A 144,179-nucleotide genomic window follows, 5' to 3' on the forward strand; every position below is an offset into this window, starting at 1 on the left:
TCCCTGAAGGTATGCACCGATACAGCACCGGCGGGGCTTCACATCTGGCGTCACGAACAGGATAAGGACTAGACCTGTTCAGACAGGTGACCATGTGCCTGGGCGGTCCGCTTGAAAAATTGGAAGCGCCGCCATATTGCCACCATGAAAAGCGCGCTGAAAAACAACAGCAGCCCGCGCTGGAAGAAGTTACCGCCCACGAAGAGGTGTGGCTACCCAGAGATCCTCTGCAGAGTCCGGACCTCGCTGATGAAGAAAGCGGAAGCGTCCAGAGACGGCGGAGCAGAAGAGAAGCCAGCAGCTTGCTAGAGAAAATGGAGTCCAGACGCGGATACCCAGAGCCAGGCTCTGCTGCCTGGTGGTGCCGGGAGCTTGCCATCTTCTGCGACCGGCTGGAGGCCGGGATTGTGCGACAGCTTAGGGAAGAACGCACGGAGCTCCTGGAGATGGCTGCGGCGGTGCGGACCTACGAGGAGGGAGCCGCGCGACGCATGCCAGACCAAGCGGCGACGACGCAGACCCCGATGCTGCCACAGATGGGTGAGTCGAGTGATGCCCCGGCCAGCACAAGTGCCCCGATCCCTGCTGCCACGCCCGCGGTCCCGGAAGAGGCGCCCGGCGCGGCGCCACCGAACCAGGCCGCAGCCACGCTAGGTGCGGCCCGCCAAGCCCAGGCCGCTGCAGCGATGCCTCGCCTGTCCCGCCGGGCTCCGACCACCACGGCAGTGCTCATCCGTGCTGCAGGTGTGACGCTGACCCAGGCTGCCACCCTGCTGAACCCGGTCCGCCAAGACCCCAACGCAGCAGCGACGCTCGTCCGCGCCGCAAGTGATATGCTGAACCAGGCCGCAGCCCCGCCGGGTGCGGCCCGCCAAGCTCCGATCACTGCCGCGACGCCCGACTCAGCCTGCACGGACCCCATCGAGGCTGCGACGCCAAGTGAGACCGCGGCTGCAGTGTCCAGTCCGGCCCGCCGGGAACCGGCCGCGACAGAAACGCCAATTCAGGCCGCCGCCATACAGGGCGCGGCCCGCCAAGACCAGGCCGCCGCCATACCAGGCGCGGCCCGCCAAGACCAGGCCGCCGCCATACAGGGCGCGGCCCGCCAAGAGATTGCATCACTATTTTCCCCGGCCTGCAAGGCCAGAGCAGACACCGCTCCCCAGTCCAGAGAGGTCCCTGCTAGGAAGACCCTGATAGGAGAGGACCCCGAATACTGGAAGCTGAAGGCTGACCTAGAGGCCCAGTTCCCGCAAGAGATGGTGGATCGGTATCTGCTCCCTCCGCATACCCCCAAGGAGATTCAGGCAACCCCTGCAGCAGCGCCAGAGAGTCCCCCGCCTGGGCCTGCTGAAGAAAGCCCATCCCCAGCACTGCCACAACCAGAGTGCAGCGAAGAACTAAGGGGGAGAGGAGGCCAGGAAGCTGAGGAGCTGACTCCGGAGCCACCAGCAGTGGATCTATACTCAGAGCCGGAGATGTTGCCCTATTCCCGTTGGGATGAGGAAGACCTGACACCGTCCGCTGACGAAGATCTGCCTAAAAGTCTCACCTGGGAGTTTGCAAGCTGTACCACGCAGAGTTCAAGCCGCAAGACAAGGCGTCGCAACAGAACAACGCTGTCCCCTGCACCACAATCTCCAGAGCAGAGGGAAGTTGCAGCCAGAGACCTACAGGAGAAAAGGTTACTGAGAAGGTCCAGAGCCCAGGTCAGAGGACCCCTTTTCAGAGGAGTAGTGGAGGATTTCAACTTGAAAAGCGGATACGGCTTTATTGTAGCCCCTGGTATCAAAGAAGGGATATTTGTCAACAGAAGAGATGTGAGTGCTAATCTGCCTAGAGGACACCCTGGCAGAAACCTAAAGATGGGGGATTCAGTACAATTCACTATGCATGAAGGCGAAAGAGGACTGTACGCGCTTGACGTAGCACTATGCTCCAGCAAACCTTACAGCCATCCCATGCTACAAGAAAGACAAGAAAGACAAGAAAGACAAGAAAGACAAGAAAGACAAGAAAGACAAGAAAGACAAGAAAGAAAAGACAGAGATAAAGAACCAGATGTAGAAACAGACGAAGACCAAGAAAGGAAAGATAAAGAACCTACAGATGAAACAACCACAGACAAAGATCCTACAGATGAAACAACCACGGACGACGACGGAGAGCAAGAAAGTCACAGGTGCCGGTGCCCTACATGCCCACGCCCTGGTGAAACAGAGGAGTAAAGTAAAGAAAGAAGTACCGAAAGTTTGACCAGTTTGACAAGTTGAAAAGTTTGCAACGTTATTGTTTAAGCATGTGCCCACAAAAACTATTGTGAGAAATAAACTTCAAGGCTATGAACTTGCTATAGCCACAAACTCTCGCAGTGTAAATAGTTACACCAGTGGCACCACCACCAGGGCCAGCCTGTTTAGGGGCTTGGCTCGTCTGCAACCAGGGGGGCCCGTCCGTAGAAAAGGGCCTTGGCTCACCTGCGACCAGAGAGCACGCCTGTTTATGGGGCCTTGGCTCACCACCACAAAGAGGGTACCTGGTCAGCACCAACTGTGGAGGCCGCCTCTGCATCCTGCCAGAAGAGGCTGACGGCGCGGACCCACCAGGCCAGGTATACCCTGAAACCACCAGCCCATGAAAGCCGCCCCTACATCCTGCCAGAAGTGGCTGAAGCCGCGGCCAACGGGAGAGGAAGATTGGAGGAAAGGTCTGGGGAAACGGATGGCCCAGACCTGGTAACCAACAGGACCGGTGACCTGCCTCCTGAGAGGGTTTTGGGTGGGTTAACGGACTTGTGGGTGGAGGGTGGTGATGTCTGATACCTGGTGGTTTTAAAAATGTTTTACATGTTTTAATGTTTTATGCATTTTAAAATGTTGTCTTGCAGCCCGAGGACGTGCTGGTGATAACTAAGGGGGAATGTGGCGCCCCTGACCTGGTCAGGCACCACTGAGTACTGCACCCATGCTGGGGACAGTACAATACAGGTAATCCAGAAGGCTGACTGGGGTGTGGAACACAGGCGCATAGTGATCAGGTCTCACACATGTACCCATGAGGGGACCCCTGGGGATCCCAGGAGGGGGCAAGCCTTCACCTTCACTGGAATAGTGGAGGGGGTAGAGCCTCCATCTCCTCTCAAGGGGTGTGGTGGAGAGTCTGGTTGCTAGGTGGCGTAGGCAAGAACAGGAGAGGAGGGGCAGTGAGTCAGTTAGAGCAGAACTCCATAGGGCTCAGTGAGGAGCAGACCTGTGGGGCTGTTGCTGTCTAACAGCGCCCGCGCAGTGGCTACAGACGGGGGAGAACGGTCAACTAGGAGTGCTACCTGAAAGCCAGCTTCAGCTAGGGAGTGCAACGGAGTGGGAAGTAAGGAGACTGCTAGAGAGCACCAGGCCCAACCGGGCGGCAGATCCCGAAGCGAAGATAGATCCAGCTTTCTTCTGCTAAACCTGCCGGTGTGGGGCTCTCAAAGCCCACACCACAACACTACAAAAGCCGCAGCCACGTAACCGCAAGTTAGGGCCCATAGGTCATAGGAGGCAAGAAGCTGGAGTGGCCTGGTCCGGGGAACAAGCAAACGGCAAACAAAAGGGGGAGAGAGGCTGCAGCATCTTCCCTGGGCGACCCCCATAGGGACTAAAAGTCGGGGTCACCCCAAACCACCAAGGGCTAAGGAAGGCGAGTCAGTAGTCACCCTCATAAAGTCAGCCTGAAGGATACCTGGTTCCCATCTGGTTCATCTCAGCTACGCCCGGGCTACTCACCCTGCCATCAAATGTGAGTAAAGCCCTTGAAAGACAATTCTGCCTGTGTGGAGTTATTCTGCGCCTTGTGGTACTACAAACCTACACAGGGCCCTGGGGCTTGCCTCACTCTCAGGAGGCTACTACATCCGACTGCACCCACCATCAGCCCCAGGCGTCCCCTAACCTGCAGTGGCGGTCCCCACTGACCGCAATACTGAGAGTGGCGTCACGATCAAAACCGAAGATTTCCTACCTGTGACCAGCACCAGCTACGTGGAGTCCCTGAAGGTATGCACCGATACAGCACCGGCGGGGCTTCACAATTACACCTGGTCACGTTTGGCACATGCGGTGCTATTTATGTTTGTTTGTGGTCTGAACAATTTTAAAACAGTTCTCATTAAAAGTTAATTTTTAAGGCGTCTTTTTTAGCTGGTATTTGGCTATTTCCAATCTGGAACTAGTTGGTGAGCTTAGCTGCGTTTTTGTCGACAAAACCGCAGGTAAAACGCATGCAAAATGCACCAATTTGATAGAATGCATTTTTCCTTGCGTTTTTGATGCCCTCATTGATCTCAATGGGTGACAAATGCTGACAAAAACGCAGGAAGAATGAATATGCTGCATCTTTTTTGTCACAAACTTTTGACTAAAAAAAGCTGACAAATAAACTGCAGTGTGCGCACAGCAAATCTTACTTCTCATAGACTTCGCTGGGAAGTCAGATGTCAGAAAGTTCTGACAACAAAACTGCACCAAAAAACGCGACAAAAAATGCAGCGTGTGCATGTAGTGTGGGATGAAGAGCTGAACCTGCTCCACACAGGGCAGGTGCTAGCTGCGCTTTACAGATGGCACCTGCCTCTAACAGCAGCAATTAGCGCTCTGATGTCTGCTGATTGATGAATATTTTCCACTCTACTTGGAATTTTTTCCCATTTCCCAGCACATTATATGGTGTCTTTTGATACTACAACGAGTCCCGAAATAAGCAAGCCCATGTCGATGGAAAAACAGGAAAAAATTATGACTCTTGGAAGAAGGAGAGGAAAAACAATAGCGCAAAAATGTAAAATGTCCCATGCTATGTAGGGGTTAATTGCTGTAAGAAAACACCTTGTTTAACCTCTTAACAACGGCTGTACGACTTAAAGCGGCGGCAAAACAGGGTACTTATTCTGTTCCGCCGCTTTAAAGCGTTGGTCCGAAAAAACCTTGTAGCGCCCCCCAGCGACTGAAAATCTCGGGGGTTTCAGCTACCAGTGGTAGCTGAGACCCCCCAGATTATGAATCGGGGTGGTTTTTTTGGACCCCGATAACGTGATCGCCAGTATACACCGTATACTGACGATCACATAAAAAAAAAAGAAATGGCCGGTAAAACTGATTTCTTTTTCATCTGACGTGATCAAACATGTCAGATGAGAAATAAATATAAACCCCTAGTGCCCCCAAGGCCCCCGGTACCGGAGAGTCCCCCCCTACCCCTACCCCCCCTCCGGAACAGTCAAAATGGCGCCGAAGTGCTCCGAAAACTGCTGCCGCCGCCGGCTCTGCATTCATTTTTCTCCGATCTGAAATGATCAAACATTTCAGATCGCAGGAAAATGTCCTCCCCCTGACCCCTCCTCCAGTACACCAGAGCCCTCTGGTCCCCCGGAGCCCCCTCCGGTTCTCCAGAGCCGCCCCCTTTCCCCCCTCCGGAGCATGCAAGATGGCGGCGCGCAGCGCACAGTAGCGCGCGACCGCATTCATCCTGCTCTTTCTGCCGCATGTGACACGTCACATGCAACAGAAAAGTTGTCCCCAGGTCCCCCCAGGTCTCCCGCCGTCACCCCCATTAGCCCCCGGTCTTCCCCGTTACCTGGCTGCTACTCCGTCCCTGCGATCACTCCGCCTCCTTCTGCAAAGCTGGCGGCGCATGTGCAGACTGCGGCTGTCAGCTGGCTGCTTGCAAGCAGGGACGCCGACCTTGCTGCTGCACATGCTGCTGTACTGTGGACCAGGGGAGAGTGAGTGCAGTAATCTGCAGCCACACTCCTCACATGGAGAGCCTGCTCTTCTAGAAAATGGGGGGTTCGTTCTGTGAGCATGCCCCTCATATTCTGGAATGAGGTTACTGCAGGTCACTCTGCCCTAGGTTGGACCGGGGCAGTGTGAGTGCAGTGTTCTCAGATTACTGCACCCACACTGCTCATGGAGAGTTTGCTCTTCCAGAAAATGGGGGATACGTTCCCTGAACGTGCCCCCCATATTCTAGAAGGTCCAGAGTCGTCGTGGGACCTCCAAAATAAATTACAGCGACCGGAATTTGTTTATTTTCAATAAATTGGTGAAAGAGGGAACGTGTTGGGGAGCATTTTTTCAAATAAATTTTTTTTTGTCTTTATTTTTTTCTATTACTGACTGGGTTAGTGATGTCGGGTATCTGTTTAGATGCCGTGACATCACTAACCCCAGGGCTTGATGCCAGGTGACATTACAGCTTGTATCAACCCCGTATATTACCCCGTTTGCCACCACACCAGGGCGCGGGATGAGCTGGGGTGAAGCGCCAGGATTGGCGCATCTAATGGATGCGCCATTTCTGGGGCGGCTGCGGCCTGCTATTTTTAGGCTGGGAAGAGTCCAATAACCATGGCTCTTCCCACCCTGAGAATACCAGACCCCAGCTGTCCGCTTCACCTTGGCTGGTGATCTAATTTGGGGGGGACCCCACGTTTGTTTGTTTTTAAAAAAAAAAAAAACGCCTGGGGAGCCCTCCAAATTGATCACCAGCCAAGGTGAAGCTGTCAGCTGTGGTTTGCAGGCTACAGCTGTCTGCTTTACCCCAGCTGGCTATCAAAAATAGGGGGGACCCCACGTCGTTTATTTTAATTATTAATTTTTTGGGGGGCTAAATACAAGGCTAGGCACCCTTTAGTGCCACATGAAAGGCACTAAAGGGCGCCAGCTTAGAATATGCAGGGGGTGGGACGTTATATATGTTTGACATCTATCCATTCATCCATTGTAGCATTCTAGGCTGTGTGCCCACAATCAGGGTTTGCAGCATTTTGGGCGCAGTGTTTTCCCTGCGTCCATAACGCTGCATTGTGCAGTAGAAGAACAGTGGAAGGATTTTTAGAAATCCCATGCACACTGGGCTTCTTTTCTCCGCAGCATAAACCGACCTATGGTGCAGCTTCCCGAGCCTCAGCATGTCAATTTATGCTGCGGAAACAAGAGTGTTCTCTGCAGGTAGCATAGAGCTCCACAGCAGCTTGAACCCAAGTCGTTGGCATGGGCAGGTGTGTTTTCCCGTGGACAACACTCACATCTCTGCAGGAAGGCTGACACTGTGTACTAGACGCCGTGTCGCTGGATCATGGCCACATAGCCTAAAAGTGAGAAATTTGTTGCTACAGCAACATTTTTGTGAAGTACCTGTGGATTCAAAATGCTTACTGTACTCCTGAATAAAATCCAGTTTCCAAAATGGGGTCACTTGTGGGGGGTTTCTGCTGTATAGGTACCCAAGGGGCCCTGCAAATGTGATATGGTGCCCGCAATTTATTTCAACTCTTCCAGAATTCAAATGGTGCTCCTTCCATTCCAAGCCATCCCATTTATCCAAACAGAGGTTTTTGGCCACATGTGGGGTATCCCTGTGCTCATAAGGCATTGGATAACAACCTGTTGGGTCCACGGTTTGTTGTTGCCTCTTGAAAAACTAAGAAATTTGATGCTAAAGCAACATTTTTATGAAAAAAATGAAAATTTTCAATATGGCAACCTAAGCTTATCAAATTCTGTGAAGTATTCTTGCATTCAAACTGCTCACTATACACCTAGATAAAAGCCTTGAGGTGTCTTGTTTTCAGAATGGGGTCACTTTTGGGGGACCTCCATTGTTTAGGCACCTTAGGGGCTTTCCAAATGCAACATAGCGTCCGCTAATGATTCCAGCCAATTGTGCAGTCAAATGGCGCTCCTTCCCTTCCGAGCCCTGCTGTGCACCCAAACAGTTGATTTTCATCACACATAAGGTATCAGCATACTCAGGAGAAATTGCACAATAAATCTTATGCTGAATTTTTTCCTTTTACACTTGTAAAAAAAAAAGCTACCTGGTTGAAGTAACAATTTTGTGGTAAAAATGTATTTTTTTTTATTTTCACAGCTCAACATTATAAACTTCTGTGAAGCACCTGGGGGTTCAGGGTACTCACCAAACATCTAGATAAATTCCTTGTGGGGTCTATTTTCCAAAATGTGGCCACATGTTGCGGAGCTTCACTGTATAGGCACCTCAGGGGCTCTCCAAATGCAACATGGCGTCCGCTATTGATTCCAGACAATTTTGCAGTCAAATGGCACTCCTTCCCTTCCGAGCCCCGCTGTGTACCCAAACAATTGATTTCCACCACATATAAGGTATCGCCAAACTCAGGAGAAATTGCACAATAAATGTCATGGTGATTTTTTTCCTGTTACCCTTGTGAAAAAAAAGCTACCTGGTTAAAATAACAATTTTGTGGTAAAATTTTATTTTTTTATTTTCATGGCTCAACGTTATAAAATTCTGTGAAGCACCTGGGGGTTCAGGGTGCTCACCAAACATCTAGATAAATTCCTTGAGGGGCCTAGTTTCCAAATTGGGGTCACTTGTGCGGGGTTTCTGCTGTTTAGGTACCTTAGGGGACCTCCAAATGTGACATGGTGCCCGCAATCTTTTTCAGCCAAATTTCCTTTCCAAAATTCAAATATTGTTCCTTCCGTTCCAAGCCCTCCCATTTGCCCAAACAAAGGTTTCAGACCACATGTGAGGTTTCACCGCGCTAATAAAAAAGTGGGTAACAAACCTTGAGGTCAAATTTTTGGACTTACTTCTTGAAAAAGTGAGAAAATTGATGCTAAAGCAACATTTTTGAGAAAATTATTCAAATTTTCAATATGACAACGTAACGTTAACAAAATCTATGAAGTACCTGTGGATCCAAAATTCTCATTATACCCCTAGATAGAAGCCTTGAGGGGTCTAGTTCCCAAAATGGCATCACTTGTGAGGGGTTTCTTCTGTTTAGATACCTTAGCGGACATCTAAATGCAACATGGTGCCTGCAATCTATTTCAGCCAAATTTGCTTTCCAAAATTCAAATATTGCTCCTTCTGTTCCGAGCCCTCCGATTTGTCCAAACAGAGATTTCTGACCACATGTGAGGTATCGGCGCGCTCATAAGAAAGTGGGGAACAAGTTTTGGGGTCCATTTTGTTGTGTTATTTCTTCTAATTTGGGTTAGAGCAACATTTTTAGGTAAAATTTAATTTTTGCTTTTTTTCATTCCACATTGCTTTTGTTCATGTGAAGCACCTGAAGGGTTAATAAACTTCTTGAATGTGGTTTTGAGTACTATGGGGGGTGCAGTTTTTAGAATGGTGTCACTTTTGGGTATTTTCTGTCATCTAGGCCTATTGAAGTCACTTCAAATGTGATGTGGTCCCTAAAAAAATGGTTTTGTAAATCTTGATGTAAAAACTCTTCTAACTTCCTAACAAAAAAAAATGTTGTTTCCAAAATTGTGCGTATGTAAAGTAGACAAGTGGGAAATGTTAATTATTAACTATTTTGTGTCACAGAAATCTCTGGTTTAACGGTATAAAAATTCAAAAGTTGAAAATTGCTAAATTTTCAAAATTTTTGCCAAAATTCAATTTTTCATAAATAAACGCAAAAAATATTGTCCTAAATTTGGTACTAACATGAAGTCCAATATGTGACGAAAAAACTATCTCAAAATCACCGGGATCCATTGAAGCGTTCCAGAGTTATAACCTCATGAAGTGACACTGGTCAGAATTGCAAAATTTGGTCTGGTCATTAAGGTAAAAATTAGCTCCGTCACTAAGGGGTTAAGATAAAATGTGGCTGAGAAAAGCAAGAGGAAAACGCATTACCCACGTTGTTAGGAAGTGACCGACTTGGAGACACGTGTGACACATATCAGAGCGCTAGAGGGCGCTGCCGTGCAGATTCCAGCCATGTGTCATATAGCAGACCGCTAGAGGGCGCTGCCGTGCATCTTCCAGCCATGTATCATATAGCAGACCACTAGAGGGCGCTGCCGTGCAGATTACAGCCATGTGACATATAGCAGACCACTAGAGGGCGCTGCCGTGCAGATTACAGCCATGTGACATATAGCAGACCACTAGAGGGCGCTGCCGTGCATCTTCCAGCCATGTGTCATATAGCAGACCACTAGAGGGCGCTGCCGTGCAGATTACAGCTGTGTGTCATATAGCAGACCGCTAGAGGGCGCTGCCGTGCAGATTACAGCCATGTGTCATATAGCAGACCACTAGAGGGCGCTGCCGTGCATCTTCCAGCCATGTGACACATATCAGACCACTAGAGGGCGCTGCCGTGCAGATTCCAGCCATGTGTCATATAGCAGACCACTAGAGGGCGCTGCCGTGCAGATTCCAGCCATGTGTCATATAGCAGACCACTAGAGGGCGCTGCCGTGCAGATTCCAGCCATGTGTCATATAGCAGACCACTAGAGGGCGCTGCCGTGCAGATTCCAGCCATCTCCGGCTGTGTCACACATATCAGACCACTAGAGGGCGCTGCCGTGCAGATTCCAGCCATGTGTCATATAGCAGACCACTAGAGGGCGCTGCCGTGCAGATTCCAGCCATGTGTCATATAGCAGACCACTAGAGGGCGATGCCGTGCAGATTCCAGCCATGTGTCATATAGCAGACCGCTAGAGGGCGCTGCCGTGCAGATTCCAGCCATGTATCATATAGCAGACCACTAGAGGGCGCTGCCGTGCAGATTACAGCCATGTGACATATAGCAGACCACTAGAGGGCGCTGCCGTGCAGATTCCAGCCATGTGTCATATAGCAGACCACTAGAGGGCGCTGCCGTGCAGATTCCAGCCATCTCCGGCTGTGTCACACATATCAGACCACTAGAGGGCACTGCCGTGCAGATTCCAGCCATGTGTCATATAGCAGACCGCTAGAGGGCGCTGCCGTGCAGATTCCAGCCATGTGTCATATAGCAGACCGCTAGAGGGCGCTGCCGTGCAGATTCCAGCCATGTGTCATATAGCAGACCACTAGAGGGCGCTGCCGTGCAGATTCCAGCCATGTGTCATATAGCAGACCACTAGAGGGCGATGCCGTGCAGATTCCAGCCATGTGTCATATAGCAGACCACTAGAGGGCGCTGCCGTGCAGATTACAGCCATGTGACATATAGCAGACCGCTAGAGGGCGCTGCCGTGCAGATTCCAGCCATGTGTCATATAGCAGACCACTAGAGGGCGCTGCCGTGCAGATTACAGCCATGTGACATATAGCAGACCACTAGAGGGCGCTGCCGTGCAGATTCCAGCCATGTGTCATATAGCAGACCACTAGAGGGCGCTGCCGTGCAGATTCCAGCCATGTGTCATATAGCAGACCACTAGAGGGCGCTGCCGTGCAGATTCCAGCCATGTGTCATATAGCAGACCACTAGAGGGCGCTGCCGTGCAGATTCCAGCCATCTCCGGCTGTGTCACACATATCAGACCACTAGAGGGCGCTGCCGTGCAGATTCCAGCCATGTGTCATATAGCAGACCACTAGAGGGCGCTGCCGTGCAGATTCCAGCCATGTGTCATATAGCAGACCACTAGAGGGCGATGCCGTGCAGATTCCAGCCATGTGTCATATAGCAGACCACTAGAGGGCGCTGCCGTGCAGATTCCAGCCATGTGTCATATAGCAGACCACTAGAGGGCGCTGCCGTGCAGATTCCAGCCATCTCCGGCTGTGTCACACATATCAGACCACTAGAGGGCGCTGCCGTGCAGATTCCAGCCATGTGTCATATAGCAGACCACTAGAGGGCGCTGCCGTGCAGATTCCAGCCATGTGTCATATAGCAGACCACTAGAGGGCGCTGCCGTGCACATTACAGCCATGTGTCATATAGCAGACCGCTAGAGGGCGATGCCGTGCAGATTCCAGCCATGTGTCATATAGCAGACCGCTAGAGGGCGCTGCCGTGCAGATTCCAGCCATGTGTCATATAGCAGACCACTAGAGGGCGCTGCCGTGCAGATTCCAGCCATGTGTCATATAGCAGACCACTAGAGGGCGCTGCCGTGCAGATTCCAGCCATCTCCGGCTGTGTCACACATATCAGACCACTAGAGGGCGCTGCCGTGCAGATTCCAGCCATGTGTCATATAGCAGACCACTAGAGGGCGCTGCCGTGCAGATTCCAGCCATGTGTCATATAGCAGACCACTAGAGGGCGATGCCGTGCAGATTCCAGCCATGTGTCATATAGCAGACCACTAGAGGGCGCTGCCGTGCACATTACAGCCATGTGTCATATAGCAGACCGCTAGAGGGCGATGCCGTGCAGATTCCAGCCATGTGTCATATAGCAGACCGCTAGAGGGCGCTGCCGTGCAGATTCCAGCCATGTGTCATATAGCAGACCGCTAGAGGGCGCTGCCGTGCAGATTACAGCCATGTGACATATAGCAGACCACTAGAGGGCGCTGCCGTGCAGATTCCAGCCATGTGTCATATAGCAGACCACTAGAGGGCGCTGCCGTGCAGATTCCAGCCATCTCCGGCTGTGTCACACATATCAGACCACTAGAGGGCGCTGCCGTGCAGATTCCAGCCATGTGTCATATAGCAGACCGCTAGAGGGCGCTGCCGTGCAGATTCCAGCCATGTGTCATATAGCAGACCGCTAGAGGGCGCTGCCGTGCAGATTCCAGCCATGTGTCATATAGCAGACCACTAGAGGGCGCTGCCGTGCAGATTCCAGCCATGTGTCATATAGCAGACCACTAGAGGGCGATGCCGTGCAGATTCCAGCCATGTGTCATATAGCAGACCGCTAGAGGGCGCTGCCGTGCAGATTACAGCCATGTGACATATATCAGACCGCTAGAGGGCGCTGCCGTGCAGATTACAGCCATGTGACATATAGCAGACCACTAGAGGGCGCTGCCGTGCAGATTACAGCCATGTGACATATAGCAGACCACTAGAGGGCGCTGCCGTGCAGATTACAGCCATGTGACATATAGCAGACCGCTAGAGGGCGCTGCCGTGCAGATTCCAGCCATCTCCGGCTGTGTCACACATATCAGACCACTAGAGGGCGCTGCCGTGCAGATTCCAGCCATGTGTCATATAGCAGACCACTAGAGGGCGCTGCCGTGCAGATTCCAGCCATGTGTCATATAGCAGACCGCTAGAGGGCGCTGCCGTGCACATTACAGCCATGTGTCATATAGCAGACCACTAGAGGGCGATGCCGTGCAGATTTCAGCCATGTGTCATATAGCAGACCACTAGAGGGCGATGCCGTGCAGATTCCAGCCATGTGTCATATAGCAGACCACTAGAGGGCGCTGCCGTGCAGATTCCAGCCATGTGTCATATAGCAGACCACTAGAGGGCGCTGCCGTGCACATTACAGCCATGTGTCATATAGCAGACCACTAGAGGGCGATGCCGTGCAGATTCCAGCCATGTGTCATATAGCAGACCACTAGAGGGCGCTGCCGTGCACATTACAGCCATGTGTCATATAGCAGACCGCTAGAGGGCGCTGCCGTGCACATTACAGCCATGTGTCATATAGCAGACCGCTAGAGGGCGCTGCCGTGCAGATTACAGCCATGTGTCATATAGCAGACCACTAGATGGCGCTGCCGTGCAGATTCCAGCCATGTGTCATATAGCAGACCACTAGAGGGCGCTGCCGTGCAGATTACAGCCATGTGACATATAGCAGACCGCTAGAGGGCGCTGCCGTGCAGATTCCAGCCATGTGTCATATAGCAGACCGCTAGAGGGCGCTGCCGTGCAGATTCCAGCCATGTGTCATATAGCAGACCACTAGAGGGCGCTGCCGTGCAGATTCCAGCCATGTGACATATAGCAGACCGCTAGAGGGCGCTGCCGTGCACATTACAGCCATGTGTCATATAGCAGACCGCTAGAGGGCGCTGCCGTGCAGATTACAGCCATGTGTCATATAGCAGACCACTAGATGGCGCTGCCGTGCAGATTCCAGCCATGTGTCATATAGCAGACCACTAGAGGGCGCTGCCGTGCAGATTACAGCCATGTGACATATAGCAGACCGCTAGAGGGCGCTGCCGTGCAGATTCCAGCCATGTGTCATATAGCAGACCGCTAGAGGGCGCTGCCGTGCAGATTCCAGCCATGTGTCATATAGCAGACCGCTAGAGGGCGCTGCCGTGCAGATTCCAGCCATGTGTCATATAGCAGACCGCTAGAGGGCGCTGCCGTGCAGATTCCAGCCATGTGTCATATAGCAGACCGCTAGAGGGCGCTGCCGTGCACATTACAGCCATGTGTCATATAGCAGACCACTAGAGGGCGCTGCCGTGCAGATTCCAGCCATCTCCGGCTGTGTCACACATATCAGACCACTAGAGGGCGCTGCCGTGCAGATTCCAGCCATGTGTCATATAGCAGACCACTAGAGGGCGCTGCCGTGCATCTTCCAGCCATGTGTCATATAGCAGACCGCTAGAGGGCGATGCCGTGCAGATTCCAGCCATGTGTCATATAGCAGACCACTAGAGGGCGCTGCCGTGCATCTTCCAGCCATGTGTCATATAGCAGACCACTAGAGGGCGCTGCCGTGCATCTTCCAGCCATGTGTCATATAGCAGACCGCTAGAGGGCGCTGCCGTGCATCTTCCAGCCATGTATCATATAGCAGACCACTAGAGGGCGCTGCCGTGCATCTTCCAGCCATGTATCATATAGCAGACCACTAGAGGGCGCTGCCGTGCAGATTCCAGCCATGTGACATATAGCAGACCGCTAGAGGGCGCTGCCGTGCATCTTCCAGCCATGTATCATATAGCAGACCACTAGAGGGCGCTGCCGTGCATCTTCCAGCCATGTGACACATATCAGACCACTAGAGGGCGCTGCCGTGCAGATTACAGCCATCTCCGGCTGTGTGACACATATCAGACCACTAGAGGGCGCTGCCGTGCAGATTACAGCCATCTCCGGCTGTGTCACACATATCAGACCACTAGAGGGCGCTGCCGTGCAGATTCCAGCCATGTGTCATATAGCAGACCACTAGAGGGCGCTGCCGTGCAGATTCCAGCCATGTGTCATATAGCAGACCGCTAGAGGGCGCTGCCGTGCACATTACAGCCATGTGTCATATAGCAGACCACTAGAGGGCGATGCCGTGCAGATTCCAGCCATGTGTCATATAGCAGACCACTAGAGGGCGCTGCCGTGCAGATTCCAGCCATGTGTCATATAGCAGACCACTAGAGGGCGCTGCCGTGCACATTACAGCCATGTGTCATATAGCAGACCACTAGAGGGCGATGCCGTGCAGATTCCAGCCATGTGTCATATAGCAGACCACTAGAGGGCGCTGCCGTGCACATTACAGCCATGTGTCATATAGCAGACCGCTAGAGGGCGCTGCCGTGCACATTACAGCCATGTGTCATATAGCAGACCGCTAGAGGGCGCTGCCGTGCAGATTACAGCCATGTGTCATATAGCAGACCACTAGATGGCGCTGCCGTGCAGATTCCAGCCATGTGTCATATAGCAGACCACTAGAGGGCGCTGCCGTGCAGATTACAGCCATGTGACATATAGCAGACCGCTAGAGGGCGCTGCCGTGCAGATTCCAGCCATGTGTCATATAGCAGACCGCTAGAGGGCGCTGCCGTGCAGATTCCAGCCATGTGTCATATAGCAGACCACTAGAGGGCGCTGCCGTGCAGATTCCAGCCATGTGACATATAGCAGACCGCTAGAGGGCGCTGCCGTGCAGATTACAGCCATGTGACATATAGCAGACCACTAGAGGGCGCTGCCGTGCAGATTCCAGCCATGTGTCATATAGCAGACCACTAGAGGGCGCTGCCGTGCAGATTCCAGCCATCTCCGGCTGTGTCACACATATCAGACCACTAGAGGGCGCTGCCGTGCAGATTCCAGCCATGTGTCATATAGCAGACCGCTAGAGGGCGCTGCCGTGCAGATTCCAGCCATGTGTCATATAGCAGACCGCTAGAGGGCGCTGCCGTGCAGATTCCAGCCATGTGTCATATAGCAGACCACTAGAGGGCGCTGCCGTGCAGATTCCAGCCATGTGTCATATAGCAGACCACTAGAGGGCGATGCCGTGCAGATTCCAGCCATGTGTCATATAGCAGACCGCTAGAGGGCGCTGCCGTGCAGATTACAGCCATGTGACATATATCAGACCGCTAGAGGGCGCTGCCGTGCAGATTACAGCCATGTGACATATAGCAGACCACTAGAGGGCGCTGCCGTGCAGATTACAGCCATGTGACATATAGCAGACCACTAGAGGGCGCTGCCGTGCAGATTACAGCCATGTGACATATAGCAGACCGCTAGAGGGCGCTGCCGTGCAGATTCCAGCCATCTCCGGCTGTGTCACACATATCAGACCACTAGAGGGCGCTGCCGTGCAGATTCCAGCCATGTGTCATATAGCAGACCACTAGAGGGCGCTGCCGTGCAGATTCCAGCCATGTGTCATATAGCAGACCGCTAGAGGGCGCTGCCGTGCACATTACAGCCATGTGTCTTATAGCAGACCACTAGAGGGCGATGCCGTGCAGATTTCAGCCATGTGTCATATAGCAGACCACTAGAGGGCGATGCCGTGCAGATTCCAGCCATGTGTCATATAGCAGACCACTAGAGGGCGCTGCCGTGCAGATTCCAGCCATGTGTCATATAGCAGACCACTAGAGGGCGCTGCCGTGCACATTACAGCCATGTGTCATATAGCAGACCACTAGAGGGCGATGCCGTGCAGATTCCAGCCATGTGTCATATAGCAGACCACTAGAGGGCGCTGCCGTGCACATTACAGCCATGTGTCATATAGCAGACCGCTAGAGGGCGCTGCCGTGCACATTACAGCCATGTGTCATATAGCAGACCGCTAGAGGGCGCTGCCGTGCAGATTACAGCCATGTGTCATATAGCAGACCACTAGATGGCGCTGCCGTGCAGATTCCAGCCATGTGTCATATAGCAGACCACTAGAGGGCGCTGCCGTGCAGATTACAGCCATGTGACATATAGCAGACCGCTAGAGGGCGCTGCCGTGCAGATTCCAGCCATGTGTCATATAGCAGACCGCTAGAGGGCGCTGCCGTGCAGATTCCAGCCATGTGTCATATAGCAGACCACTAGAGGGCGCTGCCGTGCAGATTCCAGCCATGTGACATATAGCAGACCGCTAGAGGGCGCTGCCGTGCACATTACAGCCATGTGTCATATAGCAGACCGCTAGAGGGCGCTGCCGTGCAGATTACAGCCATGTGTCATATAGCAGACCACTAGATGGCGCTGCCGTGCAGATTCCAGCCATGTGTCATATAGCAGACCACTAGAGGGCGCTGCCGTGCAGATTACAGCCATGTGACATATAGCAGACCGCTAGAGGGCGCTGCCGTGCAGATTCCAGCCATGTGTCATATAGCAGACCGCTAGAGGGCGCTGCCGTGCAGATTCCAGCCATGTGTCATATAGCAGACCGCTAGAGGGCGCTGCCGTGCAGATTCCAGCCATGTGTCATATAGCAGACCGCTAGAGGGCGCTGCCGTGCAGATTCCAGCCATGTGTCATATAGCAGACCGCTAGAGGGCGCTGCCGTGCACATTACAGCCATGTGTCATATAGCAGACCACTAGAGGGCGCTGCCGTGCAGATTCCAGCCATCTCCGGCTGTGTCACACATATCAGACCACTAGAGGGCGCTGCCGTGCAGATTCCAGCCATGTGTCATATAGCAGACCACTAGAGGGCGCTGCCGTGCATCTTCCAGCCATGTGTCATATAGCAGACCGCTAGAGGGCGATGCCGTGCAGATTCCAGCCATGTGTCATATAGCAGACCACTAGAGGGCGCTGCCGTGCATCTTCCAGCCATGTGTCATATAGCAGACCACTAGAGGGCGCTGCCGTGCATCTTCCAGCCATGTGTCATATAGCAGACCGCTAGAGGGCGCTGCCGTGCATCTTCCAGCCATGTATCATATAGCAGACCACTAGAGGGCGCTGCCGTGCATCTTCCAGCCATGTATCATATAGCAGACCACTAGAGGGCGCTGCCGTGCAGATTCCAGCCATGTGACATATAGCAGACCGCTAGAGGGCGCTGCCGTGCATCTTCCAGCCATGTATCATATAGCAGACCACTAGAGGGCGCTGCCGTGCATCTTCCAGCCATGTGACACATATCAGACCACTAGAGGGCGCTGCCGTGCAGATTACAGCCATCTCCGGCTGTGTGACACATATCAGACCACTAGAGGGCGCTGCCGTGCAGATTACAGCCATCTCCGGCTGTGTCACACATATCAGACCACTAGAGGGCGCTGCCGTGCAGATTCCAGCCATGTGTCATATAGCAGACCACTAGAGGGCGCTGCCGTGCAGATTCCAGCCATGTGTCATATAGCAGACCGCTAGAGGGCGCTGCCGTGCACATTACAGCCATGTGTCATATAGCAGACCACTAGAGGGCGATGCCGTGCAGATTCCAGCCATGTGTCATATAGCAGACCACTAGAGGGCGCTGCCGTGCAGATTCCAGCCATGTGTCATATAGCAGACCACTAGAGGGCGCTGCCGTGCACATTACAGCCATGTGTCATATAGCAGACCACTAGAGGGCGATGCCGTGCAGATTCCAGCCATGTGTCATATAGCAGACCACTAGAGGGCGCTGCCGTGCACATTACAGCCATGTGTCATATAGCAGACCGCTAGAGGGCGCTGCCGTGCACATTACAGCCATGTGTCATATAGCAGACCGCTAGAGGGCGCTGCCGTGCAGATTACAGCCATGTGTCATATAGCAGACCACTAGATGGCGCTGCCGTGCAGATTCCAGCCATGTGTCATATAGCAGACCACTAGAGGGCGCTGCCGTGCAGATTACAGCCATGTGACATATAGCAGACCGCTAGAGGGCGCTGCCGTGCAGATTCCAGCCATGTGTCATATAGCAGACCGCTAGAGGGCGCTGCCGTGCAGATTCCAGCCATGTGTCATATAGCAGACCACTAGAGGGCGCTGCCGTGCAGATTCCAGCCATGTGACATATAGCAGACCGCTAGAGGGCGCTGCCGTGCACATTACAGCCATGTGTCATATAGCAGACCGCTAGAGGGCGCTGCCGTGCAGATTACAGCCATGTGTCATATAGCAGACCACTAGATGGCGCTGCCGTGCAGATTCCAGCCATGTATCATATAGCAGACCACTAGAGGGCGCTGCCGTGCAGATTCCAGCCATGTGACATATAGCAGACCGCTAGAGGGCGCTGCCGTGCATCTTCCAGCCATGTATCATATAGCAGACCACTAGAGGGCGCTGCCGTGCATCTTCCAGCCATGTGACACATATCAGACCACTAGAGGGCGCTGCCGTGCAGATTACAGCCATCTCCGGCTGTGTGACACATATCAGACCACTAGAGGGCGCTGCCGTGCAGATTACAGCCATCTCCGGCTGTGTCACACATATCAGACCACTAGAGGGCGCTGCCGTGCAGATTCCAGCCATGTGTCATATAGCAGACCACTAGAGGGCGCTGCCGTGCAGATTCCAGCCATGTGTCATATAGCAGACCGCTAGAGGGCGCTGCCGTGCACATTACAGCCATGTGTCATATAGCAGACCACTAGAGGGCGATGCCGTGCAGATTCCAGCCATGTGTCATATAGCAGACCACTAGAGGGCGATGCCGTGCAGATTCCAGCCATGTGTCATATAGCAGACCACTAGAGGGCGCTGCCGTGCAGATTCCAGCCATGTGTCATATAGCAGACCACTAGAGGGCGCTGCCGTGCAGATTCCAGCCATGTGTCATATAGCAGACCACTAGAGGGCGATGCCGTGCAGATTCCAGCCATGTGTCATATAGCAGACCACTAGAGGGCGCTGCCGTGCACATTACAGCCATGTGTCATATAGCAGACCGCTAGAGGTCGCTGCCGTGCACATTACAGCCATGTGTCATATAGCAGACCGCTAGAGGGCGCTGCCGTGCAGATTACAGCCATGTGTCATATAGCAGACCACTAGATGGCGCTGCCGTGCAGATTCCAGCCATGTATCATATAGCAGACCACTAGAGGGCGCTGCCGTGCAGATTCCAGCCATGTGACATATAGCAGACCACTAGAGGGCGCTGCCGTGCAGATTCCAGCCATGTGTCATATAGCAGACCGCTAGAGGGCGCTGCCGTGCACATTACAGCCATGTGTCATATAGCAGACCACTAGAGGGCGATGCCGTGCAGATTCCAGCCATGTGTCATATAGCAGACCACTAGAGGGCGATGCCGTGCAGATTCCAGCCATGTGTCATATAGCAGACCACTAGAGGGCGCTGCCGTGCAGATTCCAGCCATGTGTCATATAGCAGACCACTAGAGGGCGCTGCCGTGCACATTACAGCCATGTGTCATATAGCAGACCACTAGAGGGCGCTGCCGTGCAGATTCCAGCCATGTGTCATATAGCAGACCACTAGAGGGCGCTGCCGTGCACATTACAGCCATGTGTCATATAGCAGACCACTAGAGGGCGATGCCATGCAGATTCCAGCCATGTGTCATATAGCAGACCGCTAGAGGGCGCTGCCGTGCACATTACAGCCATGTGTCATATAGCAGACCGCTAGAGGGCGCTGCCGTGCAGATTACAGCCATGTGTCATATAGCAGACCACTAGATGGCGCTGCCGTGCAGATTCCAGCCATGTGTCATATAGCAGACCACTAGAGGGCGCTGCCGTGCAGATTACAGCCATGTGACATATAGCAGACCGCCAGAGGGCGCTGCCGTGCAGATTCCAGCCATGTGTCATATAGCAGACCGCTAGAGGGCGCTGCCGTGCAGATTCCAGCCATGTGTCATATAGCAGACCGCTAGAGGGCGCTGCCGTGCAGATTCCAGCCATGTGTCATATAGCAGACCGCTAGAGGGCGCTGCCGTGCAGATTCCAGCCATGTGTCATATAGCAGACCGCTAGAGGGCGCTGCCGTGCACATTCCAGCCATGTGTCATATAGCAGACCACTAGAGGGCGCTGCCGTGCAGATTCCAGCCATCTCCGGCTGTGTCACACATATCAGACCACTAGAGGGCGCTGCCGTGCAGATTCCAGCCATGTGTCATATAGCAGACCACTAGAGGGCGCTGCCGTGCATCTTCCAGCCATGTGTCATATAGCAGACCACTAGAGGGCGATGCCGTGCAGATTCCAGCCATGTGTCATATAGCAGACCGCTAGAGGGCGCTGCCGTGCACATTACAGCCATGTGTCATATAGCAGACCACTAGAGGGCGCTGCCGTGCAGATTCCAGCCATCTCCGGCTGTGTCACACATATCAGACCACTAGAGGGCGCTGCCGTGCAGATTCCAGCCATGTGTCATATAGCAGACCACTAGAGGGCGCTGCCGTGCATCTTCCAGCCATGTGTCATATAGCAGACCACTAGAGGGCGATGCCGTGCAGATTCCAGCCATGTGTCATATAGCAGACCACTAGAGGGCGCTGCCGTGCATCTTCCAGCCATGTGTCATATAGCAGACCGCTAGAGGGCGATGCCGTGCAGATTCCAGCCATGTGTCATATAGCAGACCACTAGAGGGCGCTGCCGTGCATCTTCCAGCCATGTGTCATATAGCAGACCGCTAGAGGGCGCTGCCGTGCATCTTCCAGCCATGTATCATATAGCAGACCACTAGAGGGCGCTGCCGTGCATCTTCCAGCCATGTATCATATAGCAGACCACTAGAGGGCGCTGCCGTGCAGATTCCAGCCATGTGACATATAGCAGACCGCTAGAGGGCGCTGCCGTGCATCTTCCAGCCATGTATCATATAGCAGACCACTAGAGGGCGCTGCCGTGCATCTTCCAGCCATGTGACACATATCAGACCACTAGAGGGCGCTGCCGTGCAGATTACAGCCATCTCCGGCTGTGTCACACATATCAGACCACTAGAGGGCGCTGCCGTGCAGATTCCAGCCATGTGTCATATAGCAGACCACTAGAGGGCGCTGCCGTGCAGATTACAGCCATGTGTCATATAGCAGACCGCTAGAGGGCGCTGCCGTGCAGATTACAGCCATGTGTCATATAGCAGACCGCTAGAGGGCGCTGCCGTGCACATTACAGCCATGTGTCATATAGCAGACCACTAGAGGGCGATGCCGTGCAGATTCCAGCCATGTGTCATATAGCAGACCACTAGAGGGCGATGCCGTGCAGATTCCAGCCATGTGTCATATAGCAGACCACTAGAGGGCGCTGCCGTGCAGATTCCAGCCATGTGTCATATAGCAGACCGCTAGAGGGCGCTGCCGTGCACATTACAGCCATGTGTCATATAGCAGACCACTAGAGGGCGATGCCGTGCAGATTCCAGCCATGTATCATATAGCAGACCACTAGAGGGCGCTGCCGTGCAGATTCCAGCCATGTGACATATAGCAGACCGCTAGAGGGCGCTGCCGTGCATCTTCCAGCCATGTATCATATAGCAGACCACTAGAGGGCGCTGCCGTGCACATTACAGCCATTTGTCATATAGCAGACCGCTAGAGGGCGCTGCCGTGCACATTACAGCCATGTGTCATATAGCAGACCACTAGATGGCGCTGCCGTGCAGATTCCAGCCATGTATCATATAGCAGACCACTAGAGGGCGCTGCCGTGCAGATTCCAGCCATGTGTCATATAGCAGACCACTAGAGGGCGCTGCCGTGCAGATTACAGCCATGTGACATATAGCAGACCACTAGAGGGCGCTGCCGTGCAGATTACAGCCATGTGACATATAGCAGACCGCTAGAGGGCGCTGCCGTGCACATTACAGCCATGTGTCATATAGCAGACCGCTAGAGGGCGCTGCCGTGCAGATTCCAGCCATGTGTCATATAGCAGACCACTAGAGGGCGATGCCGTGCAGATTCCAGCCATGTGTCATATAGCAGACCACTAGAGGGCGCTGCCGTGCATCTTCCAGCCATGTGTCATATAGCAGACCACTAGAGGGCGCTGCCGTGCATCTTCCAGCCATGTGTCATATAGCAGACCACTAGAGGGCGCTGCCGTGCAGATTCCAGCCATGTGACATATAGCAGACCGCTAGAGGGCGCTGCCGTGCATCTTCCAGCCATGTATCATATAGCAGACCACTAGAGGGCGCTGCCGTGCATCTTCCAGCCATGTATCATATAGCAGACCACTAGAGGGCGCTGCCGTGCAGATTCCAGCCATGTGACATATAGCAGACCGCTAGAGGGCGCTGCCGTGCATCTTCCAGCCATGTATCATATAGCAGACCACTAGAGGGCGCTGCCGTGCATCTTCCAGCCATGTGACACATATCAGACCACTAGAGGGCGCTGCCGTGCAGATTACAGCCATCTCCGGCTGTGTGACACATATCAGACCACTAGAGGGCGCTGCCGTGCAGATTACAGCCATCTCCGGCTGTGTCACACATATCAGACCACTAGAGGGCGCTGCCGTGCAGATTCCAGCCATGTGTCATATAGCAGACCACTAGAGGGCGCTGCCGTGCAGATTCCAGCCATGTGTCATATAGCAGACCGCTAGAGGGCGCTGCCGTGCACATTACAGCCATGTGTCATATAGCAGACCACTAGAGGGCGCTGCCGTGCAGATTCCAGCCATCTCCGGCTGTGTCACACATATCAGACCACTAGAGGGCGCTGCCGTGCAGATTCCAGCCATGTGTCATATAGCAGACCACTAGAGGGCGCTGCCGTGCATCTTCCAGCCATGTGTCATATAGCAGACCACTAGAGGGCGATGCCGTGCAGATTCCAGCCATGTGTCATATAGCAGACCACTAGAGGGCGCTGCCGTGCATCTTCCAGCCATGTGTCATATAGCAGACAGCTAGAGGGCGATGCCGTGCAGATTCCAGCCATGTGTCATATAGCAGACCACTAGAGGGCGCTGCCGTGCATCTTCCAGCCATGTGTCATATAGCAGACCGCTAGAGGGCGCTGCCGTGCATCTTCCAGCCATGTATCATATAGCAGACCACTAGAGGGCGCTGCCGTGCATCTTCCAGCCATGTATCATATAGCAGACCACTAGAGGGCGCTGCCGTGCAGATTCCAGCCATGTGACATATAGCAGACCGCTAGAGGGCGCTGCCGTGCATCTTCCAGCCATGTATCATATAGCAGACCACTAGAGGGCGCTGCCGTGCATCTTCCAGCCATGTGACACATATCAGACCACTAGAGGGCGCTGCCGTGCAGATTACAGCCATCTCCGGCTGTGTCACACATATCAGACCACTAGAGGGCGCTGCCGTGCAGATTCCAGCCATGTGTCATATAGCAGACCACTAGAGGGCGCTGCCGTGCAGATTCCAGCCATGTGTCATATAGCAGACCGCTAGAGGGCGCTGCCGTGCAGATTACAGCCATGTGTCATATAGCAGACCGCTAGAGGGCGCTGCCGTGCACATTACAGCCATGTGTCATATAGCAGACCACTAGAGGGCGATGCCGTGCAGATTCCAGCCATGTGTCATATAGCAGACCACTAGAGGGCGATGCCGTGCAGATTCCAGCCATGTGTCATATAGCAGACCACTAGAGGGCGCTGCCGTGCAGATTCCAGCCATGTGTCATATAGCAGACCGCTAGAGGGCGCTGCCGTGCACATTACAGCCATGTGTCATATAGCAGACCACTAGAGGGCGATGCCGTGCAGATTCCAGCCATGTGTCATATAGCAGACCACTAGAGGGCGCTGCCGTGCAGATTCCAGCCATGTGTCATATAGCAGACCACTAGAGGGCGATGCCGTGCAGATTCCAGCCATGTGTCATATAGCAGACCACTAGAGGGCGCTGCCGTGCAGATTCCAGCCATGTGTCATATAGCAGACCACTAGAGGGCGCTGCCGTGCACATTACAGCCATTTGTCATATAGCAGACCGCTAGAGGGCGCTGCCGTGCACATTACAGCCATGTGTCATATAGCAGACCACTAGATGGCGCTGCCGTGCAGATTCCAGCCATGTATCATATAGCAGACCACTAGAGGGCGCTGCCGTGCAGATTCCAGCCATGTGTCATATAGCAGACCACTAGAGGGCGCTGCCGTGCAGATTACAGCCATGTGACATATAGCAGACCACTAGAGGGCGCTGCCGTGCAGATTACAGCCATGTGACATATAGCAGACCGCTAGAGGGCGCTGCCGTGCACATTACAGCCATGTGTCATATAGCAGACCGCTAGAGGGCGCTGCCGTGCAGATTCCAGCCATGTGTCATATAGCAGACCACTAGAGGGCGATGCCGTGCAGATTCCAGCCATGTGTCATATAGCAGACCACTAGAGGGCGCTGCCGTGCATCTTCCAGCCATGTGTCATATAGCAGACCACTAGAGGGCGCTGCCGTGCATCTTCCAGCCATGTGTCATATAGCAGACCACTAGAGGGCGCTGCCGTGCAGATTCCAGCCATGTGACATATAGCAGACCGCTAGAGGGCGCTGCCGTGCATCTTCCAGCCATGTATCATATAGCAGACCACTAGAGGGCGCTGCCGTGCATCTTCCAGCCATGTATCATATAGCAGACCACTAGAGGGCGCTGCCGTGCAGATTCCAGCCATGTGACATATAGCAGACCGCTAGAGGGCGCTGCCGTGCATCTTCCAGCCATGTATCATATAGCAGACCACTAGAGGGCGCTGCCGTGCATCTTCCAGCCATGTGACACATATCAGACCACTAGAGGGCGCTGCCGTGCAGATTACAGCCATCTCCGGCTGTGTGACACATATCAGACCACTAGAGGGCGCTGCCGTGCAGATTACAGCCATCTCCGGCTGTGTCACACATATCAGACCACTAGAGGGCGCTGCCGTGCAGATTCCAGCCATGTGTCATATAGCAGACCACTAGAGGGCGCTGCCGTGCAGATTCCAGCCATGTGTCATATAGCAGACCGCTAGAGGGCGCTGCCGTGCACATTACAGCCATGTGTCATATAGCAGACCACTAGAGGGCGATGCCGTGCAGATTCCAGCCATGTGTCATATAGCAGACCACTAGAGGGCGCTGCCGTGCAGATTCCAGCCATGTGTCATATAGCAGACCACTAGAGGGCGCTGCCGTGCACATTACAGCCATGTGTCATATAGCAGACCACTAGAGGGCGATGCCGTGCAGATTCCAGCCATGTGTCATATAGCAGACCACTAGAGGGCGCTGCCGTGCACATTACAGCCATGTGTCATATAGCAGACCGCTAGAGGGCGCTGCCGTGCACATTACAGCCATGTGTCATATAGCAGACCGCTAGAGGGCGCTGCCGTGCAGATTACAGCCATGTGTCATATAGCAGACCACTAGATGGCGCTGCCGTGCAGATTCCAGCCATGTGTCATATAGCAGACCACTAGAGGGCGCTGCCGTGCAGATTACAGCCATGTGACATATAGCAGACCGCTAGAGGGCGCTGCCGTGCAGATTCCAGCCATGTGTCATATAGCAGACCGCTAGAGGGCGCTGCCGTGCAGATTCCAGCCATGTGTCATATAGCAGACCACTAGAGGGCGCTGCCGTGCAGATTCCAGCCATGTGACATATAGCAGACCGCTAGAGGGCGCTGCCGTGCACATTACAGCCATGTGTCATATAGCAGACCGCTAGAGGGCGCTGCCGTGCAGATTACAGCCATGTGTCATATAGCAGACCACTAGATGGCGCTGCCGTGCAGATTCCAGCCATGTATCATATAGCAGACCACTAGAGGGCGCTGCCGTGCAGATTCCAGCCATGTGACATATAGCAGACCGCTAGAGGGCGCTGCCGTGCATCTTCCAGCCATGTATCATATAGCAGACCACTAGAGGGCGCTGCCGTGCATCTTCCAGCCATGTGACACATATCAGACCACTAGAGGGCGCTGCCGTGCAGATTACAGCCATCTCCGGCTGTGTGACACATATCAGACCACTAGAGGGCGCTGCCGTGCAGATTACAGCCATCTCCGGCTGTGTCACACATATCAGACCACTAGAGGGCGCTGCCGTGCAGATTCCAGCCATGTGTCATATAGCAGACCACTAGAGGGCGCTGCCGTGCAGATTCCAGCCATGTGTCATATAGCAGACCGCTAGAGGGCGCTGCCGTGCACATTACAGCCATGTGTCATATAGCAGACCACTAGAGGGCGATGCCGTGCAGATTCCAGCCATGTGTCATATAGCAGACCACTAGAGGGCGATGCCGTGCAGATTCCAGCCATGTGTCATATAGCAGACCACTAGAGGGCGATGCCGTGCAGATTCCAGCCATGTGTCATATAGCAGACCACTAGAGGGCGATGCCGTGCAGATTCCAGCCATGTGTCATACAGCAGACCACTAGAGGGCGCTGCCGTGCAGATTCCAGCCATGTGTCATATAGCAGACCACTAGAGGGCGCTGCCGTGCAGATTCCAGCCATGTGTCATATAGCAGACCACTAGAGGGCGATGCCGTGCAGATTCCAGCCATGTGTCATATAGCAGACCACTAGAGGGCGCTGCCGTGCACATTACAGCCATGTGTCATATAGCAGACCGCTAGAGGTCGCTGCCGTGCACATTACAGCCATGTGTCATATAGCAGACCGCTAGAGGGCGCTGCCGTGCAGATTACAGCCATGTGTCATATAGCAGACCACTAGATGGCGCTGCCGTGCAGATTCCAGCCATGTATCATATAGCAGACCACTAGAGGGCGCTGCCGTGCAGATTCCAGCCATGTGACATATAGCAGACCACTAGAGGGCGCTGCCGTGCAGATTCCAGCCATGTGTCATATAGCAGACCGCTAGAGGGCGCTGCCGTGCACATTACAGCCATGTGTCATATAGCAGACCACTAGAGGGCGATGCCGTGCAGATTCCAGCCATGTGTCATATAGCAGACCACTAGAGGGCGATGCCGTGCAGATTCCAGCCATGTGTCATATAGCAGACCACTAGAGGGCGCTGCCGTGCAGATTCCAGCCATGTGTCATATAGCAGACCACTAGAGGGCGCTGCCGTGCACATTACAGCCATGTGTCATATAGCAGACCACTAGAGGGCGCTGCCGTGCAGATTCCAGCCATGTGTCATATAGCAGACCACTAGAGGGCGCTGCCGTGCACATTACAGCCATGTGTCATATAGCAGACCGCTAGAGGGCGCTGCCGTGCAGATTACAGCCATGTGTCATATAGCAGACCACTAGAGGGCGATGCCGTGCAGATTCCAGCCATGTGTCATATAGCAGACCGCTAGAGGGCGCTGCCGTGCACATTACAGCCATGTGTCATATAGCAGACCACTAGAGGGCGCTGCCGTGCAGATTCCAGCCATCTCCGGCTGTGTCACACATATCAGACCACTAGAGGGCGCTGCCGTGCAGATTCCAGCCATGTGTCATATAGCAGACCACTAGAGGGCGCTGCCGTGCATCTTCCAGCCATGTGTCATATAGCAGACCACTAGAGGGCGATGCCGTGCAGATTCCAGCCATGTGTCATATAGCAGACCGCTAGAGGGCGCTGCCGTGCACATTACAGCCATGTGTCATATAGCAGACCACTAGAGGGCGCTGCCGTGCAGATTCCAGCCATCTCCGGCTGTGTCACACATATCAGACCACTAGAGGGCGCTGCCGTGCAGATTCCAGCCATGTGTCATATAGCAGACCACTAGAGGGCGCTGCCGTGCATCTTCCAGCCATGTGTCATATAGCAGACCACTAGAGGGCGATGCCGTGCAGATTCCAGCCATGTGTCATATAGCAGACCACTAGAGGGCGCTGCCGTGCATCTTCCAGCCATGTGTCATATAGCAGACCGCTAGAGGGCGATGCCGTGCAGATTCCAGCCATGTGTCATATAGCAGACCACTAGAGGGCGCTGCCGTGCATCTTCCAGCCATGTGTCATATAGCAGACCGCTAGAGGGCGCTGCCGTGCATCTTCCAGCCATGTATCATATAGCAGACCACTAGAGGGCGCTGCCGTGCATCTTCCAGCCATGTATCATATAGCAGACCACTAGAGGGCGCTGCCGTGCAGATTCCAGCCATGTGACATATAGCAGACCGCTAGAGGGCGCTGCCGTGCATCTTCCAGCCATGTATCATATAGCAGACCACTAGAGGGCGCTGCCGTGCATCTTCCAGCCATGTGACACATATCAGACCACTAGAGGGCGCTGCCGTGCAGATTACAGCCATCTCCGGCTGTGTCACACATATCAGACCACTAGAGGGCGCTGCCGTGCAGATTCCAGCCATGTGTCATATAGCAGACCACTAGAGGGCGCTGCCGTGCAGATTACAGCCATGTGTCATATAGCAGACCGCTAGAGGGCGCTGCCGTGCAGATTACAGCCATGTGTCATATAGCAGACCGCTAGAGGGCGCTGCCGTGCACATTACAGCCATGTGTCATATAGCAGACCACTAGAGGGCGATGCCGTGCAGATTCCAGCCATGTGTCATATAGCAGACCACTAGAGGGCGATGCCGTGCAGATTCCAGCCATGTGTCATATAGCAGACCACTAGAGGGCGCTGCCGTGCAGATTCCAGCCATGTGTCATATAGCAGACCGCTAGAGGGCGCTGCCGTGCACATTACAGCCATGTGTCATATAGCAGACCACTAGAGGGCGATGCCGTGCAGATTCCAGCCATGTGTCATATAGCAGACCACTAGAGGGCGCTGCCGTGCAGATTCCAGCCATGTGTCATATAGCAGACCACTAGAGGGCGATGCCGTGCAGATTCCAGCCATGTGTCATATAGCAGACCACTAGAGGGCGCTGCCGTGCAGATTCCAGCCATGTGTCATATAGCAGACCACTAGAGGGCGCTGCCGTGCACATTACAGCCATTTGTCATATAGCAGACCACTAGAAGGCGCTGCCGTGCAGATTCCAGCCATGTATCATATAGCAGACCACTAGAGGGCGCTGCCGTGCAGATTCCAGCCATGTGTCATATAGCAGACCACTAGAGGGCGCTGCCGTGCAGATTCCAGCCATGTGTCATATAGCAGACCACTAGAGGGCGATGCCGTGCAGATTCCAGCCATGTGTCATATAGCAGACCACTAGAGGGCGCTGCCGTGCAGATTCCAGCCATGTGTCATATAGCAGACCACTAGAGGGCGCTGCCGTGCACATTACAGCCATTTGTCATATAGCAGACCGCTAGAGGGCGCTGCCGTGCACATTACAGCCATGTGTCATATAGCAGACCACTAGATGGCGCTGCCGTGCAGATTCCAGCCATGTATCATATAGCAGACCACTAGAGGGCGCTGCCGTGCAGATTCCAGCCATGTGTCATATAGCAGACCACTAGAGGGCGCTGCCGTGCAGATTACAGCCATGTATCATATAGCAGACCACTAGAGGGCGATGCCGTGCAGATTCCAGCCATGTGTCATATAGCAGACCACTAGAGGGCGCTGCCGTGCAGATTCCAGCCATGTGTCATATAGCAGACCACTAGAGGGCGCTGCCGTGCAGATTACAGCCATGTGACATATAGCAGACCACTAGAGGGCGATGCCGTGCAGATTCCAGCCATGTATCATATAGCAGACCACTAGAGGGCGCTGCCGTGCAGATTCCAGCCATGTGTCATATAGCAGACCACTAGAGGGCGCTGCCGTGCAGATTCCAGCCATGTGTCATATAGCAGACCACTAGAGGGCGCTGCCGTGCAGATTACAGCCATGTGACATATAGCAGACCACTAGAGGGCGATGCCGTGCAGATTCCAGCCATGTATCATATAGCAGACCACTAGAGGGCGCTGCCGTGCAGATTACAGCCATGTGACATATAGCAGACCACTAGAGGGCGATGCCGTGCAGATTCCAGCCATGTATCATATAGCAGACCACTAGAGGGCGCTGCCGTGCAGATTCCAGCCATGTGTCATATAGCAGACCACTAGAGGGCGCTGCCGTGCAGATTCCAGCCATGTGTCATATAGCAGACCACTAGAGGGCGCTGCCGTGCAGATTACAGCCATGTGACATATAGCAGACCACTAGAGGGCGCTGCCGTGCAGATTACAGCCATGTGACATATAGCAGACCGCTAGAGGGCGCTGCCGTGCACATTACAGCCATGTGTCATATAGCAGACCGCTAGAGGGCGATGCCGTGCAGATTCCAGCCATGTGTCATATAGCAGACCACTAGAGGGCGATGCCGTGCAGATTCCAGCCATGTGTCATATAGCAGACCACTAGAGGGCGCTGCCGTGCAGATTCCAGCCATGTGTCATATAGCAGACCACTAGAGGGCGCTGCCGTGCAGATTCCAGCCATGTGACATATAGCAGACCACTAGAGGGCGCTGCCGTGCACATTACAGCCATGTGTCATATAGCAGACCACTAGAGGGCGCTGCCGTGCATCTTCCAGCCATGTGTCATATAGCAGACCACTAGAGGGCGCTGCCGTGCAGATTACAGCCATGTGTCATATAGCAGACCGCTAGAGGGCGCTGCCGTGCAGATTACAGCCATGTGTCATATAGCAGACCGCTAGAGGGCGCTGCCGTGCACATTACAGCCATGTGTCATATAGCAGACCACTAGAGGGCGATGCCGTGCAGATTCCAGCCATGTGTCATATAGCAGACCACTAGAGGGCGATGCCGTGCAGATTCCAGCCATGTGTCATATAGCAGACCACTAGAGGGCGCTGCCGTGCAGATTCCAGCCATGTGTCATATAGCAGACCGCTAGAGGGCGCTGCCGTGCACATTACAGCCATGTGTCATATAGCAGACCACTAGAGGGCGATGCCGTGCAGATTCCAGCCATGTATCATATAGCAGACCACTAGAGGGCGCTGCCGTGCAGATTCCAGCCATGTGACATATAGCAGACCGCTAGAGGGCGCTGCCGTGCATCTTCCAGCCATGTATCATATAGCAGACCACTAGAGGGCGCTGCCGTGCACATTACAGCCATTTGTCATATAGCAGACCGCTAGAGGGCGCTGCCGTGCACATTACAGCCATGTGTCATATAGCAGACCACTAGATGGCGCTGCCGTGCAGATTCCAGCCATGTATCATATAGCAGACCACTAGAGGGCGCTGCCGTGCAGATTCCAGCCATGTGTCATATAGCAGACCACTAGAGGGCGCTGCCGTGCAGATTACAGCCATGTGACATATAGCAGACCACTAGAGGGCGCTGCCGTGCAGATTACAGCCATGTGACATATAGCAGACCGCTAGAGGGCGCTGCCGTGCACATTACAGCCATGTGTCATATAGCAGACCGCTAGAGGGCGCTGCCGTGCAGATTCCAGCCATGTGTCATATAGCAGACCACTAGAGGGCGATGCCGTGCAGATTCCAGCCATGTGTCATATAGCAGACCACTAGAGGGCGCTGCCGTGCATCTTCCAGCCATGTGTCATATAGCAGACCACTAGAGGGCGCTGCCGTGCATCTTCCAGCCATGTGTCATATAGCAGACCACTAGAGGGCGCTGCCGTGCAGATTCCAGCCATGTGACATATAGCAGACCGCTAGAGGGCGCTGCCGTGCATCTTCCAGCCATGTATCATATAGCAGACCACTAGAGGGCGCTGCCGTGCATCTTCCAGCCATGTATCATATAGCAGACCACTAGAGGGCGCTGCCGTGCAGATTCCAGCCATGTGACATATAGCAGACCGCTAGAGGGCGCTGCCGTGCATCTTCCAGCCATGTATCATATAGCAGACCACTAGAGGGCGCTGCCGTGCATCTTCCAGCCATGTGACACATATCAGACCACTAGAGGGCGCTGCCGTGCAGATTACAGCCATCTCCGGCTGTGTGACACATATCAGACCACTAGAGGGCGCTGCCGTGCAGATTACAGCCATCTCCGGCTGTGTCACACATATCAGACCACTAGAGGGCGCTGCCGTGCAGATTCCAGCCATGTGTCATATAGCAGACCACTAGAGGGCGCTGCCGTGCAGATTCCAGCCATGTGTCATATAGCAGACCGCTAGAGGGCGCTGCCGTGCACATTACAGCCATGTGTCATATAGCAGACCACTAGAGGGCGCTGCCGTGCAGATTCCAGCCATCTCCGGCTGTGTCACACATATCAGACCACTAGAGGGCGCTGCCGTGCAGATTCCAGCCATGTGTCATATAGCAGACCACTAGAGGGCGCTGCCGTGCATCTTCCAGCCATGTGTCATATAGCAGACCACTAGAGGGCGATGCCGTGCAGATTCCAGCCATGTGTCATATAGCAGACCACTAGAGGGCGCTGCCGTGCATCTTCCAGCCATGTGTCATATAGCAGACAGCTAGAGGGCGATGCCGTGCAGATTCCAGCCATGTGTCATATAGCAGACCACTAGAGGGCGCTGCCGTGCATCTTCCAGCCATGTGTCATATAGCAGACCGCTAGAGGGCGCTGCCGTGCATCTTCCAGCCATGTATCATATAGCAGACCACTAGAGGGCGCTGCCGTGCATCTTCCAGCCATGTATCATATAGCAGACCACTAGAGGGCGCTGCCGTGCAGATTCCAGCCATGTGACATATAGCAGACCGCTAGAGGGCGCTGCCGTGCATCTTCCAGCCATGTATCATATAGCAGACCACTAGAGGGCGCTGCCGTGCATCTTCCAGCCATGTGACACATATCAGACCACTAGAGGGCGCTGCCGTGCAGATTACAGCCATCTCCGGCTGTGTCACACATATCAGACCACTAGAGGGCGCTGCCGTGCAGATTCCAGCCATGTGTCATATAGCAGACCACTAGAGGGCGCTGCCGTGCAGATTCCAGCCATGTGTCATATAGCAGACCGCTAGAGGGCGCTGCCGTGCAGATTACAGCCATGTGTCATATAGCAGACCGCTAGAGGGCGCTGCCGTGCACATTACAGCCATGTGTCATATAGCAGACCACTAGAGGGCGATGCCGTGCAGATTCCAGCCATGTGTCATATAGCAGACCACTAGAGGGCGATGCCGTGCAGATTCCAGCCATGTGTCATATAGCAGACCACTAGAGGGCGCTGCCGTGCAGATTCCAGCCATGTGTCATATAGCAGACCGCTAGAGGGCGCTGCCGTGCACATTACAGCCATGTGTCATATAGCAGACCACTAGAGGGCGATGCCGTGCAGATTCCAGCCATGTGTCATATAGCAGACCACTAGAGGGCGCTGCCGTGCAGATTCCAGCCATGTGTCATATAGCAGACCACTAGAGGGCGATGCCGTGCAGATTCCAGCCATGTGTCATATAGCAGACCACTAGAGGGCGCTGCCGTGCAGATTCCAGCCATGTGTCATATAGCAGACCACTAGAGGGCGCTGCCGTGCACATTACAGCCATTTGTCATATAGCAGACCGCTAGAGGGCGCTGCCGTGCACATTACAGCCATGTGTCATATAGCAGACCACTAGATGGCGCTGCCGTGCAGATTCCAGCCATGTATCATATAGCAGACCACTAGAGGGCGCTGCCGTGCAGATTCCAGCCATGTGTCATATAGCAGACCACTAGAGGGCGCTGCCGTGCAGATTACAGCCATGTGACATATAGCAGACCACTAGAGGGCGCTGCCGTGCAGATTACAGCCATGTGACATATAGCAGACCGCTAGAGGGCGCTGCCGTGCACATTACAGCCATGTGTCATATAGCAGACCGCTAGAGGGCGCTGCCGTGCAGATTCCAGCCATGTGTCATATAGCAGACCACTAGAGGGCGATGCCGTGCAGATTCCAGCCATGTGTCATATAGCAGACCACTAGAGGGCGCTGCCGTGCATCTTCCAGCCATGTGTCATATAGCAGACCACTAGAGGGCGCTGCCGTGCATCTTCCAGCCATGTGTCATATAGCAGACCACTAGAGGGCGCTGCCGTGCAGATTCCAGCCATGTGACATATAGCAGACCGCTAGAGGGCGCTGCCGTGCATCTTCCAGCCATGTATCATATAGCAGACCACTAGAGGGCGCTGCCGTGCATCTTCCAGCCATGTATCATATAGCAGACCACTAGAGGGCGCTGCCGTGCAGATTCCAGCCATGTGACATATAGCAGACCGCTAGAGGGCGCTGCCGTGCATCTTCCAGCCATGTATCATATAGCAGACCACTAGAGGGCGCTGCCGTGCATCTTCCAGCCATGTGACACATATCAGACCACTAGAGGGCGCTGCCGTGCAGATTACAGCCATCTCCGGCTGTGTGACACATATCAGACCACTAGAGGGCGCTGCCGTGCAGATTACAGCCATCTCCGGCTGTGTCACACATATCAGACCACTAGAGGGCGCTGCCGTGCAGATTCCAGCCATGTGTCATATAGCAGACCACTAGAGGGCGCTGCCGTGCAGATTCCAGCCATGTGTCATATAGCAGACCGCTAGAGGGCGCTGCCGTGCACATTACAGCCATGTGTCATATAGCAGACCACTAGAGGGCGATGCCGTGCAGATTCCAGCCATGTGTCATATAGCAGACCACTAGAGGGCGCTGCCGTGCAGATTCCAGCCATGTGTCATATAGCAGACCACTAGAGGGCGCTGCCGTGCACATTACAGCCATGTGTCATATAGCAGACCACTAGAGGGCGATGCCGTGCAGATTCCAGCCATGTGTCATATAGCAGACCACTAGAGGGCGCTGCCGTGCACATTACAGCCATGTGTCATATAGCAGACCGCTAGAGGGCGCTGCCGTGCACATTACAGCCATGTGTCATATAGCAGACCGCTAGAGGGCGCTGCCGTGCAGATTACAGCCATGTGTCATATAGCAGACCACTAGATGGCGCTGCCGTGCAGATTCCAGCCATGTGTCATATAGCAGACCACTAGAGGGCGCTGCCGTGCAGATTACAGCCATGTGACATATAGCAGACCGCTAGAGGGCGCTGCCGTGCAGATTCCAGCCATGTGTCATATAGCAGACCGCTAGAGGGCGCTGCCGTGCAGATTCCAGCCATGTGTCATATAGCAGACCACTAGAGGGCGCTGCCGTGCAGATTCCAGCCATGTGACATATAGCAGACCGCTAGAGGGCGCTGCCGTGCACATTACAGCCATGTGTCATATAGCAGACCGCTAGAGGGCGCTGCCGTGCAGATTACAGCCATGTGTCATATAGCAGACCACTAGATGGCGCTGCCGTGCAGATTCCAGCCATGTATCATATAGCAGACCACTAGAGGGCGCTGCCGTGCAGATTCCAGCCATGTGACATATAGCAGACCGCTAGAGGGCGCTGCCGTGCATCTTCCAGCCATGTATCATATAGCAGACCACTAGAGGGCGCTGCCGTGCATCTTCCAGCCATGTGACACATATCAGACCACTAGAGGGCGCTGCCGTGCAGATTACAGCCATCTCCGGCTGTGTGACACATATCAGACCACTAGAGGGCGCTGCCGTGCAGATTACAGCCATCTCCGGCTGTGTCACACATATCAGACCACTAGAGGGCGCTGCCGTGCAGATTCCAGCCATGTGTCATATAGCAGACCACTAGAGGGCGCTGCCGTGCAGATTCCAGCCATGTGTCATATAGCAGACCGCTAGAGGGCGCTGCCGTGCACATTACAGCCATGTGTCATATAGCAGACCACTAGAGGGCGATGCCGTGCAGATTCCAGCCATGTGTCATATAGCAGACCACTAGAGGGCGATGCCGTGCAGATTCCAGCCATGTGTCATATAGCAGACCACTAGAGGGCGATGCCGTGCAGATTCCAGCCATGTGTCATATAGCAGACCACTAGAGGGCGATGCCGTGCAGATTCCAGCCATGTGTCATACAGCAGACCACTAGAGGGCGCTGCCGTGCAGATTCCAGCCATGTGTCATATAGCAGACCACTAGAGGGCGCTGCCGTGCAGATTCCAGCCATGTGTCATATAGCAGACCACTAGAGGGCGATGCCGTGCAGATTCCAGCCATGTGTCATATAGCAGACCACTAGAGGGCGCTGCCGTGCACATTACAGCCATGTGTCATATAGCAGACCGCTAGAGGTCGCTGCCGTGCACATTACAGCCATGTGTCATATAGCAGACCGCTAGAGGGCGCTGCCGTGCAGATTACAGCCATGTGTCATATAGCAGACCACTAGATGGCGCTGCCGTGCAGATTCCAGCCATGTATCATATAGCAGACCACTAGAGGGCGCTGCCGTGCAGATTCCAGCCATGTGACATATAGCAGACCACTAGAGGGCGCTGCCGTGCAGATTCCAGCCATGTGTCATATAGCAGACCGCTAGAGGGCGCTGCCGTGCACATTACAGCCATGTGTCATATAGCAGACCACTAGAGGGCGATGCCGTGCAGATTCCAGCCATGTGTCATATAGCAGACCACTAGAGGGCGATGCCGTGCAGATTCCAGCCATGTGTCATATAGCAGACCACTAGAGGGCGCTGCCGTGCAGATTCCAGCCATGTGTCATATAGCAGACCACTAGAGGGCGCTGCCGTGCACATTACAGCCATGTGTCATATAGCAGACCACTAGAGGGCGCTGCCGTGCAGATTCCAGCCATGTGTCATATAGCAGACCACTAGAGGGCGCTGCCGTGCACATTACAGCCATGTGTCATATAGCAGACCGCTAGAGGGCGCTGCCGTGCAGATTACAGCCATGTGTCATATAGCAGACCACTAGAGGGCGATGCCGTGCAGATTCCAGCCATGTGTCATATAGCAGACCGCTAGAGGGCGCTGCCGTGCACATTACAGCCATGTGTCATATAGCAGACCACTAGAGGGCGCTGCCGTGCAGATTCCAGCCATCTCCGGCTGTGTCACACATATCAGACCACTAGAGGGCGCTGCCGTGCAGATTCCAGCCATGTGTCATATAGCAGACCACTAGAGGGCGCTGCCGTGCATCTTCCAGCCATGTGTCATATAGCAGACCACTAGAGGGCGATGCCGTGCAGATTCCAGCCATGTGTCATATAGCAGACCGCTAGAGGGCGCTGCCGTGCACATTACAGCCATGTGTCATATAGCAGACCACTAGAGGGCGCTGCCGTGCAGATTCCAGCCATCTCCGGCTGTGTCACACATATCAGACCACTAGAGGGCGCTGCCGTGCAGATTCCAGCCATGTGTCATATAGCAGACCACTAGAGGGCGCTGCCGTGCATCTTCCAGCCATGTGTCATATAGCAGACCACTAGAGGGCGATGCCGTGCAGATTCCAGCCATGTGTCATATAGCAGACCACTAGAGGGCGCTGCCGTGCATCTTCCAGCCATGTGTCATATAGCAGACCGCTAGAGGGCGATGCCGTGCAGATTCCAGCCATGTGTCATATAGCAGACCACTAGAGGGCGCTGCCGTGCATCTTCCAGCCATGTGTCATATAGCAGACCGCTAGAGGGCGCTGCCGTGCATCTTCCAGCCATGTATCATATAGCAGACCACTAGAGGGCGCTGCCGTGCATCTTCCAGCCATGTATCATATAGCAGACCACTAGAGGGCGCTGCCGTGCAGATTCCAGCCATGTGACATATAGCAGACCGCTAGAGGGCGCTGCCGTGCATCTTCCAGCCATGTATCATATAGCAGACCACTAGAGGGCGCTGCCGTGCATCTTCCAGCCATGTGACACATATCAGACCACTAGAGGGCGCTGCCGTGCAGATTACAGCCATCTCCGGCTGTGTCACACATATCAGACCACTAGAGGGCGCTGCCGTGCAGATTCCAGCCATGTGTCATATAGCAGACCACTAGAGGGCGCTGCCGTGCAGATTACAGCCATGTGTCATATAGCAGACCGCTAGAGGGCGCTGCCGTGCAGATTACAGCCATGTGTCATATAGCAGACCGCTAGAGGGCGCTGCCGTGCACATTACAGCCATGTGTCATATAGCAGACCACTAGAGGGCGATGCCGTGCAGATTCCAGCCATGTGTCATATAGCAGACCACTAGAGGGCGATGCCGTGCAGATTCCAGCCATGTGTCATATAGCAGACCACTAGAGGGCGCTGCCGTGCAGATTCCAGCCATGTGTCATATAGCAGACCGCTAGAGGGCGCTGCCGTGCACATTACAGCCATGTGTCATATAGCAGACCACTAGAGGGCGATGCCGTGCAGATTCCAGCCATGTGTCATATAGCAGACCACTAGAGGGCGCTGCCGTGCAGATTCCAGCCATGTGTCATATAGCAGACCACTAGAGGGCGATGCCGTGCAGATTCCAGCCATGTGTCATATAGCAGACCACTAGAGGGCGCTGCCGTGCAGATTCCAGCCATGTGTCATATAGCAGACCACTAGAGGGCGCTGCCGTGCACATTACAGCCATTTGTCATATAGCAGACCACTAGAAGGCGCTGCCGTGCAGATTCCAGCCATGTATCATATAGCAGACCACTAGAGGGCGCTGCCGTGCAGATTCCAGCCATGTGTCATATAGCAGACCACTAGAGGGCGCTGCCGTGCAGATTCCAGCCATGTGTCATATAGCAGACCACTAGAGGGCGATGCCGTGCAGATTCCAGCCATGTGTCATATAGCAGACCACTAGAGGGCGCTGCCGTGCAGATTCCAGCCATGTGTCATATAGCAGACCACTAGAGGGCGCTGCCGTGCACATTACAGCCATTTGTCATATAGCAGACCGCTAGAGGGCGCTGCCGTGCACATTACAGCCATGTGTCATATAGCAGACCACTAGATGGCGCTGCCGTGCAGATTCCAGCCATGTATCATATAGCAGACCACTAGAGGGCGCTGCCGTGCAGATTCCAGCCATGTGTCATATAGCAGACCACTAGAGGGCGCTGCCGTGCAGATTACAGCCATGTATCATATAGCAGACCACTAGAGGGCGATGCCGTGCAGATTCCAGCCATGTGTCATATAGCAGACCACTAGAGGGCGCTGCCGTGCAGATTCCAGCCATGTGTCATATAGCAGACCACTAGAGGGCGCTGCCGTGCAGATTACAGCCATGTGACATATAGCAGACCACTAGAGGGCGATGCCGTGCAGATTCCAGCCATGTATCATATAGCAGACCACTAGAGGGCGCTGCCGTGCAGATTCCAGCCATGTGTCATATAGCAGACCACTAGAGGGCGCTGCCGTGCAGATTCCAGCCATGTGTCATATAGCAGACCACTAGAGGGCGCTGCCGTGCAGATTACAGCCATGTGACATATAGCAGACCACTAGAGGGCGATGCCGTGCAGATTCCAGCCATGTATCATATAGCAGACCACTAGAGGGCGCTGCCGTGCAGATTACAGCCATGTGACATATAGCAGACCACTAGAGGGCGATGCCGTGCAGATTCCAGCCATGTATCATATAGCAGACCACTAGAGGGCGCTGCCGTGCAGATTCCAGCCATGTGTCATATAGCAGACCACTAGAGGGCGCTGCCGTGCAGATTCCAGCCATGTGTCATATAGCAGACCACTAGAGGGCGCTGCCGTGCAGATTACAGCCATGTGACATATAGCAGACCACTAGAGGGCGCTGCCGTGCAGATTACAGCCATGTGACATATAGCAGACCGCTAGAGGGCGCTGCCGTGCACATTACAGCCATGTGTCATATAGCAGACCGCTAGAGGGCGATGCCGTGCAGATTCCAGCCATGTGTCATATAGCAGACCACTAGAGGGCGATGCCGTGCAGATTCCAGCCATGTGTCATATAGCAGACCACTAGAGGGCGCTGCCGTGCAGATTCCAGCCATGTGTCATATAGCAGACCACTAGAGGGCGCTGCCGTGCAGATTCCAGCCATGTGACATATAGCAGACCACTAGAGGGCGCTGCCGTGCACATTACAGCCATGTGTCATATAGCAGACCACTAGAGGGCGCTGCCGTGCATCTTCCAGCCATGTATCATATAGCAGACCACTAGAGGGCACTGCCGTGCATCTTCCAGCCATGTGACACATATCAGACCACTAGAGGGCGCTGCCGTGCAGATTCCAGCCATGTGTCATATAGCAGACCACTAGAGGGCGCTGCCGTGCAGATTCCAGCCATGTGTCATATAGCAGACCACTAGAGGGCGCTGCCGTGCAGATTACAGCCATGTGACATATAGCAGACCACTAGAGGGCGCTGCCGTGCAGATTACAGCCATGTGACATATAGCAGACCGCTAGAGGGCGCTGCCGTGCACATTACAGCCATGTGTCATATAGCAGACCGCTAGAGGGCGATGCCGTGCAGATTCCAGCCATGTGTCATATAGCAGACCACTAGAGGGCGATGCCGTGCAGATTCCAGCCATGTGTCATATAGCAGACCACTAGAGGGCGCTGCCGTGCAGATTCCAGCCATGTGTCATATAGCAGACCACTAGAGGGCGCTGCCGTGCAGATTCCAGCCATGTGACATATAGCAGACCACTAGAGGGCGCTGCCGTGCACATTACAGCCATGTGTCATATAGCAGACCACTAGAGGGCGCTGCCGTGCATCTTCCAGCCATGTATCATATAGCAGACCACTAGAGGGCACTGCCGTGCATCTTCCAGCCATGTGACACATATCAGACCACTAGAGGGCGCTGCCGTGCAGATTCCAGCCATGTGTCATATAGCAGACCACTAGAGGGCGCTGCCGTGCAGATTCCAGCCATGTGTCATATAGCAGACCACTAGAGGGCACTGCCGTGCATCTTCCAGCCATGTGTCATATAGCAGACCACTAGAGGGCGCTGCCGTGCATCTTCCAGCCATGTATCATATAGCAGACCACTAGAGGGCACTGCCGTGCATCTTCCAGCCATGTGACACATATCAGACCACTAGAGGGCGCTGCCGTGCATCTTCCAGCCATGTGACACATATCAGACCACTAGAGGGCGCTGCCGTGCAGATTACAGCCATCTCCGGCTGTGTGACACATATCAGACCACTAGAGGGCGCTGCCGTGCAGATTACAGCCATCTCCGGCTGTGTGACACATATCAGACCACTAGAGGGCGCTGCCGTGCAGATTACAGCCATGTGACATATAGCAGACCGCTAGAGGGCGCTGCCGTGCAGATTACAGCCATGTGACATATAGCAGACCGCTAGAGGGCGCTGCCGTGCAGATTACAGCCATGTGACATATAGCAGACCGCTAGAGGGCGCTGCCGTGCAGATTACAGCCGTCACCAGCCATGTGACATATAGCAGACCACTAGAGGGCGCTGCCGTGCAGATTACAGCCGTCACCGGCTGTGTGACACATATCAGACCACTAGAGGGCGCTGCCGTGTAGCTTACCTCCATCTCCGGGGGGACAGCGCCGCCTGGGCCCGTGCAGTGGAAGCGCGCACAGCCGGCGGCAGCTCTCAGCCCTCACTAGTCTCCTCCCCAGTGTTTCCGCTTCCTCCGGTCACACATGGCTGCGGACTCCGGGGACATGGAAGTGGCAGTCGGCTGTGAGCACTACGCCAGAGGCTGCGAGCTGAGGGTGAGGCATTACTGGGGAGGCAGGTGACATGGCGCGGGTATATACAGGCACGGCTGGCTGCCCCTTCTACCACTGTATTGCCGGCTTGTGTCTATGGGCAGACTCCCCTTGTCCCTCTGAAGCCTCAGTATAGGGCTATTGCTGCCATGCTGTGCCCATAATCCTGTAATGGGGGCACAGGGCTGATCTGTAGCAGGCGGCTGCAGTGCCCTGCACAGGGGATGGCAAAGGTGCCACAGGGTAAACCTGGGCAGGGGTCATAGACATGAATGAGAAGAACCTGCAGGGAAGAATGCGTGATTTTAGTGATTTTCCACTGTGGAAATGCAATAATACAAGTAACCCTCCCATATTAATAATGCTTTATCAATGCCACATACCAGGACGCACCAAAACCGAACCACTCTCATGGCACCAACTAGGGACTAGTCACAATAAAACCGCACTGGCGAGTCTCACCCCATATACACCGCCATACACCGCATGCTGCGATTTGTCCCTCAGATGAATACAGCTGAGGAAACCCTCGCAGATCACATTGAACAGCATTGGTGTGAGTGCAATGCGACTTTATTACATTGCGCTTGGCGTATTTATACACAGATGTGATCCCTTATATTATATAAACAGGCGGCTGTTCTTTCTGCATGTCTCGGAGCTGCAGTACCAGACCGTGCCTATTGACGAGGGTGGCACTGTCAGTAATCCTTGCTACGTTGCATCACACTTACTCCTGACCCTTTTATCCTTCAGGCTCCTTGCTGTGGTAAATTTTACACTTGTCGCCTTTGCCATGACAACAAGGAAACGCACAAGATGGATCGCTTCAAGGTCACCCAGGTCCAGTGTGTAAAGTGCAAGTGCATCCAGAAGGTACTGTGCATTTACCGCAGCGTGAGCGTCACAGCGCCCTCTATATAGCCCAGGGCATAAGGACCAACTGCAGCCAGCTCTACAAGAAGGGTCATGGCTTCAGTTCATTAAAGGGAAAGTGTCACGTTTTTTAATTTTTCTGTTAATTATGATTATGGAATCAGTTATGTTTAATACAAAATTAAATTTAGTTTTTTTATTCTATTTTTACTCAAACACTGGGGGCTGCCATCTTGGATTTGCTGCATGTAACGACCGCAAATACAGCAGCCCCTGTGCATAGAAGATAGGGTTGGACGCCGACTACTATCTTTTCCACTGTAGCGCTCCCTGCTGTGACCTGGACGCGCCCCCTGGGCTGTCCAGATCACAGCTCTGGGAGGAGATCGCCGCCATCTTTGTGGAGCCCACAGCGTATGCTGTGTGCTGCACTTTCCCCCTGAGCATGGTGGCGGTGATCTGCAGCATGAGGCAGATACTATAGATGTTATGCTGTGATTTTCGCTCCCACCCTCCAACTCACTTTGGACCACCGCTCCTGGCAGCTTCTGTCTGTGCACTTGTGCCGCCCCCGCGACAGCCGACGGGCTGTTCGGACCTGGATCCACAGTGGCTCGAGGGGTCTCTGGGTCCGAGGCGGGGTCGCGCGGCTACCCGGAATAAAAAGGGAGAATGTTTTGGGTGGTGAATGGGATAATGTTCGAGACGCCACCCACGGTGTGTGGTAGCGTGACATACCACCGCTGCCGTTTAGGGGGGGAGCCCGGGGACGATGGCGTGGCAGATTGAGATGTTAATTCCTCTGTGGGCAGGAGGAGTGGTGTCTCGGGACTCTGTGATGGATGGAGTGGGGAACCCGTCGGGGGTGAAGGGATATCGGGTACTCACACAGTCGAAAGTCACTGACGCTGACACCAGGTAAACTAAACTCTTGAATGCTCCGTCTCCGTTGGTCGAGCACGCTGGGTCCGTGCCCCTTTGGTGTTGCTGGTTGGTCTGAAGCCTTGTCCCTTGGCACTGTGTGTCCTTCGTATGGATCCCTTTTGCGTAAAACTACTTGGGTCCCGCTCACCTGCGTGGCTAGCAGGGTGAGCTTGCTCTCAGGGTTCACGCTTGGGATTTTGTGAATGGTTGTGGGAAGTCCTATCCCCCTCGTTGCGCTAGTACCCAGATTCTGGAGCGGGTGGGGAACGGTTCCTGAAGACTCCGTTCCCGTCGGGTGAATTACTGGGCTGCGTGAAGCTTCTTCCCATCCTAGGGTTTGCGTACCCCGTCTTGCCCTGGCCCCTGCCCGGTTGTATCACAAGGCAGCCAGCCTGCTCTCTGTAGCAGCACCGTGCCCCCTGTCACTACCCCCTGCGACCGGGGTTCCAGCTCCTTCTGGCCAGGCCAACGTCTGGCACCTGGGACGGGTACAGGAGCCCAGCTCCACAGCGTGACCTGTCCTGTCACCGCTGTCTCACTACTCAACTTCTACTCAACTGACATCTCTACCCTCCCTTTTCCATTCCTCCTTCTTGGTGGGCCTATTCCCCTCAGGCTGCCCAATGGGTGTTTGGTGGGTGTGGTGCAGAGTGTTACTCAGGATTTAGGTATACCTGTTGGTAGCAACACCAAATTGACATAACCCGTAACCAATGAGGAGCGGGTACCATGCAGAAGGGCAGATTGCACGGCACCCTTGTGACGACCTGATAGGCCAGGGCATCACACACTGACAGTGGAACAGTGATCACAGCCTCTCATCTATAGCACAATACCAGGCTGCAAATCGCTGCCCTCGGACCTCTGCTGCCGGCAGTTCCTCCTGTCGGCTCTCTGTCCTCAGCACAGGGGGCATAGAGCACTGGGGGACGCTGGGCGCATAGAAAGACCTGGGAGACGCTGGGGGCACAGAGAGCACTGGGGAACATTGGAGCACAGAGTGCACTGGGGGAATAGCGATACCTAGGGAAAGATAGGTGCGCAAAGAGCACTGGAGAGACAGAGTATTGGGTGATGCAGTAATTTGGGGGCACAGTAATATGGTGGCAGAGTATATGGGGCACATCATACAGTGGAGCACTAGGCCAGCTGTCCTCAGTGACACTTTTCACATATTGGGATCACTTTGTGGTCACTAATAAAATGGCTCTGCACTATGATCCAAACTTTATCCTCAGTGATCCTTTTGAAAACACCCAGAAGAGGAGGGGAGGTGACATCACACACAGGAGAGCAGATTCTGCCCACTTTTACTGCAGCTGTATTCCAGGCTAATTGTACACTAGGATTTCAGCACCTGCTCCCCCTAGTGTTTAAGAGTGGAAAATATAAAAAGTTTTAATTTTTTTTATACTTTGTCTAATTAAAAACAAATAATATTAAAACAAAACATTAAAACATGAATACTTTACATTTTTTCAGTTTTTGGAAAAAAATATTTTTGATGGCAACTTCCCTTTAACCCCTTCACGACCTTGGACGGATCTATCCGTCAAGGATCGTGTCCCGTTAAGCCCCGCCCCCTGCCGCGGGCAGGCGGCGGCGGTCGGCACACATATCAGCTGTTTTCAACAGCTGACATGTGTGCCTGCATGTTGCGAGTGGAATCGCTTCCACTCGCAACATTTAACCCCTTAAATCTCGCTGCCAAAGTCTGGCAGCGAGATCTATATGCGCGCGACCATGTTTTTTACTTACCGCCGCCCCCACCGGAAGTCACGTAAGTGATCACGTGACGTTCGGTGGTTGCCATGGTAGCACAGGGTCATGTGATGACGCCTGCAGCTACGAAGTTTCACTTTCATTTTTCCTCTGCACGGAGCAGAGGGAAACCGGAAGTGACTGAATCTGCTGTTTACAGCTGTATAGCTGTGATCAGCAGATAGATAAGAGCGATCGGATTGCTGATCGCTATAGCCCCCTAGGGGGACTAGTAAAATAAAAAAAAAAAAAGTTTTAAAAAATAAAAAAAAACAAAACCTAAAAGTTCAAATCACCCCCCTTTCACCCCATTGAAAATTAAAGGGTTAAAAAATAAATAAATATACACATATTTGGTATCGCCGCGTTCAGAAATGCCCGATCTATCGAAATATAAAAAAAAAATACCAAATGCCAAAATTACGTTTTTTGGTCGCCACATGTTTTACGCAAAATGCAATAACAGGCGATCAAAACGTAGCATCTGCGCAAAAATGGTACCGATAAAAATGTTAGCTCGAGACGCAAAAAATAAGCCATAGATCCCGAAAAATGAGAACGCTACGTGTTTCGGAAAATGGCGCAAAACGTATGCCACTTTTATTGGACAAACAAATTTTTTTTAACCCCTTAGATACAAGTAAACCTATACATGTTTGGTGTCTACAAACTCGCACCGACCTGAGGCATCACATAGATACATCAGTTTTACCATATAGTGAACATCGTGAATAAAACATCCCAAAAACTATTGTGCGATCATACTTTTTTTTGCAGTTTTTCCACACTTGGAATTTTTTTGCTGTTTTCCAGTACAATATATGGTAAAACCTATGGTTTCATTTAAAAGTACAACTCGTCCCGCAAAAAACAAGCCCTCATATGGCAAGATTGACGGAAAATAAAAAAGTTACGGCTCTCGGAAGAAAAGGGGCAAAAAACAAAAACGCAAAAACAGAAAGTGCCCGGGGGCTGAAGGGGTTAAGGCTCTCTCCATCCCAGGCTGATGGCACTTGTTGACTTTTAATAGTCTTGTGGTTCCTGAATATTTAGTGATATGCATGTCCCTGTACACTCTTATACCTGCAGTTAGAAATACTGACCTCTACAGCGGAAACGGAAGTGTGAACAGGACCTTACTTAACTGCCATCACTAGAATTGAGCAAAAAGGACATTCAGTACCTGGGTCAGCTGCTACTTCAGTAGTCCGTGGCCACCGGACCCAAGCCCTGAGAACCTCTGCTTCCTGGGTGCTTCCTCTGATTACTAGGCACTAGCGAGGAGCACACACTACAATGCTCGGGTGCTCAGCACTTGTAATGAACCGTCGGACACTCACAGGCATGACTTGTGTATCAAGTATAATGGAGATTAATGGGAAAGTCAAGCATTTTTCCACAAGATTTGGAGCATTGTAGTGCTCACTCCTCACTAGTAGGCATTACAGTGCACAAATAATATTGTGCTGGGCCCACTAATCAGCGATGGCAACAGGTAGTAGGAGGTTCTCAGGGCTTGGATCACTGATTAGCAGTTGGCCACTGGACCACAGTCCTGCGACTTTTTGCTCAGTCCAGTCATAACAATGTCTACCCTTTTATATGTAATTTTAATTCCATACTTTGATAAGTTGAGTAAAGCTATGATCGCTGAGCGGACCTCAGTGGGTCTGAAGCAATGTCCATGCGTCAAGTATAGAAATGATTTAACCCTCTATGACCTGGCCAATTTTTATGTTTGTACTTTAATTCTTTACGCCTCTTTCTCTAGGAGCAACAACTTTATTTTTTCTATGTCCATAACTATACTATGACTTGTTGTATTCAGGAAGATTTGCTGTTTTGAATGCCAGCATTTATTTTACCATAGAATGTACTGAAAGCCGGGGAGCAGGGAAGCCCATCGGCACCCCACAATCGTGATGCAGGAGGGTGGGCATGCAATGGGCTCCAGAACAGTAGCCACATTTGGTTCACGCCACGTAATTGTCATTATCTGAGGTTGACATATCCACTACTTGGACAACCCCTTCTCAATTGCTAAATCTCACCATGTAAAACAGCCTATACTCACCTCTTGTGCAGGCCCTGCTCCAGCGCCTGGTGTCTTGGGGCTCGCATGATGATGTTATTCCATGTGAGCCTTGCAGCCAGTTAGTGGCCATTTCACTCTCTCTTCCTTCAGACTTAACTTACATGAGGAAGAAGTCAGAGAACCGCAGGAGCGATCATGTCTTCTGGGTGGTCTGCTTCGTCTGAAGAAAGTGAAAGTTACGCGGCCTGTGATTGGCTGCAGGTCTCATGCGGGATAACATCGTCATGTGAGATCCAAGACACCAGGCACTGGAGCAGGGCCTACACAGGAGGTGAGTATAAGCTGCTGTTATTTCACTGGGCAATATATATATTCAGAAGGGGTTGTCCGAGTAGTGGACGATTCCTTTAACACTAGAAGTCCCAGAGAGGGGTCATTTAACATTTCTACCATTGGAACTCTATGCAGCTTGAAATTCCTGGGACTTCTAGTGTTAAGTGGCTAAACAGCAGTGATCAATGCTAGCTCTAATTCCTGACGTTAGTGACAGGTGCCTACCCTTGTCCTGTGTGGGGTGGACTCAGCCCCTGATCAGTGGTTGGCATTGTAGGTGGTGGCTCTGGTGACCACTTGAGTTTGTATGTCGTTCCCATGTTTGCCTGAGTTTCCGCTCGGTACTCCTGAGGTCAGTACTATGAAATTGACTTGAGTGTGTGTATCCCAAATGTGGGAAGTAGATTTTGTGCCCCGTTGGGGTCATGCACTGATGTAATGGTGACAATCTTTGTACAGCACAGTGGAATAAGTTGGCGCAATGAGAAATATGCCTTTAGTTTACAGCTTTTGATGGTCTATATGTGACACAAGCTATCTGGATGTAAGTGTCGGCATGTGCTGTGAGAGGAGATCTGAAGACTCTCCCTTCATGTGTTTTGTGTGGGAGTAAACCTGTTATTCATCTCAATGGCACGCAAATACAGGCTCTTCCAGAGTGTAGATCTAGCCACAAGCAGCTTTAGGCTATGTGCGTACGTGTGCGCTCTGCACCGCACACAAAAGGTCCGCTTGAGAGCGCAGCTGAAAAGCTCCGTTCTGAAGCGCCTGGTGCCTACAGAATTCGTGCGCTCTGCATGCTGCCTCTCCCTATAGACAGAGCGGGGGCTGCATGCAAAGCGCATGAAAGAAGTGACATGTCACGTCTTAGAACGCATGCTTCGGGCAACAGCCGAATCGCTGCGCTCTAATATGCCACGTGCGCACGTCTCATGCACCATCTTCATAGATTGTGCTGGGGACGCAGGACGCATGCAGTTACGCTGCGGTGCAGAACGCAGCGTAACTGCATGCAATACGCACACGTGCGCACATAGCCTTAGGCTATGCACAGACAGAGTGGGGACTGCATGCAGAGCGCAGGAAAGAAGTCACATGTCACTTCTAAGAACGCGCGCTTCGGGCAGCAGCTGAAGCGCTGCGCTCTAATACGCCACATGCGCACGTCTCCTGCATAATCTTCATAGATTGTGCTGGGGACGCAGGATGCATGCAGTTATGCTGCAGTACAAAGCGCAGCGTAACTGCATGAAAATACGCCACGTGGGCACACAGCCTTAGGCTATGTGCGCACGTTGCGTAATTACATGCAGTTACGCTGCGCTTTGTAGCGCAGCGTAACTGCATGCGTCCTGCGTCCCCAGCACAATCTATGAAGATTATGCAGGAGCCGTGCGCACGTGGCGTCTTAGAGCACAGCACTCAGAGCGCATGGAATCGGCTTTTTTTTTTTTCACTACAGACATTTTCTGCAGCGATTTGAAGCGCACGTGTGCTCTTCAGATCGCTGCAGAAATTTCTGCAGTGACTGTACGCAACGTGCGCACATAGCCTTACAGTGCAGCTTTTTCTGCAATTTCCATATGGTGCTCACATTTACTCTACGTTTTTCATCCAAAACGGGAGCCATGCACTTTTTGATATTTGCGTTTTGCTCCAATAAATACACTCCTGTAGCCGGCTGTATAAAATAACTAGTCACTGCTGAAGGCTACATGGCCATTTATCACCGCCTGCTTTAGTGATGGCAATTGATATTTTCATAATACAATTATAGTGACATTTACATACATACTGTATAACCGTGTGCATTAACCAGCACTTGTCCAGAAAGTGTGAGCCCAGCATTTCCACGGGTCCAAATAGTTTTTCATTTTTGAGATGGCACTCACAACTACAGCGCCTTGCGAAAGTATTCGGCCCCTTTGAATTTTTCCACCTTTTCCCACATTTCAGACTTCAAACATAAAGATAAAATTTTTAATGTTATGGTGAAGAATCAACCACAAATGGGACACAATTGTGGAGTTGAACGAAATTTATTGCTCATTTTAAACTTTTGTAAAAAAGAATAAACTGAAAATTGGGACGTGCAATATTATTCATCCCCTTTATTTTCAGTGCGGTAAACTCCCTCCAGAAGTTCATTGAGGATCTCTGAATGATCCAATGTTGTCATAAATGACTGATGATGATAAATATAATCCACCTGTGTGTAATCTAGTCTCTGTATAAATGCACTTGCTCTGTGATAGTCTCAGTGTTCTGTGTAAAGCGCAGATAGCATCATGGAGACCAAGGAACACAACAGGCAGGTCCTTGATACTGTTGTGGAGAAGTTTAAACTGGATTTGGTTACAAAAACATTTCCACAACTTTAAACATCCCAAGAAGCACTGTGCAAGCGATCATATTGAAATGGAAGGAGTATCATACCACTGCAAATCTACCAAGACCTGGCCATCCATCCAAACTTTCATCTCAAACAAGGAGAAGACTGATTAGAGATGCAGCCAAGAGGCCCATGATTATTCTGGATGAACTGCAGAGATCTACAGCTGAGGTGGGAGAGTCTGTCCACAGGACAACAATCAGTCGTACACTGCACAAATCTGGGCTTTATAGAAGAGTGGCAAGGAGAAAGCCATTTCTCAAAGATATCCATAAAAAGTGTTGATTAAGGTTTGCCACAAACCACCTGGGAGACACACCAAACATGTGGAAAAAGGTGCTCTGGTCAGATGAAACCAAAATTGAACTTTTTGGGCACAATGCCAAACGATATGTTTGGCGTAAAAGCAACACAGCTTATCACCCTGAACACACCATCCCCACTGTCAAACTTGGTGGTGGTGGTGGCAGCATCATGGTTTGGGCCTGCTTTTCTTAATCAGGGACAGGGAAGATGGTTAAAATTGATGGGAAGATGGATGGAGCCAAATACAGGAACATTCTTGCAGAAAACCTGTTGGAGTCTACAAAAGACCTGAAATTGGGACGGAGATTTGTCTTCCAACAAGACAATTATCCCAAACATAAAGCAAAATCTACAATGGAATGGTTCACAAATAAACGTATCCAGGTGCTAGAATGGCCAAGTCAAAGTCCAGACCTGAATCTAATCGAGAATCTGTGGAAAGAGCTGAAAACTGCTGTTCACAAATGCTCTCCATCCAACCTCACTCAGCTCGAGCTGTTTGCAAAGGAAGAATGGGCAAGAATTTCAGTCTCTCGATGTGCAAAACTGATAGACACATACCCTAAGCGACTTGCAGCTGTAATCGCAGCAAAAGGTGGCGCTACAAAGTATTAACTTAAAGGGGATGAATGTACGCCCCAATTTTCAGTTATTTATTTTTTTATAAAAGTTTAAAATAAGCAATAAATTTCGTTCAACTTGCTCAATTGTGTCCCACTTGTTGTTGATTCTTCACCATAACAGTAACTTTATCTTTGTTTTGAAGCCTGAAATGTGGGAAAAGGTTGAAAAATTCACAGGAGCCGAATACTTTCGCCAGGCACTGTATGTCTAAATGTAAATGTCTGATACTGTGGCTGCAAGAACTGGCATGTATGTGTGTCCAAAGCGGCCAGCCATTAGCTGCACTGATCCCAAGGCACAGACTGGGTAAGCCTAGGTAAGGATATAGGATACTATAATTTTATGTACAATAATTATTACATTTGATTACCAGATCTAAAAATGTCATAAGGTACCAGATTAATTTACACCAGTGTTTCACAAACGCCAGTCCTCACGGCCCCCCAACAAATGATGTTTTCAGGATTTCCTTAATATCGTACAGGTGAGAGAAATGGTGACAATTTCTGATGCCTTTATAATCAATCACTGGTGCAATACAAAGGAAATCCTGAAAACAAGATCTGTTGGGGGCGTGAGGGCTGGAGTTTGGAAAAAACTGCTCTAGACTAATGACTTGATATTGGTTCCAATTGATTGTTAGAGGAAAGTGGTTTGTGGCTGCTGCATGGGCCTGGGAGTATCGCCTCTTACCTCCTGGAAACCGCGGCTCTTCTTTTGACTAGCTAACCTGGTATGACGTCAATGCTCAAAAGGCCTTGAAAGGCTGGCTAATCAAAAGAAGAGCAGCTGATGCCATCAGGTAAGAGGCAGTACTCCTGCTCCGGCTGATGGGACTGGACATGTAAATTGCACCAACAATTCTAGATTGCCTTAGTTGGTGGCTTAGGCTGCTTTCACACATCCGGTTTTTGCAGTGCGGCACAATACGGCTCTTTTCAGAAAAACGCAACCCTTTTTTTTCCGCCGGTTGCGTTTTCTCCGCATAGACTTACATTAGCGCCGTATTGTGCCGCATGGCCTTGCGTTGCGTCCGTTTTTTGCCGGATGCGGCATATTTAGTCCATGCGGCAACCGGATGGAACGTTGCCTGGCACGTTTTTTTTTTTTTTGCTGCGAAAAAACAGCATCGCACCAGATCCGGCGCGATGCGGCGCGATTTACAATTCAAGCCTATGGACGCCGGATGTGGCATCCTGCGGCAAAAACCGCATCCGGCCGCCGCATGCGTTTTTTTGCACTGCGCATGCTCAGTATCAAGCCGCATCCGTCAAAAAACGGACGGGCCGCATGGAAAAACGTATGCAACAAATCCGTTTTTTTCGCTGCATCCGTTGCATAGGTTTTTGAGCCGGATTGAGCCGCACTGCAAAAACCAGATGTGTGAAAGCAGCCTTAGTCTTCGGGGATTATATAGGTTAAATATCCATGTTTTGCTGCATATATTGATTCTTATTTTCTGTGCTTCTTTTTAGGCTCAGCAGACTTGTGAACACTGTAACAGTATTTTTGGGGACTATTACTGTGGTATATGTCATCTCTATGACAAGGACAAGAAGCAGTATCACTGTGACGGCTGTGGTATATGCAGGTATGGCTTAATATGGAAAAACCAGGACCAGGGAAATGTCATATTATGAGATTTTATGGACTGTTTGATAATTCGTTTTTGATGAGGTTTCTCCAGCAACCTCAAACCTATTTTACTGCACTTTCCCCATTATGTATGGTAACATTAACTCTTTAACGACCGTGGGCAGTAAAGTTACATCCTAGCGGTCATAGTGTAAGTTGATTTATACAGCTGACGTGTGCCTGCTAGGCACGAGCGAAATCGCTATCCGCCTCTGCCTCTTAACCCCTTAAATGGTGATATCAATATGTCACAGCGCCATTCTAATAATAACGGCAGATTCGTACTCACCGCCCGATACCGCAAGTCACGTGACTTCCGGTGGTTGTCATGGTAGCACAAGGTCATGTGATGACTACTGTAGCTCATGTACAGCCCCCACGCCAGCAGCCGGGGCTGCTCAGATCCGGACACGCAATGGCTCGAGGGGCGTTCAGACCCGGGGGTTCGTGCGGCCAGTCGAATTATAAGGGGGGGGGGGGGGGTATCTACAGGGGGCGGTGTGTTGAATAGTTCGTAACGCCACCCGTGGTGTGTGGTAACATAGAGTACCACCGCTGCAGCTGGGAGTACCCAGTGGCGATGGAGTGGGCAGCCTGGTGTTTAACCCCTCCACGGATAGGGGGAGATGCCCCTCGACTGGGTGATGGTGTCGGGGAGGTGTCGTTGGGGAGGTAAGGGGAACACTTGCTTACTCAGTCCAATAACGCTGACACCGACAACTGTAGTAAACCAAAGTTCTGGACGCCGCTGAGGGGGAGCACGTTAGGGTCCCGTTTCTATTGGTGTTGCCTGTTGATCTGGGACCTTTGCCTTGGCACTTTGTTTCTCTCTGGTTGGTCCCTGTAGCCTGAAACTAGTCTGGTCCCGCTCCCCAGTATGGCTAACTGAGGGAGCTTGCTCTCAGGGTTCACGCTTAGGATTTTCTGGATCGTATGTGTGGAAAGTCCTATCCCCCTCGTTGCGCTAGTATCCCGATTTTGGAGCGGGTGGAGAGTGGATCTTGAAGGCTCTGTTCTCGTCGGGTAAATTCAGGTTGCTTGAAGCTACTCCCTGACCTAGGGTCCATGTACCCCGTCGTGCCCTGGCCCCTGCCCGGTGATGGTACAAGGCCGCCGGCTGTCCTCCACGACAATACCGTGCCTCTTGTCACGATCCCCTGCAACCGGGGTTACAGCTCCTACCAGGCCCAGACCAACGTCTGCTACCTAGTACTTCCAAGGAGCCCAGCTCCTGACCTCCTCTCACTTCCACCTCCAAAACTACACACTCTCTGACTCCAACGGACTTGTGACCTGTCCCTTTTAGAGTCACTGCTGAACTTTACTTGTGACCTCTCCTCTTGAGAGTCACTGCTGAACTCCAACTGCTTCCTGCTAAAACTCCTGACCCCCCCCTTAACCAAAGCCCCAAGTGGGCGACTCTATTCCACTCAGGCCGTCCACTGGTGTGTCTAGTGGGAGTGGTGCAGAGTGTTCCTAGGATTTTGATTAGCTGGTTTTTGCAATACCAATTGTTAGGGACCCGTAACCAAGGAGGAGGTGGATATTGCACAGAAGGGCAGATTGCACAATACCCTGTGACGACCTGATAGGCCAGGGCGTCACACTCACATGACTCAGTTGCTATTTCACCCAGCTGAGAACTGGGTGAGACAGGAGATGAGCATATCTGGTGTTCACAGCTGTGTTGCTGTGATCAGCAGATATGGAAGAGCGATTAGACTGCTGATTCTTATAGTCCCCTAGGGACCCTAGTAAAATAAAAAAAAAAGTTTAAAAAAAAGTTTTAAAAAATTTAAAAAACCAAAAAGTTCAAATCACCCCCCTTTCGCCCCATTAAAAATTAAAGGGTTAAAAAAAATATACACACATTTGGTATCGCCGAGTTTAGAAATACCCGATCGATGAAAATATAAAATCAATTAATCTGTTCGGTAAACGATGTAGCGGCAAAAAAATTCCAAACGCCAAAATTATTTTTTGGCCGCCACAAATTTTGCGCTAAATGCAATAACAGGCGATCAAAACGTAGCATCTGCGCAAAAATGGTACCGCTAAAAACATCAGATCGAGACGCCAAAAAATAAGCAGTCACTGAGCCATAGATCCCAAAAAATGAGAACGTTACAAGTCACGGAAAATGGTGCAAAACATAAGCCACTTTTTTCGGACAGACTTCTGAATTTTTCTTAACCCATTAGTTAAAAGTAAACTTATTCATGTTTGGAGTCTATGAACTCGCACCCACCTGAGGCATCACACCGATACATACAGTGAACTCCGTGAATAAAATATCTCAAAAACTAATCTCATATATTTTTTATTTTTTTTTTTTGCAATTTTTCCGCATTTGGATTTTTTATATTTTGCCATTTTCACTGTATGGTAAAACTCATGGTATCATTTAAAAATACAGCTTGTTCCGCAAAAAACGAGCCCTCACATGACCATATGGACTGAAGAAAAAAAAAGTTACGTCTCTTGGAAGAAAAATGGTGAAGAAAAACGGAACGAGCAGAATTGGCCGGTCGTGAAGGGGTTAATAGCGTCATTCAAATCTTCAACTTATCCCGCTAGAAACAAGCCCCTCACATGGCTGTGTCGACAGAAAAATAAAATAAATTATAGCTTTTGGAAAAAGGGGAGGAAAGCAGAGCATGTAAAAAAAATGGGGCAGTGCCCTATCCTGAAAGGGTTAAATTGAAGTGCCGTTAGAAAAGGCTTCCTGAAATGCAGTATTTATTTTTTTTTTTTACTATTATTGTTGTCTCGACCTGTCTGTGACAAGTCTGATTGAGTGGTGAAGGTTTCGCCAGCATTGCTATGATAACTATCAGTGATAATATAAACCATTTAATGTCAAGGAAAAAAGTCCCAGCAAATTGGAGGTATTCGGGTCCCGATGAAGCAAATCTGTCTTCAGACTCCACTGTTCTATGTACCGCATAGGCAGCAATTGTGGAGCGCTGACACTTTCCTATGGCAGATGAGGAGCTGGCAGGAGACTGTTGATTTGCAGTAATCATCTGCCTAAATATTCCAAAATGATTGCCTTATGGATAAGGTCCCTTTTTTTGTATTCTATTTAAGGCTTCAATTACTAAGAGGGCTATGTTTATGGTGCTAGTGTGTCATGCTGAGACTCTCCTGCATATTTTTAGACCTATATGACAGGATGTTCTATTTATTTTTCTTTAGGATCGGCCCAAAGGAACTATTTGAACACTGCACAAAGTGTAATTTATGTCTGCCGTTAAGCTTCAGAGGAAACCATAAGGTAAGAAATCAATATCTACTTCTTTCCCTTCAGTCTGTAATAAATACGTTAGGTCCTTGTGTCAAAATAATGCTCCAGAGTTATGGATCTCTACAAAACTGGACACAACACTAATAAAGGTAACACCGGGGACTTGCATAGATTAGTAAAATGCACTTTTTTATTTGAAGTCGAAATACTCTTTTTGATCATTTTTATTTCTGTAATCTGTGTGTTGAACATAAATATTAGTTCTACATTTTGAGATTTTTTGTTTAATATGTACTCTGCTTTGATGCAGAAGTCTTCGTATTAGGGGTACTTTGCACGCTGCGACATCGCTAGCATCAGCTAGCGATGCTGAGCGCGATAGTACCCGCCCCCGACGCAGATGCGATATATTGTGATAGCTGCCGTAGCAAACATTATCGCTACGGCAGCTTCACACGCACTTATCTGCCCTGCGACGTCGCTCTGGCCGGCGACCCGCCTCCTTCCTAAGGGGGCGGGTCGTGCGGCATCACAGTGACGTGACACGGCAGGCGGCCAATAGAAGCGGAGGGGCGGAGATGAGCAGGACGTAAACATCCCGCCCACCTCCTATCTTCCGCATAGCCGGTGGAGGCAGGTAAGGAGATGTTCCTCGCTCCTGCGGCTTCACACACAGCGATGTGTACTGCCGCAGGAAGAAGGAACAACATCGTATCTCCTATTGGTGCGACATTATGGAAATGACCGACGCTACACAGATCACCGATTTTCGACGCTTTTGCGATCGTTTATCGGCACATCTAGGCTTTACACGTTGCAACATCATTACCGGCGCCGGATGTGCGTCACTTTCAATTTGACCCCGATGATATCGCAGTAGCGATGTGTTGCAGCGTGCAAAGTACCCCTTAGGCTGCGCACCCACGATCAGGATTAGTGGTGTTTTGGGTGCAGCATATTTTTGCTGTGTTGCACACTACAAGAACAGTCGATGAGATAAAGTCCAGTCTCCAATCTCTCCTTCATCTCCAAACTCTTGGAGCATCTGGTCTTTTCCCGCCTCACCCGCTACCTCTCCACTCACTTTGTTCTAGATCCTTTACAGTCTGGCTTCCGCCCCCTACACTCATCAGAAACTGGTCTCATCATAGTGTCCAATGACCTTGTGACAGCAAAACGTAATGTTGACTATTTTCTGCTTATTCTTGACCTCTCTGCAGCCTTCGACACTGCGGACCGCCATGTCCTTCTCTCTATGCTCCATTCAATCAACCTAAAGTACACCGTGCTCTCCTGGTTCTCTTCCTGTCTTCCTGGCCACTCATTCAGCGTATCATTTATTGGTTCTGCATCTTCTGCTCTTCCTTTCACTCTTGGGGTCCTTCATGGTTCAGTCCTTCTCCCACTTCTTTTCTCTCTCTATGCTGCCCCAATTGGACAAACCATCAGCAAATTTTCTTCCAGTACCACCTTTATGCTGATAACACAGAATTGTACATAAAATCCCCTGACCTCACCCCCACAATACTACAGAACACCAGTGACTGCAGTTTCCAACATCATGTCTGCTCTCTTTTTGAAACTAAGGCCACTTTACACACAGAGATAAATCTGCGGCAGATCTGTGGTTGCAGTGAAATTGTGGACAATCAGTGCCAGGTTTGTGGCTGTGTATAAATGGAACAATATGTCCATGATTTCACTGCAACCACAGATCTGCCAAAGATTTATCTCTGTGTGTGACGGGGCCTTAGCTTTTCCAAAATTGAACAACTTCTACTTCCTCCATCTTCTAACCTTCCTAAACCTGACATCTCCCTTTCTGTGTGCGGCACCACGATGACTCATAGTCATCAGGCTCGCTGTCTGTTATGCCTGACGCCAATCTTTCCTTCACCTCCTATATACAATATCTCGCCTACTCTTGTCAATTGCACTTTAAGAACATCTCTAGAATCTGCCCTTCTTACCATGGAAACTACAAAATCTCTCACCGAGGCCCTGATCCACTCTCGCCTTGACTGCTGCAATTCTCTATTAATTGGTCTGCCCCCTAACTAGACTCTCTCCTCTACAGTCCATTCTTCATGTTGCGGCCAGGATCGTGTTATGGACGCTTCCGCTCTGTGCCAGTCATTGCACTGACTGCCCATACATCATAGGATCTAATTCAAATTGCTTGTTCTCACCCACGAAGCTCTTCACAGCGTTGCACTCCCCTACATCTCCACCCTCCTCTGTCTATCGCCCTACCCATTCTCTACGCTTCTCGAACAACTTTCGACTAACATCGACACTAATCCAAACCTCCCACTCCCGGCTTCAAGACTTCTCCCGAGCTGCACCAATCCTCTGAAATGCTACACCCCAAGAAACTAGGACAAATCACAACTTATTCAGCTTCAGACGCTCCCTAATAACACATTTTTTTTAGGGTGGCCTATCAGTCCCTAATCAAATTCAATTCACGTAGTCCTTCCACTGTTTTTCTAAATATAATTCTCTGTTGAACTCCATGGCACCCGAAAGCATCACAAAGATTGGCTTGTGACTGGTTCATTCAGCCTTTATCTATCCCCATTTCCTTGAGATGGCTGGGTTGTTGCTGTAAATAAGCACCTGTACCTTGTCCACCCCCACCTTACCCCTTTGTAGATTGTAAGCTCTAACGAGCAGGGTTGTCTTTATTCTTACTACTTTAATTTTTGTATTTTCTATAACTATTGCTTGTATATGAACCTCTGTATTGTAAAGCGCTGCAGAATATGATGATGCTATAGAAATAAAGATTATTATTATTAAGAATAGAAATCCCATGCACACTGTGCTTCTTTTTAACGCTGCATAAACTGACCTGCGGTGCTGGCTTTTTGAGTCTCCAGCAAGGAGAACGCAGCAGACATAGTTAAAATACGCTGCATCCAGAACTCCACACAACCCTGATCATGGGCACATACCCTTATTATTTCTTAACCCCTTATCTTTGCAGCCTTTACTTTTGCATTTTTTTCTCCTTTTTCTAAGAGCCATACATTTTTTTTTTTTATTTTTGCAGCAATATAGCGTGCAAGTACACTGAAAAATGGGGGAAAGAAATTCTAAGTGAAATGAAATGGTGGGAAAATAAATGTAATTCCTTAATAGTTCTTTCAGGTTTGTTTTTACGTTATTCATTGTATGGTAGAAATAATCTGGAAACATTGTCAGTATTAGGCCGGGGCCACACGGAGACACACATGACACTCGGCTCACACTGGCAGCACAGCAGGAGCCGAGTGTCATGTGAGTGTCACTGCGACTGAGGTCCAATCATGCGATCGGACCTCATCTGCGGGGGGCGGGCCGGCACTGAAGAGGGGCAGGCCGGTGCTGCGGAGGGAGGGATTTATCTGCGTCTCTCCTCCGTAGCCGGCTATTGCCATTCGTGCCCTGCACTTGCGGTACTCTGGTGTACTGCGAGAGCAGTGTTTTTTGTTTTTTTTTCTTGCCCCATAGACTTGAATGGGTGTGAGAGAGTCTCGCATTACACCCGCAGCATGCTTGGATTGTTTTCTCGGTCCGATTAGGGCTGAGAAAATAATTGCTCATGAGTGCTGGCACATAGGTTAATATTGGTCCGAGTGGAATGCGATAAAACATAAAATTTGCTATGCGCGTAATTTCATGCGTGTATGCAGAGTTTTAAACTGCAGTGTAAATGCATGTGTTCTGCGTCCCCAGCAAAGTCTATGAGAATTTCGCAAATTCCATGCGCATGTTGCATTTTAAAACGCAGCGATTTGGATGTCAAATTCTTGACAAAATCAATGCGTTCTAAAAAGCAACATGTCACTTATTTTGTGCGTTCTGGATGCTTTTCCCTCTGTCTATGGTGGAGGAAGCATCCAGAACACATTAATTCTGCATCCATTCTGCATTCAAAATACATCCAAAATGCAGCGTTTTGGCTGCATTCTGAAACGCACACGCAGTGACCAAAACGCTGCAGAATATGTCACTGCAGAACGCAGACGTGCGCACATAGCCTAAATGCTTTTCGGCAAGCAAAGAATTTTAAAGAAGTGTTGCCCATTTACTTACCTGTGCTGCCTCCATTCTAGTAAGGACGTATTTTTGAGGCTTTTTCTAGACGATTGCTGGTTCTTGGAGAAAATCCTAGAGATAATTGTGCGCGTTTTCTCATTTACTTTTATGGATAGTGTTTCTTTGATTTATTCGTGACCACGTTGAGACTGCTACTAAGTTGTAGCGTGCACTGTATTATGTTTGCACTGAGCCCAGTGTATATTCATATTACATTAGTTATGATATCTTGTGTATAATATTTATTTTTTCTTTTCTCCCTTAGTGTATAGAAAATGTGTCGAGGCAAGACTGCCCTATATGTTTAGAGGTGAGTAATGGTGACGTCAGTAATGCAGTACATTACTGTAAATCCTGCAGGTTTTTCTCGCTATTCTTTAACCCCTTCAGCCCCCGGGCGGTTTCCGTTTTTGCGTTTTTGTTTTTTGCTCCCCTTCTTCCGAGAGCCGTAACTTTTTTTTTATTTTTCCGTCAATCTTGCCATGTGAGGGCTTGTTTTTTGCGGGACGAGTTGTACTTTTAAATGAAACTATACGTTTTACCATATAGTGTACTGGAAAATAGAAAAAAAAATTCCAAGTGTGGAAAAACTGCAAAAAAAAGTGTGATCGCACAATAGTTTTTGGGATACTTTATTCACCGTGTTCACTATAAGGTAAAACTGATGTGTCATTGTGATGCCTGAGATCGGCGCAAGTTTGTAGACACCAAACATGTATAGGTTTACTTGTATCTAAGGGGTTAAAAAAAATCACAAGTTTGTCCAATAAAAGTGGCGCACATTTTGCGCCATTTTCCGAAACCCGTAGCGTTCTCGTTTTTCTGGACCTATGGCTCAGTGGCTGCTTATTTTTTGCGTCTCGAGCTGACGTTTCTAATAGTACCATTTTTGCGCAGATGCTATGCTTTCATCGCCTGTTATTGCATTTTGCGCAAAACTTGCGGCGACCAAAAACCATAATTTTGGTGTTTGGAATTTTTTTGCCATTACGCAGTTTACTGATCAGATTAATTGATTTTATATTTTGATAGATCGGGCATTTCTGAACGCGTCGATACCAAATATGTGTATATTTTTAATTTTTTTAACCCTTTAATTTTCAATGGGGCAAAAGGGGTGTGATTTAAACTTTAAGGCTTTTTTGTTTTTTTTTTACTTTTTTTTATTTTACTAGTCTCCCTAGGGGGCTATAGCGATCAGCAATCCGATCGCTCTGCCCTATCTGTAGATCTCAGCTACAAAGCTGAGAACTGCAGATACGCTGCTTTACTCTCTGTGCTGGCATTATGCCGGCATTGAGAGGAAGTGACTCATGTTAGCTACTGGCATCATTACATGACCCTGTGCTACCATGGCAACCACCGAAAGTCACGTGATCACGCACGTGACGTCCGGTGGGGGCGGCGGTAAGTAAAAGTAATGGCCGCGCGCATATACATCTCGCTGCCAGACTTTGGCAGCGAGATGTAAGGGGTTAAATGTTCCGGGTGGAATGCGATTACACTCGGAACATGCAGGCACACATGTCAGCTGTTGAAAACGGCTGATATTTGCGCGGATCGCCGTGACCTGCCCACGGCAGGGGGCGGGGACTAACCTCACACGCTCCATGACGGATAGATCCGTCAAGGGTCGTGAAGGGGTTAACCAGCATCTGCACATTTTGGGATTTTGCATTGCACCTGTTTTCTAGCAGTGCTATGAGGGCATATAATTGAGAGAGTCAGCGATAAGCTAAGGTATTGGAAATCATCTGGAAATGGAAATGTATCCAATAAATGAGTCTCTTGAGTTCCCATCATAAACCAGTGCTAATACCCTCTCAGCGGCTCCTAGGCACAATTATTGTCCTGTTTTATGCCCGTACTTTACTACTTGGGTTTAGAAAGTGTGCTGCCGTCTTACAGTGTCATCATAAAATGTAGATCTCATAACCCCATGGACATTGTGCTGCAGATCTAGATCAGTGACTGTGAAGTCACGCCGTGTGAGCTCCATACCATGGAAATATATATGATGTACTAGCATTGCTGTGTATATTTCTCTGTAAAGCCTGCTTTACACCATACGATCCAGCATACGATATCGTATGCGATCGTACCCGCCCCCATCGTATGTGTGGCATGTTCAATTTGTTGACCGTGTCGCACAAACGAATAACCCCCGTCACACGTACTTACCCGTTCACACGACCTCGCTGTGGGCGGCGAACATCCACTTTCTGAAGTGGGAGGGTCGTTTGGCGTCACATCGACGTCACGCGGCAGCCGGCCAATAGAAGGGGAGGGGCGGAGATGAGCGGGACGTAAACATCCTGCCCACCTCCTTCCTTCCGCATTGCCGGCCGGGAGCCGCAGGATGTAGGTAAGATCTGTTCATCGTTGCCGGGGTGTCACACACTGCGATGTGCGCTACCCCGGGTACGATGAACAACCTGACGTTCAATTTTTAGGAATTAAACGGCGTGCATGCGATGAACGTTTTACCGTTCAAACGCAATCGCGCATAGCTGTTACATGCTTACGATGCCGGATGTGCGTCACCTACGACGTGACCCCGCCGACATATCGTAAGATATATTGTAGCGTGTAAAGCGCCCTTTAGGCCTGGCTGCATCACTACCAGTCACTTTTTTGTTAGTAGCTAATGTCTACAGGACAATACAGGCTTCCCACCCCCGGGGTGTGACACCCAGTGAATATGGTGCATGGGGCCAATTAATTAGAATAGGATGGGTGCACACGCAGTGGCGTAGGCTGTACCCGGAGATTGACCATAGCAATGTCTTGAGGGACACCTGCCCTCATTGTGTTAGAAAACTAAGTTCACATGTGTAATATATGAAGTCACCAAGGAATTGTTGAAGGGTTGGAAGTCACACGGTTATAGCTGTCATCACGCCCATTCCTTCCTTAATGACCTTCCCCTGGGCCATTGACGTTAGCATTATGCCTGCACATATCCGCTAGTAAAATTCAGATGTTTCCCCAATGGAGCCATGGAGTTCACTATGGCAAGGAAGAGTTACAGATTTTGGACTCAGTTTGCCTATTGGAACAAAATAGCTAATTTGGGGAACATCTGAATTCTGCTTTTCAGGTACTCAGACTAAAGCCATGAATGCGAAGAATATCATAATGTTAATGCTGCCTGTCGAAGGATTTTTACAAGGAAATGTTAAGAATACTTATTACAAGTGCTACATATTCAACCTCTTCACATACAATGTATTGTTAAAGTTATTTTAAAGTGGATTTTAATCAATAGATCTTGGAATAATAAGTTCCCATATAGATGTGTTGTACAAAATGTTCCTGTGCGGAGATAATCTTATATATGTGTCTCTGCTCTGTACTGTGTAATGGCCGAGTCTGACCGTACAGGGACATGGTCTGATCATACCACATCTCCTGGGCAGGGGAGAAAGTAATAATGTTTATAGACATTACAGCACAGGATCACAGCTGATTCTTTCTGTGAGGTAAAACCTTTCCATGTTTTACTTAAAATAATTTCTTTGCAATCTCGTGCTGTAATGTCTTTATAGTCTTCTTCCTCCCCTTCCCAGGAGATGTGGTATCAGACCATGTCCCTGTACGGGTCAGAGACTGCCATTACATAGCACGGGCACATATATGTTAGAAGATTATCTCAGCACAGGAATGCATGCAATTGTGGAAATTTATTTTTATTCCAAGATCTATTGATTAAATCAACTTTGTTCTTGGGGAATACCGCTTTAAGCTCTTTATAGGCATAAGATAATTGTTGGCCCTCTTTTCTATTCACCACTAAAGTCTACATTCTAAAACAGAGGTCTCAAATACGCGGCCCGCGGGCCTCATGCGGCCCCTGAGGCTGCTTATTGGGGCCCGAGTGCCCGCAGAACTCGTGACGATCACGATGGAGTCGTGCTTTAACACTATTTTAATCAAAGCGCATAGACGTCGTTCCACCACAACAAGGTGTACATTAATCAGGATGGTCCACAACTCTAGTATCTCACCTTGCTGTGTCTAAGCAGGTCTCAAAATAGAGCAGGACCTAGACCAGACTTATGTTTTGCACCACCTGCATATGGAAAGCTAAAGATACCAAATGCACAGCTCAAAGTGGATGGGGCCCAAGGCACTAAAGCTAAACTAAAACCATGGGCCTGCATTATTGCTAATGTAAGTGCATGGGTCCTGCCCTGCCCCTCGTCTATTTTAACGCCTGAGGTGAGATGAGTCTGTTGATCAAAATAGTGTTAACTGTTTTTTACCTTTTATTACTCTTAGGCTCCTTTCACATTGCGTTTCAGTGGCTCCGTCGGGGCATACATCCAAGATCCCGCCCCTCCCCCCACAAAACATGTTTCGGACGTATGCGTTGACATTGAGTATAATGGAGCAGACAGAGCAAGCGTATGCTCTGTCTTGCACCATTTTCGCGTCTATACGCTTTCTGCAGGCGGATGTCCAGATGTAGCAGACTACATTCGGGTATCCGCCTGCAAAAAGCGTATACACCCGAAAATGGTGGAAGACAGAGCATACGCTTGCTCCTTCTGCTCCATTATACCTAATGGCCCTGTCGGCGCATACGTCCAATACACGTTTTGTGGGGGGAGGGGCGGGATTTTGGACGTATGCCCCGACGGAGCCACTGAAACGCAATGTGAAAGTAGCCTTACAATTGACTTACTGCAAAGTATGTATTCATTGTTTATATTCGAGGTTTTGTATGTTAGTGACTGCAGTGTGAATGTGTACCTACACATTGCAATTATACGAACTGGAATGGTGGTCCATGGGTTTTGTTTTAGAGCCACGCAGTAAAGTAGCTATAAGTTTACGAATATTGACAAAGGCTTTTGCTATACTCACAAGGGTAAAAGCCTTATTCCCATATAGCATATCATACACACATTTCGATGTAGCACACCTTTCCATTCCCACCAAACCCAGAGTTTCGCCTTCTAGCTTCATCTAGGGCAGTGGCACTGATATTGCTGCATCACCAGATCCAAGCATGAACAGAATCGTCAGATATCATGTCCTCTTGTAATGAAAAGGACCTGTGCAGATGTCCTTGCTGCATCACCAGCGACACTCGCAATCAGATGTGGAAATGAGTACTGTCAGAGAACCCCTTTCAGCAGCTTGCTGGTGGGAGAGGACATGTGATATATCACAGGACCTCCTCAGCCAATTAGCAGCTTGATCTTGAGGATCAAAGGATCTTTAAGACCTACACTACAGGACTGTCAGGCTACATTTCATGATCTGTGTAAGTTGGTTGTATAACAGATGGTGAGAACCGAGTTTTAATGCATACAAGAAGACAACCGAAGTGTTTATTCTGCTCGAATACTCTCTTGATTTAGCTGAAATTCATCACGGAGCTATAGAATCTCAACTCCCTTTCATTATTTAATGTCCTTGCAAAATTTTCTAGAACAAACAAAATATATTTGGTGACATGGGACTAATAACTGAAGATATAGGAAGTAATGATTGTGCTGCACAAACTGCAGATTGCTTTTAAAGTGCTGAACACAATGTTTGCCCATAAGGAATGTGTCATCAGAAATTGACCTTTTGTTTAAATTATGTGTTCTTGTTACATATATTAAAAAAAAAAAAATATATATATATATATATATATATATATATATATATATATATATATATATATATATATATATATATATATATATATATATATGTTATAGTTTTTTTTCGATATAACTACAATAAAAAAGAAAAATGGGAATCCTGCAAACTTCACAGTGGCCTCTGGGGCTATTATAGTCTCATATTTCCTGATGCTTTAAAAAAATCAACATATACTTTAGTAATAACTGACTCAGACCCTGTCTTTTTTATTGAAGTATCTAATGTGGTCGTTGTGAGCTGAGGGACATTATCTATTGTGATTGGTGGCTCCTGTGTGCTACTTATCATTTTAATCCTACCTGTATAATGAGACTGCTGTAAAGTCTTCTGTATTGAACAGGAAGTTTAACGCTAAAATGGCCCTACGGTAGTAGGCAGTGTGAAAACTGACCAATTATTTTTTTTAATACAAATCATGATGTAAGTAAAAAAATTACTAATATAACAAAAAAAAAAAAAAAAAACGTAGCACAAAAAGCTGGCTTTAGGCTAGTTAGGCTAAAGACACACTAAGGCTTTGTGTGCACTAGAAATGTGAAGTTTCTCAAGGAAATTTCTTAAGAAACTTCTGGGAGTGGAAGATTTCCGGACCTCCGGAAAAAATCCGCGGTAAATCCGCATGTGGATTAGCCGCGAATTTGCCGCAGGTTGTTCCCTGCGGATTTTGCAGGCTGTACTGCAGAAATCTGCAGGTACCTGCGGAAAAGAATTGACATGCTCATTTTCTCAAGAAAATCTTCTCAAGGAAATTTCTTGAGAAAAATCCGCAGCGTGCGCACAGCTATTTTTTTTTCTCATAGGATTTGCTGGGAAATGTCTGCACAAAGATTGCAGACATTTCTCAAGAAATTTCCGCAGCAAATCCGCGGGTAAATCCGCGGGTAAAACTGCCTAGTGCGCACATAGCCTTAGAGTAAAAAGGAGCAAGTGGAATGAGAAAATCGCATTCAACTTGGACCAATGTTAAGCCTTGTGCCCACAGGGCTTTTTTTCCTTATTTTTTTGAGAATCCTGACTCGCTGTCCCCACGTTGCTTATTCTTTCGTTGCTTTTTTTGTTGCTGAAAATAGAAGCAGCATGTCAATTGTTTTTTTGTTTTTTTTTTTTTTATTTCCTGCTTTTTTTCACTATCTCAATAGATGAGAAGCATGAAAAGATGAAAAAAGCATGGAAAAAAGCAGCTTTTTTCCTGCCAAGACATGCTTTTTTTTTGTGCTGAAAAAAAAAAAAAGCATCGCTTCGATTTCACTCACAGCCATTCAAGTCTATGGGGCGAGAGAAACATCGCACTGCACTCGCTTTACACGGATTGCAGTGCGATATACACATCAGCTGACAATGGAGTAGATGGGGAGATTAGTCCCTCCCTCTCCTCCGCAGCTGTGGCATATCACTTGGCTTAGGGGTGCTTCACACACAGCGAGCTCGCTGTCGAGATCGCTGCTGAGTCACGCTTTTTGTGACGCAGCAGTGACCTCATTAGCGATCTCGCTGTGTGTGACACTGAGCAGCGATCTGGCCCCTGCTGCGAGATCGCTGCTCGTTACACACAGCCCTGGTTCGTTTTCTTCAAAGGCGCTCTCTCGCTGTGACACACAGATCGCTGTGTGTGACAGCGAGAGAGCGACGAATGAAGCGAGCAGGGAGCAGGAGCCGGCGTCTGGCAGCTGCGGTAAGCTGTATCCAAGATAAACATCGGGTAACCAAGGTGGTTACCCGATATTTACCTTAGTTACCAGCCTCTGCAGCTCTCACGCTGCCTGTGCTGCCGGCTCTGGCTCTGCACATGTAGCTGCATTACACATCGGGGGTAATTAACCCGATGTGTACTGTAACTAGGAGAGCAAGGAGCCAGCGCTAAACAGTGTGCGCGGCTCCCTGCTCTCTGCACATGTAGCTGCATTACACATCGGGTTAATTAACCCGATGTGTACTGTAGCTAGGAGAGCAAAGCTAAGTGGTGTGCGCTGGTAACTAATGTAAACATCGGGTAACCATACCCGATGTTTACCTTAGTTACCAGTGTCCGCAGCTTCCAGACGCCGGCTCCGTGCAAGCGCAGGGTCGCTTGCACGTCGCTGCTGGCTGGGGGCTGGTCGCTGGTGAGATCTGCCTGTTTGACAGCTCACCAGCGACCATGTAGCGATGCAGCAGCGATCCTGACCAGGTCGGATCGCTGCTGCATCGCTAAAGTGTGAAGGCACCCTTACACTCACAGCAGAGCGAAAGCCAACGGTCATTAGCATAATGTATCCAATGCTCTTGCATCAGATGCTAAATGCCGGTGTGGCCTTAGCCTTAGGGGGCCTTTGCACACTACGACATCGCAGGTGCGATGTCGGTGGGGTCAAATCGGAAGTGACGCACTTCCGGCGTCGCTCTCGATATCGTAGTGTGTAAAGCATTTTTGATACGATTAACGAGCACAAAAGCGTCGTATTCGTATCATCGGTGTAGCGTCGGTCATTTCCATGAATTGGGAAAGACCGATGTTACGATGTTGTTCCTCGTTCCTGCGGGAGCACATATCGCTCTGTGTGAAGCCGCAGGAGCGAGGAACATCTCCAACCGGCATCCCAGCCGGCTATGCGGAAGGAAGGAGGTGGGCGGGATGTTTACGTCCCGCTCATCTCCGCCCCTCCGCTTCTATTGGCCGCCTGCCGTGTGACGCCGCACGACCCGCCCCCTTAGAAAGGAGGCGGATCGCCGGCCAGAGCGACGTCGCAGGGCAGGTGAGTGCATGTGAAGCTGCCGTAGCGATACTGTTCGCTACGACAGCTATCACCATGATATCGCAGCTGCGACGGGGGCGGGGACTATCGTGCTCGGCATCGCAGCATCGGCTTGGGATGTCGTAGTGTGCAAAGTGCCCCTAAAAGTGTCAATATTGCTATTTCCAGTAGGTGGCATTAGATTTCAAGTCCTCTAACTCTCTGAAGAAGCAATTTGCATATTTACTTTCCCAGAGGAGGATTACTTGCCTTATAAGCCGGCTTACACTCACATGTCAAGTGTCATTCTCGATAAGGAAAAATGTTACCCTTACACAACAGTCAGACCTCTAATACAGCCAGATCAGATCTCATGCTTTGCACTGAGGAGGGGCAACACCCTGAAACGCCGTATCCTCAAATTGAGATTCTGGTTTGGCTTTGGCAAGGTGCCGAAATTGTCATTTTTTATTAATAATTACTAATTATGGAATCAATTATTTTTAATACAAAATTAAATTCATTGTTTTAGTTTTTATTTTTACTCAAACACTGGGGGCTGCCATCTTGGATTTGCAGTGTGTAATGACAGTTACACACCTCAAATACGGCAGCCCCTGTGCATAAGGGCTAATAGTTGGCATCCAACCCTATGTCCTCCAATGTGGCTGCTCCCTGCTGTGACCTGGACACGCCCCCTATCAAATCAGAGGGAGGAGATGAGCACCATGTCTGTGGAGCCCAGAGCACATACTGTGCACTCCATTTTCCCCCTGAGCAGCACGGCGGCCAGCAGTTATCTACAGCCTGATATGTATAGCACAATACCAAGCTCGGGCTGCAGATAACCGTTGACCACTGCCAGTACTCACATCGGACTTCTCTCTCCCTTCTCTCTCCCAACAGTTCCTCCTGTCTGTTGGGGGTGCATAGAGAGCACTGGCGGACCGCCGGAGGGGCACAGAGAGCACTGGCGGACCGCCGGAGGGGCACAGAGAGCACTGGCGGACCGCCGGAGGGGCACAGAGAGCACTGGCGGACCGCCGGAGGGGCACAGAGAGCACTGGCGGACCGCCGGAGGGGCACAGAGAGCACTGGCGGACCGCCGGAGGGGCACAGAGAGCACTGGCGGACCGCCGGAGGGGCACAGAGAGCACTGGCGGACCGCCGGAGGGGCACAGAGAGCACTGGGAAATAGCCAGACCTGGGGGATAACGGAGGGGCACAGAGAGCACTGGGGGTCGCCGGAGCGGCACAGTAATATGGTGGCTGAAGATATGAGGCCCAGTATACGGAGGGGCACAGTAATATGGTGGCAGAAGATATTAGGCCCAGTATACGGAGGGGCACAGTAATATAGCGGCAGAAAATATGGGGCACAGTATACGGAGGAGCACAATAATATGGTGGCAGAAGATATGGGGCCCAGTATACGGAGGAGCACAGTAATATGGTGGCTGAAGATATGGGGCGAAGTATACGGAGGAGCACAGTAATATGGTGGCTGAAGATATGGGGCGAAGTATACGGAGGAGCACAGTAATATGGTGGCAGAAGATATGGGGCCCAGTATACGGAGGGGCACAGTAATATGGTGGCAGAAGATATGGGGCCCAGTATACGGAGGGGCACAGTAATATGGTGGCAGAAAATATGGGGCCCAGTATACGGAGGAGCACAGTAATATGGTGGCAGAAGATATGGGGCCCAGTATACGGAGGGGCACAGTAATATGGTGGCAGAAAATATGGGGCCCAGTATACGGAGGAGCACAGTAATATGGTGGCAGAAGATATGGGGCCCAGTATACGGAGGGGCACAGTAATATGGTGGCTGAAGATATGAGGCCCAGTATATGGAGGGGCACAGTAATATGGCGGCAGAAAATATGGGGCACAGTATACGGAGGAGCACAGTAATATGGCGGCAGAAGATATGGGGCCCAGTATACGGAGGAGCACAGTAATATGGTGGCTGAAGATATGGGGCCCAGTATATGGAGGGGCACAGTAATATGGTGGCAGAAGATATGGGGCACAGTATACAGTGGGGCACATTACACAGTGGAGCACTATGCCAGCGGTCCTCGGTGACACGTTCCACAGTTCAGTATCACTTTGCAGTCACCAACAAAATGGCTCTGCACTGCGATCCCAAGACCTAAGCCACAAATCGGTGCGAGTGGAGTGCACTAAAACATCGCATTCCACTCGGACCAATTCTAGCCTGTGTGTCAGCACACGTGAGCGATTATTTTCTCAGCCCTAATCGGACCGAGAAAACAATCACAGCATGCTGCGATTGTAAGGCGAGACTCTTTTCTCTCGCACCCATTCAAGTGAATGGGGCGAGAGAAAAATCGCACTGCAATCGCGGTACACCGGTGTACCGCGCCTGCAGAGCGAGAATCGCAATAGCCGGCTACGGAGGAGAGAGGGAGAGAAATCCCTCCCTCCCCTCCTCAGAGCCAGCCCGCCCCCCGCAGCTGAGGTCCGCTCGCACGGTCGGACCTCAGATGCAGGGACACAAGCATGACACTTGGCTCCTGCTGTACTGCCAGCGTGAGCCGAGTGTCATGCGAGCATCGAACTTGTGAGCCGTGTGGCCCCGGTCTAAACTTCATTCTCTCTTATCCTTTTGGAAACACCCAGAACGGGAGGGGAGGTAACATCACACACAGGAGAGCAGATTCTGCCCACTTTTACTGCAGCTGTAATCCAAACTAGTATTAAAATTGGTTTTCAGCAGCTGCTCCCCCTAGTGTTTAAGAGTGGAAAATATCAAACTTTTTAACTTCTTTTTTATATTTTGCTGAATTAAAAACAAATGATAATATTTAAACAAAACATTCAAACATTAATACTTTACATGTTTTCATTTATGTATTTTTTTTTTTTTTTATGGCACCCTTTAACTAATAGCACTAGGATTGATGGTTATACAGTCGGTAGGGCATTGATTTGCAGTAATGAAGCCACAGGAGTTGTCCCTAATCATGGTGTGTGTGGGATGGGGGAGAGCACTCTGGTTGTCACAATTATGAGGGGAACGTAGCCTTTCACTTTTTTGGTCCCTGAGGCTGGCGCTATTTTGAGGGCATTGTGCTGTCACTGCTACTTAGCAGTATTTTGGTTGTCACTGTTCTATTTAAAGAGAATCTTTCACCAGGTTTTTGCCACTTAATCTGAAAGCAACATGATGTTGAGACAGAGACCTTGAATTTGTCATCAGGCTTTGACTTTTCCATCTGAGAGCAGCAAAATTAAGAAAGAGACCCTGATTCCAGCAATGTGTCACTTACTGAGCTGTTTGCTGTCATTTTGATAAAATCAACGTTTTCTCTGCTACAGATCTAGCAGTCACACAGAGCTGATGAATATGCTGGACTACCTGGCAGGAGGCTAAGTAGTCCTCTAATGATAATCTACTGCTGATTAATCAGTGATTTTATCAAAACTACACTAAGCAGCCCAGATTAGGTGGCAAAAACCTGGTGAAAGATTCCCTTATTCAGCAAAGAAGTATTAAATGACTAGTAAATCTAGTGCTATATAGTCCTTAGTATTCTTGAAAGCGTTTTGCCTACACACAATGTATACAGAAAGCTGCCAATCAGTGGTGTGGGTGAGGCTATATAGAGATCAGTGTAAGGCTATGTGCGCTCTGCACCGCACCTAAAAGGTGCACTTCAGAGTGCAGCTGAAAAGCTCCGTTCTGAAGCGCATGGTGCCGGCAGATAACGTGCGCTCTGCATGCTGCCTCTCCCTATAGACAGCATGCAAACTGTACGGAAGAAGTGACATGTCACTTCTTAGAACGCAGCGATTCGGGCAGAAGCCGAATCGCTGCATTCTAATATGCACGGCTCCTGCATAATCTCCATAGACTGTACAGGGGACGCAGGACGCATGCAGTTACGCTGCGCTGCAGATCGCAGCGTAACTGCATGTAATACGCACACGTGCGCACATAGCCTGAGAAGGAAAGGATTCAGCAATTTGGAATCTTCATAAAACCATTTATTGGAGAAAAAAGTTAAAATCTAAAAAAGACATGGTCCAAGAAAAAATCCAAAAACTAACAAAGGGACAACATGATCAAACAAATGCGTTTTGGACTATGTCCTTAGTCTTTGTATAGTGTGTGTCCATGTATAATGGCGTCTTGTGTCATTTCCTGTGAACCATGTGTGAGAGTGTAACCATTCATGTATTAGGAAAAAAACTACAAATTATATGGAAAAAAGTGGTTTTTTTTAAAAAAAAAAAAAAAAATCACTGTGTAATGTGTAAATGTCAAATGATGTCAGATATTTAAACCAGTTGGAAGCCTGGTTTATAACAGATATATCCACCAGGCGTCTCTATTTAGTCGTACTCGCCTATGGTCACCACCTCGAGCCGGCATCTGAACTCTTTCTATACCTTGGAGGTTGATTTTTTTTTTTTTTTTTACATTATGTGTGTGTGGATTGTACTGAGAAGCGTTTAACATAAAATGTTACCGTCTCTGTGATTCCTTTCTCTGCAGGATATACATACCTCCAGAGTTGGCGCTCGTGTTCTCCCTTGCGGACATCTATTGCACAGGTGAGAATTTACATTATTAAGGCTAGAATAGGGCGTATCGGTTGTAAGATCTTCATTATTTCTATAGGAGGAAAACCTTACCATTACAGTGCGGTGTGCAGAAAGGTGAAATGGGCTGAGAAATAATACCAAACACAACCCGTAGACAAGATTGTTGCTGCTTTTATTTTTAATTATTTTTGCTGCTTATATAGTACCAACGTGTTCAACGTTAACACTCATATTCCCTGTTCCTAATCCCTTCTTAACGTATGACATAAACGTACGTTATATGTCGTGTCTCCTGCCTTTTGATGTGGGTTCTCACACCGAGCCCGCATCTTTCCCCTCACATGACAGCTGATTTAATTAGCCATCATGTGCCTCTAACAGCCACAGGTGGATCGGAGATAATCCGCGGCTGTTAACCTGTTAAATCCCACTGTCAAATCTCTGACGGTGGGCATTTAACACGTGTTGGTATGGGTACCCATTGATAAATCCATGAAGGGATCGCGGGGCGCCAATGGATTGTCATGACCGCCGGGGGTCAGCTGTTAACCCATGTGTCTGTCATTCCGATTCTCCTGTGAACGCTGGCCCGTGGCCAGCATTCAAAGGGAGGTCATGATTTTTACTCATTTTATTACTGGTATAGCACAAGTGACCGGACGATGGCAGCTTCAAGTTCCCTAAGAAAACTAATCCAAGCCACTAAAAAAAAAAAGATTTTAAAAATGTGAAGAAAATAAACCAATAAATATATCTCCCCTATTTTGCCCCATTGAAAATAAAACAATTAAAGAAACATACAGGGTGGGCCATTTATATGGATACACCTAAATAAAATGGGAATGGTTGGTTATATCGACTTTCTGTTTGTGGCTCATTAGTACATGGGAGGGGGGAAACTTTTCAAGATGGATGGTGACCATGGTGGGCATTTTGAAGTCGGCCATATTGGATGCAACTTTATTTTTTCCAAAGGGAAGAGGGTCATGTAACACATCAAACGTATTGAGAATTTCACTAGAAAAACAATGGTGTGCTTGGTTTTAACGTTTATTCGTTCATTAGTTATTTGCAATTTTATGACCACTTTTAAACGGTGTTCAAAGTGCTGCCCGTTGTGTTGGATTGTCAATGCAACCCTCTTCTCCCACTCTTGACACACTGATAGCAACACTGCAGAAGAAATGCTAGCACAGGCTTCTAGTTTGCATTGTTTCAGATGCTGCACATCTTGTATCTTCACAGCATAGACAATTGCCTTCAGATGACCCCAAAGATAAAAGTCTAAGGGGGTCAGATTGGGAGACCTTTGTGGCCATTCAACTGGCCCACGATGACCAATCCACTTTCCAGGACACTGTTCATGTAGGAATACTCGGACCTGACACCCATAATGTGGGTGCACTCCTGGTCATGTTGCATCATGTTTGCAGCAGGTCATAACAGCCAAAGGTGCCGTACTTAGTGTGAAAGCCACTTATGAAGGGGTTGAAGCAATCTGAGACTGTAGACCAGGGGTCTCAAACTCAGCTGGGTGTATGAGCCGCATATAGAAAAAAAAAATGAAGGGGCCGCATTCTTTGCATTACAAAGTGACATTTTTAATGAAGCCATGTTTTTTTTTTCTATACATCTTTGGATCACTTCTTTAAACATTTTTTGCTTTTTTATTCGAACAAACCTGCACTTTTTTGTTTAGTTACGTTTATATATAAAACACATTTTAAATGGTGCAAAAAAAATAAAAATATCATGCTTTAGTTTTAACTTGATCACCTTCTTGTAATATTGTTTTGAAATTAGCAGCATCATATAGTAATCTTGGTCAATGTCTTGTAGTAATGTCCCCATCTGTGTGCCCAGTAGTATTGTGCCCATCCTTTAGTGTTGTGCCCATCCTTTAGTGTTGTGCCCATCCTTTAGTGTTGTGCCCATCCTTTAGTGTTGTGCCCATCCTTTAGTGTTGTGCCCATCCTTTTAGTGTTGTGCCCTGTAGTATTGTGCTCATCCTTGTAATATTGTGCCCATCCTTGTAATATTGTGCCCTTCCTTGTAATATTGTGCCCTTCCTTGTAGTATTGTGCCCATCCTTGTAGTATTGTGCCCATCCTTGTAGTATTGTGCCCATCCTTGTAGTATTGTGCCCATCCTTGTAGTATTGTGCCCATCCTTGTATTGTGCCCTGCAGCATTGTACCCATCCTTGTAGTATTGTGCCCTTCAGTATTGCACCCATGCTTGTAATATTGTGCCTAGTAGTATTGTGCCCATTCTTGTAGTATTGTGCCAAGTAGTATTGTGCCCATCCTTGTGGTTTTGTGCCTTATAGTATTGTGCCTTGTAGTATTGTGCCTAGGGCTGTGGAGTCGGAGTCGTGGAGTCTGAGCCAGAGCTCATTTTGGTGGAGTCGGTATAAAATGAACAGACTCCGACTCCTAAAATATATAATAAATTGGGGACAGTAGTGCAATGCAGAGTGTACTGAATATTTTTTCATAGGAATTTGGGAAAGTTATGAAATGTCTTATAAATGGCTGTTCTATTCCTTATCTAAGGCTACATTCACACAGCGTTTTTGCTGCGTTTTTTTGAAGATACGTTTGTCAGCTGCAAAAGCAGATCAGCTTTTTAAAAGAACGCATCACCTGAAAGGTTTTTGAGCTGATAAATAATGCTTTCTTTGTCGCTCTATTGGGAGACCCAGACAATTGGGTGTATAGCTACTGCCTCCGGAGGCCACACAAAGTATTACACTTAAAAGTGTAAGGCCCCTCCCCTACTGCCTATACACCCCCCGTGGGATCACTGGCTCCTCAGTTTTCATGCTTTGTGCGAAGGAGGCTAACATCCACGCATAGCTCCACTGTTTAGTCAGCAGCAGCTGCTGACTTTGTCGGATGGAAGAAAAGAGGGCCCATACTAGGGCCCCCAGCATGCTCCCTTCTCACCCCACGTTTGTTGGCGGTGTTTGTTAAGGTTGAGGTACCCATTGCGGGTACGGAGGCTGGAGCCCACATGCTGTTTTCCTTCCCCATCCCCTTAGGGCTCTGGGTGAAGTGGGATCCCATCGGTCTCCAGGCACAGGAGACCGTGCTCCGTCCACAGCCCCTGGGAATCTGCTGGACATGGAGCTGAGTATCGTCAGGGACAGGACCCTGCTACATTAAGGTACTCTGTGTCCCCGTACAAATCGCGCACACACACTGCAGCATTGCTGGGTGTGTTAGTGCGCCGGGGACAGCAGCGCGACACGCTTGTGCTTTACTCACTGCAGCTTTGCTGAGTGAGTTTATGTATTAGGGACTGCCGCGCCAGCCGCTGCTGGCGGTTTTTTACACTGCGGCGCGGCTGGGACTTGTGATGCGCCGGGGACTTCCGCGCTGGCCGTGCATATATGACGGCCGCGCTTATAAATCGAGTCCCCGGCTTTTGCGGCCTAGTTCCGTTTCGTTCCCGCCCCCAGGCCTGCCAGTCAGGGGAAGGGCGGGACGCTGGTCAGAACATCAGCGCCGAGGGCTGGAGTCTGTTTAGCATACTCCAACCCCCCTCACTGGGCACAGTGGGATGCCAGTTTCCCGCACTTTGTCTGGGGCACGCCCACGGCCCGCCCCTCTTCACAGGACGCCGGCAGCCATTCCTGTTTGCAGTCTGACTGGAGAGGGGAGACAAGCTCTGGGAGACCCAGACACGGGATTCTGGCGACCACACACCCGCTGGCAGCGGGCGGTAAGCGGCACCTCGGGTGCTGACCCCACTAGTGCCGAAGTGTTCATTTGTACTTTATGCTTGTATGCTATACAGTGCACTGTACGGTCGCTATTCTTGGCTATATACCCTCCTAGATTGCTAGACAACAGCATGTCGTCCGCAAAAAGCAAGGGGGCCAAGACACAGGCTTTCTATGCTACCTGTACCGCATGTGGGGCTGTTCTGCCGGCAGGTGCCACTGACCCCCATTGTGTGCAATGTTCGGCCCCTGTAGCACTTGCTCAGCCGGGGTCTCTGCTAGAAGGGGCCCAAGGAGAACCGCCTGTGAACACTGTCCAGGTGACAGGGACGGAGTTTGCAGTTTTTGCTGATAAACTGTCGGTGACTATGACTAAAATCCTTGAGACTTTGCAGTCCAGACCGGTAACTCAGACCATGGGCACTGTTGATTCAATGCTCCCTGGCCCCCCCCATTTGGAACAAATCCGTGCTCCGGGGGGGTCCCATACATCCCGGTGTGATGGCTCTGACACGGACGACAGTCCCAGACAGCCTAAGCGAGCTCGCTATGAGCGACCCTCGACTTCATCACACTGGTCAGGGTCCCAGCAGGAGGACTCTCTGTATGATGAGGCAGAGGTAGCTGATCAGGATTCTGATCCTGAGACCGCTCTCAATCTGGATACACCTGATGGGGACGCAATAGTGAATGATCTCATAGCGTCCATTAATAAAATGTTGGATATTTCTTCCCCAGCTCCTCCAGTGGAGGAGTCAGCTTCACAGCAGGAGAAATTCCATTTCAGGTATCCCAAGCGTAAATTGAGTACTTTTCTGGACCACTCTGACTTTAGAGAGTCAGTCCAGAAACACCACGCTTATCCAGATAAGCGTTTCTCCAAACGTCTTAAGGATACACGTTATCCCTTTCCCCCGGACGTGGTCAAGAGCTGGACCCAGTGTCCAAAGGTGGATCCCCCAATCTCCAGGCTTGCGGCTAGATCCATAGTTGCAGTGGAAGATGGGGCTTCACTTAAAGATGCCACTGACAGACAGATGGAACTCTGGTTGAAATCCATCTATGAAGCTATCGGCGCGTCGTTTGCTCCAGCATTCGCAGCTGTATGGGCACTCCAAGCTATTTCAGCTGGTCTGGCACAGATTGACACTGTCACACGTACATCTGTTCCGCAAGTAGCGTCCTTAACTTCTCAAATGTCTGCATTTGCGTCTTACGCTATTAATGCTGTTCTGGACTCTACGAGCCGTACGGCAGTGGCGTCCGCCAACTCCGTAGTTTTACGCAGGGCCTTGTGGTTAAGGGAATGGAAGGCAGATTCTGCTTCCAAGAAGTGCTTAACCAGTTTACCATTTTCTGGTGACAGACTGTTTGGTGAGAGATTGGATGAAATCATTAAACAGTCCAAGGGTAAGGATTCTTCCTTACCTCAGCCCAGACCAAATAAACCCCAACAGAGGAGGGGACAGTCCAGGTTTCGGTCCTTTCGAGGCTCGGGCAGGTCCCAATTCTCCTCGTCCAAAGGGACTCAAAAGGATCAGAGGAGCTCAGATTCTTGGCGGGCTCAGTCACGCCCGAAGAAAGCAGCCGGAGGAACCGCTACCAAGGCGGCTTCCTCATGACTCTCGGCCTCCTCTCTCCGCATCCTCGGTCGGTGGCAGGCTCTCCCGCTTTGGCGACATTTGGCTGCCACATGTCAAAGACCGTTGGGTGAGAGACATTCTGTCTCACGGGTACAGGATAGAGTTCAGTTCTCGTCCTCCAACCCGATTCTTCAGAACTTCTCCGCCTCCCGGCCGAGCCGAGGCTCTTCTGCAGGAGGTGTGCTCTTTAAAGGCAGAAGGAGTGGTGATCCCTGTTCCTCTTCAGGAGCAAGGTCACGGTTTTTACTCCAATTTGTTTGTGGTGCCAAAAAAGGACGGGTCTTTCCGTCCTGTTCTGGACCTAAAACTGCTCAACAAGCACGTGAAAACCAGGCGGTTCCGGATGGAATCCCTCCGCTCCGTCATCGCCTCAATGTCTCAAGGAGATTTCCTAGCATCAATAGACATCAAGGATGCTTATCTCCACGTGCCGATTGCTCCAGAGCACCAGCGTTTTCTACGCTTCGTTATAGGAGACGAACACCTTCAGTTCGTAGCCCTGCCTTTCGGTCTGGCGACAGCCCCAAGGGTCTTCACCAAGGTCATGGCAGCAGTAGTAGCAGTCCTGCACTCTCAGGGTCACTCTGTGATCCCTTACTTGGACGATCTACTTGTCAAGGCACCCTCTCAAGAGGCATGCCAACACAGTCTGAACGTTGCGCTGGAGACTCTCCAGAGTTTCGGGTGGATCATCAACTTTTCAAAGTCAAATCTGACTCCAACCCAATCGATAACATACCTTGGCATGGAGTTTCATACTCTATCAGCGATAGTGATGCTTCCGCTGGACAAACAGCGTTCACTACAGACAGGGGTGCAATCTCTCCTTCAGGGCCAGTCGCACCCCTTGAGACGCCTCATGCACTTCTTAGGGAAGATGGTAGCAGCAATGGAGGCAGTCCCTTTTGCGCAGTTTCATCTGCGTCCACTACAATGGGACATTCTCCGCCAATGGGACGGGAAGTCGACGTCCCTAGACAGGAACGTCTCCCTTTCTCAGGCGGCCAAGGATTCTCTTCAGTGGTGGCTTCTTCCCTCCTCACTGTCCATAGGAAAGTCCTTCCTACCCCCATCCTGGGCGGTGGTCACAACGGACGCGAGTCTATCAGGGTGGGGAGCAGTTTTTCTCCACCACCGGGCTCAAGGTACGTGGACTCAGCAAGAGTCCACCCTTCAGATCAATGTTCTGGAAATCAGAGCAGTGTATCTTGCCCTGCGAGCCTTCCAGCAGTGGCTAGAAGGCAAGCAGATCCGAATTCAGTCGGACAACTCCACAGCGGTGGCATACATCAACCACCAAGGAGGGATACTCATTCGGCAAGCCTTCCAGGAAGTCCGGCGGATTCTGACGTGGGTGGAAGACACGGCATCCACCATATCCGCAGTTCACATCCCGGGCGTAGAAAACTGGGAAGCAGACTTCCTCAGTCGCCAGGGGATGGACGCAGGAGAATGGTCTCTTCACCCGGACGTGTTTCTGGAAATCTGTCGCCGCTGGGGGAGGCCGGACGTCGACCTAATGGCGTCCCGGTACAACAACAAGGTCCCGGCCTTCATGGCACGGTCTCACGATCTCAGAGCTCTAGCGGCGGACGCCTTAGTCCAAGATTGTTCGCAGTTCCGGCTGCCTTATGTGTTCCCACCTCTGGCGCTGTTGCCCAGAGTGCTACGCAAGATAAGGTCCGACTGCCGCCGCGCCATCCTCGTCGCTCCAGACTGGCCAAGGAGGTCGTGGTACCCGGATCTGTGGCATCTCACGGTAGGACAACCGTGGGCAATACCAGACCGACCAGACTTGCTGTCTCAAGGGCCGTTTTTCCATCAGAATTCTGCGGCCCTGAGCCTGACTGTGTGGCCATTGAGTCCTGGATCCTAGCGTCTACAGGATTATCTCAAGAGGTCATTGCCACCATGAGACAGGCTAGGAAACTAACCTCTGCTAAGATCTACCACAGGACGTGGAAGATATTCTTAGCTTGGTGCTCTGCTCAGGAAGTTTCTCCCTGGCCATTTGCTTTGCCTACTTTTCTTTCCTTCCTGCAATCCGGGTTGGAAAAAGGTCTGTCGCTCGGCTCCCTTAAGGGACAAGTCTCTGCGCTATCTGTATTTTTCAGAAGCGCCTAGCACGACTCCCTCAGGTACGCACGTTCCTGCAAGGGGTTTGTCATATCGTCCCTCCTTACAAGCGGCCGTTAGAGCCCTGGGATCTGAACAGGGTTCTAATTGCTCTCCAGAAGCCGCCTTTCGAGCCTTTGAGGGATGTTTCCCTGTCTCGCCTTTCACAGAAAGTGGCCTTTCTAGTAGCGGTCACATCTCTTCGGAGAGTGTCCGAGCTAGCAGCACTGTCATGCAAATCCCCCTTCCTGGTGTTTCACCAGGACAAGGTGGTTCTGCGCCCGATTCCGGAGTTTCTTCCTAAGGTGGTATCCCCCTTTCATCTCAATCAGGATATCTCCTTACCTTCTTTGTGTCCTCGTCCAGTTCATCAATGTGAAAAGGATTTGCATTTGTTGGATCTGGTGAGAGCACTCAGAATCTACATTTCCCGCACGGCTCCTCTGCGCCGTTCGGATGCACTCTTTGTCCTTGTCGCCGGCCAGCGTAAAGGATCGCAAGCTTCCAAATCCACCCTGGCTCGGTGGATCAAGGAACCAATTCTTGAAGCCTACCGTTCTGCGGGGCTTCCGGTTCCCTCAGGGCTGAAGGCCCATTCTACCAGAGCTGTGGGTGCGTCCTGGGCATTACGGCACCAGGCTACGGCTCAGCAAGTGTGCCAGGCGGCTACTTGGTCGAGTCTGCACACTTTTTCCAAGCATTATCAGGTGCATACCTATGCTTCGGCGGACGCCAGCCTAGGTAGACAAGTCCTTCAGGCGGCAATTGCCCACCTGTAAAAAAGGGCCGTTTTTATGGCCCTATCACGAGGTATTATTTTACCCACCCAGGGATTGCTTTTGGACATCCCAATTGTCTGGGTCTCCCAATAGAGCGACAAAGAAGAAGGGAATTTTGTTTACTTACCGTAAATTCCTTTTCTTCTAGCTCTAATTGGGAGACCCAGCACCCACCCCTGTTTTTTTGTATACACATGTTGTTCATGTTGAATGGTTTCAGTTCTCCGATATTCCTTCGGATTGAATTTGCTTAAACCAGTTTATTGGCTTTCCTCCTTCTTGCTTTTGCACTAAAACTGAGGAGCCCGTGATCCCACGGGGGGTGTATAGGCAGTAGGGGAGGGGCCTTACACTTTTAAGTGTAATACTTTGTGTGGCCTCCGGAGGCAGTAGCTATACACCCAATTGTCTGGGTCTCCCAATTAGAGCTAGAAGAAAAGGAATTTACGGTAAGTAAACAAAATTCCCTTCTTCAATAGCAAAAGCAGATTAGAAAATCACCACAAACTGACATGCTCATTCTTTGTCAGGATCTGTTTGTGAGCACAAAAACGGATCCTCACAAAACGATGTGTCTGAATGTCCAATTGCCTTTGCTAGCATGCCCAGAGTCACTGCATTTCACTGAATTATTTTGACATCAATGTTCTATACGTTTGTGACAAAAAAGAAATGGTTACCAAGACACTGGCAGTAAGAGATACTAATGCTCATCACACCAGCCAGTTTCTCCAGACCTTAGTGGAAAAAGTTCTGCAAGATTACAATCTCAAAAAATAACAGGTTTTGCTATTGTAATGGACAATGCTTCAAACTTGATAAGTACAATTAAACTGATGAATGAGAGTAATGAGCTAGAAGAAGATTTAGGATTCAGTATGTGTGAGATGGAAGGCCACAGTGCTGTTCATGTAACTGAGGAACAAACAGATATTACAACAGAAGAACAGCAAAATGATACTTTAGGATTAGATAATCTTGTTGAAGCTGCTTCAGAACACTTTCATATTGATGACGTGCTGTGTTGTGCACACGCTGCAGCTGGCAATAAGAGATAGTCTGCAAGAGGGACCCCGATTTCACACATCCGGCTTTTCGCTTGTTTGGCGGATGAGGCGCACTCCAGTACAATGTATACAGTACAGTGGCAGCGCAACAAACGCCGGTCACATGCTGTCATGTGACATGGAAGTTACAGCGCTGCCACTGTACTGTATCGTACTGTACTGGCATGCGCCACATCCGCCAAACCGGCGAAAAGCCGGATGTGTGAAACTGGGCGGACATGCTGGAAATCTGATTGGAAAAGTGAGAAAATTGGTTATTGCCGCCAGAACCCCTAAAATTGATTCCATCTTGAAGAGACGTCTTGGGAAAGGGGCAATTGTTGATCAAGCCACTCGGTGAGGCAGCACTTATTTAATGACTGAGCGATTGCTTGAACTAAAATAATTTCTTATAGATATGGTGAACCCTCAAGTAACCTTAAATTGAAGGTCAATGGACACAGGTGGCTGAATTGAACGAATTGCTTAATCACCCATTTACCGTGACTAAAAAATTACAAGCTGAGGATTTAACTCCTGGCATTTTCATAAGGGAGTGGCAGAACTTGCTATTTTGCCTGTCCCAAAGAGGAGGTTTAATCCCAGATGGCATTTCTGCTTCAATGAAACTGATAGAGACACAGCTATTGGAAAATTAAAATTCTTTTGGCAGCTGTTTATGTGGACCCAAGTCATCGTATACTGCTTGATAATCAACAGCTTACTAAAGGAAAAGAAGCTTTGAGTGAGGTAGCAGTTAGGATGAGCGGCTACAGGACTGCCAGGCAGAAAAGGACTTGGGGCCTGACAGTGCTACTGCTGCCATATCTTCTTTCTCATCAGATGAGGAGTTTAACTTTGACAAGTATTTGGATGACATGGAGCAGGCAAAGCGTTGACGCAAGGAAAAATATTTCACTCCGTCTCCTATAGCAAGCAGATTGACCAGATTTCAGTAAAATTTTTCACTTGCTCTCAAAGAAATAGAAAAATTCAACCATTCATCAAAACTGACTGTGCATGAGGCAATTCCTTTATACCCAGAAATTGTTAGAGATGTTGCCCATGTGGTTAAGGCTTTGCCTCCAACCCAAGTTACTGTAGAGAAGTTGTTCTCTAGTCTTAAAATTATTAGGTCAGATTTGAGGTCATCTATGAAGGAGGATCTGATGGAGGCAATTCTATTTCTTAGAACAAATTCATAGACTGCACAAATGTTATTTAGTATGCTTTTGTTGAAAACTGTTTTTTGCCACTTACATAGTGTATTACATAGTGTTATATATAACACACAATATGTACTGTATATAGAACACTATGTAATAAACTATATAAGTGGCAAAAAACAGTTTTCAACAAAAACGTACTAAATAATAACATTTAGTATATTGCTTAAATTTAAGTGAAAAATGTATTGTAGTGCAGTGTGAACATCAGACATTTTAATAATTTTCATGATACAATAATCAAGATATTTAGATAGAACATAAAATATATTTATTGGAATACAACTTGAACACAAAAAACTAATAAATTGTAAATATGTAATACAATATGTAATATATGATATATACACACACGATATATATGCAATCTACTGTATATTACATAGTGTATTACATATTTACAATTTATTACAGTTTTTTGTTTTCTAAAGTTGTCTTCCAATAAATATATTTTATGTTCTATCTAAATATCTTGATTATTGTATCATAAAAATGATTAAATGTCTGATGTTCACATTGTACTACAATACATTTTTCACTTAACTATAAGCAGTATATGTGGGAGTCGGAGTTGGTGCAAGGGAAATTGAGGAGTCGAAGGTTTGGCTTACTGACTCCACAGCCCTGATTGTGCCCAGTAGTATTATGCCCATCCTTGTAATATTGTGCCCATCCTTGTAATATTGTGCCCATCCTTGTAATATTGTGCCAATCCTTGTAGTATTGTGCCCATCCTTGCAGTATTGTGCCAATCCTTGTAATATTGTGCCCAGTAGTATTGTGCTCATCCTTGTAGCATTGTGCCCAGTAGTATTGTGCCCATCCTTGTGGTATTGTGCCCAGTAGTATTGTGCCCATCCTTGTGGTATTGTGCCCAGTAGTATTGTGCCCATCCTTGTAATATTGTGCCCAGTAGTATTGTGTCCATCCTTGTAGTTTTGTGCCCTGCAGTATTGCCCCCATTCTTGTAATATTGTGCCCAGTAGTATTGCGCCCATCCTTGTGGTATTGTGCCCAGTAGTATTGTGCCCATCCTTGTAATATTGTGCCCAGTAGTATTGTGTCCATCCTTGTAGTTTTGTGCCCTGCAGTATTGCCCCCATTCTTGTAATATTGTGCCCAGTAGTATTGCGCCCATCCTTGTGGTATTGTGCTCAGTAGTATTGCGCCCATCCTTGTAGTATTATACCCAGTAGTATTGTGCCCATCCTTTTATTGTGCCCTGCAGTATTGTATCCATCTTTGTAGTATTGTGCCCTGCAGTATTGTGCCCATCCTTGTAGTATTGTGCCCATCCTTGTAGTATTGTGCCCATCCTTGTAGTATTGTGCCCATCCTTGTAGTATTGTGCCCATCCTTGTAGTATTGTGCCCATCCTTGTAGTATTGTGCCCATCCTTGTAGTATTGTGCCCATCCTTGTAGTATTGTGCCCATCCTTGTAGTATTGTGCCCAGTAGTATTGTGCCCTGCAGTATTGTATCCATCCTTAAGTATTGTGCCCAGTAGTATTTTGCCCATCCTTGTAGTATTGTGCCCAGTAGTATTGTTCCCTGCAGTATTGTACCCACGCTTGTAGTATTGTGCCTAGTAGTATTGTGCCCTGCAGCAGTTTTCTATCTATCCTTTAGGTATTGTGCCCAGTAGTATTGTGCCCTGCAGTATTGTACCCATGCTTGTAATATTGTGCCCATCCTCCCTAGGGAGAGCACAGCGAGGAGACCGCAGCGCTCCGAACCCTGATCACGGGCATGGGCAGCTGCGGTCTCCTAAGGAGGAGACTTGCGGCCCCGCAGGTCAGGACCCACCGCATCCAGGACGCAGCGAGTCCTGATCATTAGCACGTACCTGCTTGTTGCGGCCCGCAGACCCCGTGATGATCGCAGCTATATGCCCGAGGCCGGTGCCAGCAGGATTTTACTACAATTGAATCATTTGCGGTGCCGCTCACTGGAGCTGTCTGCGTTATACCAATGGCTACCACCAGCCAATCAGATGTAAGGAGGTGACGTCATACAGCGACGTCCCTTCCTTGCATCTGATTGGTGGGCAACAGCCATTGATATAGTGCAGACAGGTGATCTGCGCAGAACTGCACATGATTCAATTGTAGTAAAGTCCTGCCAGCACCGGCCCCCGGGCATAGAGCTGCGATCATCACGGAGTCTGCGGGCCGCAACAAGCAGTCTCAGGGGCAGCGTGTTTGAGACCTCTGCTGTAGACAGTAAAAGTGGCATTTTGTGTTGAATTTGGTGAAACCACTTGTTACATTAGTTGTTGAGTTATTGAAAATTGATCTTATTTGGTTTCTTGCAAACAGCAGAACGTCTGTATATTTTGCTAATAAACCTAATTTGCACTTGTGGTTGATTAATTTTGAAAGAAAGAGAAAAGTGATTCTGTTTTGACTTTGTCCCATTCCAGAAATGAATTTATTCTAATGTATTCCTATCGGAGTCTGTGCTTTTGGGTGATTATAATTTTGTCCTGCAAAATCTAATTTGTTGTTTTGTTGTTTCCCTCCAGTACATGTTATGAAGATATGCTAAAACAGTAAGTATATGACAGCACTCATTGCCTAAATGCCATTTGTGCATCCTGGCAGAATGTCTCAAACTGAATCATAGCATTGTACGCTGAACAGTATCTGCCTGCCATTTACGTCTGGGTTTTAAATCTGGCCTTTTCTGCATACCAAAGTGATGAAACCGTTTTTCTAATCTGATTTAAGATACTAATTTCTCTTGACCTCGCTTTTGATATGGGACTGACCTTCGTTTGGCCTGCCTGGTCTGCAGAATTGAATTTCTTAAGAACAGAACACATTTGGATACTGCATTAGTTGTACGGTTTTTAGATCCTTTATATAGAGTATGCATATTAATGTGCACTCTTTCTAATCTACATATGATATTAGGTGTAATTATTAACAGACAATTCCCTACATTTACGTTGCGTTATGTACTGCAATGCTATTGTGTGCTGGAGGTGGTCATGGCGTATAAGGAAGTGAAGACAACCATACGCACCAGATCGTCTGCAGCTACCACCCCAAGTAATATACTAATCATGCATGTTATGTCAGTGGAGGGCAGAGAGGAAAAATGAATATCTCCAGTGCAGGAAACGTTTGGCTGACTATTCTAACGTGACTGATCCACTTTTCTTCTGATAATGGATGGTCGTTAGGTGTGCTGGTGTTTGCTGCAGAATTCAGGATCTGTGAAAGGAAGCTGATGGTTTTTGGTGACCATTTTTTATGATGCTGATGGTACATAAGAGACGTGATTTTACGGTCCTCTCTCATACCACTGGATAAGAATTTTTGCATGGTAAAGAAAATTAAAAATGATGAGATCAGTTACCTTTAAAAAAGGATAAAATCCAATTGCAATGACATCTGGTGACATTTTTGTCTAGAAATGTTTGATGATGCAGATTCACCTCCTTTCATTTCAGGGGATACAGATGTCCACTATGCATGCGTTCTGCCTTGGATATGTCTAGATACTGGAACCAGCTTGATGAAGAAGTTGCCCAAACGCCAATGCCACCTGAGTATCAGAATATGAATGTTGATGTGAGTAAATGAACAGATTAACTTATGGTATATACTCAAGTATAAGTCGAGGCGCCTAATTTTGCCACGAAAAAACTGGGAAGAATTATTGACTCGAGTATAAGCCTAGGGTGGGAAATGCAGCAGCTACTGCTAAATTTCAAAAATAAAAATAGATACCAATAAAATGTAATCTGCCCATCCTTGTGCCCTGTAGTAATGTGCCCATCCTTGTGCCCTGTAGTAATGTGCCCATCCTTTTGCCCTGTCGTAATGTGCCCATCCTTGTGCCCTGTCGTAATGTGCCCATCCTTGTGCCCTGTAGTAATGTGCCCATCCTTGTGCCCTGTAGTAATGTGCCCATCCTTGTGCCCTGTAGTAATGTGCCCATCCTTGTGCCCTGTAGTAATGTGCCCATCCTTTTGCCCTGTAGTAATGTGCCCCTATTTCGTCCCCTGTAGTATTGTGCCCATATTGTCCCCTGTAGTATTGTGCCCATATTGTCCCCTGTAGTACTGTGCCCATATTGTCCCCTGTGGTAATGTGCCCCTATTGTCCCCCCCCCTGTAATGTGCCCATATTGTCCCCTCTTGTAATGTGCCCATATTGTCCTCTCTAGTAATGTGCCCATATTGTGGGCAGGTGAGAATAATTTTTGTGGACCCTCACTCGAATATAAGCTGGAGAGGGGGGGGTCGTTTTCAGCTTAAAAAATGGTCTGAAAAACTCAGCTTATACTCGAGGATATATGGTATAAGCTAAATTTGATCAGATTTAAAAAAATATTCCAAGCACTAATAGCCGTTTAGATTGATCGAACACTGCGATGATATGCAAGCTTAATCGTTGGTCATGTCACAGCCTGTTTAGACAGGGACATCACACTTTCATGCTCACAGAATGATCATACAATCATTTTGAGCACAAACAATATCATTGATCTTAGCAACACATCTTCTGTTTGTACAGGCTCTTGTGATGACGCAAGCTTAAAAATCATCTCACCTGACAAGCTTTTTTTTTTCTCGATCATCTGGTGATTGCCAGCCAGTCTATTTAGACAAGCCAATAATCAGGAAGCAAGCATTCTTAGGAGCACTCATTCACAATTATTGGCCTGTCTAAATGGCCCTTTAGACTATACTATGTTCAGAAAATCATTAAGGCTACATTCACACGACCGTCCCAAAAAAAAACTGGAAGCAGCTAGACAGAGATAAATAGGGAGATAGATGTATAGATAGATGAGAAAGACATATATAATGTTCCACTCCCCTGCATTTTGTAATCTTGCATCCTTTAGTGCCTTTCATGTGGCACAAAAGGCTGCTAGAGATAAGGAAACAAAAGGCGCAAATAGGGTCTTACCCGGTAATAACCGTTTAGGAAGTAAAAGTAAAAACACTCACCTGATGAGGTTGTGCAAGTCACAACCCCTAGTAAGGCATGTGAGTGTCAGCGTAGTTCCAAGCAGCGGCCCCGTAGTGATCGTGGTAAAAAATTTTATATATGAATACACATATATGAGGAACGGGTTTGTGCCGCGCTAAAGAACACTGTATCCAAGGTATTTACTTAAAAATCTCTTTCTTTATTACAGTTCCAACGCGTTTCAGAGACATAAACCGTCTCCTTCCTCAGGGAAAAAGAGAAAATGTACATTTTCTCTTTTTCCCTGAGGAAGGAGACGGTTTATGTCTCTGAAACGCGTTGGAACTGTAATAAAGAAAGAGATTTTTAAGTAAATACCTTGGATACAGTGTTCTTTAGCGCGGCACAAACCCGTTCCTCATATATGTGTATTCATATATAAAAATTTTTACCATGTGGCACAAAAGGATGTTTAGCTTTGTATTTAGCCAAAAAATAAATAATTAAAAAAAAAATGATGTGGGTTCCCCCCTATTTTTTGTACACAGCTGAGGTGAAGCAGACTGCGACTGGCAGCTCTACCTTGGCTGGTAATCCAAAACAGAAGGAACCCTACTCTGTTATTTTAAATTAAATAATTTAAAACAAACGGGGTTCCCCCCCAAATTGGATCACCAGCCAAGGTAGAGCAGACTGCTGTGGTCTGGTATTCTCAGACTAGGGAGGTCCATGGTTATTGGACACTCTCCAGCCTAAAAGTAGCAGGCCGCAGCCATCCCAAAAGTGGCGCATGCATTAGATGTGCCTATTCTGACGCTTCACCCTAGCTCATCCCGTTGCCCTGGTGCGGTGGCAAACGAGGAAATATATGGCGTTGATACCAGCTGTGTAAAGTCACCTGGTTTTAAGCCCTAGCATTAGTGATGTCACGGTGTCTATCAGATACCCAACATCACTAATCCAGTCCGTAATAAAAAAAAAAAAAATACACAAACATTTTTTTTATATGAAAAAACATTCCCTCTTTCACCAACTTATTGAAAAGAAAAGACAAATCCGGGTTCGGCGTAATCTAATAAGGAGGTCCCACGACGATCCATACTCACTGTCCCAGTCAATGAAGAACAGAATGTTCCCCATTGGCTGGGAGAGCAGTGCAGTGACCTGAGCTAACATCATTAGGTCAGGCCAGGTCACTGCAAGGCATCACAAGCGCTAACGTCATGAGGTTAGCTAGGTGATGAAGTCCGTTGCACTCGTGATGTCAGCGCTCGTCACTGAGTTCAATGACCACCGCAAGTCTCACAGGCGGCCAAAGACTATGACTAGCTGTGACGTCATGAGCTCCCGCGAGACTTGAGATGATATCGCTGTGGCCAATGGAAGTCATTGACGAGTGCTGACGTCAGAAGTGCAGTGGAGACAATCGCCACAGGTAATGGACTTTGCCAAACTCCTGATGTCGGCGCTCGTCATCCCCGCGGCTGCTTGCACTGCTGTGCGTGCAGATTCTGACACACTGATCTGCTAGCAGCTGCAAGGTGGGAGCGGGACACAGACTGCAGGGACACCCGATGGAAGCCGCACTGAAGTGCTTCCATGCAGCTTCCGGGGATTTCTTCGGCGCTCTATTGGGAGACCCAGACGATTGGTGTATAGCACTGCCTCCGGAGGCCACACAAAGCAATTACACTAAAAAGTGTAAGGCCCCTCCCCTTCTGGCTATACACCCCCAGTGGGATCACTGGCTCACCAGTTTTCTGCTTTGTGCGAAGGAGGTCAGACATCCACGCATAGCTCCACTGTTTGTAGTCAGCAGTAGCTGCTGGCTCTATCGGATGGAAGAAAAGAGGGCCCATATAGGGCCCCCAGCATGCTCCCTTCTCACCCGCGGTTGGTGCTTGTAAGGTTGAGGTACCTATTGCTGGTACGGAGGCTGGAGCCCACATGCTGTTTTCCTTCCACATCCCCTGGAGGGCTCTGTGGAAGTGGGATCTTGCCGGCCCCCAAGCCCTGGGGCCGGGCTCCATCCACAGACCCATAGAACCTGCTGGATTGGGAGCGGGAGTGCCGTTCAGGGACAAGGCCCTGCAACTTTCAGGTACTCTGTGTCCCCGGCAGGCACGGACACTCTCAGGGCTTGCTGAGCGTTGTAGTGCGCCGGGGACAGTGGCGCTGTACGCTGGGGGTTAGGTCACTGCAGCTTTGCTGAGTGACGTTGTGTATTGGGAACTACTGCGCCGACCGCTCCTGGAGCGGCGGCGCAGCTGCGACTTGTGCTGCGCCGGGGGCTTTGCGCCGACCGCGCTTTTACGGCGGTGGCGTTTCTAACTTTAGCCCCCGGCTTCTGCGGCCTAGCGCCGCTTCGTTCCCGCCCCCACCCTGTCAATCAGGGTAGGGGAGAGACGCTGCTCAATAGGCAGCGCCGAGGGCTGGAGCTTTATTTACATGCTCCAGCCCTCTCACTAGGCACAAGGGGAAGCAGACTTCCCGCTCTTCGTCGGTGTACGCCCAGGGCCCGCCCCCCCTCTCCACAAGGACGCCGGCAGCCATTACACATGCGATCTGGCTGGGGAGAGGCAGCAGGCTCTGGGAGACCCAGACTAGAGGGATTTCTGGCGACCACACACCGCTCCTAAGCGGGCGGTAAGCTGCACAGTAGTGCTGGCCCCACTAGTGCCTCAGTGATATATAGTGTACTTTTGTCTTGGTACCATATATATATATATATATATATAGTTGCACTGTAGGTCGCTTCTTGGCTGGACACCCTGTACTGCTCTGAGGAGGCAGCAACATGTCATCCGCAAAACGCAAGGCTGCCAAGGCACGGGCTGTGTGCACTGTTTGTACTGCATGTGGGGCTGATCTACCGGCAGGCTCCAATGATTCACATTGTGTGCAATGTTCAGTCCCAGTGGCACTTCGTCAGCCAGAGCCTATTGTGGTGGTAGCCCAGGCAGCGACGCCTGTGAACCCTGCCCCGGTGACGGGGACAGACTTTGCAGTGTTTGCTGATAAGATGTCTGAGGCTATGACAAAAATCCTGGAGACCTTGCAGGCCAGGCCAGTTCCTCAGACCATGGACACTGCTGTGGCTATGCTCTCTGGTCCCCCTCAGTTGGAACTAATCCGTACTTCAAGGGGGTCTCAGGCATCACAAGCTGAAGTCTCTGACTCAGATGACAGTCCCAGGCAGCCTAAGCGAGCTCGCTGGGAAAGACCCTCCACGTCATCACACTGCTCAGGGTCTCAGCGAGAAGAATCTCTCTGTGATGAGACTGAGGACGGGGATCAGGATTCTAATCCTGAGGCCCCTCTCAATCTGGATGCCCCTGATGGTGACGCCATGGTTAATGACCTTATATCGGCCATTAATAGACTGTTGGATATTTCTCCCCCAGCCCCTTCTGCAGAGGAGGCAGCTGCACAGCAGGAGAAGTTCCATTTCCTGTATCCCAAGCGTAAATTAAGTGCTTTTTTGGACCACTCTGACTTCAGAGAATCAATCCAGAAGCACGACGCTCATCCAGACAAGCGTTTCTCTAAACGTTCTAAGGATACCCGTTATCCTTTTCCCTCTGAAGTAGCCAAACGCTGGACCCAGTGCCCAAAGGTGGATCCCCCAATTTCCAAGCTTGCGGCTAGATCCATAGTCGCAGTAGAGGATGGCGCTTCACTTAAAGATGCCAACGACAGACAGATGGACCTTTGGTTGAAATCTGTCTATGAAGCTATCGGCGCGTCGTTTGCTCCAGCATTCGCGGCCGTGTGGGCTCTCCAAGCTATTTCAGCTGGTTTAGCACAGGTGGATGCTATCATACATCCAGCAGTGCCACAGGTGGCGTCCCTAACTTCGCAAATGTCTGCGTTTGCGACCTATGCTATCAATGCTGTCCTAGAATCTACGAGCCGTACCTCTATGGCGGCCGCCAATTCTGTGGTTTTGCGCAGAGCCTTATGGTTAAAGGACTGGAAAGCAGATGCTGGTTCCAAAAAATGTTTAACCAGCTTGCCATTATCTAGAGACAGACTGTTTGGTGAGCCATTGGCTGAAATCATAAAACAGTCCAAGGGCAAGGACTCTTCCTTGCCACAGCCCAGAGCAAGTAAACCTCAACAGAAAAAGTGGCAGTCGAGGTTTCGGTCCTTTCGAGGCTCGGGCAAGCCCCAATTCTCCTCGTCCAAAGGGACTCAGAAAGGACAAGGGAGCTCAGATTCCTGGCGGGCTCACTCACGCCCCAGGAAAGCAAATGGAGGAACCGCTTCCAAGGCGGCTACCTCATGACTTTTGGCCTCCGCCCTCCGCATCCTCGGTCGGTGGCAGGCTCTCCCGCTTTTGCGACATTTGGCTGTCACAGGTCAAAGACCGGTGGGTAACAGACATTTTGTCTCGCGGGTACAGAATCGAGTTCAGTTCTCGGCCTCCACTTCGGTTCTTCAGAACCTCCCCACACCCCAACCGAGCAGATGCCCTGCTGCAGGCGGTGGACTCTCTAAGAGCAGAAGGAGTCGTGATCCCTGTCCCCCCTCTGGAACGGGGGCGAGGATTTTACTCCAATCTATTTGTGGTTCCAAAAAAGGACGGCTCCTTCCGTCCTGTTCTGGACCTAAAACTGCTCAACAAGCATGTGAACGCCAGGCGGTTCCGGATGGAATCCCTCCGCTCAGTCATTGCCTCAATGTCCCAAGGAGATTTCCTAGCATCAATAGACATCAAAGATGCTTATCTTCACGTGCCGATTGCTACGGAACACCAACGCTTTCTGCGCTTCGTGATAGGAGACGAACACCTTCAGTTCGTGGCTCTGCCATTTGGTCTGGCGACAGCCCCCCGGGTGTTCACCAAGATCATGGCAGCAGTGGTAGCAGTCTTGCACTCTCACGGACACTCTGTGATCCCTTACTTGGACGATCTACTGGTCAAGGCACCCTCTCAGGAGGCATGCCAACTCAGCCTGAATTTTGCACTGGAGACTCTCCAGGCGTTCGGGTGTATCATCAACTTCCCAAAGTCAAATCTGTCACCGACCCAATCACTAACGTATCTTGGCATGGAGTTTCATACTCTCTCAGCGATAGTGAAGCTTCCGCTGAGCAAGCAGCGGTCACTACAGACAGGGGTGCAGGCTCTCCTTCAAAGTCAGTCGCACTCCTTAAGACGCCTCATGCACTTCCTCGGGAAGATGGTGGCGGCAATAGAGGCGGTTCCGTTTGCGCAGTTTCATCTGCGTCCACTTCAATGGGACATTCTCCGCCAATGGGACGGGAAGTCGACATCCCTGGACAGGAAAGTCTCCCTTTCCCAGACGGCCAAGGACTCTCTGCAGTGGTGGCTCCTGTCCACCTCATTATCACAGGGGAGATCCTTCCTACCACCGTCCTGGGCGGTGGTCACGACAGACGCGAGTCTGTCAGGGTGGGGAGCAGTGTTTCTCCACCACAGGGCTCAGGGTACGTGGACTCAGCAGGAGTCCACCCTTCAGATCAATGTTCTGGAAATCAGAGCAGTTTTTCTTGCCCTACTAGCCTTCCAGCAGTGGCTGGAAGGGAAGCAGATCCGAATTCAATCGGACAACTCCACAGCGGTGGCATACATCAATCACCAAGGAGGGACTCGCAGTCGGCAAGCCTTCCAGGAGGTCCGGCGCATTATGATGTGGGTGGAAGCCACGGCCTCCACCATATCCGCAGTTCACATCCCCGGCGTAGAAAACTGGGAAGCAGACTTCCTCAGTCGCCAGGGCATGGACGCAGGGGAATGGTCCCTTCACCCGGACGTGTTTCAGGAAATCTGTCGCCGATGGGGAAGGCCGGACGTCGACCTAATGGCGTCCCGGCACAACAACAAGGTCCCAACATTCATGGCACGGTCTCGCGATCAAAGAGCTCTAGCAGCAGACGCCCTAGTGCAAGATTGGTCGCAGTTCCGGCTCCCTTATGTGTTTCCACCTCTGGCACTCTTGCCCAGAGTGCTACGCAAGATCAGATCCGACTGCAGCCGCGTCATACTCGTCGCTCCAGACTGGCCGAGGAGGGCGTGGTATCCGGATCTGTGGCATCTCACGGTCGGCCAACCGTGGGCACTACCAGACCGACCAGACTTACTGTCCCAAGGGCCGTTTTTCCATCGGAATTCTGCGGCCCTCAACCTGACTGCGTGGCCATTGAGTCCTGGATCCTAGCGTCTTCAGGCTTATCCCAAGGGGTCGTTGCCACCATGAGACAGGCTAGAAAGCCCACGTCTGCTAAGATCTACCACAGAACGTGGAGGATATTCTTATCCTGGTGCTCTGCTCAGGGAGTGTCTCCCTGGCCATTTGCATTACCTACCCTTCTTTCTTTCCTGCAATCTGGGTTAGAAAAAGGTTTGTCGCTCGGCTCCCTTAAAGGACAGGTCTCGGCGCTATCCGTCTTTTTTCAGAAGCGTCTAGCACGACTTTCTAAGGTGCGCACGTTCCTACAGGGGGTTTGCCAAATTGTTCCCCCGTACAAGCGGCCGTTAGATCCATGGGATCTGAACAGGGTACTAGTTGCCCTCCAGAAGCCGCCCTTCGAGCCTCTGAAGGAGGTTTCACTTTCTAGACTTTCACAGAAAGTGGCTTTTCTGGTAGCGATCACATCTCTTCGGAGAGTGTCTGAGCTAGCAGCGTTGTCTTCCAAGGCTCCCTTCCTGGTCTTCCACCAGGACAAGGTAGTGCTGCGCCCCATTCAGGAGTTTCTCCCGAAGGTGGTATCCTCTTTTCATCTTAATCAGGATATCTTTTTGCCTTCGTTTTGTCCTCATGCAGTTCATCGGTATGAGAAGGATTTACATTTGTTAGATCTGGTGAGAGCACTCAGAATCTACATTTCCCGCACAGCGCCCCTGCGCCGTTCGGATGCACTCTTTGTCCTTGTCGCTGGTAAGCGCAAAGGGTCGCAGGCTTCTAAGGCCACCCTGGCTCGATGGATCAAAGAACCAATTCTTGAAGCCTACCGTTCTGCGGGGCTTCAGGTTCCATCAGGGCTGAAGGCCCATTCTACCAGAGCCGTGGGTGCGTCCTGGGCATTGCGACACCAGGCTACGGCTCAACAGGTGTGCCAGGCAGCTACCTGGTCGAGTCTGCACACTTTCACCAAACATTATCAGGTGCATACCTATGCTTCGGCGGACGCCAGCCTAGGTAGAAGAGTCCTGCAGGCGGCAGTTGCCTCCCCGTAGGGGAGGGTTGTCTTGCAGCTCTAACATGAGGTATTTCTTTACCCACCCAGGGACAGCTTTTGGACGTCCCAATCGTCTGGGTCTCCCAATAGAGCGCCGAAGAAGAAGGGAATTTTGTTACTTACCGTAAATTCCTTTTCTTCTAGCTCTTATTGGGAGACCCAGCACCCGCCCTGTTGTCCTTCGGGATTTTTGGTTTGTTTGCGGGTACACATGTTGTTCATGTTGAACGGTTTTCAGTTGTCCGATGTTACTCGGAGTGAATTTGTTTAAACCAGTTATTGGCTTTCCTCCTTCTTGCTTTTGCACTAAAACTGGTGAGCCAGTGATCCCACTGGGGGTGTATAGCCAGAAGGGGAGGGGCCTTACACTTTTTAGTGTAATTGCTTTGTGTGGCCTCCGGAGGCAGTGCTATACACCAATCGTCTGGGTCTCCCAATAAGAGCTAGAAGAAAAGGAATTTACGGTAAGTAACAAAATTCCCTTCTTTGTGATCCCATTGACTTGTATTGTGTCATGGTCCGCAATTACGGAACAGAATAGGACATGTTCCATAATAATAGAACGGACATATGGCATCCGATGTGTTTTTATTTAGGAACTGATGCACACTGAAGTGCTTCCTTGTGCCATCCGATCATACACAAAAGACATTGAAAAGATGGTCTTGTCAGTAGGTCTGCAAAAAAACAGGAACTGATCAGATTAAATGGAACGGTTGTCTGAATAAGCCCTAAGAATTCTGGAACCAGCCTTGTCTGCAAATTGTGGACATAACTGGACCTGCGTGTGACTCGGCACATACCTCGGAACCATAGAAAAAAGTATGGTTTCATCTGCAAAATGGTCAGGACCTGTGCATATTGTGATTTTAAGGGGTGATTTTAAGGGGGTATTCCTATCTCCAAGATCCTATCCAAATATATACTAAGAGAAATAATAATATTAGCAAATAACTCAAGTTAGAAATGTAGTATAGTTCTTCTGATTCACTATGTTACTTACTTAATCTTCAGGGCATTGCAGGACCTTAGGTATCACCATGGTTACGACCACGCATATAGTCACAGTTAGTTGTTTGTGGTCATAACCATGGATACCTAAGGTCCTGCAATGCCCTGAAGATGAGGTAAGCGACGTAGTGAATCAGAAGAACTATACTACATTTCTATTGGATATATTTGCTAATATAATTAGTACACCTACTGAATATTAGGTTAGGATCTTGGAGATGGGAGTACCCATTGTTGTGTACATGGAGACCACACTGACTCGAAATATGTTCTTCTGAATATTAAAATGTTGATTTGTTAGCAGGTTTTTGTTATGTAATATGACAACAGTATGAGGTAGTGATGGAGACACTCACTCCAGGGATGTATCATTTAGTTTACTGGGTGCTGCAATTATGATAGAATCACAGTTTCTCTGCTACAGTTCAAGCAGAGCTCTGAATTTTGAGCTGTGTATATTCCCACCCACACCGATGTTGCTATACAGTGTACACAGAAAGCTGCTAATCAGTGCTGAGGGGGTGGACGAACTTAGGGTACCTTCACACTTAGCGATGCAGCAGCGATCCGACCAGCGATCTGACCTGGTCAGGATCGCTGCTGCATCGCTACATGGTCGCTGGTGAGCTGTCAAACAGGCAGATCTCACCAGCGACCAGTGAACAGCCCCCAGCCAGCAGCGACGTGCAAGCGACGCTGCGCTTGCACGGAGCCGCCGTCTGGAAGCTGCGGAGACTGGTAACTAAGGTAAACATCGGGTATGGTTACCCGATGTTTACATTAGTTACCAGCGCACACCGCTTAGCTGTGTGAGCAGGGAGCAGGGAGCCGCGCACACTGAGCGCTGGCTCCTTGCTCTCCTAGCTACAGTACACATCGGGTTAATTAACCCGATGTGTAATGCAGCTACATGTGCAGAGAGCAGGGAGCCGCGCACACTGCTTAGCGCTGGCTCCTTGCTCTCCTAGCTGCTGTACACATCGGGTTAATTAACCCTATGTGTACAGCAGCTACATGTGCAGAGAGCCGGAGCCGGCAGCACAGGCAGCGTGAGAGCTGCAGAGGCTGGTAACTAAGGTAAATATCGGGTAACCACCTTGGTTACCCGATGTTTATCTTGGATACAGCTTACCTCAGCTGTCAGACGCCGGCTCCTGCTCCCTGCTCACTTCATTTGTCGCTCTCTTGCTGTCACACACAGCGATCTGTGTGTCACAGCAGGAGAGCGGCTTTGAAGAAAACGAACCAGGGCTGTGTGTAACGAGCAGCGATCTCGCAGCAGGGGCCAGATCGCTGCTCAGTGTCACACACAGCGAGATCGCTAATGAGGTCACTGCTGCGTCACAAAAACCGTGACTCAGCAGCGATCTCGGCAGCGAGCTCGCTGTGTGTGAAGCACCCCTTAGAGGTACTAGGTCAATAGTCTTGTAGTGATGCTCTGCTGATAAAACAATGTTTTCATTGAAGTGTTAAAACGCAGCCCAGTAAGTGACACATCCATGTAATCAGGGTTTGCGCATCAGATTACATAGCAAAAAACTGCTGACAGATTCTCTTTAAAGTATTGATAGCCTTTATGTAGAAAAGCACATCATTGTTCAATTTGGGTACTGACTCCATTGTAACCCTTACACACCTCTCTGTAATTTCCTAACTTACTTTCCTATTCCTAGCGGAGAAGTCTAACTTTTTTTTTTTTTTTAATTCACGCAGATTCTCTGCAATGACTGCAGTGGAAGATCAACGGTACCCTTCCATATTTTAGGGATGAAATGTGATAGTTGTAAATCATACAACACCACGCAAGAAGGGAAGCCTCTATCCCAGACACAAGCGGAGTAGTCAGCGGGAGGCCTGCATGTTTGTGTGTCATCAGAACAATAGCTGAAAATAGAATTAATGAATGATATTCCATATTTATATTGATGACTGATAGAATAGGAAACTTCCTACATTATTGTAAAAATTGTCAAATTTGGGATCCAGATGTATGATTCTTATGCCTATTTTGTTCTTTACCGCTATAGACCTAGTTGGAATAATTAGAAAAATGTGAATGTAGCAAAATATCTTATGCAGGATGTACAGTATTAAAAAGCAGAAAGACAAGACGTAATGGATAAAAAGAAATATGGAGCGAGACTTTAAGAAGTGCAACCGAACAACAATTGGCATGATCATGCTACAACTTCCTACCATAGAGAGGAAGGGCGACAGTTTTATCCAACGCAAGAGTGCGTCTTACCTAATTCACTATGCACATGATTAGGCCCATTTCACACAGGTTATTTTGGACTTTTTTTTGAATGCCAAAAGTATTGCTGGCCATTTGCATTAGATAGCTGTTGACCAAACTTATTTGGCCAAAAAAAACCTCGCCTCTCTATGGCAGCTATCTGTCACTCTCCAGTATTCTCTTTGAGAAGGCCACTGCCAGAATTATCTGGCATCTGCTTCTGTCCCCGCCAAATAAAAGGATTGGGCGATTTGAATTCCAACTGTTTGCGGAATTGAGGAGAGTCAAGACACCCAATATCAATTAGATGGTTAGCTGAACCCGATCTTTAAATAAAAAAAAAAAAGCTATCATCAGAAAATTACCTATTGTTTAAATCATGTTTTTGTGTATTTTTAATTATTTAAGCATTTTTTTTTATATCTATTGAAAAGTCTTTACCAAAAATGAAAACTGGAGCTCTTGCAGTTTTCACACTGGCCAATTTATACTTTAACTTCATGTTTCAGGAAACAACACATGTACATGGCACAATAGTGGGATCCTGAGCTTATCTTTTGTATTGTAGCTAGTGATGAGTGAGTACTGTAATATTGGTAATCGCTGTACTCGAAACGAGTACTTTGTAATATTCGTGTATTTGTTCCGAATAGCGAATACAATGCAATTCAATGGGAAATGAGAGTAATTTTCTGCTGGACCCAACATAGAGGTCTGGGTGATGGGAAAGTTATGTAACTGAATGGGGAGAGCCTGGGGCATATGACTGCATGTTTCTCTCACGCGGTCTCGCTCTCGTGATCGATAAGTATGAAGCGCGGCTAGCGGATCACAGTAATGCAACAACCAAGATGGCTGCGGCATTACTATGATTGGTTAAGGAGCCCAGCATGTTTAGTGGTTGCAAATCATGCGCCAAACCTGCTGGGTGGGACATACGAATATCGCGAAAAGAGTACACACAAACTTGCAATATAGCGAGTAACCCGAATTCTGTACTATCCGTGCGAATAGTAACGAGTTTACTCGCTCGTCACTAATTGTAGCATCTAACGCACCTGTGCAGAGGTCATTATGAAGGGGGGGAGGGTCAGCTGTGACATCACCTATTGTGATTGGTGGATCCTGTGTTATCAGCTGTGCATACAGGTGGTTGAAAGGATTGGACGTATGAGTTTAATATAGCTCTATAATTTTAAGATTACGTTTGTTTTTTTTAAATAAAGATTGTGATATGAAGAAAAAATTGACAATGTTCTAAAAAAATACCCGATTTTGCCAGTAAGTAATTTACTGATGATAGCCTCCCTTCAAAGTAAAATCAGTATAAATGAAAGTCTTCTCTTTATTTCGATCCAATCCTGAATTTTGTGAAAGGGGAAAAAAATCAAATTTGAATCTGTCCTGTGTGAACACGGCCTAAATGCAACTCAGGATATGTTGCAGGGATAAAGTACAGATGTAGTCACCTATATAGGAGGATGAAATGACTCCTTTATGGCGTTTCTTACTGCAGTTCCGTTTAGTGTAAAGCTTTATTTTATAATAAATATTTATTCAGGTATCCGCGTCCAGTCTCCTGCTCTATAATCTTAATGACTCTACTGTCTGTTTCCTTGTCAATGGAGTTTCTATTAAGAAAGCTTAATATACAGTATGTCCACCCAAATCCTATCCACCGCCATAAACATGAGAACGGCGGCAGCTATAGGCATAGAAGTGGTGTCTAGATATAGTAAAGGAGCCATGCGCTACGCAATGAAGCCACCTATAGCGCCACCTGGTGGAAATCAACGGAGTTAGCATTTTTATCTCGAAAATGGAACGAGATAGAGAAAGGGCATCATCAATTCAATACGAATCGACACCTTGCATACAGAAATGCTATGATATGAAACCCATGACCCCCCTCCCCAAAACATTGAATGCTGGTCACGCATATGGCACTCATTTAACTTTAATGCTCAAAGTGGCCACCGTCAGCTGCAATGCACATCTGGACAGCATACTGTATCTTGCTGCACGTTGTGCAATATGGTAGGGGACACGTTTGCACAAGCAACTGTGATATTCTGTATGCAAGGTGTCGATTTGTGTTGAATTGATGATGCCCTACAACTTTGTAATTCACTTTTTTTTCTCTATCTCGTTCCATTTTTGAGATAAAAATGCTAACTCCGTTGTTTTCCACCAGGTGGCACTATAGGTGGTTTAATTGCTTAGCGCATGGCTCCTTTACTATACCTAGCCACCACTTATATGCCTATAGCTGCCGTCGTTCTCAAGTTGATGGCGGTGGACAGGGTTTGGGTGTGGACACACTGTATAAAGGAACAGAATAGAATAAAGCTATAAAGAACAAATAAGTACTAGCAACATTAACCATGAAATCCTTCTCTCTCGGTTTAGTTTTTATGCCATCCTGCTTATTGCTAATGGCATTAAAAGGATACTCCCTTCTTTTGGATCAGATCTACCATAGTATTACAAACCGAGGAGCTTCTTTCAATTAAATGGTGCTGGGATACTAACGAAGAAACGAGATAAGATGATGAAACTTTACATTTAAATCACATACTCTCCACTGATGTCAACATACTTCTTATATCGGTATTCCAAGTTCTGTAAGCCTAGCACAAAGAAGGATTTCGATTGTCTCAAACCAGGCATCCGTAGCAGCCATCAGAAATGGTGTGAAATTTGGAACACTTGGGGTGTTTCTTCAGGTTTAGAAACAGATGATAATCAGAGGGAGCTAGATCTGGTGAATAAGGTGGGTGGTCAACCAGCTGGAAGACCAGCTCTGCCAGTTTTGCCGTGGTCGCTTGTGCAGTGTGAGCAGAGGCGTTGTCTTGCAGGAACAAGAGTCCTTTGGACACCTTGCAGTGCCTTTTGGCTTTCAGAGCTGCCTTCTATTGGTCCAAAAGTTCAATGCAATACGTTGCATTGATGGTGGAACCCTTTTGAAAGTAGTCCACTAGCAGCACGCCCTCCTTATCCCAGAACACAGACACCATCACCTCAGTCGCTGATTTTTGCACCCTGAACGTCTTTGGATGAAGAGAACCACTGTGCCTCCACTCTTTTAACTGCTCCTTGTTTTCAGGGTCATACAAATAAATCCAGATCTCATCCATAGTGATCAGGCTAATTGCTGTTTCTGGTGAGTTTTTTTGACCTTATGCAGAATGGGAAGCATACAACAGCATAAGGACTAATAATGCCAGTCTATATCACTATTAACATGAACATATTTACACATGAACTGATGATCTATTTGTAGAAAAAAAAAAATTAAAGCATTCACTAATTTGATCCATATTCTAGATCAGACTAGTCAATGGGTGCACAACATAATTTAATTATATATGGGTTACCGTCTGACTGTGATACATTTTTTTCACTGCTCCATTATTAAAGGGAACCTGTCACCAGATTTGTCCCCTATAAACTGTAGCCAGCAAACAGTAGAAACATCCGTTATTATACTCACCTGCGGGCGGTCCGGTCCGATGGGCATTGTTGGTGTCGATATGGTGCCTCCTCTCTTCTTGCGATCGCTGTCCTCCTTCCCTGCTCTGTGTGGATGACACCGCTTATGTCATCTACACAGTGTCCTCCATTGTGCACTTGCCCAGTCGTACTTTTATCTGCCCTGCTGAGGGCAAATCAAAGTATTATAGTGTGCATGCACAGCTGCTCTTTGACCTTTCCATGCGCCTGCGCATTACATTACTTTGCTCTGCCCTAAGTAGGGCAGAGAGAAGTGTGGACGACTTAGGACACATCATTCACACGAAGCAAGAAGGACGGCGGAAATTGCAATAAGAGAGGAGGCACCAGATCAAAACCAGAATCCGAGGCAAATTCATTAGTTAAGAGGGTAATCAGAAATCAGCCTGAGTCAATAATAGGCTGTTCTTTTCTTGTACTGTCTTGTCCTGATGAAGAAGGCGGTTATGCCTTCGAAACGCGTTGACTTGTGCCAATAAAGGAAAGGATTTTATTTCATCCATTGGAATCGTGGTTTTCTAGCGCAGCATTTAACCCGGTTTTCTCTCAGCTATCTTGTTATCTATATGTCTGTGTGTGAGTGTTGTGTGTGTGTTCTATGTCTGTGTGTGATGTGTGTGTGTTTACTCTCTGCTCCGCTTCCTCTTCCTGTAATGACATCACTTCCCTGCGGGATTTCACGATTACATTGCAGTCAATGGAGTGAAATGCCGCAGGGACCTGCGGAAAAGAAGTGACATGCAATTGTTTTTACTGCGGGAATCCCGCAGCAAAACATGCAGCTGTCAAATTCCCCATAGTGCGCACAGCATTTTTTTTTCCCCATAGGTTTTACTGGTGAATAACTGCAGAGATGTTATGAACATTTTCTGCAGTGAAACATGCAGCAAAACCGCAGGAAAAAACGATAAGTGCGCACAGGGCCTAAGGCTATGCTGCCTTATGGACCTGACCGACGTTGCAGGAGTGTGTATATACATGAATGTTACATTAACAGAAAACTGTATTTGGACTTTTATTAAATTGCACATGTACAAACCAGATGCCTTACGGATGTAGAAAACAGCCATATGTATGATGATTCAGATTGTATACGCATAAAAAAATCTTTTCTGGGTGAAAAATAGATAATTTTGCAAATATTCATCTGAAGCTGGCCAGTAAATCTACAAAGTTTATGGAGCAGTTACCCAAAGTATATTTTGGAAGTTTGATGTGTTCTGGTTCAGTGATGATATCACGTCTGATTAAGATATGGAATTTATTGGTTATCAGCTTGGCTGCCATGCAGCTAGTGTTATATACCATTGTTACCATACAGTGTGTCCACCCATATCCTGTCCATCGCCATTAATTTGAGAATGACGGCAGCTATAGGAATAGAAGTGGTGTCTAGGTATTGTAAAGAAGCCATGCACTTCACAATGAAACCACCTATAGCGCCACCTGGTGGAAAACAACAGAGTTAGCATTTTTATCTCGAAAACGGAACGAGATAGAGAAAAAAGGTGAATTACAAAGTTGTAGGGCAGCATCAATTCAATACAAATTGACACCTTGCATACAGAAATGCTATGATTAGAACGTGTAACACTCACAAGGCTGCGGACGTGAAGCGATACCTCATGGAGACCTTCCTACAAGTCATTGGGTATGGTGGCTGCGTGGAGTGGCCTCCACGCTCACCTGACCTGACCCCGTTGGACTTTTTTCTGTGAGGTCACATCAAACAGCAGATGTATGCGACGCAATGAAACCACCTACCGCACCACCTGGTGGAAAACAACGAAGTTAGTATTTTTTTTTCGAAAATGGAACGAGATAGAGAAAAAAAGTGAATTAAAAAATTGTAGGGCATTATCAATTCAATACGAATCGACACCTTGCATACAGAAATGCTATGATATGAAACCCATGACCCCCCAAAACATTGAATGCTGGTCACACATATGGCGCTCATTTAACTTTGATGCTCAAAGTGGCCACTGTCAGCTGCAATGCACATCTGGACTCTGGAGAGCATACTGTATCTTGCTGCACGTTGTGCAATATGGTAGGTCACACGTTTGCACAAGCATCTGTGATACGTCGTCGTAGGTCCTGCAATGTTGGTGGAGGGGTCGCATACACCTGCTGTTTGATGTGACCTCACAGAAAGAAGTCCAATGGCGTTAGGTCAGGTGAGCATGGAGGCCACTCCACGCAGCCACCATACCCAATGACTTGTAGGAAGGTCTCCATGAGGTATCGCTTCACGTCCGCAGCCTTGTGCGTTTTACATGTTCTAATCATAGCATATCTGTATGCAAGGTGTCGATTCGTATTGAATTGATGATGCTCTACAACTTTTTAATTCCCTTTTTTGCTCTATCTCGTTCAGTTTTCAAGATAAGAATGCGAACTCCGATGTTTTCCACCAGGTCGCGCTATAGGTGGTTTAAATGCGTAGCGCATGGATACTTTACTATACCTAGACACCACTTCTATGCCTATAGCTGCCGCCGTTCTCAAGTTAATGGCGGTGGACACACTGTATATGGCATAGGAGTACCAGCTTGCCAGAAAGTCCATGCATTCAACATTCGCATAATAATAAACTACACCGCCAACTCAACCAAGGATATAAAACTGAGGTTTTCAGTGCACTGGCATACATATCACAAATCATGAGGTTCAATAAAGAAGAATCCTAAAGATCTGCATGAAATATTCTGCTTCTATGCACATTAATGCCCTTACAACCATGACTTTTGACATTCGATTTTCATTTACTCTCTACCAAGCAGCATCCCAGTACAAGACAAAAAAAATCTTTATCTCCACTCTCTTTTGACTCTGAATAAACAAGGGGCTGCACTCTGACATTTAATCCATGCTTGCTGGGTATTGTAAGCGTGCAGCATAACAGCGGATCATCTTACGAGAGGTTATATCAGGCATCTCATAAATCCAGAAGCCATTATGTAATGGCTGTATAATTCTCCACCAGTTAGTCTTCATGGCGTGTTCCTTGGATGAAGAAATTCTGCTGGGTGAGTGTCTGAATTCTGTATTTCAAAGAAAAATATAAAAGTGGTTGGTTTAATATGTGCATTACACTTTTCCAATTTATATTAGAATTTTATTTTTACATGGGACATTTGTGTTACATCTTTAGACAACTGAACTTTTTGGTTGTTTTTTTTCATGTTCATGTTGCAGTCAAGTCTACTCTTGGTCTGATAACAGACCAGACCAGGCCGCAGCAGCGTCCCGTCCGGCTAGACCAGACCCAGCCACAGCAGTGTCCCGTCCGGCCAGACCAGACTAGGCCGCTGCCACGTCCAGCCAGACCAAACCAGGCTGCAACGCCGTCTTCCCCAGCCTGCAAAGCAGAAGCAGCCACTGCGCCCCAGCCGCCGACTGAAGAGCCGAGTCCTGCGTACCCGCCGGGAGAAGACCCAGTGTTCCTGCGGCTCAAGGAGGAACTGAGTGCACGTTTCCCCAAAGACCTGGTGGACAGATACATAGGCCCCAGGCAGCCACCTGGACCCAGAGCGGTCCCAGCAACTTCTGCGGCTAAGAAGAGCCCACCACCCTGGCCTTCTGATGAACGCCTGTCTCTAGCGCTGCTGCTGGAGCAACCGGAGGAGTGCTCAAGACCACTAAGGGGGAGGAGGAGAGGCCTGGAGGCTGAAGTGCCAATTCCTGAACAGCCGGAGGAGGACGCAGCACCCCTCGGAAGTAAGGGAAGCCCGGAGGTCGAGATGTTGCCAGCAGAGTACGGCGCCACAGGAGAGTAAGACCACCTGTGCAGCCTACCCCAGACAAATAGAAAGAAGAGGTGACAGCCCGAGATCTGGAGGAGAAGCAGTCTCTCAGAAAAGCCAAGCACCAGGTTAGATGTCCTCTCCACCGCGGAGTGGTTGAGGAATTCAACCTGAGAACCGGCTACGGGTTTATAGTGGCGCCTGGAATCAAGGAGGGCATTTTCGTGTCCAGTAGGGATGTCCAGTCCCACCTGCAAAGAGGACACACTGGTCATGACCTAAGAATGGGAGACCTAGTGGAATTCACCAGGCAGAAAGGTGAAAGGTGCTGGTATGCTCTGGATGTAGTGCCATGCCCGAAGAGCTCCAGCTACCCTGCTACTCCCACTCAGTCCCCAAGGTTATCTACACCAGAGGAAGAACCACAGCTAGCTCAGCAAGCTAAAGACACAGATGAAAATACTACAGATGAAGACGCAGAAACCTCCAAGTGTCAGAGCCCTGCAAGCAAGAGCCCTGGTTGTGAAAGGAGAATGTCGGTATAAGGAAAAGTAAAGCAAAGTAAGGAAGTTACAATTACCAGTTAAGCAACATTTCAAGTTCAAGATGATGTGCCCACAAGAACTATTGTGAGAATTCTTTGAAAAATTCTTTGCACCTGGTTTGTGCAGTTACTAAAGGACCATAAGGCTATGAACTGGCTATAGTCACAAACTCTCGCAGTGTGTATAGTTACCCCAGAGGTACCAATCCAGAGCACGCCTGTTGAGGGGCCTGGCTCTGCACCACCTGGAAGCAGGCCTGAGATGGCGCTTGCTGTCCAAAAGCCAAGAGCACGCCTGTTTATGGGGCTTGGCTCTCCACAAAGAAGTGGGTACCCTGTCTGAACTGACCGAGAACGCCGCCTGTACATTCCTGCCAGAAGTGGCCGAAGACGCAGCTCAACTGTGAAGGGGCTTACCCTTTAACCACCAACCTCAAGAAAGAAGATCAGAGGGTTTTGGGTGGGTTAAGGACTTGTGGGTGGAGGGTGGTGATGTATGATACCTGGTTTGAAGTTTTATACTGTTTTAAATGTTTTGCAAGTTTGCACTTTATACCTTTCTTGTCTTTACAGCCCCAGGACGTGCTGTTGATAACGAAGGGGGAATGTGGCGCCCCTGACCTGGTCAGGCATCACAGTACTGCACCCATGCTGGGTCAGTACAAACAGGTAATCCTGATGGCTGAGTAAGGTGTAAACACACAGTCACCCTTTAACCAGAACACACACACACACACATTAGAGGGGACCCCTGGGAAGACCCAGGGAGGGGGCATAGCCCTCGTATCTCAATTAGTGTGGTGCTGTAGTGTAGCTGGGAGGTGAGTTGTGCAGTGGCAGTCAGAGGAGAAGATAGTGAGCAGCCGTGTCTGAAGTGCAGGGCCGAGGGGTGAAGCACTGTCAGACCCTGCACATGCAGTGGCTGTTGACGGAGGAGAGCTTCACCACAAAGTTGCTTTGAAAGACGCCTGAATAGAGGGAGAAGTACGGAGTCGAGTACGGGAACTCCTGGTGATGAACGCACACACAGTGTAGCTCCAGCAGGAAAGTTTAAGTTGAACGGTACCAGGGTAGGAGCCCTGGTGCCACTGGCTAGGAGGCAGACAGTGGTCTCCGTCAGCAGGAGATGCAAAGACGGCTCGGCAGAACCAAGGTGGATCGGGACAGGGTTTTAGCCCGCCGGTACCGACACGGGGAACCGACCCGGAAACCTTAGCACAAAGGTGGATACTCGGACCCTGAAGCGAGAACCGGAAACAAGCGGACTGGTTAATTCACCGATTCAGGCCAGAACTAGAGGTCCTGTCCCACCCAAAGTCCCTCATAGAAGACAACAGCCCACCAATAGGGATAGGAGGTCACTGCCAGGGCCCATAGATCCCACAGGCCAGCGTCTGCGGGCACGGCTCCTTAGGCTACATCCAGCCGTGAGCTGACTCCTGAGTTTCAGACTAGGAAGTCCACCTTACACAAACAATAAAGGATAGAGACCACCAGCCGGGTAGGGGACCCGAATGCAACCGGCCGCGGCACCGGACACCAGCACCTTGGTTTACCAGAGACTTGTGTGGTTTATTAACAGTGTGTACACCAACACTCCCTGCGGTCGCTATCCCCTGCACCGGGTCCTGGGGCCACTATCCCTGCCCATGGAGGGGTTAACAACTAGCTGCTACAACATCTCCCCTGGGTGTCCCACAACAGCAGCGGTGGTGTCCCACCTCACCACACACCGTGAGTGGCGTCACGAACTTACTACGGCCTAGCCCGTACATCTACGTCCCACCTTTATATTCGGCGTGTCCGCGAGACCCCCGGGTCCGGAGACCCTCGAGCCACCATCCTAGAAGGCTCGGATCCGAGCAGTGCTGGCTGCTAGCACAGGGGCGGCACACTGGGGATGGGCTTTCATCTGCTGGCCAGGGCGGTTGGCTGCTCTCTGGCATGAAGAGTGCTGGGACCGCTCCGGGTTCGGATAACTGCCGGAGGACCAAATACTTGTCCATCATGTGGGCGGGAAACCGAGCCTTTAGGTCTTGTTTCAGTCGCTTCATTTCTTTGGCCACTTCTGACCGGAAGGTAGAAGTCAAAGGCGTTGTGGCCTGGTCTGGTCTGGCCGGACGGGACACCGCTGCAGCCTGGTCTGGTCTGGCCGTACGGGACATTGCTGCGGCCTGGGACGTCACCACAGGGGTCGCCTCTGGGAGATTGCAGAGGGGATCGCCTCCGGTATCAGCACCGGCGGGGTCAGCACACCCGAGTGGGCAGGGGCAGCGTGGGACTCACCCAAAGGCATCAGCAAGGGGGTCTGGGTGATCACTTCTCAGCACGGCACTTGTCACGCGGTCCACCTCTCATAGGCCCGAACCGCCACAGCCTGCTCCCGTAGCTCCGTGTGCCACTCCATCACTTGCTGCATGATCCGAGCTTGCACCCGGTCACAGAACTGGGCAAGCTCCCAGTCCCACCAGGCGGCAGTGCCTGGTTCTGGTTCACTGCGTGCAGACGCCATGCTCTCTCTGTCGCTGCTCACCAGGTTCTCCCTGCACTCACTGAGTTTCGTTTCTTGCAGCAGACTGGTGACTTCCCGCCGTCTCGGGACAGATCCGCCCTCATCGCTCGTGAGGTCAGAGCGCTCCAGGGTTCGCGGGGTTGCCACGCCTCTTCGTGGGCGGTTACTTTCTTGGCGCGCTTTCTGCGGTGGCAATATGGCGGCGTTTCAAATTTTTCAAGCGTACCGCCAAGGGGCACGGTCACCTGTCTGAACAGGTCTAGTCCTTATCCTGTTCGTGACGCCAGAATTGTGAAGCCCCTTGCTCACCTGCAGGTCGCCTCAGGGTCTTCCCGTGCTGGGAATCTTTCGGCAACAGGTATGTCAGGTTAACTTCAATAGGAATCGTGACGCCACTCTCGGTAATTGCGGCCAGGGGTGACCGCCACTGCAGTTTAGAGAGAGCATCTGGGGCTGATGGTAAATGCAGTCTGGTGTTATGGCCTACCGAGAGGGAGGCTGGCCCCAGGGGCTCAGGTGTAAGTATGTAGTACCACAGGTCGCAGAAGAACTCACACACAAACAGCAATGCCTTTCAGGGTTTTTACTCACTTTTTGTTGGTGGAGTGAGACAACCCGAGCGATGCTATGACGAACCAGGTGGAACTAGGTATCCTTCAGGCTGATCCAGGGGTGACTGTCAACTCGCCTTCCTAGCCCTTCTTGTTTCGGATGACTCCTGACTTGGAGTAATGCGGGAATCACCCAGGGAAGTCGCAACTGCCTTTCTCCCCTTTCTGGCCCGTTTTCTGGCAGCGTGGACCAAGTAAAGATCTGGCTTCTTGCCCCGTCTCACTTATGGGCCCCCTCGTTGCTGCTGGTGCTGCGGACTCTGTGTAGGTTGGTGAGGCACATTCAGCACCCTCAGCAGCAGGTTTAGCAGACCGAATACTTGGTTTGTTGCTCTAGGGACCTGTTTCCCTGTGCAGGCCTGGTCTACTAGGAGTCCCCTTACTCAGTCACCTCGCTCCTTCCTGAGGTGCCTTTCAGTCTGACTGTGTGGTAACCGAACTCCCCCGCCGACAGCCACTACACGTGCAGGGTCTGACTAGTGACACCGCGCACGTCCTCTTTCTGCGACTGCACACTGCGCTTCCTCACTTCAGACTGGTTTACTACTACCTCCCCTCTGTGCCTGCCACTGCAACCTAGCAACCAGCTTCTCCACCCCACCACTAGCTGAGATCTGGAGGTCACACCCACTCCTAGGTCTGCCCAGGGGTCCCTCCTATGGTGTGTGTGAGAACTAGCCACTATGTGTCTGTGTGTCCACACCCTATTCAGCCATCAGGACTAACTATTTGTACTGACCCAGCATGGGTGCAGTACTCAGTGGAGTACTCAGTGGAGTGGAGTCCCCTGGAGGGGAAGGAGAGAGGAGGACAGGAGCAGGGCTCCCTGTAGAATACTAGGTGGCAGAAGTTGGTCTGGGTCTGGTAGGAGCTGGAACCCCGGTCGCAGAGGATCGTGTCAAGGGGCACGGATCTGCTGAGGAGGGCAGCCGGCGGCCTTGAGCCATCTCCGGGCAGGGGCCAGGGTAAGTCGGGGTACTGGACCCTAGGCCGGAAAGTAGCTTCACGCATCCTGGTAATTTACCCGACGAGGGTGAAGTCTTCAAGATTCATCCTCCACCCACTCCAAAATCGGGGTACTAGCGCAACGAGGAATAGGACTTTCCCAATACATAGTCCAGAAAATCCTAAGCGTGAACCCTGAGAGCAAGCTCACTCCGTTAGCCATACGGGTGAGCGGGACCCGACTAGTTCTACACTACAGGGTCCAAATAGTGAAGAAAGTGCCACAGAAAAGGTAACATGCTAACAAGCAACACCAAGGGGCACGGATCCACGCGTGTTCCCTCCCTACTGCAGCGGTGCTCAGAATTCTGGTTTACAAGTTGTCAGTGTCAGTATTCTTGGACTGAGTGAGTATGCGGAAACCCTTTTCCTCCCCAACGGCACCCCTCTACCATCACCACCGGGCCCCGGTGCCAAACCCCCCACGGAGGGGTTAAACACCTTGCTGCCATACCACCGCCTAACAGCAGCGTTGGTACTCCATCTTACCACGCACTGTGGGTGGCGTCACAAACTTCTAACCCCCTGTACATATCCCCCCCCTTTTAAATTTGAGTGTCCGCATGACCCCCAGGTCCGGAGACCCTTCGAGCGACCGCAGTTCCGGATCCGAGCGGCTCGGCCGCTGACACGGGGGCGGTACACGGGCAGATGCTGACATACCGCAGTGCGGGCAGATGCTGACACACCGCTGTGCGGGCAGATGCTGACACACTGCAGTGCGAGCAACCGAGGGGCTGGTGCGGGAGCGGGACACAGACTGCAGGGGCACCCGACGGAAGTCGCACAGAAGTGCTTCCATGTGCCATCCGATCCTACACAAAAGACATTAAAAAGATGGTTCTGTCAGTAGGGCTGCAAAAAAACAGGAACTGACCAGGACAAACGGAACAATCATCTGAATAAGCCCTAACACCTCACTAAATAACGCTATGTGAGCACAGGTTTTTTGGTTCGCTTCAAAAATCTCTTTAAAGAGAACCTGTCATCAGGATCAGGCATGATAAACTAAAAGCATTGGCTTAACCCCTTCAGCCCCCAGCCTGTTTTCACCTTAAAGACCCGGCCATTTTTTGCAATTTTGACCAGTGTCACTTTGACAGGTTATAACTCTAGAACACTTCAACGGATCCTGGCGATTCTGAGATTGTTTTTTCGTGACATATTGTACTTCATGTCAGTGGTAAATTTAGGCCGATATGTTTTGCGTTTATTTGTGAAAATTTTGGAAATTTGGCGAACATTTTGAAAATTTTGCAATTTTCAAAATTTGAAATTTTATGCCCATAAATCTGAGAGATATGTCACACAAAAAAGTTACTAAATAACATTTCCCACATGTCTACTTTACACCAGCGCAATTTTTGAAAAAAAAAAAAATTCCGTTAGGAAGTTAGAAGGGTTCAAAGTTCATCACCAATTTCTCATTTTTCCAACAAAATTTACAAAAAAAAATTTTTTAGGTACCACATCACATTTGGAGTGATTTGAGAAACCTAGGCGACAGAAAATACCCAAAAGTGACCCAATTCTAAAATCTGCACCCCTCACTCTGCTCAAAACCACATCCAAGAAGTTTATTAACCCTTTAGGAGCTTCACAGCAACCAAAGCAATGTAGACGAAAAAATGAAAATTTTACTTTTTTAACACAAAAATGTTACTTTAGCCATAAAAATTAGTATTTTCACAAGGGTATCAGGAAAAATGCATCATAAAATGTATCGTGCATTTTCTCCTGAGTACGCAGATACCCCATATGTGGTGGAAATCAAATGTTTGGGCACACAGCAGGACTCGGAAGGCAAGGAGCGCCATTTGAATTTTTGAGTGCAAAATTAGCTGCACTCATTAGCGGACGCCATGTCGGGTTTGAAGACTCCCCGAGGTGCCTAAACAATGGAGCTCCCCCATAAGTGACCCCATTTTGGAAACTAGAGCCCTCAAATATTTTTTCTAGATGTTTGATGTGCACTTTGAACCCCTGGGGGCTTCACAGAAATTTATAACGTTGAGCCGTGAAAAGAAAAAAATTTTTTTTTACCACAAAACTGTTGCTTCAACCAGGTAGCTTTTTTTATCACAAGGGTATCAGGAAAAAATGCACCATAAAATGTATTGTGCATTTTCTCCTGAGTACGCAGATACCCCATATGTGGTGGAAATCAAATGTTTGGGCGCACGGCAGGACTCGGAAGGCAAGGAGCGCCATTTCACAGCAAAATTGGTTGGAATTATTAGCGGACGCTATGTTGCGTTTGGAGACCCCCTGAAGTGCCTAAACAATGGAGCTCCCCCACAATTGACCCCATTTTGGAAACTAGACCCCTCATGGAATTTATCTAGCTGTTTAGGGAGCACTTTGAACCCCTGGAGGCTTCACAAACGTTTGTAATGTTGAGCCGTGAAAATATTTTATTTTTTTTACCACAAAATTGTTTTTTCAAACAGGTAGCTTTTTTTTCCACAAGGGTATCAGGAAAAAATGCACCATAAAATGTATTGTGCAATTTCTCCTGAGTACGACGATACCTCATATGTGGTGGAAATCAATTGTTTGGGCGTACGGCGGGGCTCAGAAGAGAAGGAGCGCCATTTCACAGTAAAATTGATTGGCATTATTAGCAGACGCCATGTTTCATTTGGAGACCCCCTGAGGTGCCTAAACAATGGAGCTCCCCCACATGTGATCCCATTTTGGAAACTAGACCCCCCCCCATCAAAAAAAAAAAATTAGTTTGGCGAAATAAAAAATACAGACATCAGTAGGAAAAAAAAAAAAAATGAGCGCCTGCCAAGACCAGTGCCAAACGTGAGAGCAATGCACGAGTCTCGCATCGCATCATCCACTGCAGTCTGGAAGCGAGCAACTGCGCTGGATAATGCGATGCGAGAGGGCGGGGTGGCAGATGAGAAAGGGCGCAGCGGATGGATGATGGGAAATGGCGCAGCGGATGGAAGATGGGAAAGGGCGCAGCGGGTGGAGGAGCGGCAGAGGATGGGAAAGGGCGCAGCGGATGGATGATGGGAAATGGCGCAGCGGATGGATGATGGGAAATGGCGCAGCGGATGGATGATGGGAAATGGCGCAGCGGATGGAGGAGCGGCAGAGGATGGGGGGGGGAGGGAGGTGAGATGGGGATACCTACCTTACAGGATGGATCTAGGCAGCAGGATCACAGCAGACAAAAGAGGCAGCAGATGAAGGAGGGTGAAAAGGATGGGAGAGAGCAGGCAGCAGATCAGGGAGGGGGGCAGAGTCTGATGGGAGAGAGCGATGGCACATGGAGGGAGGGAGGGGGGAGGCAGCACATGGAGGGAGGGGGGAGGCAGCACATGGAGGGGAGGCAGCACATGGGGGGGAGGCAGCACATGGGGGGGAGGCAGCACATGGGGGGGAGGCAGCACATGGAGGGAGGCAGCACATGGAGGGAGGCAGCACATGGAGGGAGGCAGCACATGGAGGGAGGGGGGAGGCAGCACATGGAGGGGAGCCAGCACATGGAGGGGAGGCAGCACATGGGGGGAGGCAGCACATGGGGGGAGGCAGCACATGGGGGGAGGCAGCACATGGGGGGAGGCAGCACATGGAGGGAGGCAGCACATGGAGGGAGGGGGGAGGCAGCACATGGAGGGGAGGCAGCACATGGAGGGAGGGGGGAGGCAGCACATGGAGGGGGGGGAGGCAGCACATGGAGGGGGGGAGGCAGCACATGGAGGGGGGGAGGCAGCACATGGAGGAGGGGAGGCAGCACATGGAGGGGGGGAGGCAGCACATGGAGGGGGGGAGGCAGCACATGGAGGGGGGGAGGGGAGGCAGCACATGGAGGGGGGGAGGGGAGGCAGCACATGGAGGGGGGGAGGGGAGGCAGCACATGGAAGGCGGCAGTCGATGAGGTGCAGTGGCAGCCGATGGAGGCGGCGGCCGATCGGGTGCAGCGGCGGCTGAAAAAGGTGGGTGCGACTGAAAGGGGACGGTGGCGGCAGGGACAGCGGCGTGTAAAGCGGCGTGGTGGGCAGGGACAGCGGCGGGAACAGCGGCGTGGCGGGCAGCAGCGGTGGATCGGCGGGCAGCAGCGGTGGATCGGCGGGCGGGAACAGCGGCGTGGCGGGCAGGGACAGCGGCGGGAACAGCGGCGTGGCGGGCAGCAGCGGTGGATCGGCGGGGAGCAGTGGTGGATCGGCGGGCAGGGACAGCGGCGGGAACAGCGGCGTGGCGGGCAGGGACAGCGGTGTGGCGGGCAGCAGCGGTGGATCGGCGGGGAGCAGCGGTGGATCGGGGGGGGGGCTATAACTTACCGATGGGCACCTGCAGCGACCGCTCTCATCAGCTTTCACGGACGGAGTGAAGCTGAGGGTAGCGGTCACCGGCACAAGATCCACAGTGATTGGGAGAGATCGGTCACAAGGCCGGTCTCTCCAATCAGAGCTGGGGGCGGGTGAAACAAAGTTCACCCAGCTCCAGCCAGTCATCAGTGCTACAGCAGCACTGATTATGGCTGGATTGCAATGTGTCAGCCATTTTCAATGGCTGACACATTACAGTGACTGTAATTGGCTGAGCGGCGTTCGTCAGCCAATCACAGCCTCTGTAGGTTCGGGGAGGAGGCACCACCCCTCCTGAGGTCAGGCAGAGGTCCCCTCCTTCCCGAATCCACCGTTTAAGTAAACAAATTTCACTCCCCGGGGCTCCGGGACCGCGATTTCGCCAGGACGTACTGAGTACGTCATGGGTCGTTTAGCACCATGTCACCATGACGTACTCAGTACGTCCAAGGTCGTTAAGGGGTTAAAGGCAGTTTTCTGCTGATTTAATAGGTACCTGCACTGTAGAAATCTGAAGCCTGATTATTCTTTAATCACCATTAGAAGTTTTGGTGCACTGAGCTGTTCTTGCATCCGGGTGGTACTGTCGGCAGGGTCTTCATCTCTGCTATGGCCTCTCTGCTGCCTCTGGATTAAGTATCTTCATGTTTTAAATTCCGCGGCAAGCAGCGCTGTCCACAGCCGTAGGCGGCACTTGCGCAAATCAATCTGGTTGCTGTGGCAGCGCAAGCGCAGATTGAGATCTCGGCTCAACAATGAGCCGAGATCTCAATTTTGCACATGCCCCATCAAGGCGCCATTTTCCTGAAGCCTGCCGGGAGAGTAATGTGTAATGCATGAAAGACTCTGTTAACTTTGCCATTCATTGTTTTGAGCATTTTATATTTCCATTTGGGGTTTTGTAAAACGCCTAGGCACTATCCAATTAAAACAGGGCAAAAACTGCTTCAGGAAATTAAACTTCCAAAATACTTGAAAAACTCTTCAAAACTGCTCCAGAAAAAGAAAAAGTTCACCAAATAGACACATTTTCTGAAGCTGTTTCCACTCGAAAAACTCATCAGTTTTTATCACCTCAAAAAACCTGTATAAACATGGCCTAAAGACAACATCTCATTTATATCACTTGGTGACAGATATAAAAACAAATCTAAAAATAATGTCAGAATTGCAGATTTACATTTCCATTAAAATTATTAAAACATTAACACATTATAGTTCCCAAAATGGTGCTATTAAAGAGTAAAACCTATTCCGATAAAAAAAACAAGCCCCATTGTCACTACATCAATGGAAAAATTAAAGATTTGGCTCTGGAAATCCAGGAATGGAAAAAAAAAAAAGTTAGTATTCAAACAAAAAGGAAAAAAATAAATAAATTTTGCTGTAAACTAATGGCCCACTAGAGGGCAGCCAAGAGATTATAATTGAATGTGTGATCATCATGCTAGAATCTGTTTTGTTTTGTTTTGTTTGTTTTTGTGTTTTTATAATTGTCTGATGAATTATTTAGTGGCGTTATGGGCTTTTCTATGAATATCATTGTTGGCTCTAGATCAATGAAAAATAAGGTAACAGACATCTAAAATGTTCTAAAACTTGGATGAGGTTAATCAGTGTCTTGGTAGAACAAAATCATACAGTCAGGGCCACTCAGTCGGTCACTGAAAGTTGGGCTTAATTCACACCTCAATGTGCTGTCCGTTTTCTCATGGACAGCACACAGACACATAGATATAATCCACACATATACACGCACACATACACACACACACACACACACACACACACACACACACAGTGGCAGAATATTCTTCATTAGTAACTCAACCATTAGTAACCTCATTGATAGTGTCGCGGGCGGGGAGGAGGGTGTCAACACTGCGCTCACCCCTCTGCTCGGGCCCGGCTGCTGCTGCTCAGTGGTGGCTCGAGCGGTGGGCCGGATCCCGGGGGTTCTCGAGCAGCGCTCCTCGCCCGTGAGTGAAAGGGGATTGGGTGTTGGGATAAAGTCTATTGTCCGTGACGCCACCCACGGTTGTGGTGATTTGTTAGCACCACCGCTGCTCGGTGTGGGGATCCCGGGAGTGATGGTGTGAAGCAGCAAGTTGTTGTGTTGCCCCTCCGTGGGTAGGGGTTGGTGATCCCGGGGCCCAGTGGTGAGGTGGGGAGATGCAGGGCCTGGTGGGCGCGGGGGCAGCGCTGTGCCTTGCGGCACCGTGGTACTCACTCAGCCTGAGACGTTGACACAGTTCTCGGTAAAACACACGGCTGGAAAGACGGTTCCCACGGACGGCTGCACTTGCTTTCCCCAGTAGGTGACGATGTCCCTTTTCCCTGCACCTGATGTTGTTGATGGTCTCGATGGGTTCCCACCGGTAACCCGCTCCCCGGCTTCAAGCTGGACCGGAGGAGCTCTACTCTTTGCCCGCAGGCGCTGGCCCTTAGAAACTGGTGCCCTGGCGGTGGCGGTGTCTCTACTGTAATGGTTGGGCTGTTGCCTTCAATCGGGACTTGGTTGTTGGGAGATCTACGTCCCCTTCACTGATGGATTTGGCAAATTATGGCGACTCCTAGCCTTGCCGGGGTCCGAGAGGCCCCTGCCCTGGTGCTGACTGTCCTTTGTACACTGCTCCAGACCGCCGGGCCACCACCCGTCCGCGGTCCTTCCAGGAACTTCCAAACGGTCACCTCTCCAGACAATCACCGCCGTTGCTGACCTTGCTGACTCTGTCCTGCACACAGCTGGACCAACTTCAGGCTTTCCTACTCTTTCTTTCCTGTCACCACTCTTACTGTCCTCCTTTACCACTTTACTTCCTTCACTTCCACTTCCTTAACTCATCTTAGCTGTTTACTCCTTCACTTCCCTAGCTTATCTGCCTGGTTCTTCCCGCCTCCAGAGTTGTGAACTCCTCGGTGGGCGGAGCCAACCGCCTGGCCCACCCCCTGGTGTGAACATCAGCCTCTGGAGGAAGGCAACAAGGATTTTGGGTTAGCTTTGATGTTCCTAACTGGGGTGTAGGGTGTGGTGGTGTGATGACCTGTGACCCCTGACTTGCCCAGGGCGTCACATTCCCCCTTAGCAAAATGCAGACCGTCCGCGGGCTGCCCGTCCAACACCGGTTTTATTTTTCTGAAAATGCATAAAAGTAAACGGTAACATATTTACATTTTTAATAATTCTTCCCATAACGGGAGGCACATTTCTTAAACGTTGCATAACGGTTCATGGTTACGGTTTCCGCTCTCTCCCACCCAAGCAACCTGGCCCTGATGCTGCCCCTAAAGCCCAGGCAGCACCCCTTGACCCACAGTCCAGCACAAGTCACCCGAGCGGGATCTGTCCTTTCCCTCCAGAGGGTAGCCACCGGTTCCTTTGGTGGCTGGGGCCCAGCCTGCTCTGCTGAGGGCCCTCCCTCCAACCTGCCTCTCCAGAGGCGGCATTGCGGAAACGGTAACGGTAAACAACTTATTTACAAGCCACTTAACGTTTGTGGTTGCCCTGCAAGTTCTCGGGCTTGTCCATGGAAAGTTCTCCATGCATAACTTTTTAAACGGTCCCCACGGGGACAACGGTGCCGGCTCCGGCCGGTTCAATCACTGGTAGACAATCTGGTTACTGTTCGGTAATCATTTTCATCATTTTTTAAAACTTTCAAACAAAAACAACTTCAGACAAACACCTTCCCCCCCCCCCCTTTTAAAGGACGGTCTCCCTGTACCTAAGTGGGGGTCTACCTAGGTTGGGACGGCTGGACCTCCGGGGTCTGGTGTCAGTGTGGCTAGGCAGTGGGACAGAGGGAACAATCGGTTCCTCCTCCCGGCTATCATGTGGGGCAGGCGGAGGTGTAGGGGATCTGGGCACAGATTCATCCCTGGGCACTGGCACTGGTTCTGGCTCATGGTTGACCGCTTCCACCACTTCTTCATCCACAGGTTGTGGGAACAGTATCACTGGAAGAATCACCGCGCCGTTCTGCGTAGGCCAGTCTGCTGGGAAGTCACCCATCACAGTGTGGATCACCTCTTTTGCCTTCTCTGCTGGTGGAGGAACTGGTACGTCAGCCATTGCCCTCAATGCTGGTGGGCACCTTTTCAGATGGTCCTGGGAAACCGTGGCCAAAGTGCCCCCTTGATCACGACTTATCTGGTAGGCCTTCCCATCCTCCCATCCTGTGTGTTGTATGACGTATGGGATTGGTTCCCATTAATGATCCAGCTTGTGGGTCTTCCTCTTCCGCTTTAACGCCACATCTCCTGGCTGGAAAGGGGCCGCAGACGCTTTCTGGTTGAATTGCTGCTCCTGCTGTTCTCGACTTCGACTTAGGTTCTTTTCCACGTACTCCTGGATCTGCCGGTATTGTGCTCTCCGCCGAGTTTCCCATTCAGCTGTCGACGGGAGTGCTTCTGGGGCCTCCAACCCCATTTCCAGGTCCACCGGCAGGCGGCCGGGATGAGCCCTCATCAGATATGCTGGGGTGCACTTTGTCGAGCTGGACGGGATATTGTTGTACATATCGACCAAGTCGGGTAGCTTCTCCGGCCACTGGCTCCGCTCTTCCAGCGGTAGCGTCTTGAGGAGTCCCAGGACCAAGTGATTCATCTTCTCACACATGCCGTTGGTCTGGGCATGGTAAGGGGTGGTCCGGATCTTCTTACAACCGTACAACTGGCAGAACTCGTGGAACACCTCTGCTTCAAAAGCCGGGCCTTGGTCAGTAAGCACCTTTTCTGGATATCGATGTGGGCGGCAGAAATAAGCCTGGAACGCTCGAGCAGCAGTTCGACCAGTTAGGTCCTTGACGGGGACAACCACCATGAATCTTGAATAGTGGTCTACGATGGTCAACGCGTAGGCGTACCCACTTCTGCTGGGGGTGAGCTTGACATGGTCTAGGGCGACCAGTTCCAGCGGTTGATGTGTGATGATTGGGTGTAGGGGCGCCCTCTGGCTGGCCTCGTCCTTCCTTCTCAGCGTGCAAGGACCACACTCTCGGCACCAGGCCTCTACCGACTCCCGCATCCCACTCCAGTAGAACCGCTCTCTCAACAGCATCTCCAGCTTCTTCCACCCGAAGTGTCCGGCACCATCATGGTATGCCCGCAAAACAGTAGCCACATCAGCTTGGGGAATAACCAACTGGCAGATTTTCTCATGGGTCTTCGGGTTGATCAGCTCACGGTACAGCTTCCCTTGATGTAGATAAAGCCGTTTCCGTTCCTTCCACAAGCGCTGGGCTTCAGCTGGAGTGGCAGGGTCCATTCCAACAGCACCTTGTTCCACCAGGGTGTTGACGAGGCGGACAGCCGGCGCCTGGTTTTGAGCTTCCTGCCACTCTTGACTGGGCAGTGGGTCCAACTCCACCCGTTGTTGGTGTATTTGTACCTTCTCAGTTGGTGGTTGGTGAAATGCAGGCAACTCAATCTCCTCGAGGTCATCATCCTCGCCCCCTTCTTCTAACAAATGGGGCATTCGGGAGAGTGCATCAGCATTAATATTGACACGGCCAGCTCGGTACTTGATGGTAAAGTCGTAATTAGCTAGCCGGGCCACCCACCGCTGCTCCAATGCACCCAGCTTGGCTGTGTCCAGGTGGGTCAACGGATTGTTGTCCGTGAAGGCGGTGAATTTTGCTGCAGCCAAGTAGTGGCGGAACCGCTCTGTGATAGCCCATACCAATGCCAGGAGCTCGAGCTTGAAGGAGCTGTAGTTCTCGGGGTTCCTTTCGGTTGGCCTAAGCTTCCAGCTAGCATAAGCTATCACTTTCTCCTTCCCATCCTGGACCTGGGACAGGACTGCTCCCAGTCCCACATTGCTGGCGTCGGTATAGAGGATGAATGGGCAGCCATAGTCAGAATACGCTAGGACCTCTTCCCCAGTCAAAGCCGCTTTCAGCTGGCAGAAGGATTCTTCATGCTTCTCCTCCCACACCAGTGGGGCCCCTAGGGACCTACCACCTTTGGTCTGTCCCACGAGGAGATCTTGCATGGGAGCAGCCATCTTCGTGTACCCTTTGATAAAGAGCCGGTAGTACCTCACCAGACCCAGAAACTGCCTTACTTCCCTCACTGTGGTTGGTCTCGGCCAGCCCTGGATGGCAGTGATCTTCTCAGGGTCGGGGGCGACACCTTCTGTACTTACCACGTGCCCCAGGTATTGCACTCTAGGTTTCAGCAAGTGACACTTAGAAGGCTTCAATTTCATCCCGTATTTGGCAAGGGACGCGAACACCTCGGCCAGGTGCTCCAGATGGGCTTCATACGTCTGGGAGTAAACAATCACGTCATCCAAGTACAATAGGACGGTCTCGAAGTTTAGGTGTCCCAGACAGCACTCCATCAGCCGTTGGAAGGTTCCTGGGGAGTTGCACAGCCCAAACGGCATACTATTGAATTCACAGAGCCCCATCGGAGTGGTGAAGGCGGTTTTCTCCCGATCTTCCGGGGCCACGGCCACCTGCCAGTACCCACTGGTGAGGTCAAGGGTAGAGAAGTAATTTGCAGTTCTCAGTGCAGCCAAAGACTCTTCAATACGAGGCAGTGGGTAGGCATCCTTATGGGTTATCTGATTAATCTTCCGGTAGTCCACACACATCCGCATGGTACCATCCTTCTTCTTGACCAGTACCAACGGAGCGGCCCAGGGACTACAGCTGTCCCGAATAACCCCTGCCTCCTTCATGTTCCTCAACATATCTTTGGCACACTGGTAATGTGCAGGGGGAATAGGCCTGTACCTCTCTTTGATAGGGGGGTGTTCACCGGTGGGGATGTGGTGTTGGACCCCTTTGATCTGCCCAAAGTCTAGTGGATGTTTACTGAAAACCTGTTCATACTCCTGCACCCCCCTGTACACCCCTGCTTTGTGATGTGTAGGAGTATCGTCAGTACCCACGTGTAGCTGTTGGTGCCACTCCTTTACTACCCCTTGAGGCGGGGGAGTGCTGGTGATAGGTGGGGAGACTGAGGGACTGGCTTCGTGAATGGTGTGCGGATCCAGGGTGAGCAGCTTGGCAATGGTGGCATACCGGGGAAGCCTGACTTCTTCCTCCCCACAGTTCAACACCCTCACAGGCACTCTCCCTTTTTTTACATCCACCACCCCTCGGGCGGCCATTACAGTGGGCCAGTGCTCGGAGGGCATGGGCTCCATCATGGCAGGGTAGTCACGCTCCTGAGGCCCTACTGCTGCCCTACACCAAATCATCATCTCACTCCTAGGGGGCACAGTCAATGGAGCAACATCCATCACTCTCACTCCACCAATCTCTCCTCCTGTTGAGCTTACATGCTGGCGGTACATCAGAGCTCGAATCTCACGCTGCACAGCTCTCTGCCGGCTTCCCGCTGCTGTGGCGGCTAGCTGTTGCAATAAGGTCAACACATCAGCCATGCAGTGCTCCATTACATTGGTTCCCAGCACTATCTTCGGGTTATGATCACTGGGTTCATTCATGATCACAATCATACCCTGGTGTTGCAGTTCAGCTTGCCCCACTGTCATAGCCACTTGTTTATACCCCACCTGGGTCAATGGGAGTCCATTAGCAGCAATTAGCGTTATACTATTTTCTGGGGGCGCCAGCTCGTCTATTCCCCAATACCGCTGGTACAACGTGTATGGTATGGTGGTTAGTTAGTAAGTAATGACCAGGCTTACGGCACTTATAGCAGATTGGAGGTCTGCTCCGCGGGTTATTAGCACTTCTCCGCTGCATCCAGGGAACATCCTCGGGGCTGTCAGCAAGCTGTATCTGTGCTGGAGGCTGAGATCTGGTCAGAGGTTGTAGTGCAGCAAGGATCTTGGCGAGGTCTCCGTCCATGCGACGGACCTGAGCTGCCAGTTCTTCCACTGTGCTGCTTGAGGTTGCAGGTATTGGAGAGGTTGGTAGGGCAGGGGCTGCCACAACGGGGGCCGTCTCAACGGGCCACGGGGCTGGCTCCAAGACTTCTGCCGCTGGGGGCTGTAGTGCTTTAATGGCCCGTTCCTTCAACACAGCAAAGTCCACATCAGGGTGTTCCAGGGCCCACAGCCGGAGTTGCTTGCGGTCCTCAGGGGATCTCATCCCCTGCACAAATTGCTCTACTAACATCTTGTTGCTATCCGCCTCATTGATAGGGTTCACCCGCTTTAGCGTGCGGAGGGCGGTCTGCAGACGTAAAGCATAGTCCCGAATGCTATCTACAGCCCGTTGCCGGCACTGGTAAAACTGCATCATCAGCTCAGCTTCAGGCCGGGTCTCAAAGGCAGTCTGTAGCTTCTCAAAGATGGTGGCTACAGAGAGCCGGTCCCCCTCAGCCCAGGTCTCCGCCTCCTGCTCAGCCGCGCCGGTTAACTGGCCTAGCATTACCGCCGCACGGTGCTTATCGGTCAGGGGGTACAGTTCTAGCAACGGGTTAAGCTTTTTCCGGAAGACCTGTAAAGCATCAGGTTTCCCGTCATACTGCGGTAGCCAGGTAGCTCCGGGCGCATAGGGCAAAGAGAACGGCATCACCTGAGCGAGTGCGGGGGCCGCGGCACCTCCCGCTAGCGCAACCGGGGCCTGGGCAGGCCCATTCCCATCCGCGGGTGCCACTGCGGCTGCGACCGCCGCTCCTCCAGCAGCTCCGTCGGGCACAGACATCTTGTTTCCGTCCCCCTTAGCTCTTTCCGGCCCCTCCTCTCTCGGGGCGGGGTTTTGGCCTTCTGCTACTCGAGAAGACGCTCGAGCGGGACCTTTTCGCGCCAAAGATGGCGGCTTTTGAAATTTTCCTGCCGGATACCTCCGGCGGTAACAAGGCGCACCTCTACCAGACGGCAGAGCGGTAAGATCCTGTTCGTGACGCCAAGTTGTCGCGGGCGGGGAGGAGGGTGTCAGCACTGCGCTCACCCCTCTGCTCGGGTCCGGCTGCTGCTGCTCAGTGGTGGCTCGAGCGGTGGGCCGGATCCCGGGGGTTCTCGAGCGGCGCTCCTCGCCCGTGAGTGAAAGGGGATTGGGTGTTGAGATAAAGTCTATTGTCCGTGACGCCACCCACGGTTGTGGTGATTTGTTAGCACCACCGCTGCTCGGTGTGGGGATCCCGGGAGTGATGGTGTGAAGCAGCAAGTTGTTGTGTTGCCCCTCCGTGGGTAGGGGTTGGTGATCCCGGGGCCCAGTGGTGAGGTGGGGAGATGCAGGGCCTGGTGGGCGCAGGGGCGCGGGGGCAGCGCTGTGCCTTGCAGCACCGTGGTACTCACTCAGCCTGAGACGTTGACACAGTTCTCGGTAAAACACACGGCTGGAAAGACGGTTCCCACGGACGGCTGCACTTGCTTTCACCAGTAGGTGACGGTGATGTCCCTTTTCCCTGCACCTGATGTTGTTGATGGTCTCGATGGGTTCTCACCGGTAACCCGCTCCCCGGCTTCAAGCTGGACCGGAGGAGCTCTACGCTTTGCCCGCAGGCGCTGGCCCTTAGAAACTGGTGCCCTGGCAGTGGCGGTGTCTCTACTGTAATGGTTGGGCTGTTGCCTTCAATCGGGACTTGGTTGTTGGGAGATCTACGTCCCCTTCACTGACGGATTTGGCAAATTATGGCGACTCCTAGCCTTGCCGGGGTCCGAGAGGCCCCTGCCCTGGTGCTGACTGTCCTTTGTACACTGCTCCAGACCGCCGGGCCACCACCCGTCCGCGGTCCTTCCAGGAACTTCCAAACGGTCACCTCTCCGGACAATCAAAGCCATTGCTGACCTTGCTGACTCTGTCCTGCACACAGCTGGACCAACTTCAGGCTTTCCTACTCTTTCTTTCCTGTCACCACTCTTCTGTCCTCCTTTACCACTTTACTTCCTTCACTTCCACTTCCTTAACTCATCTTAGCTGTTTACTCCTTCACTTCCCTAGCTTATCTGCCTGGTTCTCCCCGCCTCCAGAGCTGTGAACTCCTCGGTGGGCGGAGCCCACCGCCTGGCCCACCCCCTGGTGTGAACATCAGCCTCTGGAGGAAGGCAACAAGGATTTTGGGTTAGCTTTGATGTTCCTAACTGGGGTGTAGGGTGTGGTGGTGTGATGACCTGTGACCCCTGGCTTGCCCAGGGCGTCACAATAGCAGAGAGTATGAATTTAAAAATAACCAGACTTACCAGTGTAAAAATTGCAAGATTACTAATTTTTTATTTTTTTTTTAATTGATATGTGAAAAAGTGTCAGTTATTCTAACAATACATGTAATTCAAATACTGATATAAACAATACATCACTTTCTTTTGACACACTCCCTTTAGTATCACAGTGATACAGCCATCAGGACAAGGATCAAAGTCAGAGCACCAGTCTCTTCAGGTCTAAAAGATCCATTTAATAATCTATAGAGTTTGTATGGTAAAATCTGATACACTTTAAAGCATCACTTTTATTAGATAATGTTTTAAACACAGCTATTATATTGTCAGTGTATATTAGTACTGAGAACCACAAGGTGCTGTTTACATTGACACTGTTACTTTTGTGCTGCGCTCAATATTATATACAGTAATGGTGATGATGAGACTGTACACTGTTAGTGTTAAAGCTACTACGGTATTAGGAGTTCTTTGTATAGTAAAACACTGAGTTGGTTGGAGGTTTGGGAGCTTCAACAGACAATAGGGAATTATCCAATATTAGACTAGTGTAAGCATATACAGTATAGCGACCTATAGAGCTGTGTACAGTTTGAACATGAGAAGTGAAAATAGTGCCCCCAACTGTTACACAATCTTAGCAGGAACAATCTTCTAGCTTTTCCCATATTATGCAATACAACATAATACCACCAATTTTAAAAGAGGCATAAGAAAATAGCTGAAATACCCATCTCCAAACCATTTATTTTCAAATATCAGTTTGTCAATTTTCAAATCCTATAAAGACAAAATAGTTTCCCCCTCCCACTTCATTATGTAGTAATGTCCACCATCCTGGTAAATATGTCCCCCCATCCTGGTATATATGTCCCACATCCTGGGGCCTTTCCTGGTAAATATTTCTACCATGATGGTATTTCTGTCTCCCATCATGGTATACTGTATGCCCCCCTTCCTGGTAAATATGTCCCCAATCTTGGTAAATATGTTCTTATCCTGGGCCCCTTTCTGGTAAATATGTCCTCCCATCCTGGTATATACAGTATGCCCTCATCCTGGATGCCTTCCTGTTATATATGTTCCCAGTTCTGCTTCAACGCATAAAAAACCCCAACATTCTGCTCACATTCTCCCTTTCCACATTGCGCATCATCCTCCTATAGCCAGCGCAGAGGCCGGCAGCTGACATCAGTGTGCCTACTATGGCGACTCATGACATTACTGCCATGCGACGCCAATGCCTGGCCTGCCAAGTCAGCTGCCAGTCTCTGTTTGGCTAGCAGCATGTATTGTGGTGGCGGGGCCCAACGAGTCTCTGTGCCATAGTGCATGAAGTAGGTGATGGAGTTGGCGGGCCCCCTACAACCCCCGGACCCGGTCACAGTAATGACCTCTGCGACTGCAGTTATTATGCCACTGCAAGGGGGTATGGTCCACAACTCTTCTCTTGGGGCATACATATGAGCATGACAACCCTTGGCTTATAGGAGTGCATATATGAAAAAGGAGGCCATATCTCAGGAATGGAGACATGCAGGAATAAACAATACACAATGCCACATTATAGGGCATCTGTCAGCAGTTTTTTGCTATGAAAGCTGAAGCCAGCATGCTGAAAGGGTTAACACAGAAAGTTTAGGCATGCCTGTTTTGTCGCAGTCTGATCTGTTGTTTATTTTTATGATTGTGTGACGCCATACGGGACCCAAGATAGGAGCTTCGGTCCGTACCTTGTATACCAGTCGCCGGGCCAGTGGTTTGCTGAAGTCGTGGTCTGGCCTGGTTCCGTGGCCCGTGGTGCACAGTAAAAGGGACAAGCAAAGGTTGTTCCTGGAGAGGATGTCACCGGTTACGGTGGCGACTGGGATCCCGGCCTCCTCCGCTGCGGACCCTTCCTCCAAACTTTCCTCCTCCAGGAGTGGAACGGATGATGTCGACTACGCCACCTGTGGTATGTGGCCAGGGATAAGGCCGCCGCTGCAGGGTACCTCACCGGGGAAGATGTTGGGGTGCAGCCGGGATAATATCGCTCCCCACGCGCGGAGCGGCCCCCGGGAGGGAGAACGGGGAATTGCTGGAGCGCAAGGCGATGACAGAGTCAGAGTCACTGGGTTGTGGGTTTCAGATCTTTTACTCACAGGTCTTTGTGTCACACCAAGGATGCTGGTCCTTACTGTGATGGGCCCTGGTCGATCCCAGGCAGGGCAGGTCAAAGTCTGGTAGGGCAGTCTGTGGGCTTTCTCCTTTTGTGCTCTCGTGTGGCAGTCCCCTAATTGTCCCTGGAGTGCTTGGGACCCGCTACTCTGCCACCCGAAGCTGTGCTGGTTCCAGGTGCAACAAAATCCTCCCCTCGGTAACCCTCTTCTCCTCCATGCCGCATGACTACCGGTCCCAGGCTCTCAACTCCTTCCCGGTTGGCCACCTCTCCCATTCCAAGTCTCTGCCGGCAAATGGACCAGGAACCTCCTAACTGACAGCATCCAGTACCCACCTGGATCCGCTCTCTCAGATTAGGGACCCTCAGCCATCCACCAGCCCGGTCCAAGGTGAAGAAAGGGTGTATGCACCAGTCTGGACCTTGTTGTTCTTCTGCTCTGCCTCCCTGAGGCAGAGACACACGCAAAGAACGGGAAAACAAAGCAATTCAGCTATGCTTGTACGGCAGAGAAGGTTTAGTACTGATCAGCATCATATAGTGCAAAATCAACATATGAAAGTGTGACGCTCTGGGCAAGCCAGGGGTCACAGGTCATCACACCACCACACCCTACACCCCAGCTAGGCACACCAGCTAACCCAAAAATCCTTGTTGCCTTCCTCCAGAGGCTGATGTTCACACCAGGGGATGGGCCAGGCGGTTGGCTCCGCCCACCGAGGAGTTCACAGCTCTGGAGGCGGGAAGAAACCAGGCGGTCAGCTCAGGGGGAGCTTGAGTGAGGAGCTAAGTGAAGTAAAGTAGAAGTGAAGTTGTGGTACAGCTAAAGAGAGAAGCTGAAGGACAGTAGTAAAGCCTGAAGTTGGTCCGACTGTGTGCCCCGGACTGAGACAGCAAGGTCAGCAGACGGCGGTGATTGTCCGCAGGGTTGACTGCTCGGGAGTTCCTGGAAGGACCGCGGACGGGTGGTGACCCGGCGGTCTGGAGCAGTGTACAAAGGACAGTCAGCACCAGGGCAGGGGCCTCTCGGATCCTGGCAAGGCTAGGAGTCGCCATAATTTGCCAAATCCGTCAGTGAAGGGGACGTCTGTCTCCCAACAACCAAGTCCCGATTGAAGGCAACAGTCCAACCAGTAAAGTAGAGACACCGCCACCGCCAGGGCACCAGTTTCTAAGGGCCAGCGCCTGCGGGCAAAGAGTAGAGCTCCTCCGGTCCAGCTTGAAGCCGGGGAGCGGGTTACCGGTGGGAACCCACCGAGATCATCAACAACATTAGGTGCAGGAAAAGGGACATCACCGTCACCTACTGGGGAAAGCAAGTGCAGCCATCCGTGGGAACCGTCTTTCCAGCCGTGTGTTTTACCGAGAACTGTGTCAACGTCTCAGGCTGAGTGAGTACCACAGTGCCGCAAGGCACAGCGCTGCCCCCGCGTCCCTGCGCCCACCAAGCCCTGCATCTCCCACCTCATCACTGGGCCCCAGGATCACCAACCCCTACCCACGGAGGGGCAACACAACAACTTGCTGCTTCACACCATCACTCCCGGGATCCCCACACAGAGCAGCGGTGGTGTCAACAACTCACCACAACCGTGGGTGGCGTCACAGACAATAACCAATCCCTACACCCAAAATCCCCTTTCACTCACGGGCGAGGAGCGCCGCTCGAGAACCCCCGGGATCCGGCCCACCGCTCGAGCCACCACTGAGCAGCAGCAGCCGGACCCGAGCAGAGGGGTGAGCGCAGTGCTGACACCCTCCTCCCCGCCCGCGACAACTTGGCGTCACGAACAGGATCTTACCGCTCTGCCGTCTGGTAGAGGTGTGCCTTGTTACCGCCGGAGGTGTCCGGCAGAAAAATTTCAGAATCCGCCATCTTTGGCGCGAAAAGTTCCCGCTCGAGCGTCTTCTCGAGTAGCAGAGGCACGAAGGCCGAAACCCCGCCCCGAGAGAGGAGGGGCCGGAAAGAGCTAAGGGGGACGGAAACAAGATGTCTGCGCCCGACGGAGCCGCTGGAGGAGCGGCGGTCGCAGCCGCAGTGGCACCCGCGGATGGGAATGGGCCCGCCCAGGCCCCGGTTGCGCTCGTGGGAGGTGCCGCGGCCCCCGCGCTCGCTCAGGTGATGCCGTTCTCCTTGCCCTATGCGCCCGGAGCTACCTGGCTACCGCAGTATGACGGGAAACCTGACGCTTTGCAGGTCTTCCGGAAAAAGCTTAACCCGTTGCTAGAACTGTACCCCCTGACCGATAAGCAACGTGCGGCGGTAGTGCTGGGCCAGTTAACCGGCGCAGCTGAGCAGGAGGCGGAGACCTGGGCCGAGGGGGACCGGCTCTCTATAGCCACCATCTTTGAGAAGCTACAGACTGCCTTTGAGACCCGGACTGAAGCTGAGGACTCGGAGTAGGGCAGCGGATGCCCGCTGCAGCAGTCCCCGTTGGGACCACCAAAGTTTGTTTGAAAGTTTGGAAAATGATGAAAAATGATGATTACCGAACAGTAACCTGATTGTCCTACTGTGATTGAGGAAACCGGCCGTTGCCGGCACCGTTGTCCCCGTGGGGACCGTTTAAAAAGTTTGCATGAGGAACTGCTCATGGACAAGCCCGTGAACTTGCAGGGCAACCACAAACGTTAAGTGGCTTATAAATAAGTTGTTTACTGTTACCGTTTCTGTATTGCCGCCTCCGGGTAGGCAGGTTGGAGGGAGGGCCCGCAGTAGAGCCGGCTGGGGCCCAGCCACCACAGGGACCGGTGGCTACCCTCTGGAGGGGAAGGACAGATCCCGCTCGGGTAACTTGTGCTGGACTTGGGGACAAGGGGTGCTGCCTGAGTTTTAGGGGCAGCATCAGGGCCAGGTTGCTTGGGTGGGAGAGAGCGGAAACCGTAACCGTGAACCGTTTTGCAACGTTTAAGTAAAGTGCCTCCCGTATGGGAAGAAGTATTAAAAATGTAAATATGTTACCGTTCACCTTTTATGCCTTTACAGAAAAATAAAATCGGTGTTGGACGGGCAGCCCGCGGACGGTCTGCATTTTGCTAAGGGGGAATGTATCGCCCTGGGCAAGTCAGGGGTCACAGGTCATCACACCACCACACCCTACACCCCAGCTAGGCACACCAGCTAACCCAAAAATCCTTGTTGCCTTCCTCCAGAGGCTGATGTTCACACCAGGGGGTGGGCCAGGCGGTTGGCTCCGCCCACCGAGGAGTTCACAGCTCTGGAGGCGGGAAGAAACCAGGCGGTCAGCTCAGGGGGAGCTTGAGTGAGGAGCTAAGTGAAGTAAAGTAGAAGTGAAGTTGTGGTACAGCTAAAGAGAGAAGCTGAAGGACAGTAGTAAAGCCTGAAGTTGGTCCGACTGTGTGCCCCGGACTGAGACAGCAAGGTCAGCAGACGGCGGTGATTGTCCGCAGGGTTGACTGCTCGGGAGTTCCTGGAAGGACCGCGGACGGGTGGTGACCCGGCGGTCTGGAGCAGTGTACAAAGGACAGTCAGCACCAGGGCAGGGGCCTCTCGGATCCTGGCAAGGCTAGGAGTCGCCATAATTTGCCAAATCCGTCAGTGAAGGGGACGTCTGTCTCCCAACAACCAAGTCCCGATTGAAGGCAACAGTCCAACCAGTAAAGTAGAGACACCGCCACCGCCAGGGCACCAGTTTCTAAGGGCCAGCGCCTGCGGGCAAAGAGTAGAGCTCCTCCGGTCCAGCTTGAAGCCGGGGAGCGGGTTACCGGTGGGAACCCACCGAGATCATCAACAACATTAGGTGCAGGAAAAGGGACATCACCGTCACCTACTGGGGAAAGCAAGTGCAGCCGTCCGTGGGAACCGTCTTTCCAGCCGTGTGTTTTACCGAGAACTGTGTCAACGTCTCAGGCTGAGTAAGTACCACAGTGCCGCAAGGCACAGCGCTGCCCCCGCGTCCCTGCGCCCACCAAGCCCTGCATCTCCCACCTCATCACTGGGCCCCAGGATCACCAACCCCTACCCACGGAGGGGCAACACAACAACTTGCTGCTTCACACCATCACTCCCGGGATCCCCACACAGAGCAGCGGTGGTGTCAACAACTCACCACAACCGTGGGTGGCGTCACAGACAATAACCAATCCCTACACCCAAAATCCCCTTTCACTCACGGGCGAGGAGCGCCGCTCGAGAACCCCCGGGATCCGGCCCACCGCTCGAGCCACCACTGAGCAGCAGCAGCCGGACCCGAGCAGAGGGGTGAGCGCAGTGCTGACACCCTCCTCCCCGCCCGCGACAAAAGGTGTGTGCATGTAAATACACACACACGATCCTATGGAAAACACACATGAAAGCACGCATGCGTGCTTAAAGAAAAACTGAGGATTACATATAAAATGTGAAATATGTCTCATCAGGGGCAACAATCAACATATACACATCAAGAAGAACAGATATTATCAAAATTACATATAGGAAAGTGCGTGTGATTAAGCGGAAAAATAAGAAGACCATTGAACACTATGTATTGAAAACATATACATAAACACATGATGACACTGTCGTGTAGATCTTCATCTTGAAAGGGGAGGGTTTCAGAATGGTGAAAGTCCGTATAACATGGTCCTCAGCCGCAATTGCCACCAATCATATGGTCCCAAATGGTACATCAAACTGCAAGCAAAAGCATATAATTGGGCTCCTAGGATAAAAAAAAAGAGAATTAAAATAAAAAATAAAAATAAAAACACAACACAAGACCCACCCTAAAATTCGCGCTTTTACAAAAATGACTTGAAGCTGACTGCCTCATAAAGGCCCGATGGAACAACTGTCTCCAAAACAGTCATCCACCTTGTCTCCCTCTGCAGCAGTTTGCGCTTCACATCACCTCCCCTGGAACCCATGTAGATGCGGTCGATCCCGCGCACACATAGGCCCCGAAGGTCACATGCATGAAAATGAAAAAAATGTTTCAGAATCGTCTTCAACTTATCCGGTTCCAAAGATTTCACCGCATTTTTGATATCACACACATGCTCCTGGGTGCGAACACGCAAAGTGCGTGTCATCATGCCAATGTATATGAGGCCGCAAGGGCATGTGAGATGATAAATCACTGCCTCTGTCCCACAGGAGATGGAATGGACGATTTTAAATATCTTGTCACCACATGAGCCAGTGAATTCCAATTTCTTGGGAATGAAAGGACAAGCGAAACATGTACCACAGGGTGAGGAACCCCATGGGGGTCCGCGGCTGCCAAAAATGAACTTACTGCGAGGGGGAACGTAGTGGCTCTAAGTCAACATATCTTTAAGGTTGCGGGATCTCCGCCATGTAATAGCTGGATGGGGAGTAAGAGCCAAACGTAAGTCCCTGTCAGTAAGTAGGACAGTCCAATGCTTCTCCAGGACATTTCGGATCTCATGCGATTCTGCATTAAATGTAGTGATAAATCGAATGGTTTGGTCAGCAGATCCACCATGAGAACGATTCCTGGAGAGCAGCGACTGTCTAGTAGTCCGACAAGCACGTTGATAACCAGCAGTAATTTCCGCAAGTCTGTATCCCCGGTCTCGAAAGCGGCATGACAAAACCGATGCCTGCTGGTGAAACGATATGCTGTATAACTATATAACTGTATATTACATTTGTATTTGGAGGTATTTGCTAATATTATTATTACTATACCCCTTTAACTAATTGTAACTCATTAGATGGCATATATTTGTTAGCTAATATCTCTGTAACAGAAAGGCAAAAAAAAGTCTTATTCAGCTCTTCAAAAACTATTAGGGGTGCTTTACATGCTGCGACATCGCTACCGATATATCGTCGTCGGGGTCACGTCGCTAGTGACGCACATCCGGCGCGGGTAGCAACATCGCAGCGTGTAACACTATTGAACGACGATCAACAATCGAAAAATCGTTCCAAAACGGTGATCGTTGACACATCGTTCATTTCCTTAATATCGCTGCAGCCACCGGTACGATGTTGTTCATCGTTCCTGCGGCATCACACATCGCTATGCGTGATAACGCAGGAACGACGAACATCTCCTTACCTGCGTCCACCGGTGATGTGGAAGGAAGGAGGTGGGCGGGATGTTACGTCCCGCTCATCTCCGCTCCTCCGCTTCTATTGGCCGGCCACTTAGTGACGCTGCAGTGACATCGTTATGACGCTGAATGCCCCTCCCCCTTGAGGGAGGGATTGTTCGGCGGTCTTAACGACGTCGCTGTCTAGGTATGTGCGTGTGACGCTGCCGTAGCGATAATGTTTGCTACGGCAGCGATCACACAATATCGCACACACGACGGGGGAGGGTGCTATCGCGCGCAACATCGCTAGCAATTGCTAGCGATGTCGCAGCGCGTAAAGTACCTCTTAGGCTATGTGCCCACGGGAGTTTGTACCTGCGGATATATCCGCAGGTACATCCGCAGGTTTCCCACAGCTGCTCGCCGGAATCTGCAGCTACTTTTAGCTGCAGTAGTACAGCGAAATAGCTGCAGAAAACCTGCAGACATTCATGCGGCTTACCTGCGGAAGTCCCGGCCTCTATCTCCATAGTGGAGGGTCAGGATTTCCGCAGGTAATTCCGCAGGAATAATTGACATGCAGTTACGTGCGGCACCGGGACATCTGCAGCATGTTCTGCAGCCGCACATTCGCAGCATGGACACAGCGCTCTCCATGTCCCATAGGATAACATGGGCAGTGTCTGTAGATGCTGAAACCTGCGGATTTATCTGGAAAATCCAGAAAATCCGCGGATTTTCCGCAGATAAATCCGCAGGCTTAATCTCCCGTGGGCACATAGCCTTATGCCGGCGTCACACGGGACGATTTATCGTGCGATCGCATCAGCATCAGCGATCGCACCCGCCCCCGTTGTTTGTGCGTCACGGGCAATTCATTGCCCGTGTCGCACAAAGTCGTTAGCCCCCGTCACACGTACTCACTTCCCGCACGACCTCGCTGTGGGCGGCGAACATCCTCTTCCTGAAGGGGGAGGGACGTTCGGCATCACAGCGACGTCACACAGCGGCCGGCCAATAGAAGCAGAGGGGCGGAGATGAGCGGGACGTAAACATCCCGCCCACCTCCTTCCTTCCGCATTGCCGGCGAGAGGCAGGTAAGGTGCAGTTCATCATTCCCGGGGTGTCACACGGAGCGATGTGTGCTGCCACGGGAATGATGAACAACCGGCGCACAGAAGGAGGACCGACATTTTGAAAATGAACGACATGTCAACGAGCAACGATAAGGTGAGTAGTTTTGCTCGTTAACAGTCGTTCAGAGGTGTCACACGCTACGATATGTAAAACGATGCCGGATGTGCGTCACTAACGACGTGACCCCGATGACATATCGCCCGATATATCGTACCGTGTGACGCCGGTATTAGATTATGTGTCCAGTTCAATATGAAAAATGTAGTGATAAGTCTTCTTTTTGAGAGTAACTAATGGGCGTAATACATTTTGGAATCAGTCATCATATATTGTGGCACCAGTTGAAGATTATTTAAAAATGCATACAAATGCAAATCAGATTATTTTCTCAGGAACAGCTTGTGCTTCTCTTTATGGGATCTGTATATACCCAAGCAGATACCTGTAATGAAGGTGAGCGGTGCTGCTCATTTCAGCTTTGGAATCGGCTCCTTACTTTTCCACATTCAATTTCATTTGCAATTCTGTTGCAAAAGGAGTAAATTACTGGTAAAAAATACTTTGAGATCATTTTTTTTTCTAGTATGAAACTGCGGGACAGAGATATAAAGTGCTGGCTTCTAAATGGTATTATGTAGAAAATCATTCTAGCTTTGGGGATTCTTCACTATATATAAGTAGAGGTAACAGGTAACTGTTTTATTCCTCCAGGATCCAGAATAAAATAGTTATATCAATGTTCCCAGTGAAAACGGCATTTTCCATTTCACTATGTTAAAAAATAAATCCAAAGAGCACTTAATTTTTTTACATTCTGGCACTAGTTCTCCATTATATACAATGTAGCTGGTATTAAGCAGTTGTTTCTTTCTATCTGAAAATTCACAGTATACTTCTCAGTTCATGTGACCACATAGGAATTTATATTCTCTTTCAGGGTCGCCACTAGGAATTTCAGGGCCCCATACTGGCAAAATTTTGGGGCCCCCATGAGACTCCACCCAGGTACCAACCCAGCTCCGCCTCCACCCCTCAAACTTTCCACACTCATCATCATTCTTGGAAAAACGTTTGTGCGTATGTGTGTAAATAAATAACTTTATGACACTCCTGGTGCAAAAATTTAAGCAGTTCTTATTTGTTTGATGGCTTGTGAATATCCATCTTCCTCTTGATTACATTCCAAAGGTTTTCAATAAGGTTTAGGTGTGTAGATTGGGCTGGCCATGACAGGGTTTTGATGTGGTGGTCCTTCATCCACACATTGATTGACCTAGCTGTGTGGCATGGCGTATTGTCTTGCTGGAAAAACAGTCCTCAGAGTTGCCTGAGCAGAAGGAAGCAACTGTTTTTCCAGGATAACCTTGTATGTGGCTTGATAGATACATCCTTCGCAAAGTTTAATCTGCCCAATTTCAGCCTTGCTGAAGCATCCTCAGATCATCACCGATCCTCCACCATATTTCACAGTGGGTGCAAGACACTGTGGCCTGTACGCCTCTCCAGGTCTCCGTCTAACTATTAGATAACCAGGTGTTGGGCAAAGTTGAAAATTAGACTCATCAGAAAAGATTATCTTACTCTAGTCTTCTATCGTCCAATCCTTATGGTCTTTGGCAAACGTCAGCCTGGCTCTCCTTTGCTTCTCATGAAAGGCTTTTTTCTAGCTTTACATGACTTGAGCCCTGCCTCTAAGAGCCTGTTACGAACTGTTCTTGTCGTGCACTTCACCCCAGCTACCATTTGCCATTCCTTTTGAAGGTCACTTGTTGTCATCCTCCGGTTGCTGATTGACATTTGAAAAGGATGAGAGTCATCCCGGTCACTGGAGAGTTGCTTTGTTATCCGAAATGTCTGCTGCTTGACCTTGTTGTAATGGACTGCCGTCTTAGAACTTTTAAAGATGGAAGCAATATGACACTCACTGTATCCCTCTGCTAGTAAAGCCAGAATTGAGCCCTTCTTTTCCTCACTCAAGACTTTTCTTTTCAACTCCTTTGGCATGGTTAAAACTTATTTCTGCATTCCTATTACTTTTGGGATATTACTAGCACTTGTTTTGCCATCCAGCTTGTCCTATTGCAAGAGGATTGTGAAGACCACAGCAGCATTTTTTATACTTTCCCTGGTTAAACAAGGTTTGGTTCAGGTGATCACCTAATCAGAAGCACTTTAAGTAGAATGATTAAGTGGAATGAGGTGTACTCTGTTTGGAATTCAACTGACACTGGAATGGAATGGCTGTCAGACATGTAGAGAAGCTGATTTTAAAAAACTGTGCAGTGGTCTCTTAAGTTTTGCCAGAGCTATATATATATATATATATATATATATATATATATATATATATATATATATATATATACACACACACACATTCATGGCCAAAAGTGTTAGCACCCTTGAAGTTGTTCCAGAAAATGAAGTATTTCCCTCAGAAAATTAATAATACACCCCCCACACCACCCCTATCCATAATGTACCATCTACAACGCCCCTCTCCATAATATCTCTCCCACACTGCCCCTTGTATAATATCCTCCCACACACACTGCCTCTCTGTATAATATAAACACAATGCTCCTGTGTATAAGATCCCCCCACACACTGCTCTTCTGTATAATAGCCCCCACACACACACTGCTCCTCTGTATAATATCACACACACACAGTGCTCCTCTGTATAATATCCTCCACACACACTGCTCCTCTGTATAATATCCCCCCACTTACACTGCCCCTCTGTATAATATCCCCCCACACACACACACACACTGCTCCTCTGTATAATATCTCCCCCACACACTGCTCCTCTGTGTAATATTCCCACATGCATACTGGTCCTCAGTATTATATATTCCTCCACACACACACTGCCCCTCTGTATAATATCCCCCACACACTGACACTCTGTGTAATATCCCCACACACACTGCCCCTCTGTATAATATCCCTTAAGTATGCTGCCCCTTTGTATGCTATCCCCTCATACAAGGTGCCCCTCTTTATATATATATATATATATTCACCACATACACTTCCCCTCTGCATACTATCCCCCCCCCCACACACATTGCCCCTCTGTATAATATTCTCCTGGTATATATCCTACTCCTGGTACATATGTCCCCTTTCTGGAATATATGTCCCCATCCTGGTATATATGTCCTCATCCTGGGCCCCTCCTGGTATGTATGTCCTCATCCTGGGCTCTTCCTGGTATGTATGTCCCCATCCTGTTTTTTTGTCCTTTTCCTAGCATATATGTGATCCTCCTGGTATATATGTCCCTATCCTGGGGACCTCCTGATATATATATCCCCATCCTGGTTTATTTGTTCCCACCCATCCTGGGATATATATATATATATATATATCCCATCCTGGGCCAATCCTGGTATGTATATTCCCGTCCTGTGCACATATATATATATATATATATATATATACACACGTATGTCCCCATCCTAGTTTTTGTCCCCTTCCTGGTATATATATCCTCCTTCTTGTATATATGTCCCTTTCCAGGGACATACAGCATGTCTTGGCAGGCAAAAAGCTGCTTTTTGGGCTAATTTCATGCTTTTTTCATGCTTCTTATCTATTGAGATAGAGAAAAAGAGCAGGAAAAAAAGCAGAAAAAAATGAACATGCTGCTTCTTCTTTCAGCAACAAAAACTGCAAAGAGAATAGAAGCAGCATGTGCACAGCAAATCACAATTCTCAGACTTTGCCGGGATGCGTTTTCCTTGCTTTTTATTGCTTAAAAAAGCAAGGAAAAAACCATTAAAAAAGCCCTGTGGGCACAAGGTCTTAAGCGGGCTTTACACACAGCGACATCGCTAGAGATGTCGCTGGTGAAAGCACCTGCCCCCATCGGTTGTGCGTCACGGGCAAATCGCTTCCCATGGTGCACAACATTGTTAGTCCCCATCACACATACTTACCTGCCTAATGATGTCACTGTGGCCGGCGAACCGCCTCCTTTCTAAATGGGCGGTTCGTTTGGCATCACAGCGGCGTCACTAAGCGGCCGCCCAATAGAAGCGGAGGGGCAAAGATGAGCAGGCCAAACATCCCGCCCACCTCCTTCCTTCCTCATTGCGGGTGGCCGCAGGTACGGTGATGTTCCTCGTTCCTGCGGTGTCACACATAGCGATGTGTGCTGCCGCAGGAATGACGAACAACCTACGTCCTGCACCATCAACGATATTCGGGAAAGGAACGAACGTGAGATTATGGGCGGCGCTGTGATTGTCATCAGCAAGTACCCGCCCATAATCTCGTGCCCGTGCTTTCCCCTCTGCCTCCACTGTTCTGCGCAAGCGCTGGCTAGATGAGCCCACGCCACCTCTTACTCATCTTTCCCTGGAGCAGGAAATAGATGGGAGGAGCGGAGCAGCATAATGGTGGAGGCAGAGTGAAAAACGCGGGCACGAGATTATGGGCGGGTACTTGCTGATGACAATCACAGCACCGCCCATAATCTCACGCCTGCGCAATCACGTCACCAGCGGTCACACTGCACAGTGCTCACTCCCGCGAGAGTGGCACTGGGCATGCTCGGGGACCTCTGGAGCACTGGGCGGCGTCCTCAGTTATGGAAATGAGCGATGGGGGACAGCGTAAAGCGGCAGGAGGGCGACTAACGGACACAAGACAGCCTGCCCCTGTGTTCATAAAAAAAATTAGCATACAAAAAGGTGGGGGGCACAATTGAAACAGGAACATTGCTAGAATACAGCCCAGGAGCTGCAGAGGGGGAATCTTTTAGGTTTATTGCAAAATTTCTGCTAACAGGTTCCCTTTAAATGCCAATGTAACTGAACAGGGGCCATATGTTAGTTTAGAGTGCTAGCTCTCGTTTCATTTCCAGATTATGAGCCATGTTTTAATAGACTGGCCCTCTTTTACCATTACTTTATGACAAGTTTGAACAGAAGAAAACAGGGTTTGATGTTCACTATGTATAAGAGAAGTGCAGTGTGTGATAGGCAATCAGGTAGGGAGGCAGGAATTAAAAAGGGTGTTTCTTAAACATAAAACATTGATTTAAACAATATGAATTCCTTTACATACATTATCTCCCTATTTATTTGTTCTTTGCTTTCCCTGCTGCATAATATTACACTTTTGATAACGCTTTGTTGAGTTATAGTAATAGCCTTGAATCACTGACCACTATTATACATTCCTGACGTCATGAAAAATCCCCCTGCAGCGCCCAACATGTACTTCATTAATATGCTGCAGACTAAGAAAACTGGTATTACTCGATATGTGGAAACCTTTATTGTGCGGTGACCCGATTAATAGATGTTACATAACTGCAATAAGTGAGAATGTGGCTTTACACAGTAGTGAGGTAGAAGTGAGAGTGTACATATAATTTAGTGATTTTATTTTATAAATCTTTTTTTCTCACAATTTTGTGGTTTGCCTTTTATTTCTATTTTACAGTGTTCACCACACGATGGACTGTTTATACTTTATTACCTTATATTATTTTTTCTAGAATAATTTTTGTCCTGCTTTATGCAGCTAGATAAGGTAACACTATGCCCACTATAAGGTTCTGTGGGCATTTACTTTGTCATCTCTGCGTACTGGTAATATGGGGAGTACAGGAATTAAAAAAGGAATACCCACAATATTCTATAAAAGTCTATATAGTTTCATCCAATTAGGGCTTTGTGTAGAGCCGCCATTACTAATCCTGTCTGGTTTGATGTGAGGAATAGTGATGCATGCATTAATATTGTTTCTGTCAATGTCACCCACACTACAACAGTGCCTAAAGGACCTCATTATAAGTGGCTCTGGTGGGCTCCACCATAAATCAGATGCAGCGCTATGTAGTGCTTTTTGTTATTGACGCCATACATTACACAGATCATACGAACATCAAAGATGTTAGACATTTTTTAAAAAAAAATAATAATGCAAAGGGCACAAATTGCTGTTTTTGATAAAATGTTCCTTTGTATGCTAGCAGATAAATAATTACTACTATGAAAGATACTGTACGTAGAAAAAAATAAACATACAGTAAGGCTATGTGCCCACGTGGCTTTTTTTGCATTTTTTTATGCATTTTTGCTTGCTTATGTCAATCAATAAAAGCAAGGAAAAGTCATCCCAGCAAAGTCTATGAGAATCGTGACTTACTGTGCAGAAGCTAGTTCTTTTTTCTTTCAAATTCTGTTGCTGAAAAAAGAAGCGGCATGTCGATTGTTTCTGTGTTTATGTGACGCCCTGGCCGGGCCATGTAGTCACACATAGGGCCACGCATCACACCAGTCCCCTAACAAGGTGACAGCAGCCAAACCATTTAAACCCTAGTCACCTCCCTCAGTGCTTGATGGACACACCAGGGGGCGGAGCCAGGCAGTTGGACACACCCACCAAGTAGTTCGGATGGCCTGAGGCGGGAAAAGACAGTAGTTCAATTTGAGAGTTGAGTGGAGGAGGTCAGGCCTGTGTGACAGGCCTGTAGCAGACTGACAGGTGCCAGGGTAGGAGCCCGGGCACCTCTGGCTAGGTGAGACTTGTTGATTCCCTGTTGTTTACCCCCATTTTATACAAAAAAGACACGGCTGAGAACTAGCAGGCCACCAAAAAACTATTGGGCCTTGTAAATAGTCCCTGACCACCCTTTTCATGTCCTGCAGTCTCCGGAGAGGCTGGTTGGACGAAGGGCTTGCGGCAGAGGAGGCCGGGGTCCCATCACCAAGGAAACCGGTGACTACCCTCCGGGTCAGGGGTCCCCTGGACGTGGGGCCTCTGAGAGACTGCCGGGTAAGGAACTTAGTAACCGGCCTGTGTGGGCAACAACCGGACCCAAACCCATTTCTTGGACTGGGGAAAAGGAATGCTGACCTGGTTTTTAGAGGCAGCATCAGGGCTAGGTTTGCTTGGGTGGGCAAAATGGAAAGGACCCAATCCCGTCCCATTCCCGGTTACTAAAATGTTCTGCAACGTTTAAGTAAAATGCCTCCCGTGAGGGAAGAAAACTAAGTATGCTTGAAAATTGTATAAATTTTATTATACTTGTAAATATGTTCTTTTTATCTTTTTCTAGTTCAAGAAAAATAAACGGTGGTGGTCGGACAGCCCGCGGATGGTCTGTGGTTAACCAAGGGGTAGTGTGACGCCCTGGCCGGGCCAGGTAGTCACAGATAGGGCCCCGCATTACACCAGTCCCCTAACACGGTGACAGCAGCCAAACCATTTAAACCTTAGTCACCCCCCCCTCAGTGCTTGATGGACACACCAGGGGGTGGAGCCAGGCGGTTGGGCACACCCACTGAGGAGTTTGGATGGCCTGAGGCGGGAAAAGACAGTAGTTCAGTTTGAGAGTTCAGTGGAGGAGGTCAGGCCTATGTGACAGGCCTGTAGCAGACTCACAGGTGCCAGGGTAGGAGCCCGGGCACCTCTAGTTAGGAGGCATACGGAGGCCTCTGTCTGCAGGAGCCGGGAAGATGGCTCGGTGGAACCGCGGTGGACCGGGACAGGGTAGTGGCCCGCCGGTACCGACCCGGGCAACCGACTCGGAAACCAGAGCACAAAGGGGGTACTCAGACCCTGAAGCTAGATCCAGAAGCTATTAGGGGCTAGCTAATTAACTGATTGCGGCCAGGACTATAGGTTCTGTCCCACCCAAAGTCCCGACTGAAGACAACAGCCCAATGAGGGGGATAGAAAGCCACCACCATGGCAGAGAGATCCCACGGGCCAGCGTCTGCGGGCAAAGGGCTCCTTAGACGACCACAAGCCGGGGAGCGGACTCCTGTAGTTGCAAGTGCAGGTAGTCTACCATCACAAAACAGGTGCGGTAGAAAGACGGAGACCACCTACCGGGTGGGGGACCAGACTGCAGCCAGCTGCGGGCACCGACCACCATCACCTTGGTTTACCAGAGACTCGTGTGTGTTTACTAATAGTAAGTACATCAGTGCCCTCCGGCTGCCCATCTCCCTGCACCGCCCAAACTCCCCCAACGGGTACCATCCCTACCCACGGAGGGGTTAACAACTTGCTGCGCAACATCTCCCCAGGTACCCCGTAACTGCAGCGGTGGTGTCCACCTTCACCACAACCCATGGGTGGCGTCACGAACTTAAACACAGCTCCGGCCGTACACCTAAGTCCCCAAACCACAAACCCCCCTTTTTGATTGAAGTTACCGCAGGACCCCCGGGTCCGGAGACCCTCGAGCCACCCACTGAAGGTCCGGATCCGAGTGGCTTGGCTGCCGAGCACGAGACGGTACATTTATTTTCTGCGTTTCTATAATCCCCTGCAGTGTTTTACAACTACAAAGGATTATAGCGCAGCACTGCTCCTCACATACCGTGCATACAGAATGGTGTGTGAGGCTCTCCGTAGCTCAGTAACCCAGGGTCGTCATGGTGATGACCCAGGGTTACTATGGCAGTGATGGCGCCTCTGTGATCGCATTCCAGGGACCCGATCACCAGCGAGAGGTAAGTGATTCCTCTCCCTGCCTTCTAAATGCTGCGATCGCCCTGATCACAGCATTCAGGGGGTTAAACTGCCAGGAACAGCATGGACACCATTCTAAGCAGAGTCAGGTCAGCCGAAGACCAGGCGGCGATCGCGGGGGAACAGCGCCTGAAGCTCTGCGTTCGCCATGATTAAAAAAAGTACAAAGGAAGCAAGAAAAATCACAAGTGAAAAAACGTGCAAACAATAAAAATGGGCACTTTTTCAGCTGCTGTTTTTCCTGCCAAAACATGCTTTTTTGTGTGCAGAAAATAAGCACACTAGAAAGCAACGTGCGTATATAGCCTAACAACAGATTGGACTCCTATTCCAATAAAACAGATTGGCTCATTGAAAACATATAGGGAACGTATAATTGTAATATGCACTAGAGTTTACATATTTTTTTAAGAATTTATGATGCTTTATTTGTTTTTTAATTCTTAATTTATTTATTTTTTTTAAATCTTGCAATTTTCACTCTTGATACTAAGACCAACTTTTTTTGATTGGCTGCCGTCTCAATGACCAAAGTAAAAGATGCTGACTAAATAATCTATACTAGATCGCCCAGTGGCCATA

At 50.0% G+C, this 144,179-nt stretch overlaps 1 protein-coding gene across 1 annotated transcript; it reads left to right on the forward strand.

The window, feature by feature from the left end:
• Positions 1–42,186: 42,186 nt before the first annotated feature.
• On the forward strand, positions 42,187–101,118 carry RCHY1 (ring finger and CHY zinc finger domain containing 1). Its single transcript, XM_075351356.1, has 9 exons — positions 42,187–42,364; positions 43,118–43,237; positions 53,088–53,203; positions 56,446–56,524; positions 60,843–60,887; positions 73,480–73,538; positions 86,589–86,615; positions 87,522–87,642; positions 98,923–101,118. Exons 1-9 carry the CDS (start codon positions 42,293–42,295, stop codon positions 99,049–99,051), a joined length of 768 nt encoding a protein of 255 aa, XP_075207471.1. The 5' UTR covers positions 42,187–42,292; the 3' UTR covers positions 99,052–101,118.
• The last annotated feature ends 43,061 nt before the right edge of the window (positions 101,119–144,179 follow it).

This window comes from Anomaloglossus baeobatrachus, chromosome 1 (genome assembly GCF_048569485.1).
Source record: "Anomaloglossus baeobatrachus isolate aAnoBae1 chromosome 1, aAnoBae1.hap1, whole genome shotgun sequence".
NCBI lineage: Eukaryota > Metazoa > Chordata > Amphibia > Anura > Aromobatidae > Anomaloglossus > Anomaloglossus baeobatrachus.

Coding starts and splice junctions, on each gene's coding strand:
- RCHY1 (XM_075351356.1), top strand. CDS start 42,293: ATGGCTGCGGACTCCGGGGACATGGAAGTGGCAGTCGGCTGTGAGCAC. Junction 56,525..60,842: donor GCTTCAGAGGAAACCATAAG/GTAAGAAATCAA, acceptor TTTCTCCCTTAG/TGTATAGAAAATGTGTCGAG. Junction 60,888..73,479: donor ACTGCCCTATATGTTTAGAG/GTGAGTAATGGT, acceptor CTTTCTCTGCAG/GATATACATACCTCCAGAGT.